Here is a 144,179-nt window from a genome sequence, read left to right as displayed (position 1 = left end):
ACAGGAAAGAGGGAAGGAAAGCAGAATCGTCTAGGGAGTTTCAGAATCTAGTACAGACCTGACAAGGATTATCCAGCCCTTAGATGGGTTGGGAGCTCTGGGTCAATGACTTCAGTTCAGTTCAGTCGCTCAGTCCTGTCGGACTCTTTGCGACCCCATGAATCACAGCACGCCAGGCCTCCCTGTCCATCACCAACTCCCGGAGTTCACTCAAACTCATGTCCATAGAGTCGGTGATGCCATCCAGCCATCTCATTCTCTGCCGTCCCCTTCTCCTCCTGCCCCCAATCCCTCCCAGCATCAGTCTTTTCCAGTGAGTCAACTTTTCACATGAGGTGGCCAAAGTATTGGAGCTTCAGCTTTAGCAACAGTCCTCCCAATGATCACCCAGGACTGATCTCCTTTAGAATGGACTGGTTGGATCTCCTTGCAGTCCAAGACACTCTCAAGAGTCTTCTCCAACACCAAGGCAAAAATGGTCAAAATATGGTATCTAAGATATGCTCAGACATTGACTGCCTGGGAAGTTTGGCCTCCGCTAAAGCTGCAGTTCAGAGAAGGCAATGGCACCACACTCCAGTACTCTTGCCTGGAAAATCCCATGGATGGAGGAGCCTGGTGGGCTACAGCCCATGGGGTCACTAAGAGTTGGACACGACTGAGTGACTTCACTTTCACTTTTCACTTTCATGCATTGGAGAAGGAAATGGCAACCCACTCCAGTGTTCTTGCCTGGAGAAGCCCAGGGACGGGAGAGCCTGGTGGGCTGCCGTCTATGGGATCGCACAGAGTCGGACACAACTGAAGTGACTTAGCAGCAGCAGCAGCAAAGCCGCAGTTATTTTCAAAGCATCAACTGGATGCTGTCAGCAAGCTCATCATCTTCAGCTGAATGTTGAGTTCTTTCTCCCAACTGGAGCACCTCAATGGCTGCCACATGAGGAGAATCAGCATATTTAAGAAAAACATAAGAAAATGGAAGGCAGAAGTGCCAGATGAGAACAACAATGAAGACATAGGTTAAATCCTGGTGTAGTCACTTATTCACTCTGGTAAGACAAGATATTCACATACTTCTCATTCTACATTAGAAAAATTAGGATATAATAATCTACCCAGAATGTTTTATGAAGTTAAATGAGTATCGGGGTCCAGCCCCGATATGACCCAGGGTATCCTCGGGATGAACGGCGTCGGCGTTAGAGAGAGAGAGAGAGAGACAGGGGCTGATGATTCCTTGGTTTACGCTGGAAACCAATAAAACCCCAGCACGGGGCTTGCTCTGTTTACGTAGGCCGCAGGCGCCCTCTCGAATCACTTGAGGCACCCCACCAGGGCACCCCCTCGAGTGGGTCTTAGAAGCCCAGGCAGATAAGTAAACTCAGAGGGCCCAGCGCTCCAAGGATCTCAACCAGAAAAAGGAGAATAGAGAAAAGGATGGAAAAAGAGAAAGAACGACACGGGGAGACCAAGCTTCAGTGAGCAAGGCCCAAAACTTTATTTTCCAGTGCTGCTTTTATACCCTAAGTTATGCGCATAAGAAACAGAGAAAGGGAGGTAGAGTCATGCCAAAATCGCGTGGGGTCAGCAGTCTTGACCCTTATCAGGATCAGGGCTTATTTGTGTGTCTTGTGATAAAAGTTTTAGGTGGTTTACATCCTCTTCTGGCCAGGGGGCCTGCTAACAGTTTATGGCCCTCTCTCCTAACAATAGGTTAGCAAGTAAAAGACTTTTCTTTTAAGGTGACTTTCCTAAAGTTAGGTGGTAGACACATAACAAAGTTACATTCCTATAAGGCACCGGTGTAGTGAGCTGCAAGAAAGGAATTTATTAACTTAAGATCTGATGTGGTTAAATCAAAGGGTTAATATATTTCCAAGGATACAATAGAGGAAACTGCAGCAAGCATTGATTCAACAATGAAATCTTTTCTAGTACTATTCTAGTGATTTTAACTTCTTCAACAGATTCCTGCATTTTAGGAGCCCGGACAAACTTGTCATGCAAGTTAGAAAGCTATCAGAGGGGCTTGGATTGGAACACTCCTATTAAGCCGAGGAGAGCTTTTAAACTACAGCTCTGAATTAATGTTTTCAGAGAAAGGTGGTTGGGGGGAAACCCCCGTAAGTATTAGAGGACTTGGTAAGAGGCGTAAGATAGTAAATCAGTCAGATTCCGGTTTTCTTTGGGGTAGATGCTCAGGTAAGTCCAGGGGGCTCCTCGAGCCCTGATTAGCCTTTGCCCGTCAGGCCTCTTCCCCAATTGACCTTTGCCACGGGTAGGATTTCCCTCGCTGGCTCCCGGCAAATGAGAAAATGACAATTTTAATTAAAAGACAACACATAACCTTTTGTTATATTCAAGTATACAACATAATGATTTGATACTTGTGTCTGTTGCAAAATGATCACCAAATGAAAGCCAAGCCTTAAGTGAAAGTCACTGCATGGTAGAAAGACCTGATGTCTCCAGACATAGAGAATGGACTTGTGGACACAGTGGAGGAAGGAGAGGGTGGGACAAATTGGGAAAGTAGCATTAACATATATACACAACCATGCATAAAATAGGTAGCTAGTGGGAAGCTGCTGTGTAACACAGGGAGCTCAGCTCAGTGTTCTGTGATGATGGGGTGGGAGAGGGAAGCTCGAGAGGGAGGGGAAATATATCATTATGACTGTTCTACGATGTTGGACTGCAGAAACCAACACAATATTGTAAAACAATTATCCTCTAATTAAAAATTTTAAAATATAAATGTGAAGAATAAAAGAAATATGGATTTTCTATCCCATAAATTAGCAAATAAAAATAGATAAATCATGACCATACCAAAAAAAAAGACCCAGTGTCTTGAGGTTTTAAAGATTTGAGGTATACAGATTGGGGACTTGGACGAGTTATAAAATTTATGATAGTCAAATTTCTAATTCACAGAAGGTACTCAGCAATATCCTCCTTATCCTTTCTTCACATATCCAAAATTCAAATAGACACACACACACACACTCACATACATGCACACAAAGTCACACTCTGTCATCTTTTAATCTTGTCCCAGAGAGTCAAATTGACAATAGATATTAATGCATCAGTTCAGTTCAGTTCACTTGATTCTCAGTCGTGTCGGACTCCTTGTGACCCCATGAAACACAGCACGCCAGGCCTCCCTGTCCATCACCAACTCCCGGAGTTCACTCAAACTCATGTCCATCAAGTCGGTGATGCCATCCAGCCATCTCATTCTCTGTCGTCCCCGTCTCCTCCCACCCCCAGTCCCTCCTAGCATCAGACTCTTTTCCAGTGAGTCAACTCGTCGCATGAGGTGGCCAAAGTATTGGAGTTTCAGCTTTAGCATCAGTCCTTCCAATGAACACCCAGGATTGATCTCCTTTAGAATGGACTGGTTGGATCTCCTTGCAGTCCAAGGGACTCTCAAGAGTCTTCTCCAACACCACAGTTCAAAAGCATCAATTCTTCGGTGATCAGCTTTCTTCACAGTCCAACTCTCACATCCATACATGACCACGGGAAAAACCATAGCCTTGACTAGACGGACCTTTGTTGGCAAAGAAATGTCTCTGCTTTTTAATATTCTATCTAGGTTGGTCATAACTTTCCTTCCAAGGAGTAAGCATCTTTTAATTTCAGGGCTGCAATCAGCATCTGCAGTGATTTTGGAGCCCAAAAAAATAAAGTCTGACACTGTTTCCACTGTTTCCCCATCTATTTCCCATGAAGTGATGGGACCAGATGCCATGATCTTTCTTTTCTGAATGTTGAGCTTCAAGCCAACCTTTTCACTCTCCTCTTTCACTTTCATCAAGAGGCTTTTTAGCTCCTCTTCACTTTCTGCCATAAGGGTGGTGTCATCTGCATATCTGAGGTTATTGATATTTCTCCCAGTGATCTTGATTCCAGCTTGTGCTTCTTCCAGCCCAGTGTTCTTCATGATGTACTCTGCATATAAATTAAATAAGCAGGGTGACAATATACAGCCTTGACATACTCCTTTTCCTATTTGGAACCAGTCTGTTGTTCCATGTCCAGTTCTAACCGTTGCTTCCTGACCTGCATACAGGTTTCTCAAGAGGCAGGTCAGGTGGTCTTGGATTCCCATATCTTTCAAAATGTTCCACAGTTTGTTGTGATCCAAACAGTCAAAGGCTTTGGCATAGTCAATGAAGCAGAAATAGATGTTTTTCTGGAACTCTCTTGCTTTCTCCATGATCCAGCGAATGTTGACAATTTGATCTCTGGTTCCTCTGCCTTTTTAAAACCTGCTTGAACATCTGGAAGTTCACAGTTCATGTACTGCTGAAGCCTGGCTTGGAGAATTTTGAGCATGACTTTACTAGCACGTGAGATGAGTGCAACTGTGCGGTAGTTTGAGCATTCTTTGGCATTGCCTTTCTTTGGGATTGGAATGAAGACTGACCTTTTCCAGTCCTGTGGCCACTGCTGAGTTTTCCAAATTTGCTGGCATATTGAGTGCAGCACTTTCACAGCATCATCTTTCAGGATTTGAAATAACTCAACTGGAATTCCATCACCTCCACTAGCTTTGTTCATAGTGATGCTTTCTAAGACCCACTTGACTTCACAGAAAACTAGTTGATCTGATCACATGGACCACAGCCCTGTCTAACTCAATGAAACTAAGCCATGCCGTGTGGGGCCACCCAAGATGGGCGGGTCATGGTGGAGAGGTCTGACAGAAGATCGTCTGCTAGAGAAGGGAATGGCAAACCACTTCAGCATACTTGCCTTGAGAACCCCATGAACAGTATCAAAAGGCAAAATGATAGGATACTGAGTGAGGAATTCCCCAGGTCAGTAGGTGCCCAGTATGCTACTGGAGATCAGTGGAGAAATAACTCCAGAAAGAATGAAGGGATGGAGCCAAAGCAAAACCAATACCCAGTTGTGGATGTGACTGGTGATAGTAGCAAGGTCCGATGCTGTAAAGAGCAATATTGCATAGGAACCTGGAATGTTAGGTCCATGAATCAAGGCAAATTGGAAGTGGTCAAACAGGAGATGGAAAGAGTGAACATCGACATCCTAGGAATCAGTGAACTAAAATGGACTGGAATGGGTGAATTTAACTCAGATGACCATTATATATACTACTGCAGGCAGGAATCCCTTAGAAGAAATAGAGTACCCATCTTGGTCAACAAAAGAGTCCAAAATGCAGTACTTGGATGCAATCTCAAAAACGACAGAATGATCTCTGTTCGTTTCCAAGGCAAACCATTCAATATTACAGTAATCCAGGCCTATGCCCCAACCAGTAACGCTGAAGAAGCCGAAGTTGAACAGTTCTATGAAGACCTACAAAACCTTTTAGAACTAACACCCCAAAAAGATGTCCTTTTCATTATAGGGGACTGGAATGCAAAAGTAGGAAGTCAAGAAACATCTGGAGTAACAGGCAAATTTGGCCTTCGAGCATGGAATTTAGCAGGGCAAAGGCTAATAGAGTTTTGCCAAGAGAACGCACCGGTCATAACAAACACCCTCTTCCAACAACACAAGAGAAGACTCTACACATGGACATCACCAGATGGTCAACACCGAAATCAGATTGATTATATTCTTTGCAGCCAAAGATAGAGAAGCTCTATACAGTCAGCAAAAACAAGACCAGGAGCTGACTGTGGCTCAGATCATGAACTCCTTATTGCCAAATTCAGATTTAAATTGAATAAAGTAGGGTATGGACCTAACAGAAGCAGAAGATATTAAGAAGAGGTGGCAAGAATACACAGAAGAACTGTACAAAAAAGATCTTCACGACCAAGATAATCATGATGGTGTGATCACTGACCTAGACCCAGACATCTTGGAATGTGAAGTCAAGTGGGCCTTAGAAAGCATCACTACAAACAAAGCTAGTGGAGGTTATGGAATTCCAGTTGAGCTATTTCAAGTCTTGAAAGATGATGCTGTGAAAGTGCTGCACTCAATATGCCAGCAGATTTGGAAAACTCAGCAGTGGCCACAGGACTGGAAGAGGTCAGTCTTCATTCCAATCCCAAAGAAAGGGAATGCCAAAGAATGCTCAAACTACCTCACAATTGCACTCATCTCACACGCTAGTAAAGTCATGCTCAAAATTCTCCAAGTGAGACTTCAGCAATATGTGAACCGTGAACTCCCAGATGTTCAAGTAGGTTTTAGAAAAGGCAGAGGAACCACAGATCAAATTCCCAACATCCACTGGATCATGGAGAAAGCAAGAGAGTTCCAAAAAAACATCTATTTCTGCTTCATTGACTATGCCAAAGCCTTTGACTGTGTGGATCACAATAAACTGTGGAAAATTCTCAAAGAGATGGGAATACCAGACCACCTGACCTGCCTCTTGAGAAACCTGTATGCAGGTCATGAAGCAACAGTCAGAACTGTACATGGAACAACAGACTGGTTCCAAATAGGAAAAGGAGTACGTCAAGGCTGTATATTGTCACCCTGCTTATTTAACTTATATGCAGAGTACATCATGAGGAACGCTGGGCTGGAAGAAGCACAAGCTGGAATCAAGATTGCCAGGAGAAATATCAATAACCTCAGATATGCAGATGACACTACCCTTATGGCAGAAAGTGAAGAGGAACTAAAAAGCCTCTTGATGAAAGTGAAAGAGGAGAGTGAAAAGGTTGGCTTGAAGCTCAACATTCAGAAAAGAAAGATCATGGCATCTGGTCCCATCACTTCATGGGAAATAGATGGAAAAACAGTGGAAACAGTATCAGACGTAATTTTTTTGGGCTCAAAATCACTGCAGATGCTGATTGCAGCCATGAAATTAAAAGACGCTTACTCCTTGGAAGGAAAGTTATGACCAACCTTGATAGTATATTAAAAAGCAAAGACATTACTTTGCCAACAAAGGTCCGTCTAGTCAAGGCAATGGTTTTTCCCGTGGTCATGTATGGATGTGAGAGTTGGACTGTGAAGAAAGCTGATTGCCGAAGAATTGACGCTTTTGAACTGTGGTGTTGGAGAAGACTCTTGAGAGTCCCTTGGACTGCAAGGAGATCCAACCAGTCCATTCTAAAGGAGATCAATCCTGGGTGTTCATTGGAAGGACTGATGCTAAAGCTGAAACTCCAATACTTTGGCCACCTCATGCGACGAGTTGACTCAATGGAAAAGACTCTGATGCTGGGAAGGGTTGGGGGCGAGAGGAGAAGGGGACGACCGAGAATGAGATGGCTGGATGGCATCACCGACTCTGTGGACATGAGTTTGAGTGAACTCTGGGAGTTGGTAATGGACAGGGAGGCCTGGCGTGCTGTGATTCATGGGGTCGCAGAGAGTCGGACACGACTGAGCGACTGAACTTAACTGATCTGAGGGAAAACCACTAGACCATTCAGATATGACCTAAATCAAATCCCTTATGATTATACAGTGGAAGTGAGAAATAGATTTAAGGGACTAGATCTGATAGATAGAGTGCCTGATGAACTCTGGATGGAGGTTCGTGACACTGTACAAGAGACAGGGACCAAGACCATCCCCATGGAAAAGAAATGCAGAAAAGCAAAATGGCTGTCTGGGGAGGACTTACAAATAGCTGTGAAAAGAAGTGAAGCGAAAGCAAAGGAGAAAAGGAAAGATATAAGCATCCGAATGCAGAGTTCCAAAGAATAGCAAGGCGAGATAAGAAAGCCTTCCTCAGTGATCAGTGCAAAGAAATAGAGGAAAACAACAGAATAGGAAAGACAAGAGATCTCTTCAAGAAAATGAGAGATACCAAGGGAACATTCCATATCATCCTCTAGGTTTGTAATTGGTTAATCCAAGGCTGTCATTTTATTTCTTTAGCACACCAATTACATTCCACAACAGCAAACCAAATTGTTATTGTGCCTGCATCTTTCAATTACTAAAGATATTGCATGTGCCAAAGCATTCCCTTCTATAAGTATCTCATCCCAATTTACCACAGCTAAGAGTTGTGTAGCTGTGATGCTGGGAGCAAAGTAGTATGCAGTGTAGAAGTATTTCCTTGTTCCTCTGGACACGAAAAGTGTTCAGAGACTGACATGTTTAGGTTGGGCCAGTATGAATAGAAGTTGTGACAGTGAAAGCATTTGCTGGATAGTTACCATTAGCATCTGCTATTACTATAAAATGAAATGGGAGAATGATAAATATATTAAAATTTCAGAAATCATTCAGTTCAGTAAATAACATTAAACAAAGAAGATGATTAAGAAAGTAGACAAGCACAGCAAAATGGTAAAGAAGGCATAGGTTTCCTTCCTACAGATAGACAGATTAAAAATATGGCAAAAATGATAGCAGTTGTTAGGTCTTACAGCTACTGAATAAAGTAATGGAGGACTTAGATGAAAGTTTGGCTTGGCAGACTACATCTACCGTATACCTTGCAGACAGGTCCTATAGACTGAATCCTTGTTCCTGTCTCTTCCCCTGCTCTCACTGCTTGTGAGGCCTTGCTTCTGCATTTTGCAAAACCTGAACTGAGTGTGTGCTGCCTTCTCAGTGTACTTGGTTAGGAGACCAAGGTGAAGCTTCTTAGAAGAGCTATTTTTCAGGGTATTAAAACTTAAATCTTTTTCTTCCCTGAGACCAGAATTGAATATATAAGTGGCATAAACCATCATTCCTAAAGTCAACAGGAAAGTAAAGTTTTCTCACAAGCTAGTACAAGTGCTAATAAATTAAAAGGCTCATAGTAATGTTGGTACCTTCTCTGATAACACTTAGGAAACAAATTCTTACATTTTGGGCATAAAGTAGAAAATAATGCCTCCAAACACAGCAATCATCTTCAGTTGCTTTTTAACATTTACTGCAAAACCTTTAAAACAAATTAAAACGTTATGCTCTGGTCCACTACTGCAAAAATAAAAGACTAAGTTTAGTCCCCAGCCAGCATGGTCAAGGAAACTAGTGGTGTTGGAACTCTTCCTCTTTCTGACCTCCCCAAAATCTTCCCTGATAGTGGAGAATCTGAAATTTCTATGTAGAAGGTATTTTGTGTTGACAAACTGGTTGGGAGATGAGAAATGGAATTATTTCCTGCCATATCAGTAAACAAAGGATGACACAGTCATCAGCAATCCCAGCCACCATGGTTGGTGAGCTGGTGACCCTGAGGGAACTCAGGAAGGAAAGAATACCTGCCATCTAGCAGCCATCAGACTGCAGTCACTCCCCAGGGTGAGCCCTAAGGAAACTCAGCATGTAGAAACACCAGATGCTAACCACAATAGCTGAGGCACATATCAAAGAATGATTTCAGTAAGCCTATATTCTTGCATCTCCCCATAAATAGAAAAGTGCTAAATTCCTTAACCTGATATATCTAATTTCTTTACTTAATAGTAATCTTTTGATGTTACCAATTACTTGCCCTTTGTTGCAAAACTCATATATCCTAGCTCGTCCCCTCACCTCCCTGGAGCAGTTTCTCAGAGCTTTCTGAAATGCAGTCTTCCAGGCTGCAGTGATATCTATGTCAGTTTTATATACACTGAAAGAAAGATATGAAAGTCCATGGAGATTTAAGTGGGAAACAGATTTCAATATGATAATCTTATATGTCAAATAGACAATCATGATAATCTCGTATGTCAGCCACCATCATGAAACTGAGAGTCAGATTAGATACACGACAACTGGAAAGCATCCCAGGCAGGATGCTATGAAAAGTACTAACAGAACTGTGATATTTCTTACCACTCTGCTATATTTACTTATTACCCAAAGTTTTCCCCATCTGCCCATTCAGTAGAATCAGAAAACAAAGACAAAAATCTTTGGATTCTGAGCTTAAAAGTATAAAAATATTTGAAGGAATATACAACTAGACATGAAACAAACTGGGGAGAGAATTGGAAAGCTATGCAGGAAAATTCATAGTAAGCATGGAGGGCTCTGTGTATTACCACCCAATCCTATTTATATGGATACTAAAGATTCACCCTGTACTAAGTTTGGAGGTATAAGAATAAAGAATTCAGTCTTCCTTCCTACAGGGGAATCAGGAACACGATAAGCCCACTGAGAAGTCCACACAAAATATAATGCAATTACCAGAGATCTGAAAAAGTAGTGTGGATTGAGTACATGTAGGCGCAATCTTCTGAGCTTCTCGATGGCACAGAAGGACATCCAAAGACTTCAGTGTGTCTACTAGTGGGACAAAGATGTTAGCTTACAATAAGAGAGAGAGTGACCTGCAAGTGGGTCCTTTGATTCAGATGAGAGTTGAATTCAAAAATGTGTGGCATGGTCGGTATTACCAGGAAATGAAAAAGGATGAGCTGTTAGTATGTCATGATAGATTTCCAAGAGAGAGATAACTAGAAGGGATGACTTACATGTGGAACAAGAGGCCAGCAAAGGACTAAAGCAGACCACTGTTTCCAAGTAATGTCTCTCATCCCAGCACCATTGTAACTTTGTACATGCATGCATGCTCAGTCCTGTCTGAATTTTTGTGACCCCATGGACTGTAGTCCAACAGGCTTCTCTATCCATGAGATTCCTTGGGCAAGAATACTGGAGTGGGTTGCCATTTCCTTTTCCAGGGGATCTACCCGACCCAGGGATCAAACCCACGTCTCCTGCATTGGCCACCAGGGAAGCCCACCCCAAGGCTCATAGTGGCCTTATTTATAAGAGCCAAGATATAAAAGCAATCTCAGTGTCCATCCACAAATGAATGGATAAAGAAGATATGGCATATATACAATATTCTATTGTATTTTATATTGTATATTACTGTCATGAAAAATAACGAAATTTTGCCATTTGCAACAACATAAATGCACCATAAGGGTATTATACTTAGTGAAGTAAGTCAGAGAAAGACAAATACTGTATGTTTTCCTTTATATGTGGAATCTAAAAAAATTAAAAGAATATAATAAAATAGGAACAGACTCACAGATACAGAGAATAAACTAGTGGTTACCACTGGTGAAAGGGGCTGGAGGAAGGGCAAGACAGGAGAAGATTAAGAGGTACAAACTACTAGATATAAAATAAATAAGATACAATGTAATGTATAGCACAGGGAATATAGCCAACATTTGATAACCACTTTAAATGGAGTGTAATCTAAAAAAGTATCAAATCACTACGTTTGTACCTGAAACCAATATAATATTGTAAACTAACTATACCTTATACTTTTAATTTAAAAAGTCATTGACAGGGCTTCCCTGGAGGCTCAGTAGTAAAGAATCTGCCTGCCAACTCAGGAGACGGGTTTGATCCCTGGTCCGTGATGATCCCACATGCCATGGAGCAACTAAGCCCGTGTGCCACAACTACTGAATCTGTGCTCTGGAGCCCAGAAACCACAACTATGGAAGCCCGTGTACCCCAGAACCTGTGCCCCACAACAAGACAGTAACCCCTCCTCAGCATGACTACAGAAAAGCCCGCACAGCAAAGATGACCCAACACAGCCATAAATAAATAAATTTTTTAAAAAAAATTTTTAAGTCAAAGACAAAAAAAGAATTTTAAAGGCAGCCAGGGGGAAAAGGATAACTTACAAGGGAACCCCCAAGAGCCTATAGCAAATTTCTCAGCAAAAACTCTATAGGCCAAGAAGCAGTGAAATGACATTCTCAAAATATTGAAAGATAAAAACTGTCAGCCAAGAATATTCTATTCAGCAAAGGCAAAATTAGTATGAAGGAGAAATAAGGACATTCCCAAATAAATGAAAACTGAGAGAGTCATCAACACAAGAACTGCCTAAAAAAAAATGTTGAAAAGAGCTGTTCTACCAGAAACAGAAGACAAAAGAACATAAACTGTAAGGTGATAAATAGAATTATAAAATTGCAACTCTATATGAGAATATGTTTTAAACACTTTATTATCAACAACAAAAAGAATAAAATATCTAGGAATAAATTTGATCAAGGAGGTCAAAGACTGACACTGAAAACTATGAGACATAGTTGAAAGACACTGAAGCAGACAGAAAGAAATGGAAACGGAGTTCATGCTCATGGATGTCTATATTGCCTAAGGCAATCTACAGATTCAGTGCAATCCCTATCAAAATCCCAGGGAGATTTTTCACAGAAATAGAACAAAAAATACTAAAATTTATATGGAACCACAAAAGCCAAAGCAATCTTGAGAATAAAAGAGCAAAACTGGAGGTTTCACATGCCCCAATTTTAAACTGTGCTATAAAGCTACAATAATCAAAACAGCACAGTACTGACAGAAAAACAGATACACAGATCACTGGCATAGAACTGAGAGCCCAGAAATAAACCTAAACACATAAAGGTCAGTTAATCTATGACAAAGGAGCAAAGAACAAACGATAGAGAAAAGACAGTCTCTTATATCATCAGCAATACATGATGTTGGAGAAACAGGACAGTTCATATGCAAAAAAACGAAATTCATTATATGCTTTAATTACTATCTATATTACTATCATATTTACATAATTCATTGTATACTTTGAATATAGAATTCTATAAACTTAAGATCCAATTATTTTTACTTTGTATGTCTTAAATATACAAAAATTTTATTTGTCAATTATACCTTAATAGATCTGGCAGGGGCAGGATTAAGTAAGGTCCTAAAAATAATCAAGATGTACACCTTAAATCTATATAATTTTTGCCAACTGTATTTCAATAAATCTGTTAAAGAATAAACTTTAACATGATTCATGTTAAACAGAATATCACTTCTTAAATAAAAACAAGCTATTACTCTGAAAAAAAAGATACTGTAAATACAAGCCCCAATAATATTCCTAGCATGGAGTTAACTCCTCTCAGTCACTATAATAGACAAGTCTATGGTTAAAATGAGAAAAATTTAAGCATGCACTAAAATATATTCTGGAGCTCAGTAATATGTCACAGCTCAGTTTACTGAAGAATTTTGAAAGCTCATTTCAGCTGTGTAGCCATTAGGAAAATGTTCCATCAGATCGAAATTTGTTTAAAAGTCCCATTCTTATACTCTGCTTTTTCAACCCCCACAACTCTAATAAAACACTCTTTCATGTTTTAAATAATTGCCTTAATTCAGACACTTCAAATAATTCCCTGAGAGAATACCCTATGCCTCTTACTAAGTTCGATTTTCCAGTTACCTGGAAACTGTGTAGTCAGTGAGTCCAGAAATAGGCTCCAGGCTGGGACTTTAGGGAATACAGGGCAGTGGCCAAGCTTCCCGGGAGTACCCAACATAGCCCGTGGCTATCTAAGTAAAATGGCTTTCTGATTGGTTCCATTAAAGGATGCTTTCTTTAAGTGATGCTCTTAGTAGAGTACTCAGAATCACAGAAGAAATGAAGAGAAAGCACATTGCTGCTCCTGAGATCATGTGAGAAGGTTTAGTGAAATATATGTCTGTTGTTCAGAATTTGAGCTTCTTTAGAGAAACTGTCCTCATCTTTGCCTACATTATAGAATGACACCACCTTAAATTAAGGTTTTCAGGAAAACAGTCCTGATTGTATGATTTATATACTGCTTCTAACAAGAGAACTATTCTAATGCCCAGAACTCTCTGAGTGCTGTCTGATATATCAAACACCAAACTCCTTTGATAGGAGGTCAGTTTTGAAGAGACTTTACCTATGATGTTCAACAATGATGGGAAGGGCAGAAAATTCAGAAGAATTGTCTGCAGAAAAACAGAAAGTATGGTAATTCTTCCCTGATTCTCTGAGGATACCCTTTATCTTTTTCCTGGAGTATCTGTGTGTAGGGTTTTTCAACTGTTTTTTCAATATTTATTAATTTTATTTATGTATTTATTTGGTGGCACCAGATCTTAGTTGCAGGATGTGAACTCTCAGTTGCAGCATGTGGGATCTAGTTCCCTGACTAGGGATTGAACCTTAGCCCCCTGCATTGGGAGCATGGAGTCTTAGCCAGTGGACCACCACGGAGATTCCTGTGCGTAGGTTTTAAATCTGCTGTCTATCCCTTCACACATCTCTACCTCCTCACGTTTCATTACCTATTTCACTTGTTCTAGAGCGAAGGATCCCGTTCCTTCATCCCTCTTCCTTGACTAGAGATGAAAATATCTTGGCTCTTGACATCGTCTCCAACCCTGGGAAGGGCTTTCAGTTCAGTTCAGTTCAGTTGCTCTGTAGTGTCCGACTCTTTGCAACCCCATGGACTGCAGCACGCCAGGCCTCCCTGTCCATCCCCAACTCCCAGAGTTTATCCAAACTCATGTCCATTGAGTCGGTAATGCCATCCAACCATCTCATCCTCTGTTGGCCCCTTCTCCCACCTTCAATCTTTCCCAGCTTAGACATCTCTATTTCCCCAAATGTTGCATTAGTCTATCAAACCTGCACAAATCAATAGAACGACCTCTATCCTCTCTGCATAACACTGAGTACAGGGACATCCTACAGCCTGGCCTGAATCTTCTTATACTTCATAATCACCAAACATTGCAGAGAGAAATCAGAATATTACAGACAGATTCTAGGCTGTTGAAAGAAAGTATTCCCCTGCTTTTTCTGACTCCAGTTTGATAAACTGCAGTAAATATTTCTGTTCCTTAAACCTTCAGATCTGGTTACGAGTGAGTAGGTGTGAGTAGTGCAGAGGAGTACTATTCCCAAGGAGGGAACAGGTCTGAGAATAATTCAGCTGGGTCATGTTAACCTTTGGTTCTCTCCTTCCCAGTACTGATATCCTTCTCCCAGTTCAGATTCCTGGGTCTGAAAGTTGCCCTGGAATCCCTCAAGCCATCCTGGAGGCTGACTTACTACACACACTTCACTCATTTGTTCATTCCAGAAATACCTTTGAATAGTGTGGGTTAGACCTTTCTAGGATGATTCTGTAATCCTCCTTTCATATCCTTTACCATTTTCTGAGATCAACCATCATTTCATTCACTTTAATTGTGCCTGTTCTCATCCATGTGTAAATCTCACATCAGTCTCTCATACAAAAGGGTGAGACGAAGACAATGTCTTTTGTTCCAAGTAGTAATTAAAGATTAGATTTATTTCCTGATATCCTGACCTAGAATGAGTTGCAAGGCTTTGCTTTTGATAATTCAAAAAAATTTATCCCATCAGTTTAAGGTGTTATTTAGCAGAGGATGGAGGGCTCCTTTCTCTGTGATAACTTCTAAATCATTTGATACAGTGGTTGATGTCTTCCTGCACACTAAATGTGGACATCGGAAGAGAGAAAAATTTCTCCAGAAATACTATGCTAAAGAAACAGAAATGATTCCAGAAATATTCCCAATTAACAAGAGACCCTGAGCTTGCCACTGTTGTGGCAAGACACTGGTCTGGTCTCCTTGTGAGTGAAAGTGGAGAATGAAGCAATTTTGGGGGATGGCTTGAAAATATCCAGATCATTGAGATGTACATGAAAATATCTAAGTTTTATGAAGAATGAATCCTATTTATCATTTTACTTTGCTTTGAGTAGATTTTATATAAAAAGTTTTCTATCAACAATATTTACAAATGTATCCATGCAGGATCCTCAAACATAATTTCTCCAGCTGTTTCTGCCTCACAATCACTAGAACTAAGCCAATATCCCACAGGCACACAAGGGTAAACACTATCCTGTTTTCCAGGCACAAAGGTAACCTACACGTCAGTCTAAGATGGGCCTAAGCTTTGACTGATGAGTTTGTTCATGGGATCACAGCCGAAGCATCTCTTTGTGAGTTAGCACAGGGTCATAGATTATCGGCAGGATCAGAAATAGGTGCTGTATGAAAAAGCAATATAAATATTTTGTAAGTTCAGAAAGCTATGTAGGGTTATATTGTGAACTGACAAACAAAAGCAGAAACCTGATAAATCATGTTTTAAAACATCAGGATCCTAAGAAAACTTCATACAGAATGGTGCTTTACTACATAGCCCTATAAATGCAGGTTCAAAATTATTTGGATTCAGGTGAGTATCATCATTCACATAATCTACCACCATTCTGGTCTTCTTGGATAAACCCTTACACCTAGCACTAGTGGATTCAAGAAGCAGTTAAGGGAAAACCACACAAATACTTCTTTTCTGACCTCATGGGATAATAAAAAAATTATAAAAAAAAACTGCCCACAACACAAATACAAGTATCTTGTTGCAGTGATGGTTAAAGTACCTGTTGCTTCTATAAAAATGAGAGAACATCAAAGGATGTTGCAGAAGATGACATATTCTGCAGATAAACACAGACTTCATGGGTAGGCAGTATGGCAACTCTGATGGGTAATTTTCCCAATACTTCCCTGGCAGAAGTATTGGGAATATTACATTGATTGGTGGTATTAGGATGGCTTTTCCTGGTAGCTCAGCTCATAAAGAATCCATCTGCAATGCAGGAAAACCTGGTTTGATTCCTTGGTTGGGAAGATCTACTGGAGAAGGGATAGGCTATCCAATCCAGTATTCTTGGGCTTCCCTGGCAGCTCCAGCAAAGCCACCTGCAATGTGGGAGATCTGGGTTCGATCCCAGGGTTGGGAAGATCCCATGGAGAAAAGAACGCTACCCACTCGTGTTTTGGCCTAGAGAATTCCATGGACTGTATAGTCCATGGGGTTGCAAAGAGTCAGACATGACTGAGATGGTATTAGGGGCAAAGAGTGAAAGAAAGGATGGGATTGTGCTTGGAATATTCAAGAGGTCATATCTGAAGTATGTGTGAGAGGTCATGTGGAGGTTTTCAAATAATGTGATAGGTATAATGAAGCTAACACAAAATGTATGAAGATGAAGCTAGAAATAATAATTTGTGATTACTATTAAGATGTGGTCCCATTTTCTCCAATGAGCTCATAGCCTTGAGGGGAAATCTGAGAAAACATATTTAACATTAATGAGAAAAAAATCAGAATTCAGACTATGACATAAGGCCACTGAAAACAAGGAGTCAGTGATTTAAATAGAAAGTTGTGAGTTTAGAAGAGGGAGCTATCAGGAAAGACTATAAGAAAAAGACAGGATTTAAGGTCAGTTAAGAATTAGGATCCACAGATTAAAACGGAGAACATCTGAATGGAGAATAATAGAAGCACAGAAACAAACACAGTTTTCTGATATCAAAAATAGCCAATTTGATTTAAAGGTAGGTTAAAGATGGATAGGAAAGAACTCTAAATGGCCTAAGTACCTGTGGATCAAGCCTAATCTGGTAGATTAGAAAAAGCAATGGTTTTTTACTTGTTGTCAACATGGCATTACAAAGTCTCCCTGAATATCATATTTTCAACAGTAAAATGTATATCATCAGCCACTATAAATAAATGACAAAATCATTTCGAGAAAAAAACTGAGATAGTGATTGAGATACTCTGTATACACACACACACAAAGTTAATGGAAATTTAATGAGCTGCTTAGGAAGTTAGAAGTCACTGGATGATTATGACCTAAAATATAATGATATGGAAAGGAGACAAGTTTAAAACAACTGCTGCAAATCCATACTATAATGGTTCTTAAAACCAAATGATTATAAGACTCTCTAAACAACAGGAAAAATCCAGGTGGAAACTAACTACCATGAATGTACAAGGAAGCCAGGTATATTTATTTTTCCAATTAAATCCCTATAAAAAAGGAATGAGATTCTCTGTTAAGTATGTGAAGACTGCAATCCAAGAACAGCTATTGACAAAATAGAATAAAACTTCTTGCTGAGGTACAGTGAGGGATATATTGAGTGCCTCAACACAGCACCCAAACAGCACAGGGGGAAATGTGTAAGCAGAAGGGGTGATGCTGTGAAGGAAATAGGAACAATCATAGGAGATCTCACCTCTCCTTTATTTTATTACAGGAAAATAATCTCAAAAAATGGCCTTGAGGAACCACAGCACCATCACCCAGTTTATTCTCTTTGGGATGTCTGACGACCCCCACATCCAAGTTCTGCTTTTTGTATTATTCCTGGGAATTTACCTCCTGACACTATTGGGGAACCTGACAATGATACTAGTGATCAGGACTGACTCCCACCTCCACACGCCCATGTACTTCTTCTTGAGTAATCTATCATTCCTAGATTTCTGCTTCTCTTCTGTCACTCTGCCCAAGCTCCTGAAGGACCTCCTGTCTGAGAAGAAGATCATCTCAGTAGAGGGCTGTCTAGCCCAGGTCTTCTTTGTGTTTCTTACTGCGGGAAATGAAGCCTGTCTGCTCTCAGTCATGGCCTACGACCGTTATGCTGCCATCTGCCACCCGCTGCTCTATGGTCAGATGATGAGCAACCAGCTCTGTAAGGGGCTGGTGTGGGGCTCCTGGAGCCTGGCCTCTCTCAATGCACTCATCATTGTGCTCTTGGCTATTAATCTGGATTTCTGTGATGCTCAAACTATCCACCACTACACCTGTGAGCTTCCCTCCCTCTTCCCTCTGTCTTGCTCTGATATCTCCATCAATATTAGTATCTTGTCCTTCTCCACTATATTCCTCGGGCTTGGAAACTTCTTCCCAATCTTTTTCTCCTATGTTCGTATTATATTCAACATTCTGAGTGTCAGCTCCACCACAGGCAGGAGCAAATCTTTCTCTACCTGCTCCTCCCATCTCATCACAGTGATCCTGTTCTTTGGCTCAGGTATGCTTCGCTATCTCATGCCTCCCTCTGGTTCCTCCCTGGATTTGCTTTCTTCCTTACAATACAGTGTGATCACACCCATGCTGAATCCCCTTATCTACAGCCTAAGGAACAAGGAAGTAAAGACAGCTGTGAAAAGGACATTGGGAAAATATTCGCAATATTTTAGGCATTGAAGTAAGTTACATTTACTCATCAAAACTGCGAAGATTGAGTTTTCTCTTATGTTGCCTCTTCCTTCTTCTCACGCTCGCTGCTCTCACTCAGTCGTGTCCATCTCTTTTAGAACTCATGTCTCCCGTGTCTCCTGCACTGGCAGCAGATTCTTTACCACTGAGTCATTGGGGAAGCCCCCTTCCTGCCTCAACACAGAGTCAAATAGGGTACACAAAAGATCCTAGAGCTTGCCTGAGCACCACATCTTGTTATTGAAGAGTAGAGGCATATATTTTAAACATCCATTTGAAAAGTCTATGCTCTATTGATTGGAAAAGAATATGAAAGCATTCTTCCACAAGCACACTAATAAGACAACAAATTAATTAGGGTGAAAAGTTAACATACATAGGTGGCTTGATTTCTAAAAAAAAAAAAAATAGAATAAAATTTACCAAAAAATCAATCTGAAATGCTTAATAATGAAAGATTCAAAAGAGTCTTTCAGTCAGTCAGTCAGTCAGTTCAGTCGCTCAGTCATGTCCGACTCTTTGCAACCCCATGAATCACAGCACGCCAGGCCTCCCTGTCCATCACCAACTCCCGGAGTTCACTCAATCTCATGTCCATCGAGTCGGTGATGCCATCCAGCCATTTCATTCCTGTCGTCCCCATCTCCTCCCACCCCCAGTCCCTCCCAGCATCACACTATTTTCCAGTGAGTCAACTCGTCGCATGACGTGGCCAAAGTATTGCAGTTTCAGCTTTAGCATCAGTCCTTCCAATGAACACCCAGGATTGATCTCCTTTAGAATGGACTGGTTGGATCTCCTTGCAGTCCAAGGGACTCTCAAGAGTCTTCTCCAGCACCACAGTTCAAAAGCATCAATTGTTCGGCGATCAGCTTTCTTCACAGTCCAACTCTCACATCCATACATGACCACGGGAAAAACCATAGCCTTGACTAGATGGACCTTGGTTGGCAAAGTAATGTCTCTGCTTTTTAATATGCTGTCTAGGTTGGTCATAACTTTCCTTCCAAGGACTAAGCGTCTTTTAATTTCAGGGCTGCAATCACCACCTGCAGTGATTTTGGAGCCCCCCAAAAATAAAGTCGGACACTGTTTCCCCATCTATTTCCCATGAAGTGATGGGACCAGATGCCATGATCTTCGTTTTCTGAATGTTGAGCTTCAAGCCAAATTTTTCACTCTCTTCTTTCACTTTCATCAAGAGGCCTTTGAGTTCCTCTTCACGTTCTGCCGTAAGGGTGGTGTCATCTGCATATCTGAGGTTATTGATATTTCTCCCAGCAATCTTCATTCCAGCTTGTGCTTCTTCCAGCCCAGTGTTCCTCATGATGTACTCTGCATAGAAGTTAAATAAGCAGGGTAACAATATACAACCTTGACGTACTCCTTTTCCTATTTGGAACCAGTCTGTTTTTCCATGTCCAGTTCTGACTGTTGCTTCCTGACCTGCATACAGATTTCTCAAGAGGCAGGTCAGGTGGTCTGGTATTCCCATCTTTTTCAGAATGTTCCACAGTTTATATTGATCCACACAGTCAAAGGCTTTGGCATAGTCAATGAAGCAGAAATAAATGTTTTTCTGGAACTCTCTTGCTTTCTCCATGATCCAGCGGATGTTGGCAATTTGATCTCTGGTTCCTCTGCCTTTTCTAAAACCTGCTTGAACATCTGGAAGTTCATGGTTCACATATTGCTGAAGCCTGGCTTGGAGAATTTTGAACATGACTTATATTTAATTTAAAAATACTTAACTTTAATCAATAGCCCACCAGAAGGTTTGTGATCAAATCAGATTGGAGGAATTACAGCTAAAGTAATTAGCAGTAAAAGAATAATTGCCATATTACTTAATAAGACCATGTAATTTCTCCCCACTGCAGCTAAATGAGGATAGATACAAGATTTAAATTTTGCTTAAGGAAAGAAAAATCTACAAATATTGGAAATGATGAAATTTTCTACCTGGAAAATCTAAGAATTCCATTAGAAATGAAAAATTATTAGTACTCGAAGAGACCTAAATGATGCAAAAATCTTAATATATTGATACAAAAATAGTTTCTATACACCAAAATCTAGTGAACATACAAAAAATATGTTAATATAGAAAATTATTCATTGCTATTACAACATTAACATAAAATCCCAGGATTAAACTTAACAATGAACCCTTAAAACTATATGAACAAAGCAGCAAAACTGAACTGCTATTAAAGATACTTAATATAATCACTGCGGATGCTGATTGCAGCCATGAAATTAAAAGACACTTACTCCTTGGAAGGAAAGTTATGACCAACCTTGATAGTATATTAAAAAGCAGAGACATTACTTTGCCAACAAAGGTCTGTCTAGTCAAGGCTATGGTTTTTCCCATGGCCATGTATGGATGTGAGAGTTGGACTGTGAAGAAAGCTGATCGCCGAAGAATTGATGCTTTTGAACTGTGGTGCTAGAGAAGACTCTTGAGAGTCCCTTGGACTGCAAGGAGATCCAACCAGTCCATTCTAAAGGAGATCAATCCTGGGTGTTCATTGGAAGGACTGATGCTAAAGCTGAAACTGCAATACTTTGGCCACCTCATGCAATGAGTTGACTCACTGGAAAAGACTCTGATGCTAGGAAAGGTTGGGGGCGGGAGGAGAAGGGGACGACAGAGAATGAGATGGCTGGACGGCATCACTGACTCTGTGGACATGAGTTTGAGTGAACTCCGGGAGTTGGTGATGGACAGGGAGGCCTGGCGTGCTGTGATTCATGGGGTCACGGAGAGTCGGACACAACTGAGCGACTGAACTGAACTGAACTGAATATAAGATTTCCTTATAAAGTGTGTTTTCATCTTCAAATGAAAATATGTGACTAACATTGACATAAACCATAAGAATATTTATCACTGAATTATCAATAGCTATTGGGTTCCCTGGTGGCTCAGATGGTAAAGAATCTGCCTGCAGTGCAGGAGACCCAGGTTTGATCCGGGTTGGGAAGACTCCCTGGAAGGGAATGTCTACCCACTTCAGTATTCTTTCCTGGAGAATTCCATGGACAGCTGGACCTGGTAGGCCACAGTCCACAGGGTTACAAAGAGTCAGACTAGTGAGCAACTAACACTTTCACTTTCATGGAGATAGATGGTTCTAGAATTGTTGAATATCTAAATAGAATCATCAGGTTCCTTCCATCCATTTGCTTTGCCATCCTTATATATAAGGTTTCATCCTCAGCCTTATCTGTGCCACTTCAGCACAACACAAAACAAAGCTGAAAGGAAGGGAACTGTGAGTTTAGCGAGCTCTATGAGTTTCCCTAGTGGCTCAGATGGTAAAGCGTCTGCCTGCAATGCGGGAGACCCAGGTTCGATCCCTGGGTTGGGAAGATCTCCTGGAGAAGAAAATGGCAACCCACTCCAGTATTCTTGCCTGGAGAATCCCACGGATGGAGGAGCCTGTTAGGCTACAGTCCATGGGGTTGCAAAGAGTCAGACACGACTGAGCGACTTAACTCACTCACTAAGCTGTATATAAATGAAACCATTCTAAATAGTAAAAATCTAAAACACTCAAAGTCTTCAAGTCTTGATGAGGAAGTGGCACAAATGAGCTCACAAACATTGATGGTGAGAAAGTGAACTGATTCAGTCATTTAGGGGAAATCTGTGGTAAATCAAAACCACATATCTAAGATCTATTAATTATACTCCTACGTATGTGTGAAAAGAAACGAGTTTAATTATCCAGCAAAGACATTATTAGAATGTTTGTGACAGTTTTATTCACCATAACCAAAATATGTAATAAACCCAAATATCTACCACCTGCAGAATGAGTAAATAAACTCATACATATAGTATATTTGTACATTGGAGTACTATATAGCAATTAAAAAGCTGGAAACAACAAATAGATGAAGCTCATGGATATTGTGTAACAGAATCCAGACATGAAGAGTATATATTTTATAATTTCATTTATATGACACTAAAGGGGCTTCCCTGTTGACTCAGATGGTAAAGAATCTGCCTGCAATGCAGGAGACCTAAGGTTCAATTTCTGGGTCGGGAAGATCCCCTGGAGAAAGGAATGGCTACCCACTCCAGTATTCTTGCCTGGAGAGTCCCATGGACAGAGGAGCCTGGCAGGCTACAGTCCACAGGGTCGCAGAGTCAGACATGACTAAGCAGCTAACACTTTCACATGATGTTAAAGACTGACTGGAAAAGTAACATTAATACATTTATTAGTGGAATCAGGATAACGGCTATCAATGGGGAATGGATTGACTGGAAAGCAGCATGAGGGAGCTTCCTAAACTGATGGAAGCTTCTGTATATGGATCTGTGTTGAGGTGCACACATATGTATCAAAACCCATCAAACTGTATCTTTAAGATAAGCACACTTAATCATTTCTTTTGATACTGTCTCAAGAACACCTAACATGAGTTCTACCTTATAAAAAAAATTTAAGTGCAAAATGGCAACCTACTCCAGTACTCTTGCCTGGAAAATCCCATGGACTGAGAAGCCTGGTAGGCTACAGTCCACGGGGTTGCAAAGAGTGGGACACGACTGAGCGACATCACTTCTTACAGTAATGTGAACTACACCTTGTTAACTACACCTTCAATAAATAAGAAAATTAAACTACACCAAAAACATATTCCCAAGTATGGTCTCTACTACTTGTGGAGGCATATCACTATTATCTTTCACACATTGGTAGGGAGACGTGTTTTTGAAGAAGGCAATGTTTAGTTTTACAACTGCTTAACAAAATTAATGAAGAACTATGTAACTAATTTGGACTGACAGATCACAATCAGGCCAAGTGCCCATCTACATCACAATTCCAACTATTGTATTTTGATGGGACAGCCCATTTATTGAACCCATTCTTCCCTTTTTCCTGACTGTTGTTCTCACTGTTTGGGAGGGCTTCCCTCTAAATTTTGCTGAACTGAACTGAATCTAGACTGCTCTATCAATGGATGCCTCATTCTTGTGTACTTGGCTAGGAGACCCAGAGGAGATGTCTAATAGCTATTTTACTGGATACTAAAGCATAAAAGCTAGTAAAGTCATGCTCAAATTCTCCAGGCCAGGCTTCAGCAATATGTGAACCGTGAAATTCCAGATGTTCAGGCAGGTTTTAGAAAAGGCAGAGGAACAAGAGATCAAATTGCCAACATCTGCTGGATCATGGAGAAAGCAAGACAGTTCCAGAAAAACATCTATTTCTGCTTCATTGACTATGCCAAAGCCTTTGACTGTGGATCACAATAAACTGTGGAACATTCTGAAAGAGATGGGAATACCAGACCACCTGACCTGCCTCTTGAGAAACCTGTATGCAGGTCAGGAAGCAACCGTTAGAACTGGACATGGAACAACAGACTGGTTCCAAATAGGAAAAGGAGTATGTCAAGGTTGTATCTTGTCACCCTGCTTATTTAACTTCTATGCAGAGTACATCATGAGGAACACTGGGCTGGAAGAAGCACAAGCTGGAATCAAGATTGCTGGGAGAAATATCAATAACCTCAGATATGCAGATGACACCACCCTTACGGCAGAGAGTGAAGAGGAACTCAAAGACCTCTTGATGAAAGTGAAAGAAGAGAGTGAAAAGTTTGGCTTGAAGCTCAACATTCAGAAAATGAAGATCATGGCATCTGGTCCCATCACTTCATGGGAAATATATGGGGAAACAGTGTCAGACTTTATTTTTGGGGGCTCCAAAATCACTGCAGATGCTGATTGCAGCCATGAAATTAAAAGACGCTTAGTCCTTGGAAGGAAAGTTATGACCAACCTAGATAGCATATTAAAAAGCAGAGACATTACTTTGCCAACCAAGGTCCGTCTAGTCAAGGCTATGGTTTTTCCAGTGGTCATGTATGATGTGAGAGCTGGACTGTTAAGAAAGCTGATCGCTGAAGAATTGATGCTTTTGAACTGTGGTGCTGGAGAAGACTCTTGAGAGTCCCTTGGACTGCAAGAAGATCCAACCAGTCCATTCTAAAGGACATCAATCCTGGGTGTTCATTGGAAGGACTGATGCTAAAGCTGAAACTGCAATACTTTGGCCACCTCATGCGACGAGTTGACTCACTGGAAAAGACTCTGATGCTGGGAGGGATTGGGGGCGGGAGTAGACAGGGACGACAGAGAATGAGATGGCTGGATGGCATCACCGACTCGATGGACATGAGTTTGAGTGAACTCCGGGAGTTGGTGATGGACAGGGAGGCCTGGCATGCTGTGATTCATGGGGTCGCAAAGAGTCAGTCACGACTGAGCGACTGAACTGAACTGAACTGAAAGCATAAACAGCCTCTTCCCTAAGATCTGAAAGAAGCCCAGAACTGAACACATGAAAGACCTAAACAGTTAGTGCTGGAGTCAATGAGAAAGTGTTCCTCCTCACAAACCAGGACAGTTCAGCTCAGTTCAGTTCAGTTCAATCGCTCAGTCGTGTCCGACTCTTTGCCACCCCATGAATCACAGCACACCAGGCCTCCTTGTCCATCACCAACTCCCAGAGTTCACTCAAATTCACCTCCATCGAGTCGTTGACGCCATCCAGCCATCTCATTCTCTCCCCCTCTCCTCCTGCCCCCAATACCTCCCAGCATCAGAGTCTTTTCCAGTGAGTCAGCTCTTCGCATGAGGTGGCCAAAGTATTGGAGCTTCAGCTTTAGCATCAGTCCTTCCAATGAACACCCAGGACTGATCTCCTTGACATGTTCAGTCCAGTTCAGTCACTCAGTTGTGTCCTACTCTTTGTGACCCCATGAATCACAGCACTCCAGGCCTCCCTGTCCATCACCAACTCCCGGAGTTCACTCAAACTCATGTCCATCGAGTCGGTGATGCCATCCAGCCATCTCATTCTCTGTCGTCCCCGTCTCCTCCTGCCCCCAACCCCTGTTTACTAACTATGTTTAGACAGGTTTGCTGTTGATCAAATACTGATACTCCCCCCTCCCTCTGCTTTTAGGATTGGCATGATTTCCCAACTCCTACTGAATGGGACTTGGCCATTTGGGTTCCTTTGACAAGTGAAATGTGAGTAGAACTGACAGTGTACCAGTCTTAGTAGAAAATCTAAGGGACTGTGCAATTTGCTTCCTAAATGCTTACCCTCTGCCACAAAAATAGCCACTCCAGGTAGCTACTGACGCTCACCCTGTGTACCAGAATGAGAGACACACAGAGCTGAACTGAATCTGATCCCAAATGAGCTCAGTCAAACCAAAGCCAATCCAAGATGGATGCCATATTCATAAGCAAGAAATAAATACTTGTTTTAATTCACTGAGGGTTTGAGGTTATTTGCTACCAGGGTGAAATGTGATAAACCTAATATATATTCACCACTTAACCCCAAGTCCTAAAGCAGTTCTAGCTTCAAAATAGCTTAAGTGCAAAATCCTATAGTCTTTTGCAACATTTATTATTCCAAAGCTCTCAGCTATATTGACTATGGCCATTAGAAATGCTCTTCTGCCCATTCCTTAATGTTGGCATACTCTAAGATTCTGTTCATTGTTCATGGTTTACTTCATTCTACTCATTCTCGGTAGGAGTTCAGAGCCAATCCTGTGGTTTAATTTCCGGCCTAATGCCAAAGCATGCATCCCAGACTAGAACCCTTCCTAGAGTTTATGTCTTTATTCATTTGGATTCTTGATATCTCACTCTTTACATCCCATTGATGTCCCTGTATCAACAAGCTTAAAATATATTATTTCCCCCTTAAGTTAATTTCTTGAATTTGGTATCTCAGTCATTAGTGATACTATCCATTCAGCACCCAAGTTGGGAAACTTAGTAATCACCCTCCTCTTCTTTCCCCCTCACTTCCCATACCAACTACCACCAAGTCCTTCCAACTCTATCTACTAAATAGTTCTTGAAACTTTTCAATCCTCATTATCCTTACTCTAATCAAGAAAAAATTTCTCTTAACTCAGTCTCTTCACCAATATTTGCTATTGTCTTCATCCTTCTCTCTCTGTGGTACTGAGCTCAAAGTCTTCCTCTCAAATCTCAGTCCCTGACAAAATAGGAAACATTAGTATTTATTAATAAATCATACAATAACTTGATCTCAAATTCTATAACATACAACTCTTTACTGTCCTTCAACTTGATTTCAGCTCTGTGCTTATATGCTGACCTCAAAATATGACCATACATCTCATCTGAGTGGTCTCACCTCTGTAATCTTCAATCTCTGATTATAATCTTCTATCTTCCAGGCTCTCATATTTTTACTTACATTACAGATCTCTAAATATTTCAGTTCTTCAGCCCATTCCGTTCATCACCCTATCACTCATCAGAGCTTCATTTAATTTCTTTGTATCCTGAACCTATGGTAAATCATTTTAGCAACTCTTATGATTGTGACTTCAATAGCTTTGCCAACTTATTCTTTCATTGCATTCACAAGTCCCATCCACCGTCCCCATTTCTGTATTCAGAACATTAACCTGTATGGAATTTGGATTCTGCTTCAAACATAGCCTGATTCTATGATTTATTCTTTCTCATAAACTTAACTAGGAGCCCAGCCGTAATAGCAAAGAACAAGTCTAACTCCATGTTTGACCTGTTTCTTTAACTTTTGTGCTCTGATGCCTGTGCTTAGTCATACTGACTTTGCATCTTTTGTAAAAGAATGCTGCCTATAGCCTGAAACATAGAGGAGAGCCCATTCTCAAGGCTCTGACCTTTAAAGGTATAACACTCTTTCATTTGAGGGAGGAGATAGATGAACTTCAGGCCAGACTCTTACAACTAGCCTCCTGTTTGCATTTTCTGAGACAGGAAATAGGTGGGCTCCATGTTAGGCATTTTAAGTAACAATAGAAAGAAGTAACAACTTCTTGTACCTTCTTATTGTAGAAGTAACAACACAAACAGGGTAAAAGAGCCAGGCTTTGTTTCTTGTGGATACTTTAAGATTACAGTTATGGCAAGGTGGGGGGAGCCTAAACCCATTTGAGTAAAAGATCAAAAGGTCACATATTTCCCCTCCCTGGGGCAGAGGAGACCCTGCGCACGCACAGAAAGGCTCACTGAGGCATCACCCACAGTCAGTGAAGCCAATCCACGCCCAGAGTCCCCTGGGCTGGAATACACCTTGGAAAAAAGTTGTGCACACATATTGGAGAGGGCCCTAGGGCAGGTTAGGGGTGGAAAAAGAAACTAGATAAAACGAACGGAAGGGAAACAAAGACCGGGAAGAACTGCCCTATGTAAGTGACTTAACCGCCTCTTGACTGTGCTCCTCCTCCTTAGTGGGGAAGCCCACATCCTTACTCTCCAGAGTGTGTATCTCTGCCTTGCTTCTCTCTTAGCTAAACAAAATGTTTCTCTACGTGCTCTCCCACTTGTCGTGCTATGTCTCTAATAACAAACTTTATACTTGCTTTTACAGTTTTCCTCCTTCAGAAATGCATTTTTCAACGGGGGCAACTTTGCTTCTAGCCTCTAGCCCCTGGTGGGCTGGCAGCTAGGATTTCTGGTTTTCATCCAGCTACCTAGGTCCAGTTCCTGGCAGGGAATTATGATCTCACTTCAAGCCATTGCTCACTGCTGCCTCTCCGAGATCACATGCATATAGAGATAAAAAGCTGCAGAATAGAGAATAAGATTTGTTTTGTTACTGTACAGTTTACAGGTCCTGACCTACGTGGACAGATGCAAGAACAAATGATTCCTGCACCAAGAAGTTTGCAACCACCACCATGCCTCTCCTTCACCTTGCCTTTAAAAATGCTTTGCTGAGACCCTTTGAAGGATTCAGGGTTTGGGGGGCATAAGCCACCAATCTCCTTGCACAGTCCTGCAATAAAGTTTCCTCTGCTCCAAACTCCCATGTTTCTGTATTGTTTGGCCTCACTATGTGTTGGGTACACAAACCTGCACTTGGTTACATTTTCATTTCTACAAGTATCCATGTGCCCATGTTCAGTTCAGTTCAGTTCAGTTGCTCAGTCGTGTCCAACTCTTTGCAACCCCATGAATCACAGCACGCCAGGCCTCCCTGTCCATCACCAGGGCTCCAAAATCACTGCAGATGCTGATTGCAGCCATGAAATTAAAAGACGCTTAGTCCTTGGAAGGAAAATTATGACCAACCAAGGTAGCATATTAAAAAGCAGAGACATTACTTTGCTAACAAAGGTCTGTCTAGTCAAGGCTATGGTTTTTCCAGTGGTCATGTATGGATGTGAGAGTTGGACTGTGAAGAAAGCTGAGCACCAAAGAATTGATGCTTTTGAACTGTGGTGTTGGAGAAGACTCTTGAGAGTCCCTTGGACTGCCAGGAGATCCAACCAGTTCATTCTAAAGGAGATCAGTCCTGGGTGTTCATTGGAAGGACTGAAGCTGAAGCTGAAACTCCAATACTTTGGCCACCTCATGGGAAGAGTTGACTCACTGGAAAAGACTGATGCTGGGAGGGATTGGGGGCAGGAGGAGAAAGGGATGACAGAGAATGAGATGGCTGGATGGCATCACCGACTCGATGGACATGAGTTTGAGCGAATTCCAGGAGTTGGTGATGGACAGGGAGGCCTGGCATGCTACTCACATTTAAAAATAAAATTAATAGCAATCCCCTCTCAACTCTGTTGCCTTCAGCCCTATCTCTCTACTATCTTTTTAAAGTGATTCTCATAGAGGGTAAAGGTGATTCACCATCCAAGTACTGTCAACACAGAAACATGAATAAAGACACAGCATTTAAAAGAGACATCGCCTTTAAAAGAGAACAGCAGATATATAAACAGGTAACTATTATATCACAATAGTATAATTTCAGTTTCAGACTCAGTGCAGAGTACTAGTAGAACTCAGATGATAGATAATAAAATAATTTGGGTGGGGAACATCAGAAAAAGCTTATTTAAGGCAATGGACTTAGTCTCAAGGGATAATTCTTCAACTAATGCCTCTAGATTCTTCCAACCTAATTGCATTGATACAGTTTGGCACTAAAGATGATATCTTTCTCTTGAAACTGCTTTTTCAAAAGACAAACACTTTTTATATGGACCATTTTTTAAAAGTCTTTATTGAATTTGCTACAAAATTTCTTCTGTTCTATGTTTTGCTATTTTATCCACAAAGCAGGCCAGATCTTAGCTCCCTGACCAGAGATTGAACCCAAATGCCTTACAGTGGAAGGTGAAGTCTTAACAACTGGACCACCAGGAAAGTTCGGAGACTTTGCTTTTTGAATCTCCTGGTTCTCGCTCCTGATTTTAAAGACAACTCCACCAATCTATTTGCAGTTTCCACTTTTTAAACTACCTCTTTAGGTGATGTTATTCCCCTTGTATCTGTCCTTGGGAATCTTATTTTAATACCCTTCATTCTTTCCTGGTATTACAGTTGACCCTTAAACAATATGGGTTTGAACTACATGGGTTCCCTTACATGCAGATTTTTTTCACTAGATACTACTACAGCAGTACACAATCCCCATTTGGTTTAATCTGCTGATGTGGAACCAAGGATATAAAGGGCCAAATATACTAATTTTTGGACTTGCCTGGTGGCTCAGATGGTAAAGAATCCTCCTGCAATGCAGGAGACCTGGGTTTGATCCCTGGGTTTGGAAGATCCCCTGGAGGAGGGCATGGAAACCCACTCTACTATTCTTGCCTGGAGAATCCCCACTGACAGAGGAGCCTGGTGGGCTACAGTCCATGGGGTCACAAAGAGTCGGACACGACTGAGCAACTAAACACAGACGGTTTTCAACTGTGGGGAGGGTTTGTTCTCTCACCCTTAACTCCACTTTTTTCAAGGGTCAACTGAATATTATTCACCACCATGATTTCCACTACCAGAGTACATTCAATTATACCTTCAAGCAATAAATATTTATTGAAATACCTATTATGGCATCCCCATACATTATACACACTAATAATGTGGAACTCTTCACAGTTCTTCTGTTTGATGCCTGGCTGGTGGCATAAATTAAGTTGTGAACATCAGAAAAACCTAAAGCATGAATACCATGCTCTGCAATGGTCTCATCTTCTATAAGCAAGTTTCATTTCCTAATTTAAGGGGAAAAAATGTTAAACCAGATTGAACTTCTGCAAACATGTTTTAACTCTGAATAAATCTGTGTTGTAGGAAAGCAAGATATTAGCACTTCTCTTCACAAAAATGGAAGAGGCCCTCAGGTCTGTTCAACAAATATATGGTTAGGGATTGCCACTTACTTCATGGCATCATTCATAGTTTTACAACTATTTATTATTTTTTCTAATGGACAATTAGCCATATAAATTTTTATTGTTGCTCCAGTTGTTTCTTAAGGGATGATACACATATTCTTTTTTTTAATTTTTATTTAATAAATGGTACAAAGCACAATGCCAAAAATATTAACAGTTAAAATATCACCAAATGAAAAAATACTGTAGAATACACAGTTGTAAAAAGCTACATTAAGTTATTTTACAACTGCCTCAAGCTGCAAAAAGAAAAAAAACCCAATGTCATACCTAGGTTATCCCTCTCTCAAAATAATGCCATTTATGTTATAAACCATGAGCACCCCATCAAAAGACGGGAACTGCTTTTGTTAATTCATATATATATGACTGTATCACTTTGCTATACACCTGAAACAAACACAACACTGTAAATAAAATATAGTACAATATAAAATAAAAATAAGTAACAGACCTTTGGGGCTTTACACTGAGTTAGAGTTCCTATCAGAGGGATAACAGCACCACAGCCGTACTGAATCCTCATGAAGGAGGCACATGAATGACTGGATTACAAGAGTTACAGGAATGAGAGCTGCTCGCTTCCCAGAAACTACAGCTCACAGAAAACCAACAAAGGCACAAGATACAGACCATTTACTTATGAATGTGTAAAACTCAAGAAAGTCCACATTATTCCTACAACATGTTGAAAGTGCTTCAGAATTCGCACAATACTAATTTTCTTATGGTTCTGGTTAAATTATATATACCAGTTTATAACAAATGGTAAAATCTGTAACTCTGTTCAAAGTTTTAAAAGATTACTTAAGAATAGTTTCTTGTATTTCTATTCCACCTTTATAGTTCTGGTTTCTCATTTCTTAATTAGTAAATTCAGCATGCAGGTTCTATCCCAGGCTAACTTATACACTTCCGGAAGGAACAGCCTCTTAAATCCACAGAGTGTTGAGATGGGGAATCCCCAACCATGTCAGATTCGTTTCACATATGATAATATACATGTTTCAATCCATTCTCCTAATTATCCCACCCTCGCCCTCTCCCACAGAGTCCGAAAGACTGCTGCACATGTCCAAGTCTATGCTGTTGTCTCGTATACAGAGTATCGTTATCCTCTTGCTATATTCCATATATATGTGTTAGTATACTATATTGGTGTTTTTCTTTCTGGCTTACTTCACTCTGTATAATAGGCTCCAGTTTCATCCACCTCATCAGAACTAATTCAAATGTATTCTTTTTAATTGCTGAGTAGTACTCCATTGTGTAAATGACCACAAATTTCTTATCCATTAGGCTGTTGATGGACATCTAGGTTGCTTCCATGTCCTGGCTATAATAAACAGTGCTGCAATGAACATTGGAGTACATGTGTCTCTTTTTTTTTTTTTTTACACTTGGGTCTGTGATCCATTTTAAGATTGTTTTTTTATTTTTATTGGAGGTTAATTATTTTACAATATTATATTGGTTGGTTTTGCCATACATTGACATGAATCCGCCCTGGGTGTACATGAGTTCCCCCTCCCGAACTCCCCTCCCACCTCCCTCCTCCCCTTATCCTCCCTCTGGGTCATCCCCACATACCAGCCCCGAGCATCCTGTAACATGCATCGACCCTAAAGTGGCGATTCGTTTCACATATGATAATATACATGTTTCAATGCCATTCTCCCAAACCATCCCACCCTCACCATCTCCCACAGAGTCCCAAAGACTGTTTTATACATCTGTCTTTTTTGCTGTCTTGTATGCAGGGTTATCATTTGCATTTTTCTAAATTCCATATATATGCATTAGTATATTGTATTGGTGTTTTTCTTTCTGGCTTACTTCACTCTGTATAATAGGCTCCAGTTTCATCCACCTCATTAGAACTGGTTCAAATGCATTCTTTGGGATCAGTCTTGGATGTTCATTGGAGGGACTGATGCTGAGGCTGAAACTCCAATACTTTGGCCACCTCATGCGACGAGTTGATTCACTGGAAAAGACTCTGATGCTGGGAAAGGTTGGGGGCGGGAGGAGAAGGGGACGACGGAGAATGAGATGGCTGGATGGCATCACCGACTCTGTGGACATGAGTTTGAGTGTACTCCGGGAGTTGGTGATGGACAGGGAGGCCTGGCGTGCTGTGATTCATGGGGTCGCGGAGAGTCGGACACGACTGAGCGACTGAACTGAACTGAACTGAATACGCCATTGTGTATATGTACCAAAGCTTTCTTATCCATTCGTCTGCAGATGGACATCTAGGTTGCTTCCATGTCCTGGCTATTATAAACAGTGCTGCAATGAACATTGGAGTACATGTGTCTCTTTCAATTCTGGTTTCCTCGGTGTGTATGCCCAGGAGTGCGATTGCTGGATCATATGGCAGTTCTATTTCCAGTTTTTTGAGGAATCTCCACACTGTTCTCCATAGTGGCTGTACTAGCTTGCATTCCCACCAACAGTGTAAGAGGGTTCCCTTCTCTCCACACCCTCTCCAGCATTTATTGCATGTAGACTTTTGGATAGCATCCATTCTGACTGGTGTGAAATGGTATCTCATTGTGCTTTTGATTTGCGTTTCTCTGATTATGAGGGATGTTGAGCATTTTTTCATGTGCTTGTTAACCATCTTTATGTATTCTTTGGAGAGATGTCTGTTTAGTTCTTTGGCCTATTTTTTGATTGGGTCACTTATTTTTCTGGAATTGAGCTGCAGGAGCTGCTTGTATATTTTGGAGATTAATCCTTTATCAGTTGCTTCATTTGCTATGATTTTCTCCCATTCTGAAGGCTGTCTTTTCACCTTACTTATAGTTTCCTTTGCTGTGCAGAAGCTTTTGATTTTAATTAGGTCCCATTTGTTTATTTTTGCTTTTATTTCCAATATTCTGGGAGGTGGGTCTTGGAGGATCCTGCTGTGATTTGTGTCAGAGAGTGTTTTGCCTACGTTCTCCTCTAGGAGTTTTATAATTTCTGGTCTTACATTTAGCTCTCTAATCCATTTTGAGTTTATTTTGGTGTATGGTGTTAGGAAGTGTTCTAGTTTCATTCTTTTACAAGTGGCTGACCAGTTTTCCCAGCACCACTTGTTAAAGAGACTGTCTTTTCTCCATTTTATATTCTTGCATCCTTTATCGAAGATAAGGTGTCCATAGGTGCGTGGATTTATCTCTGGGCTTTCTATTTTATTCCATTGATCTATAGTTCTGTCTTTATGGCAGTACCATACTGTCTTGATGACTGTGGCTTTGTAGTAGAGCCTGAAGTCCAGCAGGTTAATTCCCCCAGTTCCATTTTCATGTGTCTCTTTCAATTCTGGTTTCCTCGGTGTGTATGCCAGGAGTGCGATTGCTGGGTCGTATGGCAGTTCTATTTCCAGTTTTTTAAGGAATCTCCACACTGTTCTCTATAGTGGTTGTACTAGTTTGCATTCCCACCAACAGTCTAAGAGGGTTCCCTTTTCTCCACACCCTCTCCAGCATTTATTGCTTGTAGGCGTTTGGATAGCAGCCATTCTGACTGGCATGAAATGGTACCTCATTGTGATTTTAACTTGCATTTCTCTAATTATGAGTGATTCTGAGCATCTTTTCATGTGTTTGTTAGCCATCTGTATTTCTTCTTTGGAGAAATGATACATTTGATCAAAAAAATGATACATAATGATCAAAGGCTCAATCCAAGTAGAAGATATAACAATTATAAATATATATGCACCCAACATAGGAGCACCACAATATGTAAGACTAATGCTAACAAGTATGAAAGGGGAAATCAACAATAACACAATAATAGTGGGAGACTTTAATACCGCACTCACACTTATAGATAGATCAACTAAACAGAAAATTAACAAGGAAACACAAAAGTTCAGTTCAGTTCAGTTCAGTCGCTCAGTCGTGACCGACTCTCCGCGACCCCATGAATCACAGCATGCCAGGCCTCCCTGTCCATCACCAACTCCCGGAGTTCACTCAAACTGATGACCACAGAGTCGGTGATGCCATCCAGCCATCTCATTCTCTATCGTCCCCTTCTCCTCCCGCCCCCAACCTTTCCCAGCATCAGAGTCTTTTCCAGTGAATCAACTCGTCGCATGAGGTGGCCAAAGTATTGCAGTTTCAGCTTTAGCATCAGTCCTTCCAATGAACACCCAGGATTGATCTCCTTTAGAATGGACTGGTTGGTTCTCCTTGCAGTCCAAGGGACTCTCAAGAGTCTTCTCCAACACCACAGTTCAAAAGCATCAATTCTTCGGCGATCAGCTTTCTTCACAGTCCAACTCTCACATCCATACATGACCATGGGAAAAACCATAGCCTTGACTAGACGGACCTTTGTTGGCAAAGTAATGTCTCTGCTTTTTAATGTACTATCAAGGTTGGTCATAACTTTCCTTCCAAGGAGTAAGCACCTTTTAATTTCATGGCTGCAAAAGTTAAATGATACAATAGACCAGTTAGACCTAATAGATATCTATAGGACATTTCACCCCAAAAGAATTAATTTCACCTTCTTCTCAAGTGCACACGGATAGATCTCCAGGATAGATCACATCCTGGGCCATAAATCTAGCCTTGGTAAATTCAAAAAAATTGAAATCATTCCAAGCATCTTTTCTGACCACAATGCAGTAAGACTAGATCTCAATTACAGGAGAAAAACTATTAAAAATGCCAACATATGGAGGCTAAACAACATGCTGCTGAATAACGAATAAATCATTGAAAAAATCAAAAAAGAAATCAAAATATGCATAGAAATGAATGAAAATGAAAACACAACAACCCAAAACCTCTGGGACACTGTAAAAGCAGTGCTAAGGGCAGAGTTCATAGCAATACAGGCACACCTCAAGAAACAAGGAAAAAGCCAACTAAATAACCTAACTACACCTAAAGCAACCAGAAAAGGAAGAAATGAAGAACCCTAGGGTCAGTAGAAGGAAAGAGATCTTAAAAATTAGGGCAGAAATAAATACAAAAGAAACAAAAGAGACCATAGCAAAAATCAACAAAGCCAAAAGCTGGTTCTTTGAGAGGGTAAATAAAATTGACAAACTACTAGACAGATTCATCAAGAAACAAAGGGAGAAAAACCAAGTCAATAAAATTACAAATGAAAAGGGAGAGATCACAACAGACAAAACAGAAATACAAAGGTTCATAAGAGACTATTATCAGGAAAAGACTCTGATGCTGGGAAAGGTTGGGGGCGGGAGGAGAAGGGGACGACCGAGAATGAGATGGCTGGATGGCATCACCGACTCTGTGGACATGAGTTTGAGTGAACTCCGGGAGTTGGTGATGGACAGGGAGGCCTGGCGTGCTGTGATTCATGGGGTCGCGGAGAGTCAGACATGACTGAGTGACTGAACTGAACTGAACTGAACTGATATGCCAATAAAATGGACAACTTGCAAGAAACGGACAAATTCTTAGACAAGTATAACTTTCCAAAACTGAACCAGGAAGATATAGAAAATCTTAACAGACCCATCACAAGCATGGAAATTGAAACTGTAATCAGAAATCTTCCAGCAAACAAAAGTCCAGGTCCAGATCGCTTCACAGCTGAATTCTACCAAAAATTTAGAGAAGAGCTAACACCTATCCTACTCAAACTCTTCCAGAAAATTGCAGAGGAAGGTAAACTTCCTAACTCATTCTATGAGGCCACCATTACCCTAATACCAAAACCTGACAAAGATGCCACAAAAAAAAGAGAATTTCAGGCCGATACACATATTCTTAACTTACAGCCTAATCAGCATTGATATTCTATGACTTCATTACTTATATATGATCACTTATACTTTCCACCTCCTGTTTCACTTCACACTATTCAATGTACAAATGTACAATATCCAAAGATAATGAACTTCATTATATTTTAAAAACTTATATAAAGACAAAAACAGAAGTGAGTAAAGTAGAACCACCCTGGATTAACTGGAGGATTGAAAAGTAACCTCATTCACCTAACCCTTCCTTTCTCCTACTCCCAACAGAGAAAGTGAAAGTGAAAGTCGCTCAGTCCTGTCTGACTCTTTGCAACTCTTTGCAACTGTATAGTCCATGGAATTCTCCAGGCCAGAATACTGGAGTGGGTAGCCTTTCCCTTCTCCAAGGGATCTCCCCAACCCAGTAATCGAACCCAGGTCTCCCACACTGCAGGCAGATTCTCTACCAGCTGAGTCACAAGGGAAACCCAAGAATACTGGAGTGGGAAGCCTTTCCCTTTTGCAGGGGATCTTCCCAACCCAGGGATCGAACCCAGATCTCCCACATTGCAGGCGGATTCTTTTCCAACTGAGCTATCAGGGAAGCTACTCCCAATAAAGCTACATAAAACTGCCATCACTCAACCACCTGTTTCCTTGGCAACTACATGGAAAGAGTTCTCTCACAAATAGCATCAAGTTCAAAAATGTCAGAAACATTAAAGGCTTTCATCTCATGTATACCTCTTATTTACAGATGCAATATAGTCCATGAGCAACATTTTCCAAACAACACAAAAATCAAGCTAAACTGACTTCTATTACAAGGGGAAATGTTTGCTTCCTAGAAAGGAGGTATCAATTTGCTAACATGAAGTCAAATATTAAAGAATGAGCTAGGACTGGATTTAATGTCTCTCAAAGGATAAAACTGCAAAAATAATGCCTATTTCCATCCAGTGTGTTAGTGAAAGTCACTCAGTGGTATCTGACTTTTTGCAACCCCCATGGACTATACAGTTCATGGAATTCTCCAGGCCAGAATACTGGAGTGGGCAGCCTTTCTCTTTTCCAGGGAATCTTCCCAACCCAGGGGTTGAACCCAGGCACACTGCAGGCAGATTCTTTACCAATTGAGCTATCAGAGAAGCCCCTGATTTCCATCTAGGAGGGCTTAAATGAATGACAAGAAACATGTATTATTTATCACAAAGCCCATCATCTGTCAGTACCAAGCACACAGCAACAAAATTAGGAAGTACTCAATGAATAAATATCTGTTGACCATACATGGTGTTAATTAAATTAAGAGACATGTATGTCCTCTGTGTTTTTTAGTTGTATGCAAATTCATTCAAATGTTGATAATGTGATCTAACATATCTCAGATAAGAAATCAAAAAGAAATGTGTAAGTTGACTTTAGACATTCTAATAGCATATGGCAGAAATTATTAATACTAATTCATTATATTCTTGAACTATTAACTCTTCAACATAGTATTTAAAAATTCATTGTATGCTTGGACTATAGAAACTCTACAAAACCAAGGCCCAATAATTTTCCTAGGTGGGGTTATATCCTCTCATTTACTCAATGTAAAGGACAATCTTGATGTATAAAGAAAAACTCTCATCTACACTAGAAAATGACCTGGAGTTCAGTGATATGTCATACCCCAGAGCCACTGAGAATTCCTAAATGGCTTTCACAGTCCCATGTGGTCATTAGGAAAATGTTCCTTTTCCAGCAGATTAGTTATTTTAACCCGTTTCTTATTCTCCCCTTTTCAGTCCCAGCTAACCTTGGTGGCTCAGGTAAAGAAGCTGCCTACAATGTGGAAACCCAGGTTTGATCCCTGGGTCAGGAAGATGCCCTGGAGAAGGAAATGGCAACCCACTCCAGTATTTTTCCCTGGAAAATCCCATGGACAGAGGAGCCTGGTGGGCTACAGTCCATGGGGTCACAAAAAAGTCAGACACGATTAGTGACTAACAACCTAATAATAGCTTCTTCCAGGCTTTCAATGATTGCCTTAAGAGAAATTTCAACCACGGCCCTGAAGAGGATCCTGTGTGCCTCCTAATAAAGTTGACTTTCTGGTTAACTGAAAACTGTGAGCTTAGTGAGTCCAAAGTTTGGCATCAGACCGAGACTTCAGAGAATACAGGGCAGTGGCCCAGCTTCCCCTGGGTGCCTGACCCAACCCCTCTGTGACTGTATGAGCACAGATGGCCTTCTGATTGGTTCCATAAAAAAGTTCTTTAAGTGGTGCCCTTAGAATAGCATTCAGAATCACAAAGGAAATAAATGAAAAGAAGGCACATTACTGCACTTGATGTCATAAGAGAAGATTTTCAAGAAATGTATGTGAGTTGTACAGAATTTGAGCTTTTTTAGTGAGATTGTTTTTCTCCTTTCATATAGTGGCCAGTATTGCAGAATGATACTTCTTTAAGATATACAGAAGAATAATACAGAATCTGTGATATTTCCAATATTGAGAAGTTGAACTACTCAAATGCCCATTATTCATTGGCAACAAAAAGAAAAGGCCATCTGGTATATCAAGTATCAAACTCCTGTGACAGGGGTTCTCCTATGGAGAGACTTTATCACTAATGTGTCAGCCTGTGAAAGGAAAGACAGAAAACTCTGGAGCTATTCCCACTCAAAATACCAAAAACCCAGTAATATCCGCCTTCATTTTCTGATGATCCCATATTTTCATTCCTAGAAAGTTCTCTATGTGTTTTAATCTGTTGATGATCCTCTCCTCTGCTCCTAACCACAGTCACTTAATGACACATTCCATTCATTCAAAAGTCTGAGGCTCCTACTGTGCCCATCCCTGGCTGCTGAGCTAGAGATGGTAACTTCCCACTCCTTGGAATGGTACCTTCCTTGAAGGGTACCCAGGTATCACTACTCTCCCAAAGATGCAATTGTTCCAATTGTTCCGCTGCCTTGCACAGCTCATCAGAAAGGTCTCTCTCCCTCCATGCATAACACTGAGGGCCAGTATATCTTACAACTTGGGCATAAATCTTCTCATTGCAGAAAGCTGACACCTGGAATGAGATGTCACAGATAGATACAGGATTTCTAGGGCTACTAATTCCCCCTAATTGGCAAGAATTCCATTAGGGTGATGGCAGGAAATATTTTCTGCTACTTAAACAGATCTGATTCCCATGGAGACACTGTGAATAGTGCAAGGGAGCATAGGAGCAGACAGCTCTGAGAACAATCTCCAGTGGATAAAGTTGTCTTCAGTCTCTGACTAACTCTAACACTTCTATCTTTCTCTGCTGATCAAATACCTTCCTCGTGCACCTAAAGTCTGAATTTGCCCCTAAGCTTTAAGGTCCCTTGAGCCAACCTGTCCAGAATGACCCTACATACACACACCATTAATACATGGATTCATTTCAAAAATGTCTGTAAACAACTACTGTGGGCAAGGCTTGTCTAGAACATCTCTGAAATTCTCTTTTCACAAAGTTTACCCTTCACCATGATCAACTGCCCCACCCTTCACTTTCCACAGTTTTCTCATATTTTCACTCTTGTAAAAAATCAGACTCAGCCTCTCACAATTCAGCATGAAGTGAAGCCAGTATCGTCCACTTGGTAAGTAAATGAAAACTTGTCACTGAATGCTTTGATCCAGAATTGAATGGAGAGACTTTATCAGGGTTTAAAGAAACTGACTACATCTGTGTAAGGTGTTGTCTAGGATGGGGATGTTAGGTCACCTCTTTTCTCTGTGATACCCTCTAAATCACATGATGCAGTAGTTGATGTCTTCATGCACAGTAAATATGGATGCAAGAGAAAAGAGTTCTCCAGAAATACCACACTGACTAAATACAAGAGATTCCAGACATATTCTTGCCTACCGTGAGGCCCTGAGTCTGCCATGGACATTGTGGTCAAGTCTCCCTGTGAATTAAGGTGGAATGATGAACACAATTTTCAGGATAGGTTGAAAATATCCAAATAATTGAGGTACTTTAAAATAGTTAAGCTTCAAAAAAAAAAAAAAACTAAGTCCAATTCATTATTTTAATTTGCTTTAATAGGTTTCATGAGAAAGTTTTGCTTTCAACAATATTTACATACTTATCCATGCAGAATCCTCAAAAGTAAATTCTTCAGTTGCCAATGCTTCATTAATACTGGATCCAGGTTCTACAGATACACAAAGGTAAACACTGCACTGTTTGTCCAGACCCCCAGGTTCAGTTCAGTTCAGTTCAGTTCAGTCGCTCAGTCGTGTCCGACTCTCCGCGACCCCATGAATCACAGCACGCCAGGCCTCCCTGTCCATCACCAACTCCCGGAGTACACTCAAACTCATGTCCACAGAGTCGGTGATGCCATCCAGCCATCTCATTCTCTGTCGTCCCCTTCTCCTCCCGCCCCCAACCTTTCCCAGCATCAGAGTCTTTTCCAGTGAGTCAGCTCGTCTCATGAGGTGGCCAAAGTATTGGAGTTTCAGCCTCAGCATCAGTCCCTCCAATGAACATCCAGGATTGATCTCCTTTAGAATGGACTGGTTGGATCTCCCTGCAGTATAAGGGACTCTCAAGAGTCTTCTCCAACACCACAGTTCAAAAGCATCGATTCTTCGGCGTAACATTCACTAATTTAAGATGGGCTTAAGCTGATAGCTTTGTTTATGTGACCAAAATTTAAGCTTCTCCTGATTATTCAGTTTATGGTCATAGATTGCTGGCAAGGACAGAGTGACCAAAAACAGGTGCTCTGTGAAAAAAAGCAATTTTAACATTTTTGTGAATTCAGAAAATTGCGTTGAGTTAGATGGTAGAGTGCTAAACAAAAGAAGAAAACTGGTCAGTCAGCCTAAAATGACCAAGACAGGCAGGAATCTTCATATTATGAGACATGCCCTAGTACGTAGAACAATGAATTAGGATTCAAAATTATCCAGAGTATAGCATCCCTTCCCAAATGTACTGCTCACCATCCTGGTCCTCATGAACAACTAAGTGAGGCTAAGGGCAAGAGGATGAAAGTTATGGTTAAGAAAAAACTGTAGTAACATTTCACCCAACCCTAAAAGAGCAATAAAGAAATAATGCACCCATATCAAAGGATCTTCTTCCATTACTGCAAAAGGTCTGTGCCCTCTAAAGAGTGATACATGCAGTGACATGAAATAACATGATCCATGTTGATAACAGCATCCTTGAAATTCAGTAGCAGAACTTCTGCCAGGTATTAGTGCTATTTGGACATTTGGGAAAAAAGGAAGGAAATTATGCTTGGAGGTGTGGGAGTCTTGTCTGAGGCACCCATGAAATACCATATAGAAGTTTCTAGACTCATACAAAAGGCATAACTGAAGATAACACAGAATGAAAATGAAGTAAAAGAACTGGTGGCTAATGATTGCTGTTATTATAATGGGATCCATGTTCACAAGGGGTTCGCAGTCTGGAGGGAAAAACTGAGATGTGTGTTAAACATCTAATGAGAAAAGAAGCAAACTTCAGACTGTGACATAACACAGGGAACCTAGTATTCGAACAGAGAGCAGTAGGAAGCAACCAAGACAGGCTACAAGAGAAAAGTTCAGGCTGGAAGGGCCATGAGAATGTAGATCACCTAAATTAAGAAGGAGGACATTTGAAGTGGAGAAAATTATAAGCATAGACAGAGGAAAATACAAACCAATCTGATATCAAAAGTAACTTAAAACTTTGAAAAGTTAAGGAAAAACAAAGATGAACTCCAACTGTAAGAGTAGGAAAACAGTCTATAATGCTATGCACTAAAATTAGATCTGACTTAGCCAAAATAATTGAATTTATTTCCTGGTTCTTATACGTGGCATTATAAAATCCTCATGAATATCAGTTTCATCATGAATAAAATGGACATGAGTGACTGCCAGAATAAATGACAAAATCACAGTGAGAATAAATTGAAAGTGATTAAGTAGAGACCCTATACATAAAAATCTCATTAAAAATTAATATCCTATTAAATTTAAAAGCTACTAGATGACCATGAGCAAAGAAATAATGATTGGGGAACAAGGAGCTGAGAGAAGATTTAGAACAACTGCTGCAGATACTGGTTTTCAAAACTTATAAAATGATTATAAGAATTTCTAAACTATAAGAAGAATTCAACCAAAATGAAATACTATATATGAGTAGATGAGCCAGATACAATCATTATTTCAGTTAAAATCCTATGGAAAAAGAATAGGATTCTCTGAAGTATGTGAAGACTATGACACAAAAACAAAAATAAAAAATCAAGATACACACAGTGACACACACTGAGGACAAGTTTGAGATGTTATAACACAGTATTCGGGGATACCAGGGAGGGATGCTGAGGAAAAGTGATGATGACATAAAGGAAAGGGACAATTACAAGTGATCTCATTTCTCTTTCTATTGTCCTTCAAGGAAATGGCCTCCACAAATGGCCTTGAGGAACCACAGCACCATCGCCGAGTTCATCCTCACTGGGCTGTCAGACGACCCCCACATCCAGGCTCTGCTCTTCGTGCTCTTCCTGGTGATTTACCTCCTGACCGCAATGGGGAACCTGACGATGCTGCTGCTGATCAGGACTGACTCCCACCTCCACACACCCATGTACTTCTTCTTGAGTAATCTATCATTCATGGACCTCTACTTCTCTTCTGTCACTCTGCCCAAGCTCCTGAAGGACCTCCTGTCTGAGAAGAAGACCATCTCCATAGAGGGCTGTCTGGCTCAGGTCTTCTTTGTGTTTATTGCTCCAGGGACTGAAGCCTGTCTGCTGTCTGCCATGGCCTATGACCGCTATGTTGCCATCTGCCACCCGCTGCTCTATAGCCAGGTGATGAGCAACCAGCTCTGTGTGAGGCTCGTGTTGATCTCGTGGGGTCTGGCCTCTCTTGATGCAGTCATCATTGTGCTTTTGGCTGTTAACCTGGACTTCTGTGAGGCTCAAACCATCCATCACTACATCTGTGAGCTGCCCGCCCTCTTCCCTCTGTCTTGCTCTAATATCTCCATCAATATCAGTATCTTGATCTGCTCAATCTTACTCCATGGATTTGGAACCTTCCTCCCAATAATCTTCTCTTATGCTCGCATTGTCTCCACCATCCTGAGCATCAGCTCCACCACAGGCAGAAGCAAGGCCTTCTCCACCTGCTCCTCCCACCTCATCACAGTGATCCTGTTCTTTGGCTCAGGTATGCTTCGCTATCTCATGCCTTCCTCTGGTTCCTTCCTGGATTTGCTCTCTTCCTTACAATACAGTGTGATCACACCCATGCTGAATCCCCTCATCTACAGCTTCAAAAACAAGGAGGTAAAGGGAGCTATGAAAAGGACTTTGGGGAAATATCTGCACTATTGCACAGGTTGAACTAAGTCACATTTACCCAGCATAACTGGAAAGACTAAATTTCTTCTTATGTTCCCTCCTGTTTTGTTTCCAACCTCTCCCCCTACACAGAGTCAAGTAGGATTCAGGAAAGAACCCACAGCTTCCCTGAACATCCCAGATAATGATTACAAAGGAACCCTCACTTTTGAGACCCTATTTGGAAATTCTATGCTGTACTGAAGTGGGACACAATGTGAAGAAACATTTACACAAAGCCCATCAATAATTAAATAATAATTTAATTTTTAAAAAATTTTTTAAAAATTTTTAAAAATTTAATTTATTAAAAAATAATCAAAAAACATGATTATTAGGGAGAAAAAAACAGAGATTATTTGACTTCTCAAAAGGCATAAAAGTCACAAGAATTTCTACTTAAAATGATTCATAAAAAAGATTCAAATGATTCTTCCTGTATTTGATAAATGTTTCATAATAAAATGTCAGATTGGGAGAATGACATTTTAAATAACCAGAAAAAAAGTTATTATAGCTCATATTACTTATCAGAATTATGCAATTTCTCCACAATGTATTTATATGAAGATTAGATCTGACATTTAAATTTCCATCAGTTCAGTTCAGTTCAGTCGCTCAGTAGTGTCCGACTCTCCGCGACCCCATGAATCACAGCACGCCAGGCCTCCCTGTCCATCACCAACTCCCGGAGTTCACTCAGACTCAAGTCCACAGAGTCGGTGATGCCATCCAGCCATCTCATCCTCGGTCGTCCCCTTCTCCTCCCGCCCCCAACCCTTCCCAGCATCAGAGTCTTTTCCAGTGAGTCAACTCGTCGCATGAGGTGGCCAAAGTATTGCAGTCTCAGCTTTAGCATCAGTCCTTCCAATGAACATCCAGGATCGATCTCCCTTAGAATGGACTGGTTGGATCTCCTTGCAGTACAAGGGACTCTCAAGAGTCTTCTCCAATACCACAGTTCAAAAGCATCAATTCTTCAGCGATCAGCTTTCTTCACAGTCCAACTCTCACATCCATACATGACCACGGGAAAAACCATAGCCTTGACTAGACGGACTTTTGTTGGCAAAGTAATGTCTCTGCTTTTTAATATATTATCAAGGTTGGTCATAACTTTCCTTCCATAGGAAGAGGTAAAACTTATGAATATTTGAAGATGACATAATTCTATGGAAAATTTTATTTCCTCATAGGAAAATAAATTTATTAGCACTTCAAAGAATTTAATAGGCAAAAAATTGATATTAATACAATCAGTACTATTTCTGTATACTAGCCACTGTTAAGTAAACAAAAAATATGCTTCAGGCAGAAAAAGATACATTTACTATTAGAAGATCAATAGAAAATCCTCAGGATTAAACTTGATAAGTACTTAGAAAAAATAAGAATAAAGTAAAAAAATTAACTAAATGATATGAAAGATGATTAAATTAATATAGGATATTTTTATATATACTCTCCCCTCCCAGTTTTATGTGATCAACAAAAGAAAAACATTGAATTTACAAGCAATCTGGAAATCCACAGTTCTAGACTTGATTCCATAGAACCATTAGTGATTCAGTCTTTTTCCTTCTATTGAATATGTTGTCTTCATATATTGGGTTTTACTCTAGGCATTATGTTTTTTACAACATATAACATAGCTTTTTTATTTTGTAGAGCTATTTGTATATTCTGTTCTTGAACTTTATATAAATGGAATGATTCTAATTCTAAAATTAAAATACTGGATGTATTCAAGACTTGATGAGGCTGTGGAGCAATCAGACTCATATATATTGGTAGTGGAATTGTAAATGGGTTCAACCACTTCAGAAAAATATTGCAATCTACTAATTACACACTATATGTCTACTCTAAGATTCATTTATTATATTCTTAGGTAAATATGAAGGGAAATGAGTAAACATATCCAGAAAAGACATTAACAGAATAGTCATAACAATTTATTATTGAAACCAAAATCTATAATAAACCTAAATGTCCATCACCTGGAGAACAGATAAATAAATTCAAACATGTAGTATATTTATACAATGAAACATAATACAGCAAAATTTTAAAACTGCAAACAATAAGTGAATAAATCTCACAGACACTGGGTACTTATTTATGATTCTATTTATATGAGGTTAAAGACAGTGATGGATGTGAGAGTTGGACTGTGAAGAAAGCTGATCGCCGAACAATTGATGCTTTTGAACTGTGGTGCTGGAGAAGACTCTTGAGAGTCCCTTGGACTGCAAGGAGATCCAACCAGTCCATTCTAAAGGAGATCAATCCTGGGTGTTCATTGGAAGGACTGATGCTAAAGCTGAAACTGCAATACTTTGGCCACCTCATGCAACGAGTTGACTCACTGGAAAAGACTCTGATGCTGGGAAGGACTGGGGGTGGGAGGAGAAGGGGACGACAGAGATGGCTGGATGTCATCACCGACTCTGTGGACATGAGTTTGAGTGAACTCCGGGAGTTGGTGATGGACAGGGGGGCCTGGTGTGCTGTGATTCATGGGGTCACAAAGAGTCGGACACGACTGAGCGACTGAACTGAACTGAAAGACAGTGAATTAATCATGTTACTATTTTCTAAATTTCTTTTCCTCAGCTTTACTGAGATATAATTGACATATAATTTTGTGTAAGTTAAAAGTGTACAATGTGCTGATTTAATACACTTACATGTTGCAAAATGTTTACCATCTCCATCACTTCACATCCTTACCATTCATTTTTTGAGGTCAGAGTATTTGAGATACATTTTCTTAGCAACCAAGTATAAAATATAGTAGTATTAACTATAATCACCATGCTGTCTTTTATTTTTTTTTAGAGGTGAAAAGAACTTTATTTAGAATTTGATTTAAAGAAGTTCACCAAAGATATCAAAAAGGCTTAAAGCCATTGGTCAAATAGGACCCATAGGTCACTGTGAAACATTACTTGTTCACTTAATCAAGTCACAGTAAAATATTTTAAAGGTACAACATACTACTTAAAAGGTAAAGACCCTTTATAATCTGTTATCAAAAGCAGATCAATAGTCCAAAAAATCTTGTCCACTTAACAGGGAGAGAAAACCATATTCTATATTTTCATCAGCTTGCTGCTACTGCTAAGTCACTTCAGTCGTGTCCGACTCTGTGTGACCCCATAGACGGAAGCCCACCAGGCTCCCCCATCCCTGGGATTCTCCAGGCAAGAACAATGGAGTGGGTTGCCATTTCCTTCTCCAATGTGTGAAAGTGAAAAGGGAAAGTGAAGTCGCTCAGTCGTGTCCAACCCTTAGCAACCCCATGGACTGCAGCCTACCAGGCTCCTCCATCCATGGGATCTTCTAGGCAATAGTACTGGAGTGGCTTGCCATTGCCAGCTGCCTTTCATCAGCTTATTCTTGCTTTTAATATAAAAACTCATTCACTCAATTAAATTTATTCCTATCTTTGCCAGTCTTGATCACATTAAAAACTCTTTTATCAAGGTTTCATTTCCACAGACATTCTATAACTTCCTTATTTATCCTCATATTCTGCACTACTTTTTCTCTTTCATGCTCTGAACTTTAAACTCTCCAAGACTCTTAATTTCTAGTGAAAACTGAGAAGTAAGCAGTTGCGCACTGATCTCCAATAGGAGAGCCTCCTTATTTCCAGCTGGGCTATCATCCCAGGCCATTTCCTAACTAAATAGCTGCTATATTTTCCCCACATTCCTGACTATACAGGATCAATTCATACTAAATTTAGCTGAAATACCGGAAGCATCCCATAGATAATATATAGATAGATAGATATCACAGAATAACTGTCAATCATAGCAGCACTGTTATCCTCATGTTGGCAACATAAAATCAATTAACACATTTGCTAGCATAGAAGAAAAGTAAGCCATTGTTTTTGTTCAGTTGCTAAGTCATGCTAGACTTATTTGCGACCCCATGGACACCAAGCTCTTCTGTCCTTCACTGTCTCCCAGTTTGCTCAGATTCATGTCCATTGAGTTGGTGATGCTCTCTAACTATCTCATCCAGTGCTGTTCCTTCTCCTCACTCCTTCAATCTTTCCCAGCATCAGGGACTTTTCCCATAAGTCAGCCCTTCAAACCAGGTGGCTAAAGTATTGAAGCTTCAGCTCCAGTATCAGCTCTTCCAAAGAATATTTAGGATTGATTTCCTTTAGGACTGACTGGTTTGATCTCCTTCCTTTCCAAGGGACACCCCCCCCCAACAAGAGTCTTATCCAGCACCACAATTCAAATGCATCAATTCTTCAGCCTTCTTTGTGGATGAACTCTCACATCCGTACATGACTACTGGAAAATCCATAGCTTTGATTAGATGGACCTTTATCAGCAAAGTAATGTCTCTGCTTTTTAACGCTAAGTTTGGCATAGCTTTTCTTCCAAGAAGCAAGCATCTTTCAACTTCATGTCTTCAGTCTCCATCTGCAGTGATTTTGCAGTCCAAGAAAATAAAATCTGTCACTGCTTCCATTTTTGCCTCTTATTAACTGATGAGACCTGATGCCATGATCTTAGTTTTTTGAATACTGAGGGTTTTTTTCTTTTTTTTAATTTTTTTTTCCTTGTTGGTTATTCATTTTATTTATTTTTTTTCTTTTTTTTATTTTTTAAAAAACAATTTTAGGAATCTTTACTTAAAAACAATCTTATCTTAAAATGGAGTAACTTTGGTTTTACGAGCAGCAAGCAAAGTACAGAAGCAAAAATGCATTACAGGAGCATTAAGTTCTACATTAGGTCACAGCGTCTAATCTGAAATCACACCCATAATATCATTTTTCAGGATACCTGGGAAATAGTTATTTCCCAGGATGTCTGAACCATAGCTACTCTATTTTGACTTTTAATTGTAAAAAGAAAAAAAAATTTTTTTTAATAGCCAAAGCAGATTTCACCATTAATGACGTCAGTGTTTTTATAGGTATGAGAAGATGCAAGAATTGGAACTCATAAAACCTTTTTCTGAAAAGATATAACTATCTGAAGGCCTGTTCTGCCAGTTTTTGTTTGTTTGTTTGTTTTTTCAGAGCACAGAGTGCCTCATTCCTGATTTTCACCCTGAACTTCTTTCAGGGGGTGTTGAAGGTCAGCAGCTTGCAATGGTCATGATGTAATCTTTGTAGAGGCAGCTGGCAAGGACCAACTTCCAGTCAGCAGGGTCCCTTCATAGCCACATATCTGACCATGTGACACCATTTCATGGCCATTGTATCCCACGGTGCTTGGAAGGCTCATTCCCAGGTCTAGGGAAGTGATGGGCCACTCAGTGTGCTAAAATTGGACCAGGCCTTGCAAGTAGCAAAAATCTCTGGACCACTGTCTTACTAGCCTCCTAGTCCAGGAAAATATTTCCTCTTGTTGCTTTTTCCCATACCCAGAGTCACATTATTACAATTATTGATCTCATATGGGACTGTCAGTTCAGCATTATATCACAGGCTCAGTGAAACAAGTGACATAGAAAATAATATACATGCTGTCTTTTAGATCCCCGAAATTACTTATCTTATAACTGGATGTTACATTTTATTTTTCCTGATACTTTGACATCTTCAAATCTTGCTGACCCTGGAGAGACTGTCCACCCAGGGCTAGCCAGGTCCTAGGGACAACAAACAACTCATCTAATCAACACAGTTTTCAGATGTAAACTAATTAATCAAGAACCCATACCCTCAATTGCCTCCTTTATTTAACAATCACACTTCAGGCCACTATCCACATGCTCTAATCACCTCAGGGCCAGGTATCAGACGACGAAAGACAGCCCCTGAAACCCAGGTTCCACTGAAATCATTCAAATTATTCCATCCTAAACTTGCTCACACTGCCTCATTCATCTTTTCCTACAAAAAACACAACAAAGCCTGTTGCCCACATTTTCCTCTCACTCTCTCTGCCTCCTGACCAGTCCAAGGCTTCCCCGTGTGGTCCTGCAAGTAATAAATTATCTTTCCAATAAAAAATTGTCTCCTGTCTGTTGGCTTTACCATACCTGACTAATAATAAAACTTACATTTTAAAATATTCAGGAAAAGTAATGATTTCATAAATTCACTCACAATGAAATCAGAACAGCAGTTTCCCATAGAGAATGGATTGACCGGGAAGTATCAAGAGGAATCTTTTCAGGTAGATGAAAGGTTTTGGACTTGGTCTCTGTAGTGGTTACAAAGTGTACACTTATCAAAATTCACCAAGCTGTCCCTTTAAAAAGGTTGCACTTAATCACTTTACATATATATTTTAAACTGAAATCAATAGGAAAACTAAACAAAACTATTTGTTTCATGAATGTTCTCATACTTTTTACAGGTACATATTACCCATGTCCTGCAAATACTTTAGTGAATAATTCCCTTCCTTTCATTTCAAGGCAGTATTTCCCCCACTCCAGTTATGACGGGAATTAACCCCAGTTATAAGTCTCAAGGATCTTCCCCATAGCTCAGGTAGTAAAGAATCTGCCTGCAATGCAGGAGATCTGGGTTCGATCCCTAGGTTGGGAAGATCCTCTGGAGAAGGGAATGGCAGTCCACTCCAGTATTCTTATCTGGAGAATCCCATGGACAGAAGGAGCCTGGCAGGCCACGGTCCATGGGGCTGCAAAGAGCTGGACATGACTGAGCAACCAGCCATTTATAAGTCTCAAAGACATGGGGGAGGTGGCAGAGGACAAGTAACACCTTCCAAGGCATCTACCCAAAGCAAAGCTTTGCTTGGTCTCTGCATTAGTAACGGGTCTCCAAAGAAACAGAGCCAACAGGACAGACAGACAGAGACATGGTGAATGCTAAGGCACCGACTCACACAGTTGTGTGGCCTGACAAATCTGAAATTTGGAGAGCAAGCTGGTGTACTGGATTCAGGTAAAGCTTCATGTTGTAATTTTGAGGCCAAAATCCACAGGACAGGCCAGCAGGCTGGAATTTCAGACAGGGTTTCTATGTTCCAGTCCTGAGGAGAATTCCTTCCTCTTTGGGAGACCTCAGTCTTTGCTCTTACAGCCTTCAGTTTTTTGAGGCCCGTCCACACTATGGAGGTAATCTACTTTAGTCAAAGTCAACAGTTTAAATGTTACATCTAAAAAATACTTTCACAGGAGCATCTAGACTGATGTTTGATTAAACTAGTCCATATACTAGTTAAATTGACACAAAACTAACCATGACAGCCTCTGAGCAAAGAGAAACTGGTTTTTTCTAGCAAGCGTTGGTAGATTAATTCTGTGTTCCCCTTCAGGGATTCAGTGTCTCAAGCATATCTGTCCAGGTATCTTCATCCCAAGTGTTGTGGTCCTAGTCTTTTCCGAGTGGGACCCTGAATTTAACATAGGAGTTATGTGAATTCAGCCTTCTTGGTAATTCAGTTTCTGTCACACTCATAACCTGGGCCTGGTTTTTGGCACAATTTACCTACTTGGTGAAGGAGATATGTCCTTTAATAAAGCCATTAATAAATAATAATAATAATAATGCCATAAAGACTCTGGCCTTGGGATGGTATGTGACTAACACAAGTCTCATTTTATTTCTCTAATATATCAATGACATCACAACAGCAAAGTACCTGCACACTTCCTGCACTTGACATTGTTCCCTTGTACTTCAATTTGCATATGCCAATGCATTCCCTTATACCAGTTTCTCTTCCCAATCACCACAGGTTAGATTTGGTCACATGGATCACAGCTTTGTGTAACTCAATGAAACTATGAACCATGCCATGTAGGGCCACCAAGACGGACAGGTCATGGTGGAGAGTTCTAACAAAATGTGGAACACTGGAGAAGGGAATGGCAAAACACTTCAGCATTCTTGCCTTGAGAATCCCACGAACAGTATGAAAAGGCAGAAAGATATGACACTGAAAGATGAACCCTCCAGGTCAGTAGGTGTCCGATATGCTACTGGAAAAGAGCAGAGAAATAGCACCAGAAGGAATGAAGAGGCTGAACCAAAGCGGAAATGACCCCCAGTTGTGGATATGTCTGGAGGTAAAAGTAAAGTCCAATGAAGTAAAGAAGATGCACAGGAATCTGGAATGTTAGGTCCATGAACCAAGGTAAATTGGAAGTGGTCAAATAGGAGATGAGTGGTGGAGAGGTGGAAACATTTTTGTAACTTTATGTGCATCTGTCTTAAAATCTACTGACATTATATATATATATATGAGGAAAATGACTGATTGCCAGTAAAGCTCCTCTGAGTTTTTCAGGAAAGTAGGGGCCTTCCCCTGCTGCCTGCTTTGTGCCAATGAGCATGTCGCATCTACAAGCATTTTGAGTCTGGTCAGGCATTACCTTCGTTGTATGTAAGGAGGAAACAAGACAGTGGCTGAGTCTGCCCATCCAGCTCAAGGTGAAAGAGAACATTACTAATTTTCTGGTAAATTAGACCAGCGTTTTGTTAAACATATCAGTCCTTAAAAATTAATTTAGGACCTAAATTGTCTAGCCCTGGAGTAGGAAATGGCAACCCACTCCAGTATTCTTGCCTGGAAAATCCCATGGACTGAGGAGCCTGGCAGACCACAGTCCATGGGGTCACAAAGAGTTGGACATAGAGGGACTGAGCATACATAAATTGTTTAGATTAACTTTCTACCTTTTTATTGAAATTTCTCCTGAATGAAATACTTGGTGCCATAGTTAGTGACAAGGATTTGCCATTTCCCACTAAAATGTGGGAGCTCTTGTCTTAGTTCTCTCTACCTTAAATGGAGGGTAAGGAAATGCAATTATGATTGGTTTTCTAAAGATGAGATACTGTGTTGAGAAACTTTTTTTTTTTTGTCAATTGACACGTCTGATAAGGTTGTAATCATCCTCCCCTTCCACAAGAGCATTTATGAGAACTGTGGAACGTTTAAAACAAACTTGAAATCCATGGGAAGGGAAGGAGAAAGCCTTTCTAAAACCTACAATTCTGCATTTGGACTCCTGAGTTTCTCAGTCTACAGATTATTAGAAGACATTGATGCATACTGGGTGAATGGAAGGAAAGCAGTTTTTTAACTTATACATGGAATTTCTCCATTTCAGAGATGATTCTATGACAGTGCCTCAGAAAGTGGATGCAGCATTTTTGCCTTTCCAAACAGTATTTTTCATCACTGCTTTTTGCAGTACTTGTATTATCACAGATGGATTATCTGGGATAATTTTCTTCAAAGGGAGTTTGTTATACACAAGCTACAGTGTATTACAGAGGAGAAAAGTAAAGCTCTAAAGGTTTCAGAAACATTTGATGAATGGATAAGCATCTGAACACCCCCTCCTACCCGCTGACTGCCCAGTTACTCAGTGGAATGTAGTGACTCAGTGTAGTGTAGTAAACGTAATGTTACAATCAGCAAGCCCTCTCAGCCAGGCAGTTTCTCAGAAGAAAATGAAGTCTTACTAGTAAAGTTAATGTAATTTCTAGATTCTAGAAAATGCTCACCTTACCAGTTGGGGCCACCAACTGTTTTGTTGCTTGGATTTCCCTCAAATTTCTCTATTTGTAGGAGAGGTATTTTCTTATGAGGAATATGATAAATATCATCTGGTTACTGTCTGGTGATGAAAATTACCTGGTGTGTATGATACACAGGTGGTAGCCAGAGAACCTTCAAGTTGGGGAAAGAAACTTTTTCTTTCAGTTGTTCGGTTTAAATTTTATTCTGGATCTTCACAGTCAATGTTATCAGTTGTATTATGGTGTTCAGGGCTTGCCTTGGATACAGTATTTCTTTTGAAAATGAATTTTCTATTTATTTTGTGATCTTTTAAATGTTGCACCGATTATGCTTTGTGCATTGTTACATCTTCATTTGGTTAATGTACTGTCCAGTTCATTTCCAATAAATACATTGCTGCCTGTAAAAAAAAAAAAAAAAATCCCTGAAGTCCTGATCTGCCTTGCTTGTCAGGTCTTCTCCTCATGACCTTGTCATGGGTGGGATCTCGTGTGCTGGCTCCCGGCAGGGAGACCTGGGTTTGATCCCTGGGTTGGGAAGATCCCCTGGAAGAGGGCATGGAGACCCACTCCAGTATTCTTGCTCGGAGAACTCCCACGGACAGAGAAGCCTAGCAGGTCACGACTGAGCAACTAAGCACATCACACAAAATGGATAGGAACGGGAGAATTTAATTCAAATGACCTTCATATCTGCTACTGTGGGCAAGAATCCCTTAGAAGAAATGGAGTAGACCTCACAGTAAACAAAACAGTCCAAAATGCAGTACTTGAGTACAATCTCAAAAATGACATAATGATTTTGGCTCTTTTCAGAGGCAAACCATTCAATATCACAGCGATCCAAGTTTATGCCCCAAACATTAACACCAAAGAAGATAAAGTTGAATGGTTCTATGAAGACCTACAAGACCTTCTAGAAATAAAACAAAACAAAAAAAGATGTCCTTTACATCATAAGGGACTGGAAGGCAAAAGTAGGAAGTCAGGATATACCTGGGGTAATAGGCAACTTTGGCCTTGCAGTACAAAATGAAGGAGAGCAAAGGCTAAGAGAGTCTTCCCTAGAGAACACACTGGTCATAGCTTATACCCTCTTCCAACAACACAAGAGACGACTCTACACAAAACATCAACAGAAGGTCAACACCAAAATCAGATTGATTATATTCTTTACAACTGAAGATGGAGAAACTCTATAGAGTCAGCAAAAACAAGACTGGAAGCTGTCTGTGACTCACAACATGAACTCCTTACTGCAAAATTCAGACCTAAATTGAAGAAAGTAGGGAAAACCACTAGGCCATTCAGGTATGAGCTAAATCAATCCCTTTCGATTATACAGTGGAAGTGAAAAGTAGATTCAAGGGATTAGATCTGAAGAACTATGGACAGAGGTTCATAACATTGTACAGGAGGCAATGACCAAAACTACCACCAAGAAATGCAGAAAGGCAAAATGGTTGTCTGAAGAGGCCTTACACATAGCAGAGAAAAGAACAGAAGCAAAAGGCAAAGGAGAAAAGGAAAGATATACCCATCTGAATGCAGAGTTCCAAAGAATAGCAAGGAGAGAAAAAGAAAGCCTTCCTCAGTGATCAGTGCAAAGAAAAAGAGGAAAATAATAGAATGGGAAAGACTAGAGATTTCTACAAGAAAATCAGAGATACAAAGGAAACATAGAATGCAAAGATGGGCAAAATAAAGGACAGAAATGGTATGGACCTAACAGAAGCAGAAGATGTTAAGAAGAAGTGGCAATAATACACAGAAAAACTATACAAAAATGATCTTATTGACCTGGATAACCATGATCACTCACTTAGAGCCAGACATTCTGGAGTGCGAAGTCAAGCAGGCCTTAAGAAACATTAATATGAACAAAGCCAGGGGAGGTGATGGAATTCCAGCTGAGTTATTTCAAATCCTAAAAGATGATGCTGTGAAAGTGCTGCACTCAATATGCCAGAAAATTTGGAAAACTCAGCAGTGGCCACAGGACTGGAAAATGTCAGTTTTCATTCCAATCCCAAAGAAGGGCAATACCAAAGAATGTTCAAGCTACTACACAACTGCACTCATTCATATGCTAGCAAGGTAATGTTCAGAATCCTTCAAGCTAGGCTTCAACAGTAAGTGTACCAAGAACTTCCAGATGTACAAATTGGGTTTAGAAAAGGCAGAGGAACTAGTGATCAAATTTCCAGCATCCACTGGATCACAGAAAAAGTTACAGAAAGCCTTTGACTGTGTGGATCACAACAACGTGTGGAAAATTCTTAAAGAGATGGGAATACCAGATCACCTTACCTGCCTCCTGAAAAACCTGTACACACGTTAAGAAGCAACAGAACCAGCCATGGAACAAAAGACAGGTTCCAAATTAGGAAAGGAGTACATCAAAGCTGTATATTGTCACCCTGCTTACTTAATTTATATGCAGAGTACATCTTGCGAAATACCGGGCAAGATGAAGCACAAGCTGGAATAAAGATTGCCAGGAACCACCTATAACCTCAGATATGCAAATGACACCACCGATAAGGCAGAAAGCGAAGAGGAACTAAAGAGACACTTGATGAAAGTGAAAGAGGAGAGTGAAAAAGCCGGCTTAAAACTCACCATTCAAAAAACGAAGATCGGGGCATCCAGTCTGTAAGGTATAGTTCCGGCCGAGGCAGAAAAGGAGAGACGACCTCAACGGAAGTAGGTTACCTTTATTCAGGCAAGGAGGGGAGACAGTCGGCCTAATGACCAGGTTGAGCACTGAGAGGGATCAGGGAGGCTCCATATTTATAGGGAGGTTTGTGGAAGTGATAAGGGAAACGTTAATCAGGTGGGATGTTTAGGGTATTCTTTAGCTGAGATGGCATTTGTAGTTAGACAGGGGGTGATAAGTCTTCTGGGCAGGTGTGAGGGATTGAAGGTTTCTGGACAGGGGGTGATAAGTCCCAGATAGATGAAACCGGCCTGGAGCATCAGGGTGGGACCTAAATTTCGGTTTTGTATTCTCCGAAGTTAGATGATTCAGCAAGAGCCTTTGAGACTGTTGTTTTCTTTTCTAGGCCCAAAGACTCCTTCACAGGCCCATCACTTCATGGGAAACAGTGAAAGCAATGACAGACTTTATTTTCTCAGGTTCCAAAAATCACTGCAGATGGTGACTGCAGCCATGAAATTTAAAGACACTTGCTTCTTGGAAGAAAAGCTATGACCAACCTAGACAGCATATTCAAAAGCAGAGACATTACTTTGCCAACATAGGTCTGTCTAGTCAAAGGTATGTTTTTTCCAATAGTCATGTACGCATCTGAGAGTTGGATCATAAAGAAGGGTGAGCACTAAAGAATTGATGCTTTTGAACTGTGGTGTTGGAGAAGACTCTTGGACTGCAAGGAGATCAAACCAGTCAATCCTAAAGGATATCAATCTTGATTATTCATTGGGAGGACTGATGCTAAAGCTGAAACTCCAATACTTTGGCCACCTGATGCAAAGAAATGATTCATTAGAAAAGACCCTGATCCTGGGAAAGATTGAAAGCAGGAGAAGAAGGGGACGACAAAGGACAAGATGGTTAGATAGCATCATTGACTCAAATGGAGTTTGAGCAAGCTCAGAGAGATGAGGAAGGACAGGGAAGCCTGGCATGCTGAGGTTCATGGGTTGCAAAGAGTAAGACATGAGTGAGAGACTGAACAACAACGAATCAGTGCAGTTCAGTTCAGTTCAGTCGCTCAGTCATGTCCAACTCTTTGTGACCCCGTGAACCACAGCACACCAGGCCTCCCTGTCCATCAACAACTCCCAGAGTTTACCCAAACTCATGTCCATTGAGTCGGTGATGCCATCCAACCATCTCATCCTCAGTCATCCCCTTCTTCTCCTGACTTCAATCTTTCCCAGCATCAGGGTCTTTTCAAATGAGTCAGTTCTTTGCATCAGGTGGCCAAAGTACTGGACTTTCAGCTTCAGCATCAATCCTTCCAATGAACACTCAGGACTGGTCTCCTTTAGGATGGACTGGTTGGATCTCCTTGCAGTCCAAGGGACTCTCAAGAGTCTTCTCCAACACCACAGTTCAAAAGTATCAGTTCTTCTGCACTCAGCTTTCTTCACAGTCCAACTCTCACATCCATACATGACCACTGGAAAAACCATAGCCTTGACTAGACGGACTTTTGTTGGCAAAGTAATGTCTCTGCTTTTTAATATGCTGTCTAGGTTGGTCATAGCTTTTCTCCCCAGCAGCAGGCATCTTTTAATTTCATGACTGCAGTCACAATTTGCAGTGACTTTGTAGCCCAAGAAAGCAGAGACTGTCACTGTTTCTGTTGTTTCCCCATCTGTTTGCCATGGAGTGATGGGACTGGATGCCACGATCTTAGCTTTTTGAATGCTGAGTTTTAAGCCAGCGTTTTCACTCTCCTCCTTCTCTTTCATCAAGAGGCTCTTTAGTTCCTCTTTGCTTTCTGCCATAAGGGTGGTGTCATCTGCATATCTGTTACTGATATTTCTCCTGGCAATCTTGATTCCAGCTCGTGCTTCATCCAGTCCAGCATTTCTCATCATGTACTCTGCATATAAGTTAAATAAGCAGGATGACAATATACAGCCTTGATGTATTTCTTTCCTGATTTGGAACCAGTCTGTTGCTCCATGTCCAGTTCTAAATGTTGCTTCTTGACCTGCATACAGATTTCTCAGGAGGCAGGTAAGGTGGTCTGGTATTCCCATCTCTGTAAGAATTTTCCAGAGTTTGTTGTGATCTACACAGTCAAAGGCTTTGGCATAGTCAATAAAGCAAAAGTAGATGTTTCTCTGGAACTTTCTTGCTTTTTCAATGATCCAGCGGATGTTGGCAAATTGATCTCTGGTTCTTCGGCCTTTTCTAAATCCACCTTGAACATCTGGAAGTTCACATTTCACGTACTGTTGAAGCCTGGCTTGGAGAATTTTGAGCATTACTTTGCTAGCCTGTGAGATGAGTGCAATCGTGCGGTAGTTTGAACACTGCCATTGCCTTTCTTTGGGATTGAAATGAAAACTGACCTTTTCCAGTCCTGTGGCCCCTGCTGAATTTTCCAAATTTGCTGGCATATTGAGTGCAGCACTTTTACAGCAACATCTTTTAGGATTTGAAATAACTCAACTGGAATTCCATCACCTCCACTAGCTTTGTTCGTAGTGATGCTTCCTACGATGTGTATATCAGTCAGGTGAATTTGAGTAACATGCCCTCTCTTTGTTACTTATACATAAGTTGCATTAAAATGTTGATGATTTTTATCTGCCTCAAATAAGTAAATTTTTTTACTTTAGAAATTTTATAAACCCATTGTATGTTTTAAAGTAATTGATCATATACTTTATATGTAAGGTGTATATATATATATATATATATATATATATATATATATACTATATATATATATAAGGTATATATACCTTAACAAACTCTTTTTAAAATTCATTATATACTAACAATAGATACTCTAGAAACTTAAGGTTTAATTTCCTCAGAATTGTTTTCTGCTCTCATTTAATTATTATAATAGACAATCCTATTTTGAAAATACAGAAAACTCAAATGTACACTCAAAAATGGCCTAGAGATCAGTACTGTGTCATAGCTCAGCTCCCATGACAATCCCTGAAGCACATTCTCAGCTCCATGTTACCTGAGGAAAATGTCAGCTTTGCAGCAGATATTTCTTAAAGACTTTTTATTATTCTCCTTTCTCCCCCACCCCCCCCCAAGGCTAATAAGAGTTCTCTTCTAGGTTTTAAATAATTGCCTTAATCAGAAACTTCAAACACTGTCCTGAAAAGAATCCCCTGTGCCTTCTACTAAGTTTAACTTTCCAGTTAACTGGAAACTGTGCAGTTAGAGAGCCAAGAGCTTGGCTTCAGGCCGAGACTTCAGGGAATACAGGGCAATACCCAGCTTCCACTGGGTCCCAAACTCAGCCTTGGCTGCAGAAGCACAGATGGCCTTCTGATTTGTTCTATTAGAGAGTTCTTTCTTTAAGTGATGCTCTTAAAAGAGCATTTAGAATCACAGAGGAAATGAATGAAGAGAAGACAAGTTACTGTACTTGAGATCATGTAAGAAGATTTTAATGAAATACATGCCTGTTTTTCAAAATATGAGCTTCTTTAGAGAAATTTTCCTTATCTTTCTAAACTGTGCCCTGCATTGCAGAATGACAGCACTCTAGGTTAAGTCATTCAGGGAACAATCCTGATAACTGTGGTATACCTATTGCTTCCAGAGCTTGAAACATTCTAATTTCCTTCACTAGCTGATGGCAAAGAGGAAAAGTTATATCCTCAATAATAAAGAGTCAGCCTCTCATGACAGAGGTTCCCTGGTAGGGAGACTTTACCTATGATCTGTCTACCCAAGATGGAAAAGACCAAATATGTGGAGCTGCTTCCTCCAAGAAAAGCCAGGAGAATGGTAATATCTTCTCTGATTTTCTGGTGTTCCCCCCTGTTTTTCTGCTTATAAAGTTCTGTGTTTGTTTTAATTCTGCTACCTATCCTCTCCTTCACCGCCTCCTCCTGCCACTTCATGATACATTTCATTAGTCCAAAACCTGGAGGTTCCTGAGCTGCCCATTCCTCATCCCTCAGGTAGAGGTGGAAATACCCAACTCCTTGGCAGGCCATCTCCCCTGGATGGGACTCTGATACCTGCTTCTCCAAATGGGGCATTTGTACAGCTGCCTTGGACACCTCCTCTGAAAGGTCTTTCTTCCCTCTCTGCTTAACACAAAGGACAGTAACACTTTAAAGCCTGGGCATCAATCCTCTGCTGTTCCAGGATCCCAAAAGATTTCAGAAAGCTGAAGCCTGGAATGAAATGAGGGTATCAGTGATAGATATTGCAATGTTTGAGGTACCTATTTATCTGCTTTCTCAGTACTCCAGTTAGGAGAACTGTAGTAGCTTTTTTCCATGATTGAAATCACCCTCATATCTAGTCACTTCAGAGATACCGTGAACAATGCAAGGATGCATAGGAAAGGAGAGTCCTGACAAGCAGTTCAAATGGACGAAGTTTGCCTTTGGTCCTTCCTGCTTCCAGGGCTGATATCCTTCTCGAAGTCCAGGTTCCTCCCACACACCCTTAGGGTCTAAACACGCTGGATCCCTCAAGTCACCTCATCCAGTCTGACCTTCCACACACACACCCTTCATTCCCTTCTTCATTCCAGAAACTTCTCTAGCAGCCAGTTCAAGCAGGGCTCTTCACCAGACACCTAAAAAGTCTCTCATTTTATAGAAACCAATGGTAGGCTGCAGTCCGTGGGGTCGCTAAGGGTCGGACACGACTGAGCGACTTCACTTTCACTTTTCACTTTCACACATTGGAGAAGGAAATGGCAACCCACTCCAGTGTTCTTGCCTGGAGAATCCCAGGGACGGGGGAGCCTGGTGGGCTTCTGTCTATGGGGTCACACAGAGTCGGACACGACTGAAGTGACTTAGCAGCAGCAGCAGCAGCTGTCAAATAACTGAATCAGTCAAGCTCAGGTAACAAAGATAATATCTCCATCAGAGTTGTTCCTCTTAACTTTGGGCTTAATCCAAAATTGGTGAAATACATTTGGATTTTCTCTATTAAACAGCTGAATTAGGGAAGATGTTTATTTTAATGAACCTTCTGAGAACTATAAAATCAGAGATATATCTAGTATCCTACTTCATCTCTTTGTAAGAGATATAGATCATATGGACAGATGTACCATGGATAGGAAGTGTCTGTGTTGGCAAAACGGTGACACAGGTGCTTATATAAGACACTTCTGAAATCCACTTTATACATCTCCTACCCATCCACAATTAACCTCTCAGTTTCTCCATTTAGTCTCTTTCTGCTCTCACTCAAAATATTATAAATATTATATATTTAAATATTTTATAATATATTAAATTATATTAAATATAATTATAAATATTAATATTTAATAAATATTTAATTATATTATATATTATAATATATTGTATTATATAATATATCATATATTTATATATTATTATAAATATTATATATATTAAAAATATTATAAATCTGGCATCAATCTTCTATACTTCAGGATTCAATGAAGTCAATATTATCCCTTTCTAAAAATGACTGCAAATTTGGTTTATTTTATGCTTAATTATAGAATTTAAATGAAAAGAGTTGTTCCTAATCATTAAAGAAATTTCAGATATCAATTTGAGATGCTATTTAGAGATGGCAAGGGAGTAGAATATTCCTTTCTAAGTGATAACTTGAAAATCATGTAAGAGAAGTAGCTGTCACCTTTATTCATACAAAATGTGGATGTCAGGCAGGACAGAAGGTGATTCTCTACAAATGCTACCGTGTTCTTAAGAAGAAAGCTTGAAGCCCCTGTGAACACTGTGGACACTGGCCAGGTCCCCTTTTGTGAATGGAAGAATGGAAGCAATTTTCAAGATAGACATTCAATAAATATTTTGAAATATCTAAGTCATTGGAAAGACTTTCACTCATCATTTATTTTTCCTGTAGAAATTCAAGATACTGCTTTCAGCAGTATTTACATTTCATCCATGCAGGATCCTCAAAAGACATTTCTCCAGCTGATTATGCTTCACCATCACTGGGTCTAAGCTAACATCCCAAAGACATTCAAAGGTGAACATTACCTTCTATTCTGGCACACAGGTAACCTAGACTTGAGTCTAAGATGGACTTCAGCTTGGGTTTATGGGGTTGTTAATGAAATCAGAATTCAAACTTCTCTTGACATAAGTTAGCATCTGGTAATGGATTTCTGGCAAGCTGGAAGGGTCAGAAACAGGGTTCTCTGAATCAGCAAGATTATGTTCTTGTGAGGACAGAAGACTACTACAGGATCAGACTGTGGATTGTCAGACAAAACAGAATACCTGTAAATTAGCCTCAAGAGGTCCAAGTGAGGCAGGAATCTTCACCTAAGACAGTGACTTACCATGTAGTGCCAGAAATCAGGCTTCAAAACGGTTCTTAGCATCATTATCAACATAAACGACGAACCATCTGGTCCTCTTGGACACAGCTGACACTTTGAGTAATAGGATGCAATAAAAGTTTAAAAGAAAAGTATGAGACTCTTTCCACTTTGACCCTCCTGGGAAAACAGAATAATGCATCCACAACATGAATGCAAGAGCTTCTTGCAGCAATGGCAAAATCGCTTGTGGAGTATAAAAAAGTGAGAGCGCATCAAAGGGTGTTGCAATGACATGAGACAGCACACCTGTGTAGATAACAGCATCCCTGAAATTCAACAACAGCCGCCCCGATGCAACACAGATGGACTGCATGGTAGCACTGAAATACTGCTGCCAGGCATTGCTGTAAGTGAAGCCACTGGAGTGAAAGGATGAGACTGCTCAGAGTCACCGTCAGTCTTAGTAAGGTTTTAAACAAAAACACATACATGACTGAGAAACTGAAAAGAGAAGAAGAGGTTTAGAAAGTCACCGCAGACATGTGCTAGGATTTCTAGGATTTCTAAACTGTAAGATGGATGGAGCAGAATCTAAACACTATGAATGTGTACGTAATCCAGAGATGTTCATTTGCGGGGGGGGGGGGGGGTATTTTCTTATTTTTGTTGTTTTTGTTTTTAATTTATTTATTTTTAATTGGAGGCTAATTACTTTACAATATTGTAGTATAGGAATCTCTGAGGTATGTGAAGACTGAGACCCAAGAGAAGTGATAACAAAACAGGATGAAAACACTTACTGAGATACAGATAGGGCAGTTTTGAGATGTTTGAGCACAGAGTCTAGGCAGAGTAGAGAGGAACGTATAAGAAGAGGAGTGAAACTCTGAAAAAGACAGGACATCTCATCTCTCTATTTTATTTCAAGGAAACGGCCTCCACAAATGGCCTTGAGGAACCACAGCACCATCGCCGAGTTCATCCTCACTGGGCTGTCAGACAACCCCCACATCCAGGCTCTGCTCTTCGTGCTCTTCCTGGTGATTTACCTCCTGACCGTGATGGGGAACCTGACGATGCTGCTGGTGATCAGGACTGACTCCCACCTCCACACGCCCATGTACTTCTTCTTGAGTAATCTATCATTCCTAGACCTCTGCTTCTCTTCTGTCACTGTGCCCAAGCTCCTGAAGGACCTGCTGTCTGAGAAGAAGACCATCTCTGTCGAGGGCTGCCTGACTCAGGTCTTCTTTGTGTTTATCACTGCAGGGACTGAAGCTTTTCTTCTCTCAATGATGGCCTATGACCGCTATGCCGCCATCTGTCACCCACTGCTCTATGGCCAGCTGATGAGCACCCAGCTCTGTGTAAAGCTTATACTGGCCTCATGGGGCCTGGCCTCTCTCAATTCAGTCGTCATTGTGCTTTTGGCCATTAACCTGGACTTCTGTGAGGCACAAACCATACACCACTATACCTGTGAGCTGCCCTCCCTCTTCCCTCTGTCTTGCTCTGATGTCTCTATCAACATCGACATCCTGATCTGCTCCATCTTACTACATGGTCTTGGAACCTTCCTCCCAGTCTTCTTCTCTTACGTTCGCATTGTCTCCACCATCCTGAGCATCAGCTCCACCACAGGCAGAAGCAAGGCCTTCTCCACCTGCTCCTCCCACCTCATTGCAGTGATCCTGTTCTTTGGGTCAGGTTTGATTCGCTATCTCATGCCCACTTCTGGTTCCTCCCTAGATTTGCTCTCATCCTTGCAGTACAGTGCAGTCACACCCATGCTGAACCCCCTCATCTACAGCCTAAAGAACATGGAGGTGAAGGCAGCTGTGAAAAGGACATTGGGGAAATACCTGCAATATTTTAAGTAGTGAACAAGAACACAGAATAAAAGGAAACGAGTTTGTGTTGCCAAGTGCTTGAACTTAAGGTATAAGGTAGAATTCTAGACCACTAACTGTAAGGGAGCCCTCTACCACCCTCTCCTCTCCCTGGCTACACTGAGAATGAAAAATAAAATACAAGAAATTTTATCTTGTTTTCATCTGTTTTTCTTTCTACCCTCTGGTCTGTTTTTCCTTCTACCCTCTCACACACCCACCATCACTCTCTAGAATTCAGTTAGATGTTGTATCTCCTGAATTAATCATTTATATATTTTATCTTGACACTTTGTTTTTTGTCTTACTGATCAACTTTGTTAAGGATTTTATTCAATTTATTGTCCTCTATGGTATTTAACTATTTTTATTTTCTCTTTATAATTTTTGACATCTTAAATATATACTTATGAATTTAAACCATAAGAACAAAGCATGTTGACAGCTCCCATGAAAGATTACAGATTTATTTTACTTTAATAGTCTCCATCTTCTCTCTGCCACTTTAATTCACTCCCTTCCTGCTTTTTTTCCCTACTTTCTGGGATTGTTGTTTCTGGGTATCATTCATGAATTATTACTTTACATTATGTGACTTTTTTTTTGAGGGAGGGGCTTCTCCAGTGGCTTAGTGGTAAAGAATCCAGGAGACACAAGAGACATGAGTTCAGTCCCTGGGGTAGGAAGATCCCCTGAAGAAGGAAATGACAACCCAATCCAGGATTCTTGCCTGGGAAATCCCATGAACGGAGGAGCCTGGTGGGCTACAGTTCACGGAGATGCAGAAGAGTTGGACACGACCAAGTGACTAAGCATGAGATGTGACTTTTTAATCAATTATATTATGGAGTTTATTCGTAATTTCTATGGTTCTTTGGTCTCACTCTAATTTTAAAATTATTTAGTACTGACAAGTACTCCTTTTACAGAACATTTATCCAGTTTCACTTCCAATTTCATTAGAGCACAAAGGTTAGGTGCATTGCCTTAAGATCCAGTTGCTTATATTCATACCCTTGCTTTGCCCATATAAGTTTTATGACTCCAGTAAATTACTTAACTTTTCGGTGTCAATTTCCTATAAATAATATAGCAATAATATCTACATTATAAAGACACTGTGAGTATTAAATGAAATGGACATATAGAGCATTAGAGCACTAATACCCAACATTTGAGTGTTACCCATCATTATTTATAAGTTCTTTATTTCATTCTGCTTTTATTTTGTTGTAATGTGCACTCATCTAGATTTTCTTAAAGAAATGGACATTATTAAATCTAAAGACTGCATGTCTATGAATCTCTTTATTTTGGAAGGTAGCTGTGCTCACCACAATACCACCAACACTGCACAATCTCTTTATTTTGACCCTACATATGAATGAAAACTCCTAATTGTAGAATTTGGGAGTTCTCATCATTTTACCTCTGTATAGATGGTATTATTACCTGGTATTTAAGGTTCTTTAGAGTGTAAGGACAACAGGAGATTTTTGTCACAAACAAAACACAGAAAACAAAGTAACACAAAGACAGCATTAAAATGATTTTTAAAAAGTTTAAAAATTACAACATGCAAAAATCCTCAAGAAACTTCCAGCAAATAGAATCCAACAACACATTAAAAAGATCATACATCAAGTGGGCTTTACCCAGAGATGCAAGGATTCTTCAATATCCGCAAATCAATCAATGTAATACACCACATTAACAAATTGAAAATTAAAGGCCACATGATTATCTCAATAGACACAGAGAAAGCCTTTGACAAAATTCAACATCCATTTATGATAAAACCTTCCAGAAAGCGGGAATAGAAGGAACATACCTCAACATAATAAAAGCTATATATGACAAACCCACAGCAAACATTATCCTCAATGGTGAAAAATTGAAAGCATTTCCCCTAAAGTCAGAAACAAGACAAAGATGCCCACTCTCACCACTACTATTCAACATAGTTTTGGAAGTTTTGGGCACAGCAATCAGAGCAGAAAAAGAAATAAAAGGAATCCAAATTGGAAAAGAAGAAGTAAAACGTTCACTGTTTGCTGATGACTTGATCCTCTACATAGAAAACCCTAAAGACTCCACCAGAAAAGTGCTAGAGCTAATCAATGAATATAGTAAAGTTGCAGGATATAAAATCAACACACAGACATCCCTTGCATTTCTATACACTAATAATGAGAAAATAGAGAAACTAAGGAAATAATTCCATTCACCATTGCAACAAAAAGAATAAAATACTTAGGAATATATCTACCTAAATAAACAAAAGACCTATATATAGAAAACTACAAAACACTGGTGAAAGAAATCAGAGGACACTAATAGATGAAGAAATATACTGTGTTCATGAGCAGAATCAATATATTGAAAATGAGTATACTACCCAAAGCAATCTATAGATTCAATGCAATCCCTATCAAGCTGCTGCTGCTAAGTCACTTCAGTCATGTCCGACTCTGTGCGACCCCATAGACGGCAGCCCACCAGGCTCCCCCATCCCTGGGATTCTCCAGGCAAGAACACTGGAGTGGGTTGCCATTTCCTTCTCCAATCCCTATCAAGCTACCAACACTATTTTTCACAGAGCTAGAGCAAATAATTTCACAATTTGTATGGAAATACAAAAAACCTCCAATAGCCAAAGCAATCTTGAGGGAAAAAGAGTGGAACTGGAGGAATCAACCTGCCTGACTTCAGGCTCTACTACAAAGCCACAGTCATCAAGACAGTATGGTACTGGTACAAAGACAGAAATATAGATCAATGGAACAAAATAGAAAGCCCAGAGATAAATCCATGCACCTATGGACACCTTATCTTTGACAAAGGAGGCAAGAATATTCAATGGAGAAAAGACAGTCTCTTTAACAAGTGGTGCTGGGAAAACTGGTCAACCACTTATAAAGGAATGAAACTAGAACACTCCCTAACACCATATACAAAAATAAACTCAAAATGGATTAAAGATCTAAACGAAAGACCAGAAACTATAAAACTCCTAGAGGAGAACATAGGCAAAACACTCTCCAACATAAATCACAGCAGGATCCTCTATGACCCACTTCCCAGAATACTGGAAATAAAAGCAAAATTAAACAAATGGGACCCAATTAAAATTAAAAGCTTCTGCACAGCAAAGGAAACTATAAACAAGGTGAAAAGACAGCCTGCAGAATGGGAGAAAATAATAGGAAATGAAGCAACTGATAAAGAATTAATCTCAAAAATATACAACCAACTCCTGCAGTTCAATTCCAGAAAAATAAACGACCCAATCAAAAAAATGGGCCAAAGAACTAAACAGACATTTCTCCAAAGAAGACATACAGATGGCTAACAAACACGTGAAAAGATGCTCAACATCACTCATTATCAGAGAAATGCAAATCAAAACCACAGTGAGGTACCATTTCATGCCAGTCAGAATGGCTGCTATCCAAAAGTCTATAAGCAATAAATGCTGGAGAGGGTGTGGAGAAAAGGGAACCCTCTTACACTGTTGGCAGGAATGCAAACTAGTACAGCCACTATGGAGAACAGTGTGGAGAGTCCTTAAAAAACTGGAAATAGAACTGCCATATGACCCAGCAATCCCACTGCTGGGCATACACACCGAGGAAACCAGAATTGAAAGAGACACATGTACTCCAATGTTCATCGCAGCACTGTTTATAATAGCCAGGACATGGAAGCAACCTAGACGTCCATCTGCAGACGAATGGATAAGAAAGCTTTGGTACATATACACAATGGAGTATTACTCAGCCATTAAAAAGAATACATTTGAATCAGTTCTAATGAGGTGGATGAAACTAGAGCCTATTAGACAGAGTGAAGTAAGCCAGAAAGAAAAACACCAATACAGTATACTAATGCATATATATGGAATTTAGAAAGATGGAAATGATAACCCTGTATACGAGACAGCAAAAGAGACACAGATGTACAGAACAGTCTTTTGGACTCTGTGGGAGAGGGCGAGGCTGGGATGATTTGGGAGAATGGAATTGAAACATGTATATTATATGTGAAACGAATCGCCAGTCCAGGTTTGATGTGTGATACAGGATGCTCAGGGCTGGTGCACTGGGATGACCCAGAGGGATGGGATGGGGAGGGAAGTGGGAGGGGGGTTCAAGATAGGGAACACATGTACACCCAGGGAAGATTCATGTCAACGTATGGCAGAACCAATACAATAATGTAAAGTAATTAGCCTCCAATTAAAATAAATAAATTAAAAATAAATAAATAAACATACAGCTTGTTATACAGAGTGAAGCACTGGAGAAGGAAATGGCAACCCACTCCAGTGTTCTTGCCTGGAGAATCGCAGGGACGGGGAAGCCTGGTGGGTTGCCGTCTATGGTGTCGCACAGAGTTTGACACGACTGAAGCGACTTAGCAGCAGTAGCAGTGATGAAAGTTGAAGGTATGATGACAAGAAGTAACAGGGCACCTGACCGAGTCTAGAGGGTGAGTAGGGAGGCCTCCTTCAAGATGTGACATTTGAGTCAAAACAGGGGGACCACCTGACTTGTACCTTTGAAAACAAAAAAGACACAGATCTATAGAACAGTCTTTTGGACTCTGTGGGAGAGGGCGAAGGTGGGATGATTTGAGAGAATGGCACTGAAACATGTATATTATCATATGTGAAACGAATCGCCAGTCCAGGTTCAATGCATGATACAGGATGCTTAGGGTTGATGCACTGGGATGACCCAGAGGGATGGGATGGGGAGGGAGGTGGGAGGTGGGTTCAGGATGGGGAACACATGTACACCAGGTATGGCAAAACCAATACAATATTGTAAAGTAATTAGCCTCCAATGAAAATAAATTTATATTAAGAATAAATAAATAAAAATAAAAATTACAACATCATAGAAAATTTAAAGACGCATATAAGTATAACAGAAATATAAACTCATCAAATAAAAGGAAAAGACTGATGAAAGAAATTGAAGAAGACACAAATAAATGAAATGATAGACTGGATAGGCAGAATTAATATTGAAAATACCTTGACTACCTAAAGTTATCTACAGTTTCAATGGAATCTCTAGCAACATTTCAATGGAGATTCCTTAAAAAACTGGAAATAGAACTGCCATATGACCCAGCAATCCCACTGCTGGGCATACACACCGAGGAAACCAGAATTGAAAGTGACACATGTACTCCAATGTTCATCGCAGCACTGTTTATAATAGCCAGGACATGGAAGCAACCTAGATGTCCATCTGCAGATGAATGGATAAGAAAGCTGTGGTATTGGCATAAAGCCCCACCTTGGCGCTTCCTGGTAGTGTTAGTGGTAAAGAATCCTTCTGCTAATGCAGGAGACAGAAAAGACATGGACTCAATCCCTGGGTTGGGAAGATCCCCTAGAGGAGGAAATGGCAACCCACCCTGGTAGTCCTGCCTAGGAAATCCCATGGACAGAGGACCCGGTGGGCCACAGTCCCTGGGGTCCCAAAGAGTCGGACATGACTGAGAGACTGACTAACACACTGGAATAAAAACTGACACATAGGTCAATGTGACAGAATCAAAAAATAATCCCTCACAGGTATGATCAACTAATATTTGACAAGGAAGCCAAGAATACCCATTGGAGAAAGGGCAGTCTTTTCCATAAATGATACTGGGGGGGAAAGGGTATTCACATGCAGAATAAACTTGGATGATTATCTCATAATAATAAATTAGTTGCTCAGTCGTGTCTGACTCTTTGCAACCCCATGGACTGTAGCCCACCAGGCTCCTCTGTCCATGGAATTTTCCAGGCAAGAACACTGGAGTGGGTAGCCATTCCCCTCTAGAGGGGATCCGCCTGACCCAGGGAATTGAACCCAGATCTCCTACATTGCAGAAGGATTCCTTACCATCTGAGCCACTAGGGAAGGTATTTTAAAACCAAATACAAAAATCAACTCAAAATGGATATAGAGAATTATATAGATAAAATGGAATATTATTTGGCCACAAAAAAAGAAGGAAATCCTGCCATTTACAACAACATGGATGGACCTTGAAGGCATTATGCTAAGTGAAATAAGTTAGAAAGGGAGAGACAAACACTGTTATGATCTCATTTCTGTGTGGATTCTAAAGACATCAAACTCATAGAAACAGTTTAGAGTGGTGGTTGCTGGGGTTAAGGGGTACATAAATGGGGGTATGTTGGGCAAAGGGTAGAAACTTCCAGTTATAACATGAATAAGTTCTGAATTTCTAGGGTACAGCATAGTGACTACAGTTAACAATACTTTATTGTATACTTGAAAGTAACTGTGAGAGTAGAGCTTTAATGGTCTCATTGTAACAACATCAACAACAAAATGATGATTATGTGTGGTAGAGGATATGATAACTAACTTTATTGTGGTAAAACATTCTGCAATATATACATAGACCAAATCATCATACTATATACCTTAAACTTACACAATGTTATATGTCAATTATATCTCAATAAAGCTGAGGAAAGTTCAGAACAAATTAAATACTTAAATGTAAGGCGTGAAACCATAAAACTAATAGAAGAAAACATACAGAATACACTTCTTGGCTTTGAGCTGGGCAAAGAGTTTTTGATATGACACCAAAAGTACAGGTAACAAAAGCAGTAACAGAAATAACTAGGACAACATCAACTAAAACGCTTCTGCAAAGTAAAGGAAACTGTCAATGAAATGAAAAGGCAACCTATAGAATAACAGAAAATATTTGCAAACCACATGCCTGATAAGGGGTTAATATCTGAAATATATAATAAATTCACACAACTCAATAGCTACATAGATACCTATACAGATTCATACACACATACCTGATTTTAAAATGGGCAAAAGATCTGTATAGACATTTCTCCAAAGATATATAAATAGCCAACATATACATAAAACCCCATGAACCTCATGAAACCTTGAGAACCCCATGAACAGTATGAAAAGACAAAAAGATATGACACTGAAAGATGAACTCCCCAGGTTGGTAGGTGCCCAATACAGTACTGGAAAAGAGCGGAGAAATAACTCCACAGGGAATAAAGAGACAGAGCCAAATGCCCAGCTGTGGATATGACTGGTGATGGAAGTAAAGTCTCATGCTGTAAAGAACAATTTTGCAAAGGAACCTGGAATGTTAGGTCCATGAATCAAGGTAAATTAGAAGTGGTCAAACAGGAGATGGCAACAGTGAACACCAACACTTGGGTGCAATCTCAAAAATGAAAGAATGATCTCTGTTCATTTCCAAGGCAAGCCATTGAATAACGAGTAATCCAAGTCTGTGTCCCAACAAGTAATGCTGAAGAAGCTGAATTTGAACAGTTCTATGAAGATCTACAAGACCTTCTAGAACTAACACCCCAAAAAGATCTCCTTTTCATCATAGGGGACTGGAATGCAAAACTAGGAAATGCAGACATACCTGGAGTAATAGGCAAATTTGGCCTTGGAGTACAGAATGAAGCAGGGCAAAGGCTAATAGAGTTTTGCCAAAAGAGAACACACTGGTCATAGCAAACACCCTCTTCCAACAAGACAAGAGAAGACTCTACACATGGACATCACCAGATGGTCAACACCAAAATCAGATTGATTATATTCTTTGCAGCCAAAGATGGAGAAGCCCTTTATGGTCAGCAAAAACAAGACTGGGAGCAGACTGTGGTTCAGATCATGAACTCCTTATTGCAAAATTCAGACTTAAATCGAAGAGAGTAGGGGAAACCAATAGACCATCAAGTATGACCTAAATCAAATCCCTAACGATTATACAGTGGAAGTGAGAAATTGATTTAAGGGACTAGATCTGATAGAGTGTCTGATGAACTATGGACGGACATTCGTGACATTTTACAGAAGACAGGGAGGAAGACCATCCCCCCCCCAAAAAAAAAATGCAAAAAGCAAAATGGCTGTCTGAGGAGGCCTTACAAATACCTGTGAAGAGAAGAGAAGCCAAAAGCAAAGGAGGAAAGGAAAGATATACACATTTGAATGCACAGTTCCAAAGAACAGCAAGGAGAGATAAGAAAGCCTTCCTCAGTGATAACTGCAAAGAAAGAGAAGAAAACAATAGAATGGAAAAAACCAGAGATCTCTTCAAGAAAATTGGAGATACCAAGGGAACATTTCATGCAAAGATGGGATCAATAAAGGGGAGAAATGGTATGGCCCTAACAGAAGCAGAAGATATTAAGAAGAGATGGCAAGAATACACAGAACTGTACAAAAAAAGATCTTCATGACCTAGATAATCATTTATGATTAAAACTCTTCAAAAAATGGGCAGAGAAGGAACCTACACCAACATAGTAAAAGCCGTATATGATAAACCTACAGTAAACATTATTCTCAATGGTGAAAAACTAAAAACATTCCCCCTAAGATCAGAAACAAGACAAAGGTGTCCACTTTCACCACTATCATTCAACATAGTTCTGTAAGTCCTAGCTACAGCAATCAGATAAGAAAAAGAAATAAAAGGAATCCAGATCAGAAAAGAAGTAAAGCTCTCACTGTTTGCAGATGACATGATATTATATATCAGTTCAGTTCAGTTCAGTAGTTCAGTCATGTCCGACTCTGTGCGACCCCATGAATCACAGCACACCAGGCCTCCCTGTCCATCACCAACTCCCGGAGTTCACTCAAACTCATGTCCATCGAATCAGTGATGCCATCCAGCCATCTCATTCTCTGTTGTCCCCTTCTCCTCCCGCCCCCAATCCCTCCCAGCATCAGTCTTTCCCAGTGAGTCAACTCGTCGCATGAGGTGGCCAAAGTATTGCAGTTTCAGCTTTAGCATCAGTCCTTCCAATGAACACCCAGGATTGATCTCCTCTAGAATGGACTGGGTGGATCTCCTTGCAGTCCAAGGGACTCTCAAGAGTCTTCTCCAACACCACAGTTCAAAACCATCAATTCTTTGGCGATAAGCGTTCTTCACAGTCCAACTCTCACATGCATACATGACCACGGGAAAAACCATAGCCTTGACTAGACGGACCTTTGTTGGTAAAGTAATGTCTCTGCTTTTTAATATATTATCTAGGTTGGTCATAACTTTCCTTCCAAGGAGTAAGCGTCTTTTAATTTCATGGCTGCAATCAGCATCTGCAGTGATTCTGGAGCCAAAAAAAAATAAAGTCTGACACTGTTTCCACTGTTTCCCCATCTATTTGTCATGAAGTGATGGGACCAGATGCCATGATCTTTGTTTTCTCAATGTTGAGCTTTAAGCCAACTTTTTCACTCTCCTCTTTCACTTTCATCAAGAGGCTCTTTAGTTCTTCTTCACTTTCTGCCATAAGGGTGGTGTCGTCTGCATATCTGAGGTTATTAATATTTCTCCCGGCAATCTTTATTCCAGCTTGTGCTTCCTCCAGCCCAGCGTTTCTCATGTTGTACTCTGCATATAAATTAAGTAAGCAGGGTGACAATATACAGCCTTGACGTATTCCTTTTCCTATTTGGAACCAGTCTGTTGTTCCATGTACAGTTCTGACTGTTGCTTCCTGACCTGCATACAGGTTTCTCAAGAGGCAGGTCAGGTGGTCTGGGATTCCCATCTCTTTCAGAATGTTCCACAGTTTATTGTGATCCACACAGTCAAAGGCTTTGGCATAGTCAATGAAGCAGAAATAGATGTTTTTCTGGAACTCTCTTGCTTTCTCCATGATCCAGCGGATGTTGACAATTTGATCTCTGGGGCCTCTGCCTTTTCTAAAATCTCTTGAACATCTGGGAGTTCACGGTTCACATATTGCTGAAGCCTGGCTTGGAGAATTTTGAGCATGACTTTACTAGCGTGTGAGATGAGTGCAATTGTGCAGTAGTTTGAGCATTCTTTGGTATTCCCTTTCTTTGGGATTGGAATGAAGACTGACCTTTTCCAGTCCTGTGGCCACTGCTGAATATCCAAATTTGCTGGCATATTGAGTGCAGCACTTTCACAGCATCATCTTTCAAGATTTGAAATAGCTCAACTGGAATTCCATCATCTCCACTAGCTTTGTTCGTAGTGATGCTTTCTAAGGCCCACTTGACTTCACATTCCAAGATGTCTGGCTCTAGGTCAGTGATCACATTATCGTGACTATCTTGGTCGTGAAGATCTTTTTTGTACAGTTCTTCTGTGTATTCTTGCCACCTCTTCTTAATATCTTCTGCTTCTGTTAGGTCCATACCATTTCTGTCCTTTATCGAGCCCATCTTTGCATGAAATGTTCCCTTGGAATCTCTCATTTTTTTGAAGAGATCTCTTGTTTCTCCTATTCTGTTGTTTTCCTCTATTTCTTTGCATTGATCACTGAGGAAGGCTTTCTTATCTCTCCTTGCTATTCTTTGGAACTCTGCATTCAGATGCTTATATCTTTCCTTTTCTCCTTTGCTTTTCGCTTCTCTTCTTTTCACAGCTATTTGTAAGGCCTCCTCAGACAGCCATTTTGCTTTTTTGCATTTCTTTTCCATGGGGATGGTCTTGGTCCCTGTCTCCTGTACAATGTCACGAACCTCTGTCCAGAGTTCATCAGGCACTCTATCAGATCTAGTCCCTTATATCTATTTCTCACTTCTACTGTATAATCATAAGGGATTTGATTTAGGTCATATCTGAATGGTCTAGTTGTTTTCCCTACTTTCTTCAATTTAAGTCTGAATTTGGCAATAAGGAGTTCATGATCTGAGCCACAGTCAGCTCCTGGTCTTGTTTTTGCTAACTGTGTAGAGCTTCTCCATCTTTGGCTGCAAAGAATATAATCAATCTGATTTCAGTATTGACCATCTGGTGATGTCCATGTGTAGAGTCTTCTCTTGTGTTGTTGGAAGAGGGTGTTTGCTATGACCAGTGCGTTCTCTTGACAAAACTCTATTAGCCTTTGCCCTGCTTCATTCCGTGCTCCAAGGCCAAATTTGCCTGTTACTCCAGGTGTTTCTTGACTTCCTACTTTTGCATTCCAATCCCCTCTAATTAAAAGGACATCTTTTTTGGGTGTTAGTTCTAAAAGGTCTTGTAGGTCTTCATAGAACCATTCAACTTCAGCTTCTTCAGCGTTACTGGTTGGGGCATAGGCCTGGATTACTATAATATTGAATGGTTTGCCTTGGAAACGAACAGAAATCATTCTGTCGTTTTTAAGATTGCATCCAAGTACTGCATTTCGGACTCTTTTGTTGACCATGATGGCTACTCCATTTCTTCTAAGGGATTCCTGCCCACAGTAGTAGATATAATGGTCATCTGAGTTAAATTCACCCATTCCAGTCCATTTTAATTCACTGATTCCTAGAATGTCTATGTTCACTCTTGCCATCTCGATGCTGTAAAGAGCAATATTGCATAGGAACCTGGAATGTTAGGTCCATGAATCAAGGCAAATTGGAAGTGGTCAGTCGCTTTAGTCATGTCCAACTCTTTGTGACCCTATGGACTATAGCCTGCCAGTCTCCACTATCTATGGGATTCTCCAGGCAAGAGTACTGGAATGGGTTGCCATACCCACCTCCAGGGGATCTTCCTGACCCAGTGATCTAACCCACATCTCTTGGGTCTCCTGCATTGGCAAGCAGATTCTTTACTACTAATGCCACCTGGGAAAGCCCAGCTTTTATCATTATATTTCTATAATCATAAATATTACTTACAATTTAACAAAAAGAGAACTTCCCTGGTGGCCCAGTGGATGTGAATCTGCCTGCCAATGCAGGGGACACGGGTTCAATCCCTTGTCAGATAAGATGTCACATGCTTCAGGGCACCTAAGCCCACGCACCACAACTTCTGAGCTCTTCAATCTAGAGCCCACAAGATGCAACTACAGAGCCCACATGCATCTCCTGAAACCTGCAAGCTCTAGGGCCTGTGAGCCACAACTAATGAAACCCTGTGCTCAACTACTGAAGCCTGTGTGCCTATAGCCTGTGCTCTACAAGAGAAACCACCACAAGACACAACACTGCAACAAAAGAGTAGACCCAACCATCCGCAACCAGAGAAAGTGTGCGCGTAGCAACGAAAATTCAGTGCAACCAAAAATATCAAAGTAGTTTCCTGAGATACAGCAAATTCCCATTGGCTATCTATTTTACATATGGTAATGTAAGCTCCACAGGGGCTCTGTATCAACCTAGATGGGTGGGATATGGGAGTGGCGGGGAGAAGGGAGTGAGGTTGAAAAGGGAAGGGATACATGTATACCTATGGCTGATTCATGTTGAGGTTTGACAGAAAACAACAAAATTCTGTAAAGCAATTATCCTTCAACTAAAAATAAATTTAAAATAAAAAAAATCAAACGAATAAATAAATATTTTTTTCAGTTATCAGAAACAGAAGGAAAAGAAGGAGGAACGAGAAGAAGGAAGGAATTCCAAGATTTAGAACTAAGAAATCTTAGAACTCTAAATTTTTATCTTGAGAAATTCTTGGCCACCCAAGGGTACCTCTTAGATGATGCAACTCACTGAAACAAGAATAACACAGGGAAGAAATAGTTGGCCCAGGAACTCATTTAGATGAGAGCAGGACTCCGACCTAAGGGCCTCTCCAGGGACCATCAACACTCTCCAAGGTCTAGAGATAAGATCAAGTCCCTCTGGTTATTGTTAATTTGGAGGCAAAGTCAAGAAATCTTCCTGTTGGACAGAATTACTATAAGGATATTTCCTTGCTCAGAAGCACCACCTCTGCATCTTCTAAAGGAAGGACAAAGTTCAGGGAAGCCCAGGAAGCCCTAACTATATTCGTGGCTTTTGCTCCAGTGTTGGAAAGGATGCCATTTTGGTAGCCTCCACTAAGAGCATCTCTTTTTGGGCTAGAGAATACAGGTGAAGACAAATATTATTCTCATTCAACTCCATTTTCTCCTAAAACTATCCATTCTGAGAACTCATGAGTATAAAAGCCATAAATTGAGACCAGATTCTTATTTATCATCCTCCTGAATTACCCTTCAGGGCGAGAGAGGTGAACACTTTTATCTTCCTTTGTTCTAGACTAAACCCTCTGTCTATTCTTCCACATGTTCTAAGTTGTCTTTTATCTCTCCTCTTTTTTTCCTTTACGATCTCTGTGATGCACAGAAGGTGCTCCAAATTTGACTTGATTTTATCCAAATCCTCTGGTAAAAACTCAGAAAATAGCACAGTCTTCATGGACTCTCATGTTAAATCCTAAGAGTACAGTGCAAACACTGGATATTATAACTTCACAGAAATCCCTTGGAGTCACTGATGTGCACAGCCATTGCCTTCAATTTGAGAGCGTCCTGCAATCTGGTTTCTGTGAAACCAGCAACTCCGGTGGCACTTCCACTTGTGTTGACACAAAAGGAGAAAAGGTTCCCATTTAATATCAGAGATACCCAAAGAAGACTGTCCCCCAATCTTCAGAATTTCTCAGCTGGAACAGACTTTAGAAACCATCTAGTTTTCTTGATTTGTTTTTTTGGTAAGAAACTCAAGTGAATTATTCATGAACTTACAGTGACAGAGAAAGATCTTGTGCCATCATCAGCTGTCACAATACCTCTGCCAATCATACAAACATGCATCATGGACTATAAGCCAGATGGCCAGCCAACATGTTTATTGCTTACTCACTAGGCCAGTGAGCCTTCCTGTGGTTTGACCTCCATTCTTTGTGGAACTGGAAACAGTACTTCTCAGTGCACTGGTGGCTATTTCCAACTCCCTTCATTTCCTTCTCCAGTCTCAATAATCTCTTTTTTCTCCCCATCCTCTCTAAGTCTGATTCTCTACACTCTTCCTTCCCACCTTCTCCACCTCAGCCAATATATTATTGCCCTGAGCTGGAAAGGGTTGATGAGTTCTGACATGGCAAGGTTGCCTCTGCTACACAGTCTGTCCTGGGTCAGCCCTGAAGCTTTATTCATAACACCTCATCCCCAGCCATTCTCTGAGACTCATAGCACTTTGGAGCATTCTTTTCTGTTCTTGTGCCTCTGAAGGAAAACTCAAATGCTCCATGGAAGTCGGGAACACAACCAGAGTCACTGTGTTTGTTCTCCAAGGACTATCCAACAACCCTCAGATCCAGATAGTACTGTTTGTAACATTCCTGGTGGTTTACCTCCTGACCCTCACAGGGAACCTGCTGATGCTGCTGGTGGTCAGGACTGACTCCCACCTCCACACCCCCATGTACTTCTTCCTCAGTCACCTCTCCCTCCTGGACGCTTTCTATGCCTCAGTCATTGTGCCTAAGCTGCTAGAGACCCTGCTTTCCAAGTGGAAGACTGTATCCTTCCTTGAATGTTTCACCCAGATCTCTTTGGTCATATTTTCTGGGGCCACTGAAGCTTGCCTCCTTTCAGTCATGGCCTATGACCGGTACCAGGCTGTGTGTCATCCGCTGTTGTATGTGGTGACTATGAACAAGAAGGTGTGTGCTGGCCTGGCGGGAGCCTCCTGGGCCATAGGAATGGGGACTGGCCTACTTAACACCATCCTCCTGGCTCAGCAGGATTTCTGTGGCCCCAACCTCATCTGCAATTTTGCCTGTGAGCTTCCTCCAGTGCTCCTGTTGTCCTGTTCTGACCCCTACATTAGCGTTGCCTCTATCCTGACCACCATGGTGGTCCTGGGCCTTGGTTCTCTTGTCCTATTGGTGGGTTCTTACACCTGTATTATCCTGACAGCCCTGGGGATCAACTCTGCCACAGGTTGGAACAAGATCTTCTCTACCTGTTCATCTCATTTTCTTGTGGTCACCACTTTCTATGGTTCAGGAATTTTCAGGTATGTCATTGCTATACCTTTGAATGTAAATGTAGAATATTTTTTTCACTAAGCAAACTTGCTCTGTAGACAGAGCATTGCAGAGTAGTAGGAAAAGAATTGTACTAGAATCAGTAGGCCTAGATTCTAGTTCTGACTCTGTCGTTGGCCTAATGTGTGAATTATTTTAAAAAATCCATTTTCTTTCTGAGGTCTCAATTGTCTACTCTGAAAAATAAGCTAATACAAGAAGTCAAGATTTTCTTACTTTCGTTAACCTATGATTTTCAGAGTCATCAAAAGAAAATCATAGGGCCTCTGGTAGACATTTATTCAGTGCTGCTGCTGCTGCTGCTAAGTCGCGCCAGTCATGGCCGACTCTATGCGACCCCATAGAAGGCAGCCTACCAGGCTCCGCCATCCCTGGGGTTCTCCAGGCAAGAACACTGGAGTGGGGTGCCAGTGCCTTCTCCAATGCATGAAAGAGAAAAGTGAAAGTGAAGTCGCTCAGTCGTGTCCGACTCTTCGCGACCCCATGGACTGCAGCCCACAAGGCCCCTCCGTCCATGGGATTTCCCAGGCAAGAGTACTGGAGTGGGGTGCCATTGCCTTCTCCATATTCAGTGCTAGACAATAAAATAAAATACATCATCCTTGAAACAGATGCCATTTCTCCTTCTTACTGGAAGTTCACGTCTCCACAGATTATTTCTGGTTTATTTATTAGGCATCTACTAAACAACAGCTGCTTTACATAATCAAGCTCAATTTTAATATGTATCACAACACAGGAGAAATATTATTAATGTCAACTTCTATAAGAAACCTGAGTTTCAGGAGTAACTAAGTACCTTACAAAAGTTGCCAGAACCATCTAGGAATGGAACCTAAATATAAACCAAGCCTCCCTAACTTGAAACTGCAAGTTCTTTTCTATTATGTTTCTCTCAAACATAAGCAGCTCTAGTTGATGTGCCCTTGTTTCCTAGGAAACAGTAACTAATGGCCTGCACTCTCTACTAGTGAAATGAAGATGGATTTGCACAAAGTGCTCTATACTTTTCTCACTTGTCTGTTACTTAGTAAGAAGTGTGGCATGGGAAAAAATAAAGAAAGGTCTAGGAGAGCTCATCTGAGCCTAAGGACAAATCTCTGCAGCTCTCTTTGTCTCAATTTCCTCATTTGCCACAAGAGGGGGTACAAGATTTCTCCTACCTGCTTCACAGATAATGTTGCTGCTGCTGCTAAGTCACTTCAGTCGTGTCCGACTCTGTGCGACCCCACAGACGGCAGCCGACCAGGCTCCACCGTCCCTGGGATTCTCCAGGCAAGAACACTGGAGTGGGTTGCCATTTCCTTCTCCAGATATGTTAGGAGGGATAATTTAAAAATTAAAAAATGACGGTAAAATGAATACCTTTTTTAATCAAGCACAGCAAACCCAAAAAGAACATTCCAATGATAATGGCACAATTGCAAAAAAAAAAAAATTAATGCTTCTTTGGGAAATACTCTCAGTAACGCTTAACAAGTTACATTCAAAATTTTAATTTTACTCTTTTGGATTCATATCTCAAGTTAAACACAAAATTTTTATGTTTCACTTTATTTACAAAGCTTGGCTTGTTTTCTAAGCCAAAGACAAACATACTAAAAAGGACAAAATTTTATTCCCCTGCACATTATAAAAATAATGTGCTGTGATTCTGAGGTAACTCCCCATAAATGTTTGGGGAAAATGACAACATTATTGGATTAGCATATAGTTTTGTAAGGAATAATCATCATAAGATGGGAACAAACAGCTGTGTATATAAGAAAAAGAAGAGGAAAAAATCCTCATATTGTCATCATAATTATTAAGGAAAAGTACTTTGAAAAGTGAAGTGTTACAGAAATGCATGAAATTATTTTTTGTTCTAATCTATAGCACTTGATATGCTACAGAACTTCCTTTTTCCTTGGGGCAGCTCCTATAATGTTTTGTATAATTCATCTATGGAAGTGTTTACAAGCAGAAATGACAGACTTCTCATGAATAATACAGTCATTCCTAGATGCTTCTACCAGTGATAGCTGACTCAGCCCTGAGCACCCTCTTTGCAGAGTCTGGGTGGAATGAACCATGGATGCCAACATCATTGTGGCCACTGTCCTGAGTTCATTTTTGTCCTTTGTGCAATTCTCTTCAAGGTACATGACTCCACCTTCTGGCTCAGCCCTGGAGCAAGTGCTATCCTTGCAGTACAGTGTGGTGACCCCACTACTGAACCCCCTTATCTACAGTTTGAAGAACCAAGAGGTGAAGGCAGCTCTAAGGAGGATGCTGGCCAGGAAGCTCAGGCTTACCTTCTAAGCAAGGCTCTACTGCTTCCTCATAATAAGAGGAAAAGTCATGGGAAAGAAGAGGAGATGGAGAGAGCTTCATCTCTAAGCTTACTTATTTAGAGATGTTTTTTAGCAAGAAAAACAGAAGCCTTAGTTCCTCTGACCCCAGTGCCTTCCCACAGTCAAGCAAGATGGGAAAACTCCCATAGAACTAATGACAGCCATCCACAGAGGACACAGTCACCACACAAGAAAATCTTCTCAATAAACATCTGGATGATCATCAAAAAACAAAAACAGCAATTCCACTTTTAGGAATATATCCAAAGGAAATGAAAATACTAACTCAAAAAGTTATCTGCACCCCCATGTTCATGGCAGCATTATTTACAATACCCAACACATGGAAAGAAACTAGGTTTCCTTAATGGATGAATGGATAAAGAAGCATGGATAAAGTAATGGAATATTACTCATTCATAAAAAAAAAAAGAAGAAACCCTACCATTTGTGACAACATGGATGGATTGTGAAGGCATTATTATGCTCAGTGAAGTAAATCAGACAAAGACAGACAAATATAATATTATCTCACTTACATGCAGAATCTAGGGGAAAACTAAATTCATAGAAAAAGAAATCAGACATGTAGTTACCAGGAGTGGATGGTAGGAGGAAAGTAAAGTAATTAAAAGGTACAAATTTTTAGGGTAAGATAAGTACTGGGTGTAATGCACAATATGAAGATTGCAGTTAACACCACTGTATGATGTATAGGAAATCTGGTAAGTGAGTAAATCCTAAGAATGCTCATCACAATGAGAAAAGTTTTTACGTTCTTTTTCTTCTTGCTTTTCTTTATATTATATCTTTATGAGATGGTGATATTTTTTTGAGGAATAGGAAAGAGGTTTATTTCAGTCAAACTGAGGACTATCGCCCAAAAGACAGCCTTTCAGATAACTCTGAGAAACTGCTCCATTGAACCATTATTTTTAGCGTAGACATATACCTTATCAGAACACAGAATACCCATCAAAGATGACCTGGGAATATTCTTTCAAGGTTCCAAAAGAGATAGGCTTAGTAAATATAGAGCGAGATAGCAGGACCCTGCTATCTAGGTGTCTAGGAAGAGAACCTTATCTTCAAGAGATTAAATATGGATGTAATAAGAAGGGAATTCTTTATCCTCATCTTCAAAACAGACATTCTATACCTTAATGGTTAAAAATCAGACATGCCATGATGCGTGTTTTTGACAGGCTCTTCAAGTTCACACAAACTTCAGGCTGAACTATGTATAAGTCAAAACGACTCCCTCAAAACTCAACGTATGAAAATTTTCTCCATGAGAGGAAACTTTCAAGATTTTCCAAGTTAGAAGTTTCAGGATGATGGATATTAACTGAACATATTGCAATACTCATTTATATATGTATATCAAGCCATTCTGCTATATGCCTTGAACTTATACATTAATGTATGTCAATTATCTCTCCATAAAACTAGGGGGGAAAAGTAAATACTATCTTCACAGCTCCACCAGCCATTTCCACAGCATTGCTTTTCTCCCTCGTTTCGTGCCTGTTCCACCCTCCTCTTTTGTCTTTCCCTCACTCTTTTATTTTGTCTATGCACAAAGTGGAAATCTGACCACTAGCAAATTTCCCGCTTCATACTGTGAGGGTCCCATCTTAATACTGAGACCCAACTCCTGCTTGGCTCCCATACTGAAAACTATCTGGCAAAATCTAAAGCTCCAGAGTAACCTGGAAAGAAATGAAATAAAATAAGTGTGTCATCTGTATTTTTCTTGACTCAGTTCAGTTCAGTTCAGTCGCTCAGTCGTGTCCGACTCTTTGAGACCCCATGAATCACAGCATGCCAGGCCTCCCTGTCCATCACCAACTCCCGGAGTTCACTCAAACTCATGTCCATCGAGTCGGTGATGACATCCAGCCATCTCATTCTCTGTTGTCTCCATCTCCTCCCACCCCCAATCCCTCACAGCATCAGAGTCTTTTCCAGTGAGTCAACTCGTCACATGAGGTGGCCAAAGTATTGGAGTTTCAGCTTTAGCATCAGTCCTTCCAATGAACACCCAGGATTGATCTCCTTTAGAATGGACTGGTTGGATCTCCTTGCAGTCCAAGGGACTCTCAAGAGTCTTCTCCAACACCACAGTTCAAAAGTATCAATTCTTCGGCGCTCAGCTTTCTTCACAGTCCAACTCTCACATCCATACATGACCACAGGAAAAACCATAGCCTTGACTAGACGGACCTTTGTTGGCAAAGTAATGTCTCTGCTTTTTAATATACTATCTAGGTTGGTCATAACTTTCCTTCCAAGCAGTAAGCGTCTTTGAATTTCATGGCTGCAATCAGCATCCGCAGTGATTTTGGAGCTCAAAAAAATAAAGTCTGACACTGTTTCCCCATCTATTTCCCGTGAAGTGATGGGACCAGATGCCATGATCTTCGTTTTCTGAATGTTGAGCTTCAAGCCAACTTATTCACTCTCCTCTTTCACTTTCATCAAGAGGCTTTTGAGTTCCTCTTCACTTTCTGCCATAAGGGTGGTGTCATCTGCATATCTGAGGTTATTAACATTTCTCCCAGCAATCTTGATTCCAGCTTGTGCTTCTTCCAGCCCAGTGTTTTCTTGACTGGAAATACCTAAATCAGAACATAACAAATAATAAATCCTGAATAACTATTTGTTGATTAAGAAATGCATGAAGGAATGAATGATCAGTCTGTCTCAGGTGTCCATTCTCTTGCATGGTCCTAGGAAATAGGAGGGAATATTTCCCTCTAAAGTGTAAGCCCTGAGAGTAGAACCCTGTCTAATGATTCTGTACCTAGTAGGTACTATCACTTAATAAGCTCTCAATTAGTGCATAAAAAAAAAAGAAGAAGAATGAATTAATGAGAGAGTAGGGAGAGAAGGAACATATGAAAAGAAACATTTAATTTTGTCCAATAAAATTCCTGCCTTCACAACAATATACATGTCAGCAGAAAGTAGCATGGAAGAGAGATCAGGATAGAAAGAGAGAAAAAGAGTCCATATTTTGGGACCCCACTGAGGGTCATACTCATAAGAGCTTGCTGAAACACGTGCACTCCATCACCCCAGCCCTGAGTCTCTCCACCACCCACCTGAGCCCAGACCACTTGAGATCCCTGACTTGGCTCAAGACTTGTTCCAAGTCTAGAGGAAGGAGAAGCAGTTGGAGAAAGTAAAACAAAAGTTTAGCTGCCACCCCATCTCCCATTCAGCTCCAAAGAGAGCTCCTTAAAAGACAATAGCAGTTGTTCCATCCAAAGACTGACAGGTCTACAACAGCTGAGACCACTTCAATGCCAGCTCCCTGATTTCTATCTGTTCTCAATCCTTTGACCCTTAGACTACCATTGTCTCTGCAATTGTCAGTTTTCTTCAACAAAGCCCTCTGAAAATCATATGTGGTACACTCATATGTGGTACACTCACAGGGGAAATTTCCAAGATGAGGATATTCCTCTCTAGAATGAGGCCAGGGCTGGGAGCTGAGCAAAACAGTCCCAGCTTCAGTAGCATTTCTGTTCTGACCTCTTTATGGAGCTAGTCATATGCCTTCCTGAGGGTGTCAGTTCAGTCTCTTAGTCGTGTCCAACTCTTTGCGACCCCATGGACTGCGGCACACCAGGATTCCTTGTCTATCACTAACTCCCGGAGCCTACTCAAACTCATATCCATCACACCAGTGATGCCATCCTACCATCTCATCCTCTGTCGTCCCCTTCTCCTCATGCCTTCAATCCTTCCCAGCATCAGGGTCTTTCCAATAAGTCGGTTCTTCACATCAAGTGGCTAAAGTATTTGAGTTTCAGCTTCATCATCAGTCCTTCCAATGAATATTCAGGACTGATTTCCTTTAGGATGGACTGGTTGGATCTCCTTGCAGTCCAAGGGACTCTCAAGAGTCTTCTCCAACACCACAGTTCAAAAGCATCAATTCTTCGGTGCTCAGCTTTCTTTATAGTCCAACTCTCACATCCATACATGACTGCTGGAAAAACCACAGTTTTGACTAGACAAACAAAAGTCTTGAGGGTGTAACTGAGGCAAAATAATAAGCAGATTGTGAGATCAGTGGAGGAATGGCCATTCAGTCCTGCCCTCCCACACAACCACACACAGGGATTATTCCTACAATCCTGTAGACTTAGAGGAAAGCCTTTCACCCCATGATTAGGGAGGGAAATGCACACCTCTGAGAGATGTATCACATTGTGTTCAAATTCAGACCAAAATCATAGGATGAATATCAAGTTATTTCCTGTGACTTATTTTTCATTAAGTATATGAAAGGGATGCCCTGTCCACCACTTGCCTGGCCCTATATGTCCATAAACAGGCTACTGGGCCTCCATTAGAGAGCTGCTGGTCTCTGAGACAACAGAAATATGGTCTAAAGGCCAAAATATCCAGTGGGTATATAGGGTGTAGGTACTTTGTGGATGCTAAGTCGCTTCAGTTGTGTCTAACTCTGTGCGACCCTATGGACTGTAGCCTGCCAGGCTCCTCTGTCCATGGGATTCTCCAGGCAAGAATACTGGAGTGGGTTGCCATGCTCTCCTCCAGGGAATCATCTCAACTCAGGGATCAAACCCATGCCTGTTAGGTCTCCTGTATTGGCAGGTGGGTTCTTTACCACAAGAGCCACCTGGGAAGCCCAGGTACGTAGGGGAGAATGAGGGAATTAGAAAAATAAAACTTGGCTAATACAGAAATGGGCAATTTAAATTAACGTTTTGGAATACTGGATTGTCAAAGCAGGAAGAAATCTCAGGAAAATCACTAGACCAAAATCTTCATTTAATAACGAAGAAACTGAGCCACAGAGACAGAGATGACTTACCCAGCTTTGGACCATCAGGGAAAAGCAGAAATAGATTTTGGACTCAAATCTCCTGCTACCCTTCTTCACATTTTTCATAATCAAATTAGAAAAAAATCTGCAAACAGGCTCCTTGATGACCAACCAACTAACAAGAAGGAGTAATGAAATACAGAGTTCCAACCACAAGGCCCCAGGGGTCCAGATTCTTCTATTGCTCAGCTCTCCTCATCTAATGGTTCTCAGAAAGAGTTCCTGTCACAGCAATTTGTAAAGGGTATTTTCTTATCTCAGAGGTAAGGAAATACCTCAAAGCTGCCTCAAGTCATTCATTTCAGATTCTTTGAGCTCCTGCCCTTACTGTCCTTTTACCACCCCCACAACTTTACCTGTCAGAATCCCACCAATACTTCAAAACAAGTTTAAACCTCACTCCTCTCATGAATCTTTCCTTGAGGGCTTTTTCCCACAACTCACCCCCCACCAAATATAAATTATCTTTCCTCTTATGGACACTTAGGGCACATTTCTGAACTAATGATACTTATGATACAATATCTTACACTTTAATTAATTCTTAATGTTTATCTTATCTTTCCTACTATTCCTTGAGGGAAGAGATGCTTTTAGTCAACATTAGATCCCCTCCATCTAAATGTGGAGGTGCTGGAATACTAGCTGAACTATTTCAAATTCTAAGATGATGTTGTTAAAGTGCTATACTCAATATGCCAGGATATTTGGAAAACTCAGCAGTGGCCACAAGACTGAAAAAGGTCAGTTTTCATTCCAGTCCCAAAGAAGGGCAATGCCAAAGAATGTTCAAACTACTGTACAACTTCACTCATTTCACATGCTAGCAAAGTAATGCTCAAAATACTTCAAGCTAGGCTTCAACAGTATGTGAACTGAGCACTTCTAGATTTACAAGTTGGGTTTAGAAAAGGCAGAGGAATTAGTGATCAATTTGCCAAAATCCACTGGATCATACACAAAGCAAGGGAATTCCAGAAAAATATTTATTTCTGCTTCATTGACTACACTAAAGCCTCTGACTATGTGGATTACAAAAAACTGTGGAAAATTCTTAAAGAGATAGGAATACCAGACTACCTTACCAGTGTCCTGAGAAACCTGTATGTGGGTCAAGAAGCAACAGTCAGAACTGAACATGGAACAATGAACTGCTTCAAAATTGGGTGAGGAGTATGACAAGGTTGTATATTGTCACCTAGCTTATTTCATTTATATTCAGAATATATGATGTGAAATGTTGGGCTGAATGAATCACAATCAGGAATCAAGATCACTGGGAGAAATATCAACAACCTCACACATGCAGATGATACCACAGTAATGGCAGAAAGTGAAGAGGAACTAAAGAGCACCTTAATGAAACTGAAAGAGGGAAACTGAAAAAGCTGTCTTGAAACTCAACATTCAAAAACACTAAGACCATGGAATCAGTCCCATCACTTCATCACAAATAAAAGGGGAAAAAGTGGAAGGAGTGACAGATTTTATTTTCCTGGGCTCCAAAGTCACTGAGGACAGTGACTGCAGCCATGAAATTAAAAGATGCTTGCTCCCTGGAAGGAAAGCTATGATAAACCTAAACAGCATGTTAAAAAGCAGACACATCACTTTACCAGCAAAGGCCTTATACAGTCAAAGCTGTGGATTTTCTCATGTACGGATGTGAGAGTTGGACCATAAAGGAGGCTGAGCAACAAAATTTGATGCCTTCGAATTGCGCTGCTGGAGAAGACACTTGAAAGTTCTTTGAACTGCAAGATCAAACCAGTCAACCCTAAAGGAAATCTATGCTGAATATTCTTTGGAGGACTGATGCTGAAACTAAAGCTCCAATACTTTGGCCGCCTGATGTGAAGAGCCAACTCATTGGAAAAGAACCTGATGCTGGCAAGATTTAAGGCAAAAGGAGAAGGGGGCGACAGAGGGTGAGATGGTTACATTCCATCACCAACAATAGACAGGAATTTGAGCAAACCCCAGGGGACAGTGGAGGACAAAAGAGCCTGGTATGCTGCAGTCCGTGGGGTCCATGAGGGTCACAAAGAGTCAGACAAGACTTGGCTGAACAATAAGAACAATAAGAGCCCCTCCATAGTTCTTTAAATAATCTAGGTGATCAATGAAACTTTGTTGAATTGAACTGATGCAGGAAGGAATCTCCATCCTTGAGTTGTTACAAGTTGAGTCCATTTCCTCTTCAGTAGAGATGAAGGTGGCTATGAGCCATGGCCATGTCTACTTCTTCACCCTATTTCCTCCCTTGTCCTCTTGGAAAAAAATACACCCAGCCAGTCAAAATGAGGCCCTTTATTCAGGATACCATCTAGCCATCTCATCCTCTGTCATGAATAAAGGGCCTGATTTTGAGTGGAATACAGGTGGAATACACTGTTGCAGTGCCTTCAAGGGGACTGTTGTTGTTCAGTAGACTTCCAAGATTTTCTAGAACTAACTTAAAGCCACAAGTTTATATCATTTCTAACTCTCTGTGGTTTCTAGCCAAACCAATGAAGTGCTTAGGTTACAGTCCTGAAGAGACCCTTCATACCCTTACTTAAAGTTTCTAATCTTAAGTTTTATTAAAAGCAATAATATGTATTAACTAGCAATATTTGCGTGATCACCAGCAGCTCTGAATTTGCATGTGATGCAGGAGACCTGGGTTCGATCCCTAGGTGGGGAAGATCCCCTGGAAAAGAAAATGGCAACCCACTCGAGTATTCTTGCCTGGAGAATCCCAAGGACAGACGAATCTAGCAGGCTACAGTCCACGGGGTCGCAATGAGTCAGCCATGACTGAGCAAGTTTCACTTTCTTTCAGCACCAGAAAAGATATCCTTTTCATCATTGTTGCTGTTGTTCAAGTGTTCAGTCATGCCTAACTTTTTTCAGTGCCATGGACTGCAGCAAGCCACGCTTCCCTGTCCTTCACTACCTCCCAGAGTTTGCTCGAACTCGTGTCCATTGAGTCAATGATACCATCCAGCCATCTTATCCTCTATCATCCCCTTCTCCTCCTGCCCTCAATCTTTCCCAGTAACAGGGTCTTTTCCAAGGAGCCAGCTCTTCGTATCAGGTGGAAAAGTATTGGAGCTTCAGCATCAGTCCTTCCAATGAATATTCAGAGTTTATTTCTTTAGGACTGACTGGTTTGATCTACTTGCTGTCCATAGGGGAAAGGAAGAAAGTAAGAAAACTTTCTTTTCTTTCTTTCTTTTTTTTCCAGTCCATAGGGAATGGGAATGCAAAAGCAGAAAGTTAAGAAATACCTGAAGTAACAGGCAAGTTTGACCTTGGAATACAAAAAGAAGCAGACAAAAGCTAACAGAGCTTTGCCAAGAGAATGCACTGGTCATAGCAAACACCATCTTCCAACAACACAAGAGACAACTCCACACATGACATCACCAGACAGTCAATACCGAAATCAGAGTGATTATATTCTTTGCAACTGAAGATGGAGAAACTCTAAACAGCAAAAAAAAAAAAAAGACCTGGAGCTGACTGTGACTCAGATCACGGGCTCCTTATTGAAAAAGTCAGACTTAAACTGAAGAAAGTAGGGAAAACCACTAGACCATTCAGGTATGACTTAAATAAAATCCCTTATAATTATACAGTGGAAGTGACAAATAGATTCAACAGATTAGATCTAATAGATAGAGTGCCTGAAGAACTATGGACAGAGGTTCATAACATTGTACAGGAAGCGGTGACCAAAACCATGCTCAAGTAAAAGAAATGAAAGATGGTAAAATGGTTGTCTGAAAAGGCCTTACAAATAGCTGAGAAGAGAAGAGCAGTAGAAGGCAAAGGAGAAAGGGAAAGATATACCCATCTGAAGGCAGAGTTCCAGAAAATAGCAAGGAGAGATAAGAAAGCCTTCCCAAGTGAACAATGCAAAGAAATAGGAAAAAAAAAATAGAATAGGAAAGACTACAGATCTCTTTAAGAAAACTAGAGACACCAAGGGAAAATTTCATGCAAAGATGGGCATAATAAAGGACAGAAGTTGCAAGAACCTAACAGAAGCAGAAGAGATTAAGAAGAGGTGGCAAGAATACACAGAAGAACTATACAAAAAAAGGTCTTAAACCCGGATAAACACAATGGTGTTCATTCACCTACAGCCAGATATCCTGGAGTGTGAAGTCAAGTGGGACTTAGGAAACATTACTACGAACAAAGCTAGTGGAGTGACAGAATTCCAGCTGAGTTATTTCAAATCCTAAAAGATGATTGTGTTAAAGTGCTGCACTCAATATGTCAGCAAATTTGGAAAACTCAGCAGTGGCCACAGGACTGGAAAAGTTCAGTTTTTATTCCAATACCAAAGAAGGGCAATGCCAAAGAATGTTCAGGGTCACTGAAAAGGTCAAAAGTTCAGAGCATCAGTCACGCATCCCTGGAGATCAGTCCTTATGTCCAATGGTGACACTACCGGGCCCAGGGCTCAGAGACAAGTTAGCTTCAAGGGGGTACAAAAAAGCAAAGCAACGTAGCCATAGAGAAGAGGAATTCCAGGAACAGAAAGAGGGCAGAAGCAGCAAAGACAGCAGTGTTCCCAACTTCTCACAGAGCCACTGATCCAGTTTCTCAGAACAGAGTACATTATAGGCCAACCTGATCAAGAAGAAGAGGACAAGGCAAGCTGACCGACAGGGTCTTAGCTCAACTTTCATCTAGTTTTGTCTCCGAGAGGGCCGAGGTGGAAGAGTATGGGTGAAAATTAAAACCAAAAAGATTTTCCTGGCCACGTGCCAAGGAACACTGTGCCACCACCATTTTTTTTTTAACTCCAAGAATATTGTAGGGCCGTGGTACAAAGAACTTACCTTAAGGTTTAGGTCTGCTGCTGCTAAGTCGCTTCAGTAGTGTCCGACTCTGTGCGATCCCATAGATGGCAGCCCACAAGGCTCCCCTGTCCCTGGGATTCTCCAGGCAAGAACACTGGAGTGGGTTGCCATTTCCTTCTCCAATGCATGAAAGTGAAAAGTGAAAGTGAAGTCACTCAGTCATGTCCGACTCACAGCGACCCCATGGACTGCAGCATACCAGGCTCCTCCGTCCATGGGATTTTCCAGGCAAGAGTACTGGAGTGGGGTGCCATTGCCTTCTCCAGGGTTTAGGTCTAAACAAGTCGAATTAAATGTGCAAGACTTGCTGAAGGAAACCCTGGATCTCAGCCCTCTGTTAGGGAAAACTTGTTAGGAAAATTGTTAAACAGAAGTAGAATAAGTGAGACTTGAAAACTGGAAACCTGACTCTGCTTAATGAGTTTTGTTTTGAGGACTCCATTCTATCTTAAAAGACCATGAAATAGAAAGGGATACGGTGCTGGGATTAAAATTCTGAGAAAAAGGACAGAAGGGTAAAGGAGGAAACAGATCAGGGACTTACCAGGAGTTAGTTCCTACTTTATCCAGAACCTTCTTAACATCCATAATGTCATCAGTAAGGTCATCACCAAGCAACTCCAGCAGGAGTTACGGAAGGGAAATGAGAGAGCTAAGTGTTACCCAGAAAAGTAATGAGCATCCCTCTTCTCTGGTCCTTCTCTAAACTAGAGGCTTATGCCTGTTGCCTTTTATGTAAGAAATCCAATAAGGTAATATCTTCCCCTTGGTAAGGACTTCCTTCACTTCTCTGGGGCATCTCCAGAGGAATTCTCAGCTTAATCAAATGAATTACTCTGGAAATGCAGGGTATTAGATTTCAAGATCCCCAAACAGCTCAGATCATCTACCAGTGAACTTTATGGGACAATTGGTAGATTTGGTGGTAATGACAAATTCTAACAGCCTCTTACTCAATACAATCAATTCAAGTTCCATGGCTGATGTCAGGTCCTGGGCAATGAAGCCAGAGGTATGCTTGACACAGAAAAAAGAAACTATCCCAGAGGTAGACAATCTTAAAAAAGAAAATCAAAGTTGGATTCTCACACTTTCCACTTCCACTTCTTAGTGCAAAGCAACAGTGAATAAAACACTAAGAGACTGGCACACAGTATACATATAAGAAAATGAAATTGAAGGGAGTTTTCAGAAATAAACCCACCCATCTATGGTAAACTGATTTTAGACAATGATCAACAACATTAAATTGGGGGAAAATGCTGTTTTCAACAAACAGTGCTAGGCAATTGGCTACCCATGTGCAGAGGAATGAAATTGGACCCTTTCCTCCTTCCACATACAAAAAGTAGCTCAAAATACACAAAAGGCTTAAATGTAAGAAGTAAAATTACAGTCAAAACCTTGTATCCACAGGTTCCATATCATTGGATTCAACCAACTCTGTACTGAAAATATTAGAAAGAGGAAATTACAAAAAGTTTCTAAAGGCAAAAGTTGAATTTTCCACGTGCCAGCAAATTTGTATTGATACATAACATTTACTTTGTATTACAACATTTATATAGCATTTATACCTTATTAATAATTGTAACTAACCTAGAGATGATTGAAAGCATACAGGAAGATGTGCTTAGGTTACATGCAAACACTATACCATTTTCATTATAAGAGACTTGAGCATACATGGATTTTGGTATGCTCAGTGTCCTTGAACCAACCCTCCACAGATACCGAGGAATGAATGTAGAAATGTTCCAGTAAAACATGGGATAAACCTTTGCAATCTGGGTTTAGTGCTGGTTTCTCAGAGAAAGAAAAGAAAGAAAACCACAAGCGATGAAAGAAAAAAATAAATTGGATTTCCTCAAAGTTAAAAACATTTTTGCATCAAAAGTTACAATTCAGAAAGTGAAAATATAGCCCAGAGAACGTAAGAAAACATCTGCACATTATACATCTGATGGATTTTTATCCCAAGAACTTGACCAACAACATAAAGACAAATAACCCAAGCTTAAAAATGGATAAGCGACTTCAACAGACTGTTCTCCACACAAGACATACAAATGGTCAGCAAGCAGATGAAAACATGTCAAACATCATTAGTCATGATGGAGATACAAATTAAAACCACAAAGCCACAACTCCTTCACATATTCTAAAATGGTTAAAATCAAGAAATCTTAAAATAACAAATGTTGACAACAATGCAGAAAAATTGGAACCTTTAAACTTTAATTGTGGAAATGGAAAAGGGTGCTATGTTTACAATATACAATTAACATAGGACTCAACAACTCCACTCCTGTATATAAACCCCAAAGAATTAATAACAGATGTATACATATATTGATAGTAACACTGTTCACAATATCCAGCAGGTAAAAACAATGCAAATGTCCATCAATGGATAAATGGATAAATAAAATGGGGTAAACCCATAAACAGCCATATTATTCACCACAGAAAGAATAAAGCAAAATGGTTTGGCCTCTGTGGAGAATACATGGCAATTCTTCAAAACTTTAAACAGAATTAATGGATGATCCACCAATTTCACATCAGGGTATATAATCAAAAGATTGAAAGCAGGGACAGGAAAATATATGGGTACACTCATAGTCATAGCAGCATGAACCACAAGAGCAACAGATAGAAACATACCAATCTCCCAGGTGGTGCTAGTGGTAAAGAACCCACTTGCCAATGCTGGAGACGTAAGAGAGAGATGCAGGTTCAATCCCTGGTTCAGGAAGATTCCCTGGCTTAGCAAATGGCAACCCACTCCAGTAGTCTTGCCTGGTGAATAGCATGGACAGAAGAGTCTGGCAGGCTATAGTCCATAGCATTGCAAAGAGTTGGCCATGACTAAAGTGACTTAGCATGCACACACACACACCACCAATTTCATAGAGGGTATATAATCAAAAGATTGAAAGCAGGACAGGAAAAGATATGGGTACACTCATATTCATAGTAGCATTAACCATAAAAACAGAAGATAGAAACAAACCAAGTGTCCATCAATGAATGAATAGATAAACTAAATGTGGCATATACACAGTGTAATTCAGTCTTAAAAACTAAGGATACCAACATATACTATTCAGTTCAGTTCAGTCGCTCAGTCGTGACCGACTCTGCGACCCCATGAATCACAGCACACCAGGCCTCCCTGTCCATCACCAACACATACTATTAATACAACATATATTAACCTTAAAATCATTATGATACATGAAATAACTCCAGTTCCAAAAGGACAAAAATTATATGATTCCACTTATATGAAGAATCCAGAGAAGTCAAATTCAAAGAAAGAAAGGAGAATGTGGTTGCCAGAGGCTGAGGGGAATTAGAGTTTAATGGCTACAGAGTTTCACTAGAGAAAATTGACAATTTCTGAACAAGGATGGTGAGGATATTTGTACAACAATGTGAATGTACTTAATGCCACGGAACTGTAACTTAAAATGGCTTGAATGGTAAATGTTTCTATATTTAAGTACAATTTAAAAAGTGAATAAAATGCTGGCACAAACACATGGATGAACATTGAAAACATCCTAAAGGAAAAGAAGCCATACAGAAAAGGGCAGCTAGATCATATTCATCTAGTGAGCTTTAAATCCATCAAGGTTATGAATCTGAGGGAAAGTATAAGTAATGGTTCCATAAAAAGAAAAGTAGATCAGAATGGAAAAAGACATGTCCTTAGAGTTGGGGCCAGCTGACAAAAGTGGAAGTAGGCCTGTGGAGTGGATGATAATGTGGAAACCACACTAATGTCCTCATTTGGAGGTTGCACGCTGGTTCCCTGGGAGCATGTCCTTGTTGTGGAGAAAACACACTAGACTATTTCATGTGAGTGGCAAATGAGTTAAAGTAAAGATGGCTGGAGAATCTAAGAGATAAACAGTACTTTGCACTCTATTGTAATTTTTTTCTATGCTTGAAAGAGTAAACATTACACATCCTTATAGAGTCCAAGCCTTACTCAGATGCAGTTCATACAAAGTCATGAACCTAATTGCTCATATAGGATTCCACCTGTAATTGAGAGGCACCGTGGGGAGATATTAGGAGCCACTATGTCATCAGTGTTGTGGGTGACCTGTATGTAACAGAAGGAATGGGCTTTTTTAATTCCAATTTTCTACAGCATTCCACCAAAAAACTAATAGGACTAATAAATGAATTCAGTGAAGTTACAAAATCAATACACAAAAATCAATTATATTTGTAAACAATAATAAGCCATCAGAAAGAGAAAGAAAACAATCCAATTTACAATTATATCACAAAGAACAAAATATCTAGAAATAACTTTAACTGAGGACTTGAAAGACCTGCACACAAAACCTTAAACACACTGATGAAGAAATTGAGGAAGATGCAAATAAATGGCAAAATACACCACACTCGTAGAATGAAAGAATTGCTATAAATATTAAAATATCCATCCTACTCAAAGTGTACAGTGAAATGCAATCCATACCAAAATTCCAATGGTATTTTTTTATAGAAATAGAGCAAATCATCTTAATATTTGTGGAACCACAAAGGACTCCATATAGCCAAAGTGATCCTCAGAACGGAGAACCTGCTGGAGGCATCTCACAGCTACAGCATCCAAAATGTGGAACTGGCACAAAAACAGGCTCAAGGGCCAGAGGAGGACAACAGCGACCCCAGAATTAAACCCATGTGGATGCGATCACTTAATTTAGGAGAAAGTAGCCAAGAACACACCAAGGGGGAAGGGCAGTCTTCACAATAAACACTGCTTGAAAACTGGATACCACACATCAAAGAGCTACAGACACCATCGACTTTAAGAGAAAATTGACTAAAAACCCAGTTTTCCACAACAAGCCCCTGCGGCATCAGCTGAAGATGGACCCTCCCCGCTCCATTACCAGTCATACACAGGAAGCTTCTACTCACTTCTCACCTTTTACTCCCAATGGTGCTTCCACAGGCAGATCCTGAGGAAACCTGTCAGCACAGACGCAACTTCAGGTTGTCCCACCTAAAGGCCAAATATCGGCGAGCCCTACAGAGACTGAACTCCTGTTGCGTGGACACTTGCCCGGCGCTTCCCAAAGCTCAAGCCCTGGTGGTGCCTGAGGAGACACATCCTTTCAGCTGCTGCTGCTGCTAAGTGGCTTCAGGCGTGTCCCACTCTGTGCGACCCCATAGACGGCAGACTACTTTGAGCGGCGCACAGGGCCAATTTCACAGAGGAAGGTGCATGCGCAGGCGGGTCAGAGAAGTGGGCTCAGCGCCCCCTGTGGTTGTCACAGGATTTGTAGACCGAGTTTTGCTCCCAGTTCTCTGCTGGCCAACCTGCTGAACTCATTCAGCTGTTGAAATTCAAACTGAAATAGAATCAAAGACCCTATAACTTCTCCAAAAACACTTAAAGAACAATTCATTGGAAACTATATACAGTGAAATGAATGTACACATAAACTTCATAACTTAACTCCAAATTCACTCAACATTATTTATAGACAAACTTTAAATGCAAAACTACTCAAAATTAAAGAAGAAAATCGACAAGAGCTTGGGTTTGTAGATCATTAGCTTTGAATTTTAACACACAAAACACAAAAGGCAATCCAGGAAGAAAAGTCATACCATCAGTTCAGTTCAGTTCAGTTCAGTCGCTCAGTCGTGTCCGACTCTTTGCAGACACGCCAGGCCTCCCTGTCCATCACCAACTCCCGGAGTTCACTCAAACTCACCTCCATCGAGTCGGTGATGCCATCCAGCCATCTCATTCTCTGTCGTCCTCTTCTCCTCCTGCCCCCAATACCTCCCAGCATCAGAGTCTTTTCCAGTGAGTCAACTCTTCCCATGAGGTGGCCAAAGTTTTGGAGCTTCAGCTTTAGCATCAGTCCTTCCAATGAACACCCAGGATTGATCTCCTTTAGAATGGACAGGTTGGTTCTCCTTGCAGTCCAAGGGACTCCCAAGAGTCTTCTCCAGCACCGCAGTTCAAAAGCATCAATTCTTCGGCGATCAGCTTTCTTCACAGTCCAACTCTCACATCCATACATGACCACAGGAAAAACCATAGCCTTGACTAGACGGACTTTGGTTAGCAAAGTAATGTCTCTGCTTTTTAATATGCTATCTAGGCTGGTCATAACTTTCCTTCCAAGGAGCAAGCGTCTTTTAATTTCATGGCTGCAATCAGCATCCGCAGTGATTTTGGAGCCCAAAAAAATAAAGTCTGACACTGTTTCCACTGTTTCCCCATCTATTTCCTGTGAAGTGATGGGACCAGATACCATGATCTTTGTTTTCTGAATGTTGAGCTTCAAGCCAACCTTTTCACTCTCTTCTTTCACTTTCATCAAGAGGCTTTTTAGCTCCTCTTCACTTTCTGCCATAAAGGTGGTGTCATCTGCATATCTGAGGTTATTGATATTTCTCCCAGTAATCTTGATTCCAGCTTGTGCTTCCTCCAGCCCAGCATTCCTCATGATGTACTCTGCATATAAGTTAAATAGCAGGGTGACAATATACAACTTTGACATACTCCTTTTCCTATTTGGAACCAGTCCGTTGTTCCATGTCCAGTTCTAACTGTTGCTTCCTGACCTGCATACAGGTTTCTCAAGAGGCAGGTCAGGTGGTCTGGTATTCCCATCTCTTTCAGAATGTTCCACAGTTTATTGTGATCCACACAGTCAAAGGCTTTGGCATAGTCAATGAAGCAGAAATAGATGTTTTTCTGGAACTCTCTTGCTTTTTCCATAATCCAGCAGATGTTTGCAATTTGATCTCTGGTTCCTCTGCCTTTTCTAAAACCATCTTGAACATCTGAAGTTCACGGTTCACGTATTGCACGTCCAAGTGACGGTGGCTGCGCAAGTGCAGGAGGGCTGAGAGGAGCTACTCCTCATTCAAGATTAGGAGGGGCGGCCGTGAGGAGATACCCCTTGTCCAAGGTAAGAGAAACCCAAATAGAATGGTAGATATTGAGAGAGGGCACCAGAGGGCAGACACACTGAAATCATAATTACAGAAAACTAGTCGATCTGATCACATGGACCACAGCCTTGTCTAACTCAATGAAACTAAGTCATACCATAAGCATTCTAAAAATTAAAGATTACTACTATGTGAAAGAGCTCATTCAGAAAATCAAAGCCAAGTCACAAACTGGGAGAAAAATATTTGCAAACACATGTCTAATAAGGGATTTGGCTCAAAAAATACAAAGACTTCTAATACAAATAATCCCATTAAAAATAGGTAAATATCTGAATGGACACCTGGCTAAAGATGATGCACAGATTATATACAGAAATATACCAAGGATTGGGCTGAGGGGGCTGGGGCAGAAAACCATGGTCCAACTAAATTCCCTGAGTCAAGTGTGACCCTGAAGTAGTTCTATCCTCCCCAGAGGCCTTAGAGAGACGGAGAGGGAGGAAGGAAAAGAGAGTTAGTTATGCTTAAACCTAACTAAAACCCTAATCACTCTTACCATTTTCATCCAATATGGTCTAGGAAGTCTTAGCCATTGTAATTAGATGGAAAAAAATAATAAAAAGAATCTGACTGGAGAGGAAGAATTAAAATTTTCACTGATAATAGATGACATGATATTCTATGCGATGATATGATAATATCATGATATGACATGATAATCCTGAAGACAACACTCCAAAACAAATAGAACTCATCAGAAAATTCAGCTGACTTATAGAATACAAAATTAACATATAGAAATCTGTCATAATTCTATACACTCATAACAAACTCTCAGAATGAGAAATTAAGTAAACAATTCCAATGACAGTGAGATTAATAAAAATAAAACACCTAATAATACATCTAACCAAAGAGGTAAAAGGCTTGTACTCAGAAAACTGGAAGACAATGATGAAAGAAATTTAAGATGACACAAACGGAAAGATATACTGTGCTCATAGATTTGAAGAACTTGTATTGTTAAAATGATTCCACACCTCAAGATGACCTAGTGATTTGATGTCATTCTTATCAAAATACCAATGGAATATTTCAAAGAAGTAGAGCGAAGAATTCTAAAATGTATATGGAAACACAAAACAACCTGAATAGTCAATACAACCTTAAGAAAGAAGCACAACTCTGAACATAACATGCTCCCTGATTTCAAACTATACTACAGACCTGGAATCTTCAGTCATATGGTATTGGCACACACACACACAAAGAAAAAGTTCCACACAGATCGATGGGACTGAATAAAGAGCCCAGAAGTGAACCCACACTTATATGGTCAAGTGATCTATGACAATGGAGGTGAGAATATACAATGCAGAAAAGAAAGCCTCTTCGATAATAAATGGTGTTGGGAAAACTGGACTGCTGAATGCACAAGAATCAAACTAGAATCTTTTCTCATGCCATCTACAAAAATAACCTCAGTTCAGTTCAGTTGCTCAGTCATGTCCAACTCTTTGCAACCCCATGGACTACAGCACGCCAGGCCTCCCTGCCCATCACCAAACCTCAAAATGATTCAAATGCTTCAATGCAAGATCTGAAGTCATGGAACTCCTAGAAGAATATATGGGCAGTATGCGCTTTGACATGAGTCTTAGCAATATTCGGGGGAGATCTCTCTCCTCAAACAAGGAAAACAAAAGAAAAATAAACCACTGGGAATCCATCCAACTGAAAAGCTTTTGAACAGCAAAGGAAACCACTCACAAAACAAAAAGGCACCCAACTGAACATGAGAAAATATTTACAAAAAAAAAGAGAATGAAATCTTGTGACAAGAAGAACTGACCTAGAGGATATTATGCTAAGTGAGATATGTCAAATGGAGAAAGAGCAATACCTTATGATGTCATTTATATGTGTATAGAATCTACAAAATGAGCAAATGGATGCATAGATCCCAAAAATATGCTCGTGGTTGCTAGAAAAGAGTGGTAGGGGGATAGCTGAAATAGGTGAGAAAGATTAAGAGGTACAAAATTCCAATTATAAAACAAATGTCATAAGAATGTAATGTACAGCATATGAAATATAATCCATAATATTGTAAAAACATTGTATGGTGATGAATGGCAACTAAACAAATCTTGATGATCATTTTGTAGTGTATAAAAATATTGAACCACTATGTTGTATTCCAGAAAGCTAATATAATATTGACAGTCAATTATACATCAATCAAAAAAAGAAGAAAAAAAATACTATCTTAGAAAAGAAAGAGTGCAGTGAGGTAAAAAGCAGATGTCAGATGAAACTGTGAGAAGATGTGTGTTGAAGACTGTGTCCGCTGAAGTTCAGATCTCAAGTCACCCAGATAAATTGAAGGACTCAAAGAGGTAAGGACATTTGACACTACTAGAGAACTTGCTTGTATCTTTGTTTAAATAAGCTTTATTATCTGTTTAAAGAAGTGTTGTTGTTCAGTCACTAAGTCGTGTCTGACTGTTTACGACCCCATGGACTGCAGCACACCAGGCCTTCCTATCTCTCACAATCTGCTGGAGTTTTCCCAGGTTCATACCCATTAAATCCATGATCTCATAAAACCATCTCATCTGTAAAGAAGTGTTGAGTTCAAAGCAAAATTGGGTAAGGTACAAAGAGTTCCCATAAGCCCTCTGCTGTGACCTGGTTGATTCTCCCATCGCCCCCCATGGGTGCTCAGAGCCTTCCACATTCAAACTCTCCTATCAACATCCTGTGTGGTGGTCACACATCATGATCACCAGAGTCCAGAGTTTACATTAGGATTCACACCTGGTGTTGTACATTCTATGGGTTTTGATGAATGTATGTCACCATGAATACATCCTACTGAATAATTTCACTGCCTTTAAAATCCTCTGTGCTCAGGATATTTATCACTCCTCACCCCTCAACCCCACCATGAGCCCCTCACATCCCCACTGATCTTTTCATCCTTTCCATGGTTTGCCTTTTCCCAAATGTCATACATAGTTGGTAGGTACTCTGTGGTATGCCATCTTTCCAAATTGACTTCTTCCAGTGAGTAATACGCATTTCAGGTATCCTACCTGTCTCCCCATGGCTCCCTATCTCTCTCATTTCTTTTTGGTGCTGAAAAGCATTCTGTTGCATAATGCATAGATATAACCAAGTCTATTTGTCCATTCACCTCCTGAAGGACATCGTCATTGCTTCTAAATTCTGGCACTTAAGAAGAAAGCTGCCATAAATGTTCCAGTGCAGGTTTTTGTGTAGATGTAAACGTTCAATTCATTTGGGTCCTTTGATTCCAAGTATTTCGAGGGCTGGATTTTATGGTAAGAATGTATTTCATGTCGAAAGACACAGCCCATATTCACAGAGTTTCTGAAGATGGTAGCTGAGAGCATGTCTGCCTACTGAAGACTCAAGACAAGTAAAGGGGTAGAATTATAGATGCCAGCTAGAAAGATGACTCTAAGACAAAAACCTTACCTCCACCTTCTTAGAGTTGAAAACTGGTCCTGAGAATTAAGGGGATACAAGACATATTCACAGGAGAGAAGCATACATATTTATTCCCCATAAGTTGCATGTGCACCTTTCTAAGGAAATGAAGAAAGACCAAGAGAAGTGACAAAACCTAAATGTTTTTCTATTGGGTTGAAAAAGAGAGGTGATTGTGGGAAAGGAACTACACTATGCAGGGAGGCTAAGAGCGGTAACTGATGATGAATAAGTTTGTACAGAATTCTCTCATTCTCAGTTTTCTGTCCTTGATAATGATGTCACCCTCCTTCTAGGGAGGCAGGACATCATCAGTAGGGGTTAAGAAAGGGAAAGGACATTTTACATACATATATGCATACACGCCTAGACCCATGCAGACAGAAAAATAGAGAGGCAGAGACAGAGATAGAGAGACTGAGAGCCAGAGAGAAAGAATGAACCCAAGAGAGAGGGGATGAGGAGAAGTCACAGACTTTTCATGAATCAGTCTGTATATTATAACCCAGTTACAATTTCCATCCACTTGGAGGGGTGGGGATTACACAAGCATGCCTGATCAGGAGCCGGGAAGCCTGGGGGACATAATGGGGGCAGCCCGCCACATAGACCAAGATGAAACACTAAGACTTGAGTCTAAACGTACATAACAAGAGGACCTGGAAGGCTGTATGCCAGAGGGGACAACGTCTGAATTTCATTAACTTCAGCTTCCCCAGGGAGGACTGGGAAACAGGCAGGGAGGGGAGTGACTGTCCCTTGATCTCAGAGTAGGCCCAGGCTTGTTGCAGTTGTATTCTGTGCTACAGCAGCCCTTTATAAATATAATCTTTCCTTCGCTAAGTCTGTCCATGAGCCTTGTGTGATACGAGCCTATGGGCTTTACAGGCAATATATGTGTATAAGATCTATACAGTTGATGACCTTTGTAGAAAGTAGACACCAGAATGACCCCCACTATTCAGATGGGGAACTGGGAGTCCCTGAGAGGTACATGGCTTGCTGAGGGTCACATCACCGTTGAAAAGGAGGAGCCGGGTCTGAACCCATCTATATCCTCAAAGCTGGGGCCCTTACTACATCCAGGCCTCCCTGAAGCTATGGAGTGGGTTGTGTTGGTATCACTGTGCATGGACACGGCATGCAGTCATCAGCTCAAAGGTGCCCTTTGGGAGCTTTGTGAAAGGAAGAAGCCCAGGTAAGGGGACCCCATGAAGTGACCTCATTTCCCTGGCAACAAAACCAACAATCTTGGAGCCTGAGTAACAAGGCAACCACATCTAGAGTTGCCCCCTACCCAGCTAACTTGAAAACTCTCAAATGGACATGTTCTGCTGTGTCCCCATATTCCGACATCATGGCCTCAGGAGAACCCATAGTGAGAGCCTTTACTGACACTGCCGGCATTGGGTCAGGTCTCACCCCAGACACCTATGGCTATTTGCCTAGAGGGACCCAAAGGTAACACAGGGAGGCCCAGAGTGGACTAGCCCAGGCCAGGACACCACTCTAATCCCACTTGGGTAGTCTTATAACTTCACACAGATAATGAATTTTAGCCTAATTCATTATTGGTATGAAGTTATAAAAAACTACAAACTATGTAATTTGTATTAAAATGCAGATATATTTCTGAGTCACTCAGAAACAGCAACAGACTTTATATTCTTGGGCTCCAAAATCACTGCGGATGGTGACTGCAGCCATAAAATTAAAAGATACTTGCTCCTTGGAAGAAAAGCTATGACAAACCAAGACAGTGTATTAAAAAGGAGAGACAGGTAACACTTTGCCAACAAAGGTTCATATAGTCAAAGCTATAGTTTTTCCAGTAGTCAGGTACGAATGTGAGAGTTGGACCATGAGGTTGAGCCCTGAAGAACTGATGCTTTCAAACTGTGGTGCTGGAGAAGACTCTTGAGAGTCACTTGGGTAGCAAGATCAAACCAGTTAATCCTAAAGGAAATCAACCCTGAATATTCATTGGTAGGACTGAAGCTGAAGCAGAAGCTCCCATACTTTGGCCACCTGATGCAAAGAACTGATTCATTGGAGGGTGAGGGTGGGATGATTTGGGAGAATGGCATTGAAACATGTATATTATCATTTGTGAAACGAATCACCAGTTCAAGGTCGATGCATGTTACAGGATGCTCGGGGCTGGTGTGCGGGGATGACCCAGAGGGAGGATAAGGGGAGGAGGGAGGTGGGAGGGGAGTTCAGGAGGGGGAACTTATGTACACCCGGGGCAGATTCATGTCAATGTATGGCAAAACCAACCAATATAATACTGTAAAATAATTAGCCTCCAATAAAAAAAAATTAATAAAAAACAAAGAACTGATTCATTGGGAAAGACCCTCATGATGGGAAAGATTGAGGGTAGAAGGGGAAGGAAGTAACAGAGAATGAGGTGGTTGAATGGCATCATCAACACAATGGACTTGAGTTTGAGCAAATTTGGAGAGATGGTGAAGGACAGGGAAGCCTGGCATGCTGTAGTCTATGGGGTCGCAAAGAGTGAGATATGACTGAGCAACTGAACAACAGCAACAATATTTCTGAACAATATATAGTTCAAACTCTTGCAATACAAGTTTTACTTTTTACTTTTGTCTGTAGTAATATTTCCTCTTACCCTTTGTAGCTCAGAGATTATATAATGCACATCTCAAACATAATAGACTTACTTCTGAAGGCACACCAAAAATAATGTTTAACTGCAACCTTTTTTTGGTGATAGGAAGATGGAAATAATTGAAGTTAGTTAGGACCTCTGTTTTAGGAAGATAAAGGATAAAGCTATTACAGAAGAGGTTCCAAAATGAAGTGAATCAAACAAATTAAAAGATTATTCTTTTCTGAAGCTCAATAGTATTGGATGGTCCAGAGTGAAAAACCCAAGTTCCTTGCATATTGTTGCTTTGTTATCTCCTAGGGATTTATTCAATCAACCATCATTCAGTCCTTATCTGTGGCAAAGACTGATAATTGCTCTTCAATACCTGTCCTTTTCTACCTTTGAATAAGTTCATGTTTTAAGTACTTGACTGTTCATGTAATATAGAGATTACATTTTTCAATCACATGTGATCAAAGTGTCAATGAGTTGATAATTGTTGAAGCTGGGTGATGGATACAGAAGGATTATTACACTATTCTTTTTACTTCTATATATGCTTAAATTTTTCCATAATAAAAAGTTTCTACCACAATTAAAATTTTAAGTGTTGTGTTTTCCTTTTTAACTGAAAGTGAAAGTGACTCAGTCATGTCTGACTCTTTGTAACCCCATGGACTATAGCCTGCCAGGCTTTTCGGTCCATGGAATGAATTCTCCATGGCAAGTACTGGAATGGATAGCGTTTCCCTTCTCCAGAAGATCTTCCCGACCCAGGAATCAAACCCCATCTCCTGCACTGCAGGCAGATTTTTTTACTGTCTGAGCCACTAGGGAAGCCCTTTTAACTGAAGTTAGATGATTTCAAGTGTTGTGTTAATTTCTGCCATACATCAAAAACATTTACACATTCTTTTTCCCATTATGGTTTATGACAGGATATTGAAAATAATTTCCTGTGCTATATAGTAGGACCTTGTTGTTTTTTCATTTTATATATACTAGTTTGCATCTGCTAACCCAAAACTGTTTTACAGTTTTTAACCTACTTGGATTTTTTCAAATTGCAAAAAATTAAAGAATTAATATTGGATAGCATAATAAATTTGTATTTTTGCCTGTTATCATGAAGTTATTTAAATACACTTTTTCATTTTTAAAATACCTAAAATATCTTTTTCGTATTATATCTTTTATATTATATTTCCATAATCACAAATATTATTTAAAATTGAACAGAAAGAGGAATTCCCTGGTGGTGCAATGGATGGGAATCTGCCTGCCAATGCAGGGGACATGGGTTCAATCCCTGGTCCAGGAAGATTCTATGTGCCACAGTGCAACTAAGCCCACAAGCCACAACTTCTGAGCACATGCTGATGAGCCCTCAGTTCAGTTCAGTTCAGTCGCTAAGTCGTGTCCGACTCTCCGCGACCCCATGAATCACAGCACGCCAGGCCTCCCTGTCCATCACCAACTCCCGGAGTTCACTCAAACTCATGTCCATCGAGTCGGTGACGCCATCCAGCCATCTCATTCTCTGTCGTCCCCTTCTCCTCCCACCCACAACCTTTCCTAGCATCAGAGTCTTTTCCAGTGAGTCAACTCGTCGCATGAGGTGGCCAAAGTATTGCAGTTTCAGCTTTAGCATCAGTCCTTCCAATGAACACCCAGGATTGATCTCCTTTAGAATGGACTGGTTGGATCTCCTTGCAGTCCAAGGGACTCTCAAGAATCTTCTCCAACACCACAGTTCAAAAGCATCAATTCTTCGGCAATTAGCTTTCTTCACAGTCCAACTCTCACATCCATACATGACCACGGGAAAAACTATAGCCTTGACTAGACGGACCTTTGTTGGCAAAGTAATGTCTCTGCTTTTTAATATACTATCAAGGTTGGTCATAACTTTCCTTCCAAGGAGTAAGCGTCTTTTAATTTCATGGCTGCAATCAGCATCCGCACTCAAGCTGCAACAAATGAGCCCCTGTGCCACAAATATTTGGAGCCCATACAGCCTAGAGCCAGCAAGCTGCAACTACGGAGCCTGTGTGCTGCAACTACTGAGCCCGTGTGCTGCAACTAGGTGCCCGTGTGCACATAGATCCTGTGTTCCACAGCAAGAGAAACCACCGCAATGAGAAGCCCATGCAACACTGCAGTGAGAAGTAGCCCCCACTCTTCACAACTAGAGAAAGCACACGTGAGCAATGAAGACCCAGTGCAACCAAAAGTAACAAATGAATACATACCTATTTCTAAAAAATTTAACAAAAAGATAAGAAAAAGGAGGAAGGGGAAAGAGAAACGAATAACAAGATTTAAAACTAAGAAACCTTAGTTTTAAGGTTTCTAAATCTTAAAAGAGAGACTCTGTTTATGGAGTCTCTTATAGAAAAGACTATATCTTCATCTTTAGAAACTCTTAGCCACCCAAGGGTACCTCTTGCAACCCACTGAAACAAGAGTAATACAGGGAGGAATGTTGGCCCTAGAGAACTCATTCAGATCAGAGCAGACCTCCTGCTTAGGGGCCTCTCCAGGGACCACCAACACTCTCCAAGGTCTAGGGCTGAGATCAAGTCCCTCTGGCCATTGTTATTTTGGAGGCAAAGTCAAGAAATTTTCCCATTGGACAGGACTATAGGGATATTTCCTTGCTCAAAATCTCCACCTCTGCATTTTCCAAAGGAAAGACAAAACTGTCAGTAGTCCATGAAGCCCTAGCCATATCTATGGCTTTTGCTCCAGTGTTAGAAAGAATGCCATTCAAATATCCACCGCTGAGCGTGTCTCTTGTTGGCCTAGGGAACCCAGGTGAAGACAAATATCCTTCTTGTTCAGCTCCATCTTATCTTAAAACTATCCAATCTGGGAACTGCTGAGTATACAAGCCATAAACAGAGATCAGATTCTCATTTATCCTCCTCTTGAGTTACCCTTCAAGGGGAGAGAGGGGAAACCAATATCTTGCTTTGCTCTGCACCAAATCCTCTTGACTGTTCATTTTGCCACATGTTCTAGGTGGTCTTTTATCTCCCCTCTTTTTCTCTTTTACTATCTCTGTGATACACAGAATGTGGTCCAAATTTGACTTGGCTTCATCCAAATCCTCTAGTACCAACCCAGAGAATAGCACAGTCTTCATGGACTCTCATGTTAAGTGATGAGATTACAGTGCAAACAGTGGACATTATAAATTCACAGAAATCTTGGAATGGGAAGCCCTTGGAGTCACTGAAGTACACAGCCTTTGCCTCCCATTTGACGTCTTCCTCCTGGCTGACTTCCATGAAAACAACTACTCCTGTGCCATTTCTGCTTCTGTTGACACAGAAGGGGAGAAAGTTTCCATTTAGTACCAGAGATATCCAAGGAAGATTGGCTCCCAATCTGTAGAATTTCTAAGCTGGAACAGACTTTAAAATGTCTAGTTTTTCCAGATTTTTTTTTTAATGAGAAACCCAAGTGACTGATTCACGAACTTACAGTGACAGAGAACAGTGCTCTGGAGGCTATTTACAACTCTCTTCCTTTCCTTCTCCAGTCTGAATAACCTCTTTTCTCTTCTCCTTCCTTTCTAGGTTTGAGCCTCTACATCTTCCTTCCTACCATCTCCACCGCAGCCAACAGATTATTGCTCTGAGCAGGGCAGGACTGATGAGTTCTGACATAGCAAGTTTGCCTCTGCTACACAGTCTGTCCTGGGTCAGCCCTGAAGCTTTATTCGTAACACCTCATCCCCAGCCATTCTCTGAGACTCATAGCACTTTGGAGCATTCTTTTCTGTTCTTGTCCTTCCAAAGAGAAACTCCAGGGCTCCATGGAAGCTGGCAACACAACCAGAGTCACTGTGTTTGTTCTCCAAGGACTATCCAACAACCCTCAGATCCAGATAGTACTGTTTGTAACATTCCTGGTGGTTTACCTCCTGACCCTCACAGTGAACCTGCTGATGCTGCTGGTGGTCAGGACTGACTCCCACCTCCACACCCCCATGTACTTCTTCCTCAGTCACCTCTCCCTCCTGGACGCTTTCTATGCCTCAGTCACTGTGCCTAAGCTGCTAGAGACCCTGCTTTCCAAGCAGAAGACTATATCCTTTCTTGAATGTTTCATTCAGATCTTCTTCGTTATATTTCTTGGGGGCACTGAAACTTGCCTCCTTTCAGTTATGGCCTATGACCGGTACCAGGCTGTGTGCCACCCGCTGCTATATGTCGTGACTATGAACAAGAAGGTGTGTGCTGGCTTGGCAGGAGCCTCCTGGGCCATAGGAATGGGGACTGGCCTGTTTAACACCATCCTTCTAGCTCAGCAGCACTTCTGTGGCCCCAACCTTATCCGCAGTTTTGCCTGTGAGCTTCCCCCAGTGCTCCTATTGCCCTGTTCTGACCCCTATGTTAGTGTGTTCTCCATCCTCACCACCATGGTGGTCCTGGGCCTTGGCACCTTTGTCATATTGGTGGGTTCTTACACCTGTATTATCCTGACAGCCCTGGGAATGAACTCTGCCACAGGTTGGAACAAAATCTTCTCTACCTGCTCATCCCATTTTCTTGTGGTCATCATCTTTTACGGTTCCGGAATTTTCAGGTATGTCATTGCTAAAACTTTGCCTACAAATGCAGTGTGTTTTTCACACTAAGTAAACTTGCCCTGTAGACAGAGCATTGCAAAGTAGCAGGAAAATAATTATACTGGAATCAGTAAGCTTAGGTTCTAGTTCTGCCTCCACTGTGGACCTGATGCATGAATTATTTTTTAAAAAATCCATTTTCTTTCTGAGGCCTCAATTGTCTAATTCTGCAAAATAAGTTTATACAAGAAGTAAAGACTTTCTTACTTTCATTAACTATGATTTCAGAGTCATCAAAAGAAAATCATACAGCCTTTTGGTAGACCTTTATTAGTGCTAGACAAAAAAATAAATAAATTATATCATCCTTGCAACAGATGCCATTTCTGTTTCCTACTGGAAATTGATGTCTCCACAGCTTATTTCTGCCTTAACTATTTATTAGGCATTTACTGTATAATAGCTGTTTTACACAATCAAGCTCAATTTTAGTATACATCACACCACACCAAAAGAGAAATATTATTAATCTAATTTTCTCATAAGAAACTTGATTTTTAGGAGTAACCAAGTACCCTACAAAACTTTCCAGGACAAGCTAGGAATGAAACCAAAATAAAAACCAAGTCTCACTGACTTGACACCTCAAGCTCTTTTCTACCATGTTTCTCTCAAACATAAACAATACCTGATGAGTCCTTGCTTCCCAGGGAACAGAGTAACTAATGGCCTATGCTCTCTACTAGTGAACTGGAGACGGATTTACAAAAATTGCTCTAAACTTCTCTCACCTGCTTTTTTTTATTTTGGACAGAAGTCATAAGGTGTGAGAGGATATGGAATAGTCTAGGAGAGCTCACCTGAGCCTGTGGAAAAATCTCTTGAGCTCTCTTTGCCTCGGTTTCCTCATTTTCCCAAGGGGTAGGAGATTTCTCCCACCTACTTCACAGATATGTTAGACGAGTGAAATTAAAAGATAAAAAATGACAGTAAGATGAATATCTTTCTTAACCAAGCACACCAAACCCAAAAAAGAATGTTCCAATGATATTGGAACAATTGCAAAAATAATTTTTTTCTAATGCTTCTTTGAGAAATACTTCTTGTGATACTTAACAAAGTACATCCAAATTTTAATACTTACTATTTTGGAATCATATCTCATGCTACATACATTTTTATAGTTCACTTTATTTACAAAGCTTGGCTTCTTTTCTAAGCCAAAGACAAATATGTTAAAAAGGACAACATTTTATTCCACTAAGCATTGTAAAAATAAAGTGCTGTGATTCTGGGTTAATTCACCATAAATGTTTGGAAAAAATGACAACATTATTGGACTAGCATATAGTTTTGCATATGCTAGTCCAACAATGGAACTATCATCACAAGATGGGAACATACAGTTGTGTATATGAGAAAAAAAAGAGAAAAAAAATCCTCATCATCATCATAACCATTAAGAAAAGACACTTTGAAATGTATGAATTGCAACAGAAATTCATGAAATCATTTTTAGTTCTATTCTAACCTGTAGCACTTCATATGCCTCAGAACTTCCTTTTGCATCGGGGTAGCTCCTATAATGTTTTGCACAAGATAATTCATGTATGGAAGTGTTTGAAGGCAGAAATGACAGACTTCTCACTGATAATAAAGTCATTTCTAGATGCTTCTACTGATGATAGCTGACTCAGCCCTGAGGATGCTCTTTGCCGAATCTAGGATGGGATGGACCTTGCTGCCAACAGCATTGTGGTCATTGTCCTGAGCTCATTTTTTCCCTTTGTGCAATTCCTTTCAAGGTACATGACTCCAGCTTCTGGCTCAGCCCTGGAGCAAGTGCTATCCATGCAGTACAGTGTGGTGACCCCACTACTGAACCCGCTTATTTACAGTTTGAAGAACCAGGAGGTGAAGGCAGCTCTTAGGAGGAGGTTGGCCAGGAAACCCAGGCTTACCTTCTAAGCCAAGCTCTACTGCATCCTCATAAGAGGAGGAAAAGTCATGAGAAAGGAGAGGAGACAGAAAAACCTTCATCTCAAAGCTATCTCAGCATGAAAAACAGAAGCCTTAGTTGCTCTAACCCCAGCGTCCTCCCCTAGTCAAGCAAAATGGAAAAACCTCCACAAAACTAATGGCATCCATCCACAGAGGACCCAGTCACCACACAAGAAAATCTTCTCAATAAACATATGAAGGGTCTTCAAAAAACTAAAAATGAAGCCACCATATGTATCAGCAATTCCATTTCTGGGAATACATTCAAAGGAAATGAAACCAATAACTCAGAAATGTATCTGTACCTCCATGTTCATGACAGCATTATTTATAACATCCAACACATAGAAAGAACCTAGGTTTCCTTAATGGATGAATAGATAAAGAAGGCATGGATAAAGCAATGGAATATTATTCAGCTGTAAAAATTAGGAAATTCTACCATTTGTGATGACACGGATGGACCATGAAGGCATTTTGCTCAGTGAAATGTCAGGCAAATAAAGACAAATGCAATATGATCTCACATACGTGCAGAACCTAGGGAAAACCAAACTCTTAGAAAAAAAGGTCAGACATATGGTTATCAGAGATGGAGGGTAGGAGGAAAGGCAATTGGAGGAAAGTAATTAAAAGGTATAAATTTCCCATGTAAGGTAAGTATCAGGTGTAATGTACACTATGATGACTATAGTTAACAGCATTGTATGATACATATGAAATCTGATAAGAAAGTGAATCCTAACTAGTAAAATCACAAGGAAAAAAGTTTTTTCTTTTTCTTTTCTTCTTACTTTTCTTTGTATTATACCTTTACGAGATGATGGAATTTTTTGAGGAATAGAGAAGATTTTCTTATGAGCCAAACTGAGGACTATAGCCTAGAAGACAGCCTCTCAGATAACTCTGAGAAACTGCATGATTTTTAGCATAGTCATATACCTTATCAGAACACAGAACATACATCAAACATTACCCAGGTATATTCCTTCAAGCTTCCAAAAGAGACAGGATAAGTAGACATAGAATGAGACAGCAGGACCCTGGTGTCTAGGAAAGGAACCTTTCTTCAAGGGAGTTAAACACAGATATCATAAGAGAGTTTTTTATCTTTATCTTCAAAACAGATATTCTTCACCTTAATGATTGAAACAGACCTACTGTGTGTGTTTGACAGGCTCTTCAGATTCACACAAACTCCAGGCTGAACCATGTATAAGCCAAAACTCAATGTGTGAAATTTTCTCATTCAGAGCTAACTTTCAAGATTTTCCCAATTAGAAGTTTTTAGATGATGGATATTAACTGAACCTATTGCAATACACATTTATGTGTGTGTGTATTTATACTCTTATGCTGTGCACCTTAAGCTTACACATTTATGTATGCCAATCAGCTGTCCATAAAACTGGGGGAAAAACAGTAAAGAAAATCTTCACAGCTCCAACAGCCATTTCCACCATCTTTCTCCTCTCATTTCTTACCCTTTCAACCCCTCCTCTTTTGCCTCTCCTTCAATCTTTTACTTTTGTTTATGCACAAAGCAGAAATCCAACCACTAGCAAATCTCCCACTTCATTCTGAGAGAGTCTTATCTTAGTACTGAGACCCAGCTCCTTCTTTGTTGCCATACAGAAAACTGCCTGGCAAAATCTACAGCTCCAGAGTAACCTGGAAAGAAATGAAATAAAAATAAGTATGTTTCCAACTGTATTATTCTTAACTAGTAATACCTAAAGTAGAACATAGCAAATAATAAATCCTGACTAACTATTTGTTGATTAAGGGGTGCATAAAAGAATGAATGATGAGTCTGTCTCAGGAGTCCTTTCCCTTGCATGATCCTAGGAAAGAACAGGGAATATTTTCCTCTAAAATGTGAGTCTTGAGAGTAAAACCCTATCTAAGAGATTCTGCATCCTCAGTATCTAGTAGTTCCTATTATTTAATAGGCTCTCAATTAGAATACAAAAAAAAATGAATGAGAGAGAAGGGAGTGAGAGAAGGAACATATGAAGAGAAACATTTAATTTAGCCCAATAAAATTCCTGCCTTCACAACAATATAGATGTCAAAGGAAAGCAGCATGGAGGAGAGATCAGGCTAGAAAAAGAGAAAAACAGTCTTTATTTTGGTACACCATCCAGGGTCATCTTCACAAGAGGTTGCTGAAACACGTGCACTCTGACCCCCTGTCCTAAGTTTCTCCATCACCCACCTGAGTCCAGACAACTCCAGATCCCTAACGGGTTCAAGAACTGTTCCAAGCCTAGAGGAAGGAAAAGTTGGAGAAAGCAAAACTAATGCTCAGCTGCCACTTCATCTCCCATTCAGCTCCAAGAGAGTTCTCAGAAAGACAATAGCAATCCACTTCCATGCCAGCTCCCTCACGTCTATCTGTTCTCGATCCTTTGACCATCAGGCTAAGATCCTCTCCTCAATTGTCAGTTTTCTTCAGCAAAGCCCTCTGAAAATCAAGTCCTCATATGCGGCATACTCCAGGCGAAATTTCCAAAATGAGGCTATTTCTCTGGAGATGAAGGCCAGGGCTGAGGAGCTAGCTAAACAGTTCCAGTTTCAGTGGCATTTCTGCTCTGCACACTTGGTGGAGCTGGTGCTTTACATTTTCCAGAGCATATGCCTTCCTGAGGGTGTAACTGAGGCAAAACAATAAGCAGATTGTGAGGTCACTAGGAGGAATGGTCATTCAATCCTGCCTACCCCACACACAACACACAGGAATTATTCCTAAAACCCTGTAGATTGGGGAAGACTATTATCTCATAATTAGGGGAGAAAATACATGCAATATCCCTGGGAGATGTGTCACATTGTGTTCAAATTCAGATTAAAATCATATGATGAAAGCCAAGTTATTTCCTGAGAGTTTGGTTTCATTAAGTATAGGAAAGTGCTGTCTTGTCCACCACTTGCCAAGGCCTTTATGGTCCTTTAATAGGCTATGGAGGCTTCATTTGGGAGCTGCTGGTCCCTAAGACAAGAGAAATATGGTCTGAATGCCAAAAGTACCAGCGGGTATAGAGTGTGGGAAGAGAGAATCAGAAGATAAATAACTTGGCTAAGGCAGAAATGGGGTATCTTGAATGTAATTTTGGCAAGCTGAATTGTCAAAGCAGGCTGAGATCTCAGAAAAATCACTGGACTAAAGTCTTCATTTAATGATGAAAAAATTGAGCCACAGAGACAGAGCTGACTTGCCCCGATTTGGACCTCAGTGTGAAGCAGAAACAGACTTTAGGACTAGATCTCCTAACATCCTTCTTTCACATTTCTCATGATCAAATTACAATAAAGTTCTGCAAACCTACCCCTTAAAGGCCAGTAAAGCAGCGAGAAAGAGTAATGAAGTGCAGGGTCCCAACCACAGGACCCAGGTGTTCAAATTTTTCAACTGCTGAGTTGCTGTCATATATATATATTTTTTTTAATGAGTTAATTTTTATGGCAGTATAGCTGCTTCCCTGTAGCTCAAACAGTAAAGAATCTGCCTGCAAGGCAGGAGGCCAGGGTTCAATCACTGGGTTGGGAAGTTCCTCTGGAGAAGGGAATGCAATCCACCCCACTATTCTTGCCTGGAGAATTCCATGGACAGAGAAGCCTGGTGGGCTACAGTCCATGGGGTCGCAAAGAGTCGGACCTGGCTTTACAAGGCTGTTAGCTTCTGCTGCACAACAAAATGAATCAGCCATATATATATATATATTTCTTTTTAGATTTCCCTCCCATTTAGGATACCACTTTAGGTGCATCAAGAGGAGTTCTCTGTGTTATACAGTATGTTCCCATCAGTTGTCTGTTTTATACACAGTATCAGTAGTATGTATGTGTCAATCCCAATCCCCCAATTACTCCCACCCTTTCCCCCTAGGTATCCATACATTTGTTCTGTACATTGTGTCTCTATTTCTGCTTTGCAAATAAGGTCATCTATACTGTTGCTGAGCACCAAAGAATTGATACTTTTGAACTGTGGTATTGGAGAATATTCTTGAAAGCCCCTTGGACTGCAAGGAGATACAACCAGTCAATCCTAAAGGAAATCAGTCCTGGACATTCATTGGAAGGACTGATGCTGAAGCTGAAACTCCAATACTTTGGCCACTTGATGCGAAGAACTGACTCATTGGAAAAGACCCTGATGCTGGGAAAGATTGAAGTTGGGAGGAGAAGGGGATGACAGAGGATGAGATGATTAGATGGCATCACCAACTCAATGGACATGAGTTTGAGTAAGCTCTGGGAATTGGTAATGGAGAGGGAGGCCTGGCATGCTGCAGTCCATAGGGTCACAAAGAGTCAGACACGACTAAGCATCTGAACTGAACTGATACCATTTTTCTAGATTCCACATATATACATTAATATATGATTTTTTTCTCTTTCTGACTTACTTCACTCTGGACTAACTAGGTCCATCCATGTCTCTACAAAAGAACAAATTTTGTTCCTTTTTATGGCTGAGTAATAATCTATTGCATAATCTCCAAAATATAAAAGCAGCCCATGCGTTCAAAATTGAAAAAAAAATCAAAAAATGGGCAGAAGACCTAGATACACATTTCTCCAAAACAGATGGCCAACAAATGCAAGAAAAGATGCTCAACCTCACTAATTATTAGAAAAATGCAAATCAAAACTGCAATGTGGTATCACTTCACACCAGTCAGCATGGCAATCATGTAAAAATCTACAATCAATAAAGCTAGTGAGGGTGTGGAGAAAAGGGAAACTTTGGAAAAGACTCTGATGCTAGGAGGGATTGGGGGCAGGAGGAGAAGGGGATGACAGAGAATGAGATGGCTGGATGGCATCACCGACTCAATGGACATGAGTTTGAGTGAACTCCGGAATTGGTGATGGACAGGAGGCCTGGTGCTGTGATTCATGGGGGTTGCAAAGAGTCGGACACAACTGAGCGACTGAACTGAACTGAACACTGTTAGTGGGAATGTGAACTGATACAACCATTATGGAAAAATATCTGGAGGTTCCTTAAAAAGCTAAAAATAAGACTTCCCTGGTGGTCCAGTGGTTGGGAGTGCCAATAGGGAACACAGGTTGGATCTTTGGTCTGTGAAGATTCCAGGTGCCACAGGGCAACTCAGCCCATGTGCCAAAACTACTGAAGCCCACGTGCCCTAGAGCCTGTGCTCTGTAACAAAGAAGCCATCACAATGACAAGCCCACACACTGAAACTAAATAGTAATCCCCACTCGCCACAGCTAGAGAAAGTTCATGTGCAGCAGTGAAGACCCAGCACAGGCAAAAACAATAAATAATTGTTTAACAATACTCTACTCTCTGAGAGGGTTTCCCAGGTGGTGCTAGTGGTAACGAACCTGCCTGCCACTGCAGGAGACATAAGATACATGGGTTCGATTCATGGGTCAGGAAGATCCCCTGGAGAAGGATATGACAACCCACTCCAGTATTCTTGCCTGGAGAGGAGCCTGATGGGCTACAGTCCAACCAAGACCAGAAAAGGCAGTATGAATTATTAGATGTAAATGGGTAGGAGATACTCTCCTGATTTTCCTCGATCTTAGAATGCATGGGAAGGGAGGGACCCTACAGTCCATAGGGTCACAAAGAGTCAGATACAGCTGAAGTGACTTAGTACACACACTATCTGAGATCGTTTTCTTCAAATGAGTCATGGATTACTGGGACAGAAATGGAAGCCTGGCCAACCAGATCGATGTGAAATGGCTCACACAAACTATCCTCACATTCCATAGAGTGAAATACAAATTTCTGGTACTCAGTGTTTTAGTGATGTTGATGAATTATTGATAACCTTTGCTTCACATACTTTTCTCTCAGACTGAGGTAGCCATATTTGGTTATCTATACCAACATTTCTTATTATCTCCAAATATCCACATGACTGCCTTTTAGAGAGTTTGATCTGGACATAAGGTGCCATCTCTATGTTGATTCAGTGGTATTAAATGCTAAAAGGGTCATTTAAAATAAGTAAATAAATTGTTTAAAAAACTAAAAATAGAACTACCATCTGACCCAACAATCCCACTACTGGGCATTACCCATAGAAAAACCATAATTCAAAAATACACATGCACCCAAATGTTTGCTGCAGCTGCATGGAAGCAACCAAAATGTCCATCACAGAGGAATGGATAAAGAAGATGTGGTTCATCTATTGTTTCTAGAAAGATTTCCTCTCACAGCAATTTCTGAAGGGTGTGTTCTTATCTCAGGGGTAAGGAAATACCTCAACCCTCTTCAAGTCACCCATTTCAGATTCTTGGAGCCCCTGCCCTTTCTGTCCTTTTCCCACTCCACATCTCTACCTGTTAAAATCCCCCCAAAATTTCAGAACAAGCTTAAATTCATTCCTGTGCCATCGGGGGCACTGAGTAAAGATCAAAAGTCAGATCACCAGTAACGTATCCCTGGAGAATAGTCCCTGCATGTCCAGTGGTGTCACTACAGAGCCCAGGGCTCAGACACTAATTAGCTTCAATAAAGTACAAAGAAGCAAAATAAGGTAGCCATAGGGAAGAGGAGTTCCAGGAACAGAAAAAGGCAGAAGCAGCAAAGACAGCAGGTGTTCACAGCTTCTCATAGAGCTGCTGATCCAGCTTCTCAGAACAGAGTGCCTTATGGGCCAACCTGATCAAAAAGGAGACAAGGCAAGTTGACTGACAGGATTTTAGCTCGACTTCCACCTACCTTTATCCCCAGGAAAGCTGAGGTAGAAGAGTGAGGGTGAAAATTAAAACCAAAAAGATTTTCCTGGCCAGCTGGCAAGAGACACTGAGCCACCTCCATTTTTTTTAAAACTCCAAAAAGATAGTAGGGCCGTGATACAAGGAGCTTGCCTTAGGGTTTGAGTCTAAACAAGTCAAATTAAATGTGCAAGACCTGCTGAAGGAAATCCTGGGTTTCAGCCCTCTATTAGGGAATCTTTGTTAGGAAAATTGTTAAACAGAAGTGGAGTAAGTGAGGCTTGAAAATTGGAAACCTAAGTCTGCCTGATGATTTTTGTTTAGAAGACTACATTCTATCTTAAAATACCAGGAGATAAAGAAAAAGGGCTCTGGTAAGAAAACTGATCACCAAAGAATTGATGCTTTTGAACTGTGGTGCTGGAGAAGACTCTTGAGAGTCCCTTGGACTGCAAGGAGATCCAACCAGTCCATTCTACAGGAGATCAATCCTGGGTGTTCATTGGAAGGACTGATGCTAAAGCTGAAACTCCAATACTTTGGCCACCTCATGCGATGAGTTGACTCACTGGAAAAGAGTCTGATGATAGGAGGGATTGGGGGTGGGAGGAGACGGGGACGACAGAGAATGAGATGGCTGGATGGCGTCACCGACTCGATAGACATGAGTTTGAGTGAACTCCAGGAGTCGGTGATGGACAGGGAGGCCTGGCGTGCTGTGATTCATGGGGTCTCAAAGAGTCGAACACGACTGAGTGACTGAACTGAACTGAACTGAATAGAACTAAAGAGCTCATAAGAAGAAGAGGGAGGTAAAGTAGAAAATAGAATGGGGACTCTCCAGGAGTTAATTCCTACTTTATCCAGAATCTTCTTGACACACATAATGTCATCAGTAAGGTCATCATCCAGGAACTCTGGCAGGAGTTACAGGCGGGGAAATGAGAGAGCTAAGTATTACCCAGAAAGGTAATGAGTGTCTCTGTTCCCTGGTCCTTCTCAGAACTAGAGATTTGTGCTTGTTGTCTTTCTATATGAGAAATCCAATACAATAATGCCTCCCCCTAGGTAAGGACTCCCTTCACTTTTCTCAGGCACCACCAGAGGAATTACCAACTTCATCAACTGAATTGCTCTGAAAATGCCAGAGTATTAGACTTCAAGATCCCCAAAGAGCTCAGAATACCTACCCGTGAACTTCAATAAGCTATCTGTGAATTTAGTGATGATGAAAATTTCTAACAGCCTCTTGCTCAGTATTATCAAGTCCCACAGTTGATGTGGAATCCAAGACAATGAAGCGAGAGGTGTGCTTGACACCAAAAAAGAAGACTGTCACAGGAGTAGGCAATCTCAAAAAGAAAATCAAACCTGGAGGCTCACACTTCCCATTTTTACTTGTTAGTACAAAGCAACAGCAAATAAAACACTATGAGACGGTGAGGCATAAAGACATACGTACAGATGAATGAAATGGACTGGAGATTCCGAAATGAACCCACCCTTCTATGGTGAACTGATTTTAGACAACAGTTAACAATATTAAATTGCAGGAAAATGGTATTTTTAACAAATGGTGCTGGGAAATTTACTATCCACATGAAATTGGACCCTTTTCTCCTACCATATACAAAAAGTAACTCAAAATACATAAAAAGCTTGAACGTTAAAAAGTAAAATTACAACCAACACACCATATCCACAGGTTCCACATCCATGGACTCAACCAACTCCAGATTGAAAATATTAGGAAAAAGAAATTACAATGTTTCAAAAAGTAAAACTAGAATTTGCCATGTACCAGCAAATATTTACATTGTAATTACAATATTTATATAGCATTTACACTATATTAGCTGACATAAGTAATCTAGAAATTATTTAAAGCAAATTGGAAGATGTGCCTGTGTGATATGGAAATAATATACCATTTTACATTAGAGACTTCAGCACACCTGGGTTTTGATGTGCCTGGATGTCTTTGAACCAATGTTCCACAGATACCAAAGGATGACTGTATAAACGCTCCAATGAAACATTGGAATAAATCCTGAATTTAGTGGTGATTTCTTTTTTTTTTTTATTTGTTTTTTTTTTCTTGTTTTAATTTTATTTATTTATTTATTTATTTGCATTACAATAGTTTAATATGAACAATCAGAACTAATTAACAGTATAACAATATTTTACAACTGAAATAATTAAAATAAACTATAAAATTACTACATAAAACAGGTCTGATCTAGCTTATTTACTTTCTATAATCTCTTCAGTGCTGCAAAACCATTTATTTCTTTTTTTTTTTCATGTTTTAATAAACACTTTGTCTTTTTGTATTGCTTTTTTTTTTCATCACAATAATAGAAATATAACATCATATATCACTGTAAAACACATTTCCACATAAATGCTGATAAGCACAAAATATTTTTCATCATTTACATTTTAACTGTAATAATATATGGCAGAATTAAAGCTGCATCCATCATGTGTCTAACTCACCTTGCTGTAATGAATTTTTAAATGTAATGGTTTCTGTCGCAAAGTAAAATCGTACATAATGTCTAGTGACACAGTACGCTGGTGGATGGGTGGATTTGGAAAATGGAAATGCAACTTCATTTTTAATTAGATTTATAAACTTCACCACCTCCACCTCCAGCCAGCTTCCCAACCCTCCCTCCCACCACCATTATTTATTTTTTTTTTTTTAAATGAGGCTTTTAATTAATGTTTGACAGAGCTGATTCAGGTTGAATAGACTAAATTTCTTTAAACAAACTGACTTATACTCCAGAGTCCTTTAAAAACTTAATAGCATTTATACATTGAAGGTATTTGATTTTCTTGTAACTAGCACTTCAAATGCAACAAACATTTGAAGCAACAAGCATTTGACCCAACAAGTAAAACTTTCTACAGTTCATAACTTTTATAAATAAAATAAATTAAATGTACAGTGAATAAGTTCTCTGAAATATTTCAATATTTCTGCAGGTTTAGTAACATCGTAAAATACATTTCAACTAAAATTCACAAATCTAAAAATCTGTTAGGCATTTTTAGGCGTTTTAAGTTGGAAATGAAGACCAATGTTACATCGTAATATGCCAATTACAAATAGTACTTCAAATAGCAAATACTACAGTTTGTCCCAAACTTTAAAAACTATTCATGAACTCAACACTGAACTATTGATGGCTATGAGAATTGTTTCCTAGACTTTTTGAAAATTTCAACCCATTTACGTTTAAGGTAATTATTGATAAGTACGATCCCGTAGCCATTTTCTTTATTACTTTGGGTTCAAGTTTATACACTCTTTCTGTGTATCCTGTCTAGAGAAGATCCTTTAGTATTTGTTGGAGAGCTGGTTTGGTGATGCTGAATTCCCTCAGCTTTTGCTTGTCTGTAAAGCTTTTGATTTCTCCTTCATATTTGAATGAGATCCTTGCTGGGTATAGTAATCTGGGCTGTAGGGTATTTTCTTTCATCACTTTAAGTATGTCTTGCCACTCCCTTCTGGCCTGAAGAGTTTCTGTTGAAAGATCAGCTGTTATCCTTATGGGAATCCCCTTATGTGTTATTTGCTGCTTTTCCCTTGCTGCTTTTAATATTTGTTCTTTGTGTTTGATCTTTGTTAATTTGATTAATATGTGTCTTGGAGTATTTCGCCTTGGGTTTATCCTGTTGGGGACTCTCTGGGTTTCTTGGACTTGGGTGATTATTTCTTTCCCTATTTTAGGGAAGTTTTCAACTATTATCTCCTCAAGTATTCTCTCATGGTCTTTCTTTTTGTCTTCTTCTTCTGGGACTCTTATGATTCGAATGTTGGAGCGTTTTACATTGTCCCAGAGGTCTCTAATATTGTCCTCATTTCTTTTAATTCGTTTTTCTTTTTTCCTCTCTGTTTCATTTATTTCTACAATTTTATCTTCTAGTTCGCTAATCCTGTCTTCTGCCTCTGTTATTCTGTTGTTTGTTCCCTCCAGAGTGTTTCTGATCTCATCTATTGCATTATTCATTGTATATTGACTCTTTTTTATTTCTTCTAAGTCCTTATTAAATCTTTCTTCCATCTTCTCAATCCTTTTCTCCAGGTTATTTATCTGTAACTCCATTTTGCTTTCAAGATTTTGAATCATTTTCACCATCAAAATTTGAAATTCTTTATCAGGTAGATTCCCTATATCTTCTTCTTTTGTTTGTGTTGGTGGGCAATTATCTTGTTCCTTTACTTGCTGGGTATTTCTCTGCCTCTTCATCTTGCTTATATTGCTTTGCTTGGGGTGGCCTTTCCCTCTTCTTGCAGTTTGTGGAGTTCTCTTTATTATGTAGTTTCTTTGCTGTGTGTGGGGTTGGACGGATGACTTGTCCGGGTTCCCTGGTTAGGGAGGCATGTGTCAGTGTTCTGGTGGGTGGAGCTTGATTTCTTCTCTTTCCTTTAGAAGACAATGGCTGCTTTTCTGGGAGCCTGATGTCCTCTGCCAGTATTCAGAAGTTGTTTTGTGGACTTTAATCCGCATTCAAATGTTCTTTTGATGAATTTGTGGGGAAGAAAGTGGTCTCGCCGTCTTATCCCTCCGCCATCTTGTTCCTTCCTCCCCAGAACACTGGATTCTTATATTCCACTTGATCGTGGAGTATCTCTTCCCAGCTGCTCCAGCAAGGCGCAGCCGCTGTACCTTACCTCGGACGAGGGGTATCTCCTCAAGGCCGCGCCTCCTGCTTTGAATGTGGACCAGCTCCTCTCGGCCCTCCGGTGCCCAAGCAGCCACCGCCTCCTGGACGTGGTACAGCTCCTCTCGGCCACCGCCCTAACCCTGGGTGCGGGGCAGCTCCTCTCAGCCACGATTCTGCACGTGGTCGGTTGCGCCGGGAGCCGGGCGTCTCTCGCGTCTGCGCCGCCGGGAGCCGGGCGTCTCTCGCGTCCAGTGGTGATTTCTTAGATCTGAGAGCAAAGCACAAGCAATGAAAAAAAATTTTTAAATGGATTTCCTCACAATTAAAAACCTTTTTGCATCAAAAGTTACAAATCAGAAAGTGAAAATATAGCCCACAGTATTTAAGAAAATATTTGCACATTATTTATCTGATGTATCATTATCCAGAGTATATCAAGAACTTTTGCTATTTGTCAACATAAAGACAAACAAGCCAGGTTTAAAAATGAATAAATGACTTCAATAGACCATTCTCCACACAAGACATACAAATAGTCAACAAGTAGATGAAAACATGTCAAACAACATTAGTCATGATGGAAATGCAAATTAAAACAGCAACGCAACAATTCCTTCACATACTCTATAATGGTTAAAATCAAGAAACCTAAAAATAACATAGGTTGGCAACAGTGTGCAGAAATTGGAACCTTAAAACATTATTTAAAAAAATGGAAAAGATGTAACCTAGGTTAATATTGTAAATATATGATTAACATATGGTTCAACAACTCCACTCCCAGATATATACCCCCAAAGAAATGATAACAGTTGAACAGTTATATTGATAACAGCACTGTTCACAATAGCCAATAGGTAGAAACAAGGCAAATGTCCATCAATGGATAAATGGATAAACAAAATGGAATACGTCCATAAACAGCCATATTATTGACCATAGCAGGAATAAAGTAAGATGGTTTGGCCACTGTGGAAAATAGTATGGCTGTTCTTGAAAAACTTAAACATAGAATCAAGGTATGATCAATCAATTCCACATAAGGGTATATACTCAAAGGACTGAAATCAGAGACTAGAAAAGATATAGGTACACTTATAGCATTAACCACAAGAGCAAATGGATAAACTAAATGTGGCATATACACAAAGTAATACAATTCAGCCTTAAAAACAGAAGCAACCATAAATAGGTGTTGGATTTTGTCCAAAGATTTTTCTGCAATTATTGAGATTATCATATGATTTTTATCTTTCAGTTTGTTAATATGGTATGTCACATTGATTAATTTGCATATATTGAAATACCCTTGCATCCCTGGCATAAATCCCACCTGATCATGGTATATGATCCTTTCAATATGTTGATGGATTCAGTTTACTAGTATTTTGTTAAGGATTTTTGCATCCTTGTTCATCAGTGATTGCTGTTCAGTCACTCAGTCATGTCCGACTCTCTGGGACTCCAGGAACTGCAGCACACCTGTCTTTCAATATCTCCTGGAGTCTGCTCAAACTCATGTCCACTGAGTCAGTGTTACCATCCAACCACCTTGTCCTCTGTTTTCCCCTTCTCCTCCTGCTTTCAGTCTTTCTCAGCATCAGGGTCTTTTCCAATGAGTCAGCTCTTCCCATCAGGTGGCCAAAGGATCAGAGTTTCAGCTTCAGCATCAGTCCTTCCAATGAATATTCAGGACTGATTTCCTTCAGGATTGACTGGTTTGATCTCCTTTCAGTCCAAGAGACTCTCAAGAGTCTTCTCCAGCACCACAGTTCGAAAGCATCAATTCATTGGCCCTCAACATTCTTTATGGTCCAACTCTCAGATCTGCACATGACTACTTGAAAAACCATAGCTTTGATTAGACGGACCTTTGTTGGCAAAGTGTGTCTCTGCTTTTTAATACACTGTTTAGGTTTGTCATAGTTTTTTCCCAAGGAATAAGTGTCTTCTAATTTCATGACTGCAGTCACCGTCCACAGTGATTTTGGAGCCCAAGAAAATGAAGTCTGTCACTGTTTCCATTGTTTCCCCATCTATTTGCCATAAAGTGATGGGACCAGATGCCATGATCTTAGTTTTCTGAATGTTGAGTTTTAAGCCAGCTTTTTCACTCTCCTCTTTCACCTTCATCAAGATGCTCTTAAGTTCCTCTTTGCTTTCTGCCATTAGGGTGGTGTCATCTGCATTTCTGAGGTTATTGTTACTTCTCAGCAATCTTGATTCCAGTTTCTGCTTCATCCAGCCCAGCATTTAGCATGATGTACTCTGCATATAAGTTAAATAAGCAGGCTGACAATATACAGCCTTGGCGTACTCCTTTCTCATTTTGAACCAGTCCTTTGTTCCATATCCAGTTCGTCAGTGATATAGGCCTGTAATTCTTTTTTTGTGGTATCCTTGCCTGGTTTTGATATCAGGGTGATGGTGGCCTCGTAGAATGAGTTTGGGAGTATTACTCCCTCTGTAATTTAATGAAAGAGTTTAAGAAGGATAGGTGTTAGCTTTTCTCTAAACTTTTGATAGAGTTCACCTATGAAAGCTTCTGACCCTGAGCTTCAGTTTGTTGGAAGATTTTTTTCATAGTTTCCATTTCAGTGCTTGTGATTGGTCTGCTTATATTTTCTACTTCTTCCTGGTTCATTTCGGAAGGTTGTACTTTTCTAAGAATTTGTCTGTTTCTTTAAGGTTAACCATTTAATTAGCTTATAGTTGCTATAGTTGGATCTTTTGTATTTCTGCATTGTCTGCTACAACTTCTCTGTTTTCATTCCTAATTTTACTGATTTGAGTCCTCTCCCTTTTTTTCTGTATGAGTCTGGCTAATGGATTATCAATTTTGTTTATCTTCTCAAAGAACTAGCTTTTAGTCTTATTGATCTTTGCTTTCTTTTTCTTCATTTCTTTTATTTCTGCTCTGGTTTTTATGATTTCTTTACTTCTACTAACTGTGGGGGGTTTTCGTTCTTCTTTTTCTAGATGTTGTAGATGTAAGGTTAAGATGCTTATATGATGTATTTCTCATTTCTAGAGGTAGGATTGTATTGCTATCAACTTCTCCCTTAGAAGTGTTTTGCTGCATCCCAGAGGTTTTGGGTCATCATATGTTTGTTGTCCTTTGCTTCTAGGTATTTTTTTATTTCTTTTTAAATTTGTCCAGTGATCTCTTGGTTATATAGAAGTGTATAAAATAACTTAAATATCTTTTTTCATCTTAAATGTTTCATCATTTTATTTTGTATAAGCGTAAATATGATTTACGTACAACAAAATGAGAAAGAATGGAAGGAGGGAGGGAAGAAGGGTAGGAATTCCAAGCTTTGAAATAAGAAACCTTAGAACACTATTATATTTTCTCTTTGGAAATTATTGGCCACCCAAGGGTACCTCTTAGATGATGCAACTCTCTGAAACAAGACTAATACAGGGAAGAAATAGCTGCCCCTGGAGAACTCATTCAGATCAAAGCAAGCCTCCTTCCTAAGGGCCTCTCAGGGACCCTTTAGACATTCTCCAAGGTCTAAAGCTGAGATAAAGTCCCTCTAGCCATTGTTTTCTGGAGGCAGAGTCAGAACTCATCTCATTGGACAGAAGGACTAGAGGAATATTTCCTTGCTCAGAAGCCCCACCTCTGCATCTTCTAAGGGAAAGTTGAAGCAATCACATGAAGCCTTACTTATATCTGTGGCTTTGCTCCAGTGTTCAAAAGAATGCCATTCAGGTATCCTCCACTGAGAACATCTCTTGTTAGCCTAAGGAACCCAGGTGAAGAAAAATATCCTTCTCACTCAGCTACATCTTCCCCTAAAACTATACAATCTGGGAACTAGTGAGTGCACAAGCCACAGACAGTAACTCGGTCCTCATTCATCGTCCTCTTGAGTTAGCCTTCAAGGGGAGAGGGGCCATCACTTGCCATTCTCGTGGTCTGGACTAACCACTCTCACTGTCCACCTTACCAGGTGTTCTAGGGAGTCCATTTTCTCTGCTCTTTTTTTTTTACTGTCACATTACTATCTCTGTGATTCACAGAAGGTGCTCCAAATTTGACTTGGCTTTATCCAAATCCTCTGGTACCAACTCAGAAAATTCATTGTTTTCATAGACTCTCGCGTTAAGTCCTAAGATTACAGTGCAAACAGTGAACATTATAAAATCACAGAAATCCTGGAATGGGAAACTGTTGGAATAACTGATGTGCACAGCCCTCACCTCCAATTTGAGGGCTTCCTCGTGCCTGGCTCCCATGAAACCAGACTATGACTGTGCCATTTCTGTATGGGTTGACACAGAAGGGGAGAAATTTCCATTTAGTACCAGAGATATCCAAGGAAGATTGTCTCCAATCTGTTTTGTTTAAATATTTGTTCATTTTTATTTATTTATTTGACTGCACTGGGTCTCAGCTGTGACACTCTAGATCTTAAATCTTCATTTTGTGGTATGGGGGATTTTTAGTTGTGGTGTGAGAACACTTAGTTGAGGCATGTGGGATCTAGTTACCTGACCAAGGTTTGAACCTTGGCTGCCTGCATTGGGAGTGCAGCGTCTCAGCCACTGGCCCATTAGGGAAGTTCATCCACGTTCTTCAGAACTTCTAAGATGGTTTGGACTTTGGAAACCATCTAAAGTTTTCCAAGATTTTTTTTTTAAATAAGAAGTGCAAATGACTTATTCATGAACTTACAGTAACAGAGAAAGGTCCTGTGCCATCATCAACTGTCACAATACTTCTATTAATCATTCAACATTCATCATGGACTATCAGTCAGATGGTTGGCCAAAATCTTTATTGCTTACCCACTATGCCTGTGAGGCTTCCTGTGGTTTGACCTCTGTTGCTTTTGTAACTGGAGAACAGCACTTCTCAGTGCTCTGGAGACTATTTCCACTCCTTTTGTCTCCTTCTTCAGTCTGAATAATGTCCTTCCTCTTCTCCTTCCTTTCTAGGTTTGGTTCTCTACACTCTTCCTTCTTACCTTCTCCACCTTACCCAATAGATTATTGCCCTGAGCTGGAAAGGGTTGATGAGATCTGACATGGCCAGGTTGCCCCTGCTACACGAACGGTCCTTGGTCAGTCCTAAAGCTTTATTCATAACACTTCATCCCCGGCCATGCTCTGAGACTCATAGCACACTGGAACATTCTTTTCTGTTCTTGTCCTTCTGAAGGGAATCTCTAATGCTCCATGGAAGTTGGGAACACAACCAGAGTCACTGTGTTTGTTCTCCAAGGACTATCCAACAACCCTCAGATCCAGGTAGTACTGTTTGTAACATTCCTGGTGGTTTACCTCCTGACCCTCACAGTGAACCTGCTGATGCTGCTGGTGGTCAGGACTGACTCCCACCTCCACACCCCCATGTACTTCTTCCTCAGTCACCTCTCCCTCCTGGACGCTTTCTATGCCTCAATCATTGTGCCTAAGCTGCTAGAGAACCTGCTTTCCAAGAAGAAGACTATATCCCTCCTAGAGTGTTTCACCCAGATCTCCTTGGTCATATTTTCTGGGGCCACTGAAACCTGCCTCCTTTCAGTCATGGCCTATGACCGGTACCAGGCTGTGTGTCATCCGCTGTTGTATGTGGTGACTATGAACAAGAAGGTGTGTGCTGGCCTGGTGGGAGCCTCCTGGGCCATAGGAATGGGGACTGGCCTACTTAACACCATCCTCCTGGTTCAGCAGGATTTCTGTGGCCCCAACCTCATCCACAGCTTTGCCTGCGAGTTTCCTCCAGTGCTCCTGTTGGCCTGTTCTGACCCCTACGTGAGCGTTGCCTCCATCCTGACCACCATGGTGGTCCTGGGCCTTGGCACCTTTGTCCTAGTGCTTGTTTCTTACACCCATATCATCATGACAGCCTTGGGGATCGACTCTGCCTCAGGTCAGAACAAGATCTTCTCTACCTGCTCATCTCACATCCTTGTGGTCACCATCTTTTATGGTTCAGGAATTTTCAGGTATGTCATTGTTACACCTCCGGAGTGTAAATGCAGGATATTTTTCACTCTAACGTAACCTTGAACTACAGAACAAAACATTGCGAAGTAGCAGGAAAAGAGTTGTACTGGAATTCAGGAGTCAAGGGTCCTATTTATGGCATTTTTGTGAACTAGATGTGTGAATTATAAAACATCCATTTTCTTTCTGAGAGTTGAATTTTTACACAGTTAAGCTCAATTTTAATATGTGTTACATCACAAAAGAAATATTATTAACCTCACTTTCTAATTAGAAACTTGAGTTTCAGTAGTAACCAGGTACTTTATCAAAGTTGCCAAAACAAGCTAGGAATCAAATCAAAATATAAACCAAGTCTCACCAACTTGAAACCTCAACCCCTTTTCTACCAAGTTTCTCTCAAGCATAAACAGCTATAGTTGATGAATCCTTAATCCCAGGAAACAAAGTAACTAATGGCCTGTGCTCTTTCTAAGTGAACTGGAGATGGATTTGCACAAGTTATTCCACACTTTCCTCATCTGGTTGTTACTTGGAGAGAAGTCAGGGGTGGGGAAAGATAAGGAATGATCTAGAAGAGTTCACTTGAGCCTGGGAACAAATCTCTCCAGCTTTTTTTGTTTCAGTTTCCTCAATTGCCATAATGGTATGATAAAATTACTCCCACCCACTTCACAGAAATGTTTGGAGGAATAAACTAAAAGATAAAAAATGAGAATAAAATGAATATCTTTTTAAACTAAGCATGCAAAACCCACAAAGAATATTCCAATGAAAATGGCATAATTGAAAAAAAAAAATTTTAATGCTTCTTTGGGAAATACTTCTTGTGACAAGATACACTAAAAATTTTAATATTACTATTTTGAATTCATATCTCACGCTGAACACATATTTATCTTTCATTTTATTTACATAGCTTGGATTATTTTCTAAGCCAAAGACAAACATGCTTAAAAGGACAAATGATTGTTCCACTAAGCATTAGAAAAATGATGTGCTGTGATTCGGGGGTATTTCTGAGTCATAAAAGTTAGGAAAAATGATAGCATTATTGGACTAGCATTTAGTTTTGTAAGGAACAATCATCACAAGATTGGAACATGCATATATAGGGAAAAGAAGAGGAAAAATAATCCTCATATTATCATCATAACTATTAAGGAAAGTCAGTTTGAAAACTGTGAGGTGCTACAGAAATGCCTGAAATTTTCTTTAGTTCTAGTCTAACCTGTACCATTTGATATACTGAAGAACTTCCTTTTTCTTTGGAAACTCCTCTAATATTTTGCATAATATCATTCATGTATGGAGTCATTTGAAGGCAAAAATAACTGACTTCTCACTAATAATACAGCCATTTCTAGATGCTTCTACCAATGATAGTTGACTCAGCTCTGAGGACCCTCTTGGCCAGTCTGGGATGGGATGGACTGTGGCTGGCAGGGGCATTGTGGCCACTTTCCTGAACTCATTTTATTCCTTTGTGCAATTCCCTTCAAGGTACATGACTCCAGCTTCTGGCTCAGTCGTGGAGCAAGTGCTATCCATGCAGTACAGCGTGGTGACGCCACTATTGAACCCCCTTATCTACAGTCTGAAGAATCAGGAGGTGAAGGCAGCTCTTAGGAGGATGCTGACCAGGAAGCCCAGGCTTACCTTCTAAGCCAGGCTCTATTGCCTCCTCATAATCGAAGAAAAAGTCAAGAGAAGGAAGAGGAGATATAGAGAGCTTCACTTCTAAGCTATCTCAGCATGAATTTTTCTCCACAACAGAAGCCTTAGTTCCTCTGACCCCTGTGCCCTTATCCAGTCAAGAAAGATGGGGAAACCTCCACAGAACTGATGGCACTCCTCCACAGATGACCCAGTCACCACACAGGAAAATCTTCTCAAAAACCATACAGAGGAATTCTCAAAAAACTAGAAATAGAGCCACCCTATGTCCCAGCAATTCCACTTCTGGGAATATATTCAAAGGATATGAAAATACTAATTTAAAAAGATATCTACACACCCATGTTCATAGCAGCATTATTTACAATAGTCAATATATGGAAAAGAATCTAGGTTTTCTTAATGGGTGAATGGATAAAGAAGGCATGGAAAAGCAACTGAATATTATCCAGCCATGTGATTCATGGGGTCGCAAAGAGTCAGACACGACTGAGCGGCTGAACTGAACTGAAAAATGAGGAAATTCTACCATTTGTGACAACACGGATGGACTGAAGGCATTATACTCAGTGAAATAAGTCAAAGAAACACAAACACTACATGATCTCACGTGTAGAACCTCGGGAAAAACCAAACTCATAGAAAACAAACGTAGTTGTCAGGAGTGGAGGGTAGGAAGAAAGGGAATTGGAGGAAGGTGATAAAAAGGTACAAATTTTCAGTGTAAGGTAAGTACTAGGGATGTAATGTACAACATAATGATTAAGTAACACCACTGTATGATACATAGGAAATATGTTAAGAGAGTAAATCCTAAGAGTTCTCATCACAGGGAAAAATTTTTTTGTCTTTCTTTTTGCTTTTGCTTTTCTGTTTTTTATATATTTATTTTTTGGACATGATGGACTTTTTAGGAATAGAAAATAGTTATATTTGAGTCCCAGTGAGGACTGTAGCCCAGGAGACAGCTTCTCAGATAACTCTGGGAAACTGGTCAGTTGAATTTTTTTTTAATAGTAATATAACTTATCAAAGCACAGAACATACATCAAACATGACAGGGGTATAGTCTTTCAAGTTTCCAAAAGAGAGAAGTTTAGTAAATAGAGAGTGAGACAGCATGATGGCCATGTCTGGAAATGGAACCTTATCTTTCAGGGAATGTTAATATGGATGTCATATGGAGGGAGATTGTTATCCCTGTCTTCATAACAGACATTCTTTACCTTAATGATTGAAGCAGATATGCTGAGTATGGCTGACAGGCTCGCCACATAAAATTCAGGCTGAACAGTGTATTAGTCCAAATGACTCCCCAAAACTCAATGTGTGAAAATTTTCTCCATCAGAGGGAATTTTCAGATTTTCCCAGTTTGGAGTTTTGTGATGATGGATATTGACTGAACCTATTGTAATACTCATTTATATATGTATATCAGAACATCCTGTTATATGCCTTGATATTATACAGACTTATACAGTATGTCAATTATCTCTCCATAAAGGGTCGGGAAAGTAAAGACTATCTTCACAGATGCCCAGCCGTTCCCACAGCTGTTGCTTTTCCCTCTCATTTCCTGACAATGCAGCCCCTCCCTTTTGCCTCACCCTCACTCCTTTACTTTGTCTATTCACAAAGTGGAAATCTGACCACTAGAAAATTTACCACTTGATTTTGGGAGAATTCCATCTTAGTACTGAGAGTCAGCTCCTCCTTTGTTCCCATACTGAAAATTCCCTGGCAAAACCTACAGCTCCAGAGAAACTTGGTTTTAGAAAAGGCAGAGGACCCAGAGATCAAATTGCCAACATCTGCTGGAACATGGTAAAAGCAAGAGAGTTCCAGAAAAACATCTATTTCTACTTTATTGACTATACCAAAGCCTTTGACTGTGTGGATCACAATAAACTGGGGAAAATTTTGAAAGAGATGGGAATACCAGACCACCTGACCTGCCTCTTGAGAAACCTTTATGCAGGTCAGGAAGCAACAGTTAGAACTGGACTTGGAACAACAGACTGGTTCCAAATAGAAAAAGGAGTACATCAAGGCTGTATATTGTCACCCTGCTTATTTAACTTATATGCAGAGTACATCATGAGAAATGCTGGGCTGAATGAAGCACAAGCTGGAATCAAGATTGCTGGGAGAGATATCAATAACCTCAGACACTACCCTTATGGCAGAAAGTGAAGAAGAACTAAAGAGCCTCTTGATGAAAGTGAAAGAGGAGAGCTCAACATTCAGAAAACTAAGATCATGGCATCTGGTCCCATCACTTCATGGCAAATAGATGGGAGACAGTGGAAACAGTGCCTGACTTTATTTTGGGGGGCTCCAAAATCACTGCAGATGGTGATTGCAGCCATGAATTTAAAAGACGCTTATTCTTTGGAAGAAAAGTTATGACCAACCTAGACAGCATATTAAAAAGCAGAAACATTACTTTGTCAACAAAGGTCCATCTAGTCAAGGCTATGGTTTTTCCAGTGGTCATGTATGGATGTGAGAGTTGGATCATAAAGAAAGCTGAGTGCAGAAGAATTGATGCTTTTGAACTGTGGTGTTGGAGAAGACTCTTGGGAGTCCCTTGGACTGCAAGGACATCCAACCAGTCCATTCTAAAGGAGATCAGTCCTGGGTATTCATTGGAGGGACTGATGTTGAAGCTGAAACTCCAGTATTTGGCCACCTGATGTGAAGAGCAGATTCCTTTGAAAAGACCCCGATGTTGGGAACGATTGAAGGCAGGAAGAGAAGGGGACGACAGAGGATGAGATGGCTGGATGGCATCACTGATTCAATGGACATGAGTTTGGGTAAACTCCAGCAGTTGGTAACGGACAGGGAGGGCTGGTGTGCTGTGATTCATGGGGTTGAAAAGAGTCAGACACGACTAAGCAACTGAACTGAACTGAAATGAAAGTAGAACATAGAAAATAGTAAATCCTCAATAACTATTTGTTGGTTATGGAGTGAAAGAAGAAATGAATGGTGGATCAGTCTGAGGAGTCCTTTCTCTTGTATGATCTTAGGATATAGAAGGGACTATCTACCTGTAAGCCTTGGAATATAGCAGACAGAGGTGTGATATTTAGCAATCAGACAGAAACACACAGCATAAAAGGTCTTACAGAGTTCTGTCTCATCGCATTCATTTTAAACAAGGAACTAATATTCAGAAAGTTAATGTACACTGAAGTTGAAGTTATTAAAATAAACAAATTTACCTAAATAAATAAACAAAATTTTTAAATGAAGTGTAAGTTCTGAGAGCAAAACCGTGTCTAAGCCTTCCGTAGTCCCAGTGTCTAATAGGTCCTGTCATTTAATTGGCTAACAATTAGTGTGCAAAAAAAAAAAAAAATGAATAAGAGAGAAAGAACATATGAAAAGAAAGATTTAATTTTGTTTAGTAAAATTGCTGCCTTCATGACAATACAGATGTCAGAGGAAAGTAGCATGGAGGAAAGATCGAGATAGGAAGAAAAAGAGCCCATATTTTGAGACATCATCCTGGGTATTCCTCCTAAAAGCTCGCTGAAACCTATGCACTGTGACAACCCCTGACTTGAATCTCTCCACCACCCACCTAAGCCTGGATCACTTCAGATTCTTGACTAGTTCAAGACCTCTTTCAGACCTACAGGAAGGAGAAGTAGTTTGAGAAAGCAGAACAAATGTTCAACTTCCACCCCATCTCCCCTTCAGCTCCAAAGAGAGTTCTCAGAAAGACAACAGCAATTGTTCCATCCAGATACTGACAGGTCAACATCAGCCAAGACCACTTCCATGCCACTTCCCTGAATTCTATCTGTTCTTAATCCTTTGACCCTTAGGCTAAGATCCCCTCCTCAGTTATCAATTCCCTTCAGCAAAGCCCACTGAAAATCACGGCCTCATATGTAGTACACTCACAGGGGAAATTTCCAAGATGAGGATATTTCTCTGTAGATGAAGGCCAAGGATGTAGAGCCGAGCAAAACAGTCCCAGCTTCAGCTGCATTTCTGCTTTGACCATTTGGAGAAGCTTATGCTTTACATTTTCCAGAGCATATGCCTTCTTGAGGCTGAAACTGAGGCAAAGTTAACTAGATGTGTGAGATCAGTGGGAGGAATGGCCAATTCAATCCTGTCTTCACATACAACCCAACAACATACAGGGATTATTCCTACAACCCTGTAGACTTGGAGGAAAGTCTTTTACGCCATGATTAGGGAGGAAATGTATTCATTACCGTCTGGGAGATGTGTCACATTATGTTCAAATTCAGACTAAAATCATAGGATGAATACCAAGTTATTTCTTGAGACTTGGTTTTCATTAAGTATAGGAGAGGGATGTCCTGCCCACCATTTGCCTGGCCCTATATGTCCCTAAACAGGCTATGGGGCTTTCATTAGGGAGCTTCTGGGCTCTGAGACTAGAGGAATATGTTCTAAATGCCAAAAACTCCAGTGGGTATATAGGGTAAGAAGAGGGAATTAGAAAATATAACTTGGCTAATACAGAAATGGGCAATTTAAATTGAAGCTTTGGAATACTTGCTTTGGAATGTCAAAGCAGGAAGAGATCTCAGAAAAATCACTAGACCAAAACCTTCATTTAATAATGAGGAAACTGAGCCACAGAGGCAGAGATGACTTACCCAGCTTTGGACCACCAATGAGAAGCAGAAACAGATTTAGGACTCAAATCACCTGATTACCCTTCTTTTGCATTTTTCATAATCAAATTAGAATAAAATTCTGCAAACATCCTCCTTAATGATCAAACAAGAAGTAGCAGTAATGAAATAGACTCCCAGCAACAAGGCCCCAGGGGTCCAGGTTCTTCCATTGCTCAGCTCTCCTCCTCTTTTGTTTTCAGAAAGAGTTCCTCTCACAGCCACTTATGAAAGGTATTTTCCTTATCTCAGAGGTAAGGAAATAACTCAAACCCCCTTCAAGTCATTCATTTCAAATACTTTGAGCTCCTGCCCTGGCTGTCCTTTTCCCATCACACATCTTTACTTGTCAGAATCCCACACCAATACTGCAAAGCAAGCTTAAATGTCACTCCGCTCATGAATCTTTCCTTGAGTGCTTTTTCCCACAGCTCCCCCACCAAATATAGATTATCTTTCCTCTTATGAACACTCAGGGCAATTTCTAATCTCTCTCATGATATTTATGACACTACAGCTTACATTTTAATCAGTTCTTAACATTTATCTTATCTTTCCTACTATTCCTTGAGGAAAGAGATGGTTTCAGCCAACTTTAGATCCCCTCCATCTAAGGTGGAAATGATGGAATCCCAGCTGAGGTATCTCAAATCCTAAAAGATGATGCTGTTAAAGTGCTGCACTCAATATGTCAGCAAATATGAAAAACTCAGCAGTCACCACAGGATTCAAAAAGGTCAGCTTTCATTCCAATCCCAATGAAAGGCAAGACCAAAGAATGTTCAAACTACTGTAAAATTTTGCTCATTTCACATGCTAGTAAGGTTATGCGCAAAATTCTTCAAGCTAGGTTTCAGCAGTAGGTGAACTAAGAACTTCCAGATGTACCAGCTGGTTTAGAAAAGGCAGAGGAACCAGAGGTCAAATGGTCAACATTCATTGAATCTTGAGAAAGAAAAGGGATTCCAAACCATCTACTTCTGCTTCATTGACTATGCTAAAGCCTTTGACTGTGTGGATCACAACAAACTATGGAAAATTCTTAATGAGATGGGAATACTAGATCACCTTACCAGTCTTCTGAGAAACCTGTATGCAGGTCAAGAAGCAAGAGTTAGAACCAGACATGGAACAACAGACTGGTTCAAAATTGGGAAAGGAGTACATCAAGTCTGTATATTGTTACCCTGCTTATTTAATTTCCATACAGAGTACATCATGCGAAATCTTGGGCTGGGTGAATCACAAACTGGAATCAAGATTGCCAGAAGAAATATCAACAATCTCAGATACACATATGATATCACTCTAATGGCAGAAAATGAAGAGGAACTAAAGAGTTTGTTGATGGAGTAAAAGAGGAGAGTGAAAATACTGTCTTAAAATTCAGCACTCAAAAAACTAAGATCATAGCATTTGTCCCATCACTTCATGGCAAACAGATGGGGAAAAAGTGGAAGTAGTGACAGGTTTTATTTTGTTGGGCTCCAAAATCACTGCAGACAATGTCTGCAACCATGAAATTAAAAATCACTTGCCAACCTAGATGTCCATCAACAGATGAATGGATAAAGAAGCTGTAGTACATATATACAATGGAATAGTGCTCAGCCATAAAAAGGAATGATGCACATGCGTTAGTTCTAATGAGATGGATAAACTTAGAGCCTATTATAGAGTGAAGTAAGTCAGAAAGAGAAATATAAACATCATATACTGACACATATATATATATGGACTCTAAAAAGATGGTACTGATGAATTATTTTCAGGGCATCAGTGGAGAAACAGACATAGAGAACAGACGTATGGGTACGGGGGGAGGGGAGGAGGGAGAAGATGAGATGTATGGAGAGAGTAACATGGAAACTTACAATACCATATGTAAAATAGATAGCCAATAAGAATTAGCTACGTGACTCAGGGAAGTCAAACAGGGACTCTGTGACAGGCTGAAGGGAGGGGTGGGGAGGGAGATGGGAAGGAGGTTCAGAAGGGAGGGGACATGGTGTACCTAAGGCTGATTCTTGTTGATATGTGATAGAAAACCACAAAATTCTGTAAAGCAATTATCCTTCAATTAAATTTTTTTTAAGTTGCTTGCTCCTTGGAAGGAAAGCTATGACAAACCTAGACAGTATATTAAAAAGCAGACCTTCTGCCATCAAAGGTCCATATAGTCAAAGCTATGGTTCTTCCAGCAGTCATATATGGATATGATAGTTGGACCATAAAGAAACCTGAGCATTGAAGAATTGATGCTTTTTAATTGTGGTGCTGGAGAAGACTCCTGAGAGTCCCTTCTTCAAGGATATCAAACCAGTCAATCCTAAAGGAAATCAACCCTGAATATTCATTGGAAGAACTGATACTGAAGCTGAAGCTCAATACTTTGGCCACTGATGTGAAGAGCCAACTCATTGGAAAAGACCCTGATGCTGGGAAAGATTGAAAGCAAAAGAGGAAGGGGGCAGTGAAGGATGAGATGGTTAGACAGCATCACCAACTCCATGGATTTGAACAAACATCAGGAGACAGTGGAACAGGGGGGCCTGGCATGCTGTAGTCCATGGGGTCACAAAGAGTTAGATACTTCATAGCAATTGAACAACAACACTGGAATCTGTTTGTCACCTCCACTGTATTATCATAAGAGATTTGATAATATTATCATAAGGATCATACCTGAATGGTCTAGTGGTTTTTCCCTACTTTCTTCAATAAAGTCTGAATTTTGCAATAAGGAGTTCATGATCTCAGCCACAGTCAGCTCAAGGTCTTGTTTTTGCTGACCATATAGAGCTTCTCCATCTTCAGCTGCAGACACTATAATCAGTCTAATTTCAGTATTGACCATCTGGTGATGCCCATGTATAGAGTTGGCTTGTGTTGTTGGAAGAGGCTGTTTGCTATAACCAGTGGGTTCCCTTGGCAAAACTTTGCCCTGTTTCATTTGGCCTTTGTACTCTAAGGCCAAACTTGCCTGTTATACCAGGTATCTCTTGACTATATACTTTTGCATTTCAATCCCTTACAATGAAAAGTGCTGTTTTTTTTTTTGGTGTTAGTTCTAGAAGTTCTTGTAGGTCTTCATAGAACCATTCAACTTAAGCTTCTTTGGCACTAGTGTTGGCGCATCAACTTGGATTACTGTGATGTTGAATGGTTTGCCTTGGAAACGAACTGAGATAATTCTGTATTGCACCCAAGTACTGTATTTCAAACTCTTTTGTTGACTATGAAGGCTACTCCATTTCTTCTAGGGGATTTTGCCCACAGTAATATAATGGTCATCTGAATTAAATTCACCCGTTCCTGTTCATTTTAGTTCACTGTTTCCTAAAACGTTGATGTTCACTCTTGACACATCCTGCTTGACCATGTCCAATTTACCTTGATCCATGGACCTAACATTCCAGGTTTCTACGCAATATTGCTCTTTATAGCGTCGGACTTTACTTTCACCACCAGACATATACACAACTGTGTGTCATTTCTGCTTTGGCCCAGCTCTCTTTCTGGACCTATTTCTCTACTCTTCCCCAGTGGTATATTGGCCACATTCTGACCTAGGAGGTTCCTCTTCTGGTGTCATATCTTTTTGCCTTTTTATACAGTTCATGGGGTTCTCAAGGCAAGAATACTGAAGTGGTTTGCCATTCCCTTCTCCAGTGGACCACGTTTTGTCATAGTTTCATTGAGTTACACAAGTCCCTTTGCCACAACAATACTGTGATCCATGTGATCATTTTGGTTAGCTTTCTGGGACTGTGGTTTTTATCCTGGAGGCTGTGGGACTGTAGTTCTCGTTTCTTCTGACTGCCTTCTGATGGATGAGAATTCAAGGCTTATGCAAGCTTCCAGGATGGGAGGGACTGGCTGTGTAGAAAGCTGAGTCTTCTTCTGGTGGGCAGAGCTATGCTCAGTAAAATTTTAGTCTAATTGTCTGCTGATGGGTGAGGTTGTGCTCCCTCCCTGTTAGTTGTTTGTCCTGAGGCAACCCAGTCTACAGAGTCTACAGGCTCTATAGAAGGGCTATTGGAGAACTTCAAGCGGACTTATGCCAACACATGCCTCCCAGGACTATTGCTGCCAGTGTCCCAGTCCCCGAGGCAGGCCACTGTTGACCCACACCTCTGCACGAGACCCTCAAACATTCACAGGCAGGTCTGGCTCAGTCTCCAGTGTGGTCACTACATTTTCCCCCAGGATCCTGGCATATACAAGGTTTTGTTTGTGCCCTCCAAGAGTCTCTGTTTCCCCCAGTCTAGTGAAAGTTCTGTAATCAAATCCTGCTGCGCTTAAAAGTCAGATTCCCTGGGATTCTTAGTCCCTCTGTCAGATCACCAGGCTGGGAAGCCTGACGTAGGGCTCAGAACCTTCACAACAGTGTGAGAACTTCTTTAGTATTATTATTCTCAAGTCTTCCGGTTGCCCACCTGACTGGCACAGGATTTGATTTTAACATGATTACACCCCTCCTACGGTCTCGTTTTGGCTTCTCCTTTCTCTTTGGATATAAGGTATCTTTTTTTTGGTGGGTTCCAGCCTCTTCCTGTATCATAATATTTTACATGACTGCTTGTGCTCCTCCTTCAGCCGCCACCCATGCTCGCAGGCTTGCCCTGGGCTCCTACTAGTCTCTGCCAGCTTTTCCTGGTTCTCCTTGAGCTCCCTACTTCAGGCTCTAATCACCGCTGCCACCACCACCAATCAGCTGCCCAGCTGAGCACATCCAGCTTCAATCATGTGTGAAGTAAGCGTGCTCCTGGCTGAGGCTGCTCACATGTCCACACATTCCTGGCTGATCTAAAGAATGAGCACATACTCACAGGTCACAGGAGAAACCCAGCAGAAAGTCAAATCCAGAGCATCCCAACTTTGAATATGCTCTTCAACACCTATCCTTGTAGCTAAGAGAGCACCTAATGTACCTCTCAAACATAAAATAGACTTGCTTCTGAAGACACTAAAAAAATTGCAACCTTATTTTTTGTAATGGGAAGTTGGAGGTAATTGGTCAGTTAGGAAATCTGTTTTAGAAAGATGAAGGCTTAAGCTATTACAGAAGAGACCCCAAAATAAAGTGTATCAAACAAAATGAAAGATTATTTTTCTCTTAATCCCAGACATGTACTTGATAGTCCAGAGTGAAAAATCCAAGTTCCTTCTATATTGTTCTTTGTTATCTCCTATGGACATTTCATGCAAATACGGGCACAATAAAGGATGGAAATGGTATGGGCCTAACAGAATTAGAAGATATTAAGAAGAGGTAGCAATAATACACAGAAGAACTGTACAAAAAAGATCTTCACGACCCAGATAATCACAATGGTGTGATCACCAATCTAAAGCCAGACATCTTGGAATGAGAAATCAAGTGGGCCTTAGGAAGCATCATTACGAACAAAGCTAGTGGAGGTGATGGGATTCCAGTTGAGCTATTTCAAATCCTAAAAGATGATGCTGTGAAAGTGCTGCACTCAATATGCCTGCAAATTTGGAAAACTCAACAGTGGCCACAGGACTGGAAAAGATCAGTTTTTATTCCAATTCCAAAGAAAGGCAATGCCAAAGAATGCTCAGACTACCTCACAACTGCACTCATCTCACATGCTAATAAAGTAATGCTCAAAATTCTCCAATCCAGGCTTCAACAGTACGTGTACTGTGAACTTCCAGAAGTTCAAGGTGGATTTAGAAAAGGCAGAGGAACCAGAGATCAAATTGCCAACATCTGTTGGATCACTGAAAAAGCAAGAGTGCTCCAGAAAAATATCTACTTCTGCTTTATTGCCTATGCCAAAGTCTTTGACTGTGTGGAAAATTCTGAAAAAGATGGGAATACCAGACCACCTGACCTGCCTCTTGAGAAATCTGTATGCAGATCAGGAAGCAACAGCTAGAACTGGACATGGAACAACAGACTGGTTCCAAATAGGAAAAGGAGTATGTCAAGGCTGTATATTGTCACCCTGCTTATTTAATTTATGTGCAGAGTACATCATGAGTAACGCTGGGCTGGATGAAGCACAAACTGGAATCAAGATTGCTGGGAGAAATATCAATAACCTCAGATATGCAGATGACACCACCCTTATGGCAGAAAGTGAAGAGGAACTCAAAAGCCTCTTGATGAAAGTGAAAGAGGAGAGTGAAAAAGTTGGTTTAAAGCTCAACATTCAGAAAACTAAGATCATAGCATCTGGTCCCATCACTTCATGGCAAATAGATGGGGAAACAGTGGAAACAGTGGCTGACTTTATTTTTGGGAGCTCAAAATCACTGCAGATGATAACTGCAGCCATGAAATTAAAAGACATTTGCTCCTTGGAAGGAAAGTTATGACCAAACTAGACAGCATATTAAAAAGCAGAGACATTACTTTGCCAACAAAGGTCCCTCTAGTCAAAGCTATGGTTTTTCCCATGGTCATGTATGGATGTGAGAGTTGGACTATAAAGAAAGCTGAGCGCCGAAGAATTGATGCTTTTGAACTGTAGTATTGGAGAAGACTCTTAGTCCCTTGGACTGCAAGGAGATCCAACCAGTCCAACCTAAAGGAAAACAGTCTTGAGTATTCATTGGAAGGACTGATGTTGAATCTGAAACTCCAATACTTTGGCCACCTGATGTGAAGAGCTGACTCATTTGAAAAGACCCTGATGCTGGGAAAGGTTGAAGGCAGAAGGAAAAAGGGATGACAGAGGATGAGATGGTTGGATGGCATCACCAACTCAATGGACATGAATTTGAGTAAACTCCAGGAGTTAACATTGGACAGGGAGGCCTGGCATGCTGCAGTCCATGGGGTCGCAAAGAGTTGGACACAACTGAACGACTAAACTGAACTAAACTGAACTGATCTCCTAGGGATTTATTCAGTCGACCATCATTAGGTCCTTATCCATGACAAAGACTGCTAATGGCTCCTCAAAACCTGTCCTTCCCTTCTTCCTTTGAACAAGTCCGTGTTTTAGATGCTTGACTGTTCATGTAGCATAGAGATCACATTTTTCAGTCCATGTGGTCAAAGATGGTTAATAGTCAATGAGTTGATAATTGTTGAAGCTGGATAATGGATACAGAAGGATTATTACAGTATTCTTTTTATTTTATATATGTCTAAATTTTTCCGTAATAAAAAGTTTTAATCACAGTTTAAAAAAGTTTTTTTTCCTTTTTTAATTGAAGTTAGATGATTTAAAATATTGAGTTAATTTCTGCTGTACATAAAAAAACTTCAGCTATGCATATATATATTCTTTTTTATATTATTTTCCATTATGGTTTATGACAGTATATTGACAATACTTCCCTGTGCTACACAGTAGGACCTTGTTGTTTACTCATTTTATACATACTCCTTCGCAGCTGCTAACCCAAAATGGTTTTATGATTTTTAATATATTTGGATTTTTTTGAATTACAATAAATAAAATAATTAACTTTGGATAACATAATAAATTTGTATTTTCTCTTGCTATCATGAAAATATCTTTAGTATACTTTTTCAATTTTATAATATCTAAAATAATTTTTCTCCTATTATGTATAGTATCATTATATTTCTATATCATAAATATTATTTAAAATTTAAAAAAAAAGAAGACATCCCTGGTGGTGCAAAGAATGGGAATCTGCCTGACAATGAAGGGGACATGAGTTCTATCCCTAGTCCAGGATATTCCACATGACAGGGAGCCACTCAGTTCCTGCACCACAACTTCTGAGTATTCATTCTAGAAACTGCAAACAATGAAGAGTAGCCCCCACTCTCTACATCTAGAGAAAGCACACCCAGCAACAATGACCCATTGCAATCAAAATTAAATTTGAACAAATAAGTGTATATATATATATATATATATATTTAACTTAACAGAAAGAGAAGGAAAGAAAGGAGGGAGGGAAGAGGAAAAGGAACTCTAAGGTTTAGAACTAAGAAAACTTAGGACTCTCTATATATTTTTATTTTTAGAAGTTATTGGCCACCCAAGGGTAACTCTTGGATGATGCAACTCAGTGAAACAAGAATAACACTCAAGGAACATTGGCCCTGGAGAACGCATTCATATCAGAGCAGGCCTCCTGCTTAAGGGCCTCTCCAGGGACCACCAGCACTCTCCAAGGTCTAGAGCTGAAATCAAGTCCCTCTGGTCATTGTTATTTTAGAGGCAAAGTCAAGAAAACTTCCCCTTGGACAAAAGGACTGTAGGAATATTTCTTTGCTCAGAAGCACCACCTCTGCATCTTCTAAAGGAAGGACAAAGTTCAGGGAAGCTCATGAAGTCCTAGCCATATCGGTGGCTTTTGCTCCAGTGTTGGAAAGAATGACATTCAGGTGCCCTCCACTGAGAGCATCTCTTGTTGGCCTAGGGAGCCCAGGTGAAGACAAATATTATTCTCATTCAGCTCCATCTTATCTTGAAACTGTCCATTCTGAGAACTCATGACTGTACAAGGCTTAAATAGAGATCATATTCTCATTTATCGCCCTCCTGAGTCACCGTTCAAGGAGAGAGAAGTGGATATTGTATCTTGCTTTGCTCTATACTAAATGCTCTAACTCTCCACTTAGCCACATGTTCTAGGTGGCCTTTTATCTCTTTTTTTCTTTTACCATCTCTGTGATGTACAGAAGGTGCTCCAAATTTGACTTGGTTTCATCCAAATCCTCTAGTACCAACTCACAGAATAGCACAGTCTTCATGGAATCTCATGTTAAGTACAGAAATGACAGTGCAAACAGTGGATATTATAAATTCACAAAAATCTGGAATGGCAAGCCCTTGGAGTCACTGTTGTACACAGCTCTTGCCTCCCATTTGAGGGCTTCCTTCTACCAGGTTTCTGTGAAATGAGGCTACTACTGTGCTGCTTCTGCTTATGTTGACACAAAAGGGGAAATTTTTCCATTTAGTACCAGAGAAACCCAAAGAAGATTATCCCCCATTCTTTATTTTTTTTAATTTATTTTTTTTTTAATTTTACAATATTATATTGGTTGGTTTTGCCCTACATTGACATGAATTCGTCCCAGGTGTACATGAGTTCCCCCTCCTGAACCCCCCCTCTCACCTCCCTCCTCCCTTTATCCTCCCTCTGGGTCATCCCCGCACACCAGCCCCGAGTATCCTGTAACATGCATTGACCCTGAACTGCTGATTCGTTTCACATATGACAACATACATGTTTCAATGTCATTCTCTCAAATCATCCCACCCTCACCCTCTCCCACAAAGTCTCAAAGACTGTTCGATACAACTGTGTCTCTTTTGCTGTCTCGTATACAGGGTTATATTTCCATCTTTCTAAATTCCATATATATGTGTTAGTATACTATATTGGTGCGTTTCTTTCTGTCTTACTTCACTCTGTATAATAGGCTC

General features: G+C 40.4%; 6 protein-coding genes and 1 non-coding gene across 7 annotated transcripts; all 7 read left to right on the top strand.

The window, feature by feature from the left end:
• The first annotated feature begins 17,843 nt into the window (after positions 1 to 17,843).
• LOC129536659 (olfactory receptor 8S1-like) lies at positions 17,844 to 18,782 on the top strand. Its single transcript, XM_055395702.1, has one exon. It carries the CDS (start codon positions 17,844 to 17,846, stop codon positions 18,780 to 18,782), a length of 939 nt encoding a protein of 312 aa, XP_055251677.1.
• Positions 18,783 to 30,951: 12,169 nt separating this feature from the next.
• On the top strand, positions 30,952 to 31,074 carry LOC129537331 (U6atac minor spliceosomal RNA). Its single transcript, XR_008681995.1, has one exon. It is a non-coding gene; the product is annotated as a U6atac minor spliceosomal RNA (small nuclear RNA).
• Positions 31,075 to 43,233: 12,159 nt separating this feature from the next.
• LOC129535920 (olfactory receptor 8S1-like) lies at positions 43,234 to 44,187 on the top strand. The gene has a single exon (XM_055394659.2). The coding sequence runs from the start codon at positions 43,249 to 43,251 to the stop codon at positions 44,185 to 44,187; it is 939 nt and encodes a 312-aa protein (XP_055250634.2). The 5' UTR covers positions 43,234 to 43,248.
• A 19,382-nt stretch (positions 44,188 to 63,569) lies between these two features.
• On the top strand, positions 63,570 to 64,523 carry LOC129535921 (olfactory receptor 8S1-like). Its single transcript, XM_055394660.2, has one exon. It carries the CDS (start codon positions 63,588 to 63,590, stop codon positions 64,521 to 64,523), a length of 936 nt encoding a protein of 311 aa, XP_055250635.2. The 5' UTR covers positions 63,570 to 63,587.
• Positions 64,524 to 78,548: 14,025 nt separating this feature from the next.
• Positions 78,549 to 81,656, top strand: LOC129535993 (olfactory receptor 5BS1-like). The gene is made up of 2 exons (XM_055394774.2): positions 78,549 to 79,321; positions 81,494 to 81,656. Exons 1-2 carry the CDS (start codon positions 78,549 to 78,551, stop codon positions 81,654 to 81,656), a joined length of 936 nt encoding a protein of 311 aa, XP_055250749.2.
• Positions 81,657 to 108,321: 26,665 nt separating this feature from the next.
• On the top strand, positions 108,322 to 111,045 carry LOC129535992 (olfactory receptor 5BS1-like). The gene is made up of 2 exons (XM_088836997.1): positions 108,322 to 109,094; positions 110,883 to 111,045. Exons 1-2 carry the CDS (start codon positions 108,322 to 108,324, stop codon positions 111,043 to 111,045), a joined length of 936 nt encoding a protein of 311 aa, XP_088693123.1.
• A 16,620-nt stretch (positions 111,046 to 127,665) lies between these two features.
• On the top strand, positions 127,666 to 130,105 carry LOC129535991 (olfactory receptor 5BS1-like). The gene is made up of 2 exons (XM_055394772.2): positions 127,666 to 128,438; positions 129,943 to 130,105. The coding sequence occupies exons 1-2, from the start codon at positions 127,666 to 127,668 to the stop codon at positions 130,103 to 130,105; spliced, it is 936 nt and encodes a 311-aa protein (XP_055250747.2).
• The last annotated feature ends 14,074 nt before the right edge of the window (positions 130,106 to 144,179 follow it).

This window comes from Moschus berezovskii, chromosome 6 (genome assembly GCF_049115385.1).
Source record: "Moschus berezovskii isolate FMDL1 chromosome 6, NW_MosBer_1.0, whole genome shotgun sequence".
Taxonomy (NCBI): domain Eukaryota; kingdom Metazoa; phylum Chordata; class Mammalia; order Artiodactyla; family Moschidae; genus Moschus; species Moschus berezovskii.
The sequence above is the reverse complement of the archived record's forward strand: the minus strand, read 5'-3'. Positions and strand labels throughout refer to the sequence as shown.

Bases quoted from the DNA above. Each gene is read 5' to 3' on its own strand.
- LOC129536659 (XM_055395702.1), top strand. From the start codon at position 17,844: ATGGCCTTGAGGAACCACAGCACCATCACCCAGTTTATTCTCTTTGGG.
- LOC129535920 (XM_055394659.2), top strand. From the start codon at position 43,249: ATGGCCTTGAGGAACCACAGCACCATCGCCGAGTTCATCCTCACTGGG.
- LOC129535921 (XM_055394660.2), top strand. From the start codon at position 63,588: ATGGCCTTGAGGAACCACAGCACCATCGCCGAGTTCATCCTCACTGGG.
- LOC129535993 (XM_055394774.2), top strand. From the start codon at position 78,549: ATGGAAGTCGGGAACACAACCAGAGTCACTGTGTTTGTTCTCCAAGGA. The intron at 79,322-81,493 runs GTATGTCATTGC...ATTCTCTTCAAG, and splicing joins TATGGTTCAGGAATTTTCAG to GTACATGACTCCACCTTCTG.
- LOC129535992 (XM_088836997.1), top strand. From the start codon at position 108,322: ATGGAAGCTGGCAACACAACCAGAGTCACTGTGTTTGTTCTCCAAGGA. The intron at 109,095-110,882 runs GTATGTCATTGC...ATTCCTTTCAAG, and splicing joins TACGGTTCCGGAATTTTCAG to GTACATGACTCCAGCTTCTG.
- LOC129535991 (XM_055394772.2), top strand. From the start codon at position 127,666: ATGGAAGTTGGGAACACAACCAGAGTCACTGTGTTTGTTCTCCAAGGA. The intron at 128,439-129,942 runs GTATGTCATTGT...ATTCCCTTCAAG, and splicing joins TATGGTTCAGGAATTTTCAG to GTACATGACTCCAGCTTCTG.